Here is a 121,896-nt window from a genome sequence, read left to right on the forward strand (position 1 = left end):
CAGATCCAAACTAGCTTTAATCTACCTTTAGATTACCTTTAATCTAGCTTTAATTCACAAGCCAACAGCAAGAGGCCTGCTTCATCATAGATTTCTCATTGTTACTGATCCCAGTTCATCCCAGGGCCTCAGGTGGCTCAGAGAGGCTGCTATGGCCACATGGCTAGTCATACCCTGAATAAAAGTGAGCTTAAGTACTACAAATGCTGCAGCCAAGCCTCTGATTGCATGTAGAGGTACAGCTCATCTGTTTGTTCAGGACCTGGCACACAAGGGCTGTGCTTTTGGCCTGCTTTCCAGGGCAAAATAGAGGGGTCCACAGGCAGCATCTTGCCCCCAAAATGGCAAAGGCAGTAGGACAGGTGCCAGAACACTGAGTGGGCTTAGAAACATACATAGAAACAGAGTGAGAGTCAGAGGCCTGAGGTTTTTGAGAGGTTTTTAATTCTTCCAGAGTGTAGGAGTCTTGGCTTCTGTTGCTGTTGACACAAGGAGTGGGAAGAAAGGCTATTTACACCTTTTACTTAAGGTCATATGTGACTTCAGTCTCCAGCAGTGACGTTTCAGTGCTCATATTTCCTCTGCCCACAGAAGGTGACTCAAGGACCAAACTCAAATATCTTGCTCAGTGTAAACAAACCAAGTTGGATTGACATGGGAACCCAAATATCCCCACAGAGTAGGCAGTAACATAGACGTTTCAGGAGCAAGCATGAGAGGAGAGAGACGGGGCAGGATCCCATTCACAGGCAGATTTCAAGGATGAAAGGAACAGAGGCCCAGCCATCCTGAGCCGTGGACAGCATGACAGACCAACTGCCTAGTAGGGACAGCGGTTTTGCACTGAACACTGAGCCCTTTGGATTTACCCCAACAAAAAATGTCTGTCTGGAATGACAACTGTGCAAACAAAGCCTTAGGGCCACAGACTCCATCGAAAACCAGGGTATTGGCTGTGCAGGGGAACTGACTCTGCTCAGAGCCCCCACTTCACACAGTGGATAGCGATGATGCTCTGTGTTACACACCCACTCACCCTCACCACCTACCACCACATGGCAAACACTCTCCTGTGTGTATTCGGCTGACCTCCTCACAGAGAGGTTCTTCCAGAGAGGACAGATCCTACCACACCTTTACTCAGGGCCACCTCAGAAAACACTTTTTCAGTTGTTTCTCTTGCACTGAAGCAGGACCTGCAGGGATGAATCACAGAACAGCTGAGGGTGGAAGGAGGCTCTGGAGATGGTCCGGTCCAACCTCCCTGCTCAAAGTAGGATCGATTACAGCAGGTTGCTCAGGGCCCTGTCCTGTCAGCTTTTGAAAACCTGCAAGGATGCCAGCACATACACCCACACTACCCCACAACCAACCTGGCCAGCCTGTTCCAGTGCTTGCCTATCCTCACAGTAAATAAAGTTCTTCCTATGTTTAAACAAAATTTCCTGTATGTCAATTTGTGCACCACAGAAAAGAGTTTGGCTCCTTCTTTACTCCCTCCCATCAAATACCAGCACCACACAGTGTACTGTGCCTGCTCATTGAGATCACCACCATGTAAAAGGCAGCAGGACTACCCCTGCGTGTTCCCATCGCAGGGAGGGGAACTGAGGCACTAAGAAACTATGTGACACTACCAAGGTCAAACAGGACACTGATGGCAAAGGCAGGAGTTCAAACCCAGAAGCCAAGTCTCAGTCCTCACCCCTCCACCAGCCTCCTCTGCCTGGCGCAGGACGTCCTACACTTGCTGCACACCCTGCAAAAGCCCAAACCACCTTCCTGGCTAAGCAGACAGCAAGATCACTTTTGTCTCAGGAATGAGATACTGCTACAGGTGTGAAGGGAAAGATGAGTAGTGCTATTCTGTTGCCCTTTCTCTATGCAAGAAACCAGCAATATGCACGCAGGGGGAACGCCAGTTGTCTGCTGGTGATTTATTTATCTTTGGAAGGCATTTTCCAGTCTTTGCTTCCAAACAGCTCCACAACTGCAGCAGTTTCAAGTAAGTTACAAAAATGTTCAAAAAGGAGGTCCCAACAGAGCCATTGAGGATTTCCAGTTTCTTTCTTTTCCTTTTACACATCAAGCCTCCACTGACCTCTTTGCACGCTCCTACCTGCGGCTCCTGCCCAGCGGCACCGTTCAGGTAGGTGCCCACCCAAGGGAGGCCATGGCCTGAGTTTTCACGGCTGTTGGGAACCATCTAGTGGCCCCCAGCCGGATTGCAGCAGTGTCCCTCCTCAAGCAGGGGACTCGGCAGAAGTAACACCCAGCCAGGTCAGGCAGTAACTGCACCCTGATGGTGTATTTCCACATTAGACTGGCACCAAATAGCAGACTATGGTGCCCATTCTTGCAAAAGTGCTGTTCCTCAAAGAAAGCTGAGATTTCTGCTACTTGCACAGCAATTAATATCCTCTGTCCCCATTCTTCCCCTACCACTTCACACAGAAGCATTTTTGGTTCACTCAGTCATCCCGGGGCAACAATCAGTTGCAACTTCATTGCAAGAGCAGCTAGGCAGTTCCTCTGGGTGAAAACACGACAGCAAGGCGCATGGTCCTGAAGACACTGACAGCAAGACTCCACAAAACCTGCTAGATGCTTACAGCCATTTCCACCTTTCCAACACCCAGCTCACCATCTAGGTAGGTTTTCTTGCTGTCCCCGATAAGTTATCTTAGACCCCCTGCAAACACCATGTCATCCTCTCAAGGAGTGCAAATTCCCACGGCTATACCAAGGTCAGTGGAGACCTCATGTCCAGCTGAGGAAATGACCTTCCCACGGTGATGGATATTCATTGGAAAAATACAACAAATTCCCCTTTGCATTGTAATAGTGGCCAAGTAAACAAGGTGTCACTGGCAGAACAGTCTCAACTGGTGAAATTGTTACTTAATCTAATTTATCGCCAATTAGCACCAAATTCTGGTGAGTGATCCGCGTTGCCAAGAAGAGAACATACATAACTAAACGCTTAGGGGAGCACCCTTCCCCCCTCCCCAGGCTGAGCTTTACTCACGGAGCTCTCCTCCCGCCTTCCCAGTCTCACCCCTCCCTGCGACCCTGCCCTACACCCGGCCCTTCTCGGGGCCGCAGCCGCGCAGAGGGCGGGCCGTGCCCCTTACCGCTTTCTCTCCGCCGCTCCGGGCACCTTACTGTGTTTTCTCAGCAGCCCCGCACCTCTCAGGGGTGTCCCTGCTCCAGCGTGTCCTCCTGCAGGCCCTGGTCCCTCGGTGGGGGGGCGCGCTCCAGTGCGGGTCACTGCAGGCCGCGGTCCCTCGGGGGCATCCCTGCCCCGGCGTGGGTCCCCCACAGGCTGCGACAGGGGTGTCCCCCACGGGTGTCTGTCCGTGTCCCGGCTCCGGCCGTCCTCAGCGCCAGTGCTCCGCAGATGCCCCTCACACCTGCCGGTTCCGCCCGCGCGCGCTTCCCCTCAGGCGGCTCAGGGGCGGCCGGAACCGGTTCCGACCGGCCCGGGGCCGTCTGGTGCCTCCTCACAGCCGGAGCTGCCTGCTCAGAGGCTCTGCCGCCCAGTGCCAGTGGCCGGGTCACGAATGCTGGCTGGAGTAAGCGGGGTGCTGCTTCTGAAGGCCTCGGGGCTTTTTTTTTTTTTCCTTTTTTTTTTTTCCCGGTTGATTCTGGTAATAACGATCAACAGAAGGGGTGGCGGGACGGAGCCAGTTAAGAGGAAGAGGTCAAATGGGCTTCACCTAGACAAGATAGTTTGAGACAGGAGAAATGTGCATGATCTCATAATTCAGGTACAAAGCGCTGTGTTGGGATAACAGTGTAAACACTGCAGATTACTGGGGGGGGGACAGAAAATGTGCTGGCAGAAAAACTAAAACCTGAAGACATTAAAAACACTTAGGCAGTTTGGGTGTGTCTCGTGGGACCCAAGTTGCAGAAAATGCTGTGTCATTTGCTCACAGAAAATGGTGCTGCCTTTGCGGTCATGTCAAAACCTCGTTACCGTGGAAGGATGAGATAATCCGGGTGCGAAGGGATCTCAGGAGGCCGTCTGCTCCCTCCTGCTCGGAGGCATTCGGTAAGACTCTGTTGCACAGGGCTGTGTCTAGTTGGGTCTGGAACTTGTCTCAATTCACTTATTTTCAGATGAAGATGTTCACAACTGAAATTAACTTTTGGAAAACAAAAAGTTCAGGCTGATCTGAAATTAGTTTTCCACCTCCGTATTAAATTTCCCGGAACTTTTCAGAGGAGGGGATTATTCCGGGGGGATTAGTTTCCCTATTTTGGAGGGGAAAGAAGAATTTTTCATGGGTCAGAAAGTCTTATTTTCTGGCCTTTCCCATTCCTGGTAGAGGCTGGTTGTCATGTAGGAGTGAACAAACAGCAGCAAAATGTTTTGGGGTGGTTTATACTGTGTTACCCAGTAAACTGCTTTCTGTAGTGTAATGCAATCAGTACTATCCACAAACTGGACAGCTGAGCCTTGCCACTTGCACACAGTGCTGCAAAAAATCACAAATGCTGAATCTGCCCTGCAGCTGCAGGGCTCTGCTGCCACCCAGGGCTCTGCAGAGCTCCTAGCACACTCTGGCCTCCTCTGGGAAACTGCAAGACGCAAAGCAAAAAAAAAACCAAACCCAAACTGCTGCCCATTTCGGTTCCCTTTAATTGTTTTATTTTGGCTGAGCTGACTTATGGCAATTCATCTCCCCAGCAGCAGGTGTGCCAGACTGCAGTATAAATATTCTGGATGAGTAATGAGCCGATGGAGGTGCGCTGCTCTGTGGGCGGGCAATCCGTGGTGGCTACCCAGCTGCTCTCTGCTGTGGGCATTGCCATGCAAGCACAGGAACGTTCAGCCTTCTTGCTCCCTGAGCAGCTCTGTGAACGCACGTGGCTCAGGTCAGCTCTGTCCTGTCCTGAGGAGCTGTGGATGAATGGCAAAATCCAGATTCCAGATCAGAACAGCCAGATTCTAATCTCTTATGCTATACTATTATTATAATTGTCATTATGTGGTAGTATATGAAGGTCCAGCCATGATCAAAGCCGTTTTGTGCCAGATACTATCTGCATTTATACACTGTGACATAATAATCTCCGCCTTGAAGACTTCAAAAGACAATGAGATCCAGTGTCATATCTGGAAAAGTGTGTTACTGAATGAAAGGCACCTTTGAGAAATGTGGCTTAAAAAAAAAAAACTACTGAAGAGGAGGAAACATCCCAGTCCATGGGAGGGAAAATGACTGCTCTTCAGCGATCTTTCGAGTTCTTTGTTTTGTGGATCTCTGACTGTTTTCATTTACAGACCTCTGACCAGTGGATCTAAGCTTGCTGCCAGTAGGATGATATTCCTAGTTACCTTCCTGAAAACCCCTTTGGAGCAGTCTGCAGACCCCCAGGCCTGTGGAGCTCAACCTGGAGAGCAGTAGCTGAAAGTCCAGTGAGCATTGAAAGTTATCACTTACAGTTCCTGTTCCCTCATTGTTTGTTACCTCTGCTGGGTGGTAAGAAGTCTGCACTGAGAAGGACACTTGCGCAGATGTGTATAGAGGGGTCTACACATTGGGGACCCTAAGGGTTGCAGCAGGCAAATCAGTATGAAATGGGATAAAGAACAGGGCAAGGGTGACCTTGAAATCTTCAGGATAGTCACAGTGGCTTTGTAAAGGGAACTGTAGCCCCAGTTCAAAGAGATCAACAGGCGTGTAGGGAAGAGGCATCCATTTGCTGTGGTCTGCATGGATCACTAGAAGGCTCTTGGCAAGGTCTCCTGTAAAATGCTTTCAGGGAAACTCAGCAGCCATGGGATAAGACACAATGTCACTGCATAGATAATTGGCTTAAAGATGGGAAACAGAATAGAACAACGGGCTTGGTTCCTGCAAAAGATACAGCCCCAAGTGAGATCATTGCCTTCATGGTGTTCAGGAATCACTCTGAGCCAAGAGATCTTGGTGCTTCAGACCACTCAGGACTAGGTAACATCAGAGTCCTCAGAACATGAGAATTGTGTCCAGATAGTACCAGCCAAAGCCTGTCAAAGCAAGAACTTCCCAGAGCCTCAGTAACTTTTTCAAACTAGAGGCACTTTTTTGTGTGTCCAGAGTCATGCTGACTTTCTGTGAGACTCTGGAAAGTGCAGCGGTGCAGAGAAGGAAAAGACAGACAACAGATTTGTCCCTGACTGCATGGACATTCCCAAATTGTTAAAAGTGATTCCTTTGAGATAAAGTTATGGATGAAACTGTCAAACAATAATAGATTAAATTTGCAGAACGAGTATACTGGGAAGAAGTTGCATCTGTCCTCTTTTCAGAGACCTGAGATTCTCCATACTGAATTAATGCTTCAGAGGAATAAACATGGAAAGCTGTCAGCATTCATCTTAGAAGCTTCTCACTAATCATGTACAAAATCTTACTTAAGGTGGGTGTTGCCAGGAAAAAAGAGGTAGTGCAAAAGACAATACGTGGCTGTACCACAGGGCATGGGATAAATCACCTGACCTGGACAATGTCAAAGAAATGTTCTGTGAAAAGAATATTCTTAACAGTCCAGGTAAGAAAGGAACTTTTTTTCTTTGAATATAACTTTGGATGAATTCTTTGCAACTAGTACAAAAGCAACTCTGCCTTCAACTGCAAAGCAGCCTGGAGGTCTTGCACACTGTATTTATAGCTTCTAACCCCATGGCTAGTACTCGTCCTGCAAAGCATCTGTCTTAACAACTAATGGAGGAGTTTGTAAGGAGCTTTGAGTTGGATTCCCAATTGGTTCACAATGTTCCACATTTCTTCTCAAATCTTAAAGATCAGAAGTGGGTGACCCCATTAGACTTCAACAGGAAATGACCCAAACTCTTCCCCCTACATTCAAACTGACCTAAAGCTCAATTCTTTTGGAGGACTGAAGAGGTTCAGATTGTCTTTTCCCCTTCAGATTTCTCATGCTTCCAAAGAGCAGCACTGAAGCACAAGTCCGGAAAACAGGATGCCTGCATTTACCTTTTGACTGCTGGCCAAGATCAACTCTGCAGCCACCTGCCAGTCCCCAAGGCAAAGGGAGGAAGGGTTTTCTTCTCCTGGGACTGCCCAGTGGAGATCCCCCCTTCTCAGATGGAGGAATGTCTCTAAAAGTTGCAAGGAGGCACCACTCCTCCCACCCTTCAGCTATGAGCAGATAGAGAGATCCTGCCCTGGGGCAGGAGATGCAGAGGACTGTTAGCAAGCCCTTCTGTGCACAAGGCGATGGATTAAGGGTCATTCTGTAAAGAGGAGCCCCTTCTCCTTTGCTTCTGCATGCAACAGCAAGACATAGAAGACTAGCTAAATGATGTGGCAGTGTTTCTGCTGGGCATGGTGCAAAAGATGCTTCTCTTGGGAGGGATAGGGCTGTCAATTGCTGAAATTCCCACCCCTCCAAATCCCCTGAGCTCAGATTGTTGAGAAATTCAGGCACAAAGTCTGTTTAAATGAATTCAGATTAGCCATCCCCTATGACTGCATGGACGCATCAGTTCCTGGGCTAAATTCCTTAACTCTCTATTAGTGGCTAATTAAATCAAATTTCCCATTGCATACTTGAAGTGGTAATGAGCCTGGGGTGACACTAGCATGCAGCATTCAGAATTTGCAAGACAAGGAGGGGAAAAACAGTGTAAGTATAGGAAAGAGCCAGGAGGAAGGATTTCATTTGTTTGAACAGCAATGCTGCACCTGTCCCATCATCCAGCACGTGCTTTCCTGTATCAGGTTGTTTGTCTAGCCATAAAGTTAGTATTTTGTGAGTCAACACACAGCATTGTGCCCTGGCTGCTAGATGCTGATGCTAATTCAGAGCAGCGCTCTGCATGCTTGGAGCACCTTTCATCCCTGGCCATCTGACAATACTTCATCAGCTACATCCGCTTGTGCGAATCGCCTTGTCAATCACTGCTGCGCTAGTAACAGCACCCAGCATTTCCAGCGTGCTGTCTTCCTCCCATCCAGCTAGGATTCACTCAGCGGGGGGTTGTTCAGATGTCATGCAGTGAAGAATGGGCACAGAGGGGAGAGTTGCGGAAGAATAAGCCAGGGGAAATATATCCGTCAACATGGTCATCTTAGTAAGAAAATAGGTTTCAGATAGTTCTTCCTTGTTTCAATTAAAAAAAAAAAAAGTTTTACTGTAAAACTTGGAGAGAAGTTTTGGAATAAAAAAGGCAACTATTCATCTTGAAAATGCTTCTGCAATGTCCCAGAAGAGCTGCAGTTCATGTGCCTTCTGTCCTGTTTCTCTTACATGGCCAGGAGGCTCAACTCAGGATCTCCCAGAAGGCAGACTGGTTAGCAAGGAGGATGCATGCCTTCCTGATTGTTTTCGAAGTGAGGTGATGTGCATGGAAGGACCTGTAGCCAGAGCCAGCAGCTGGGACTCTGTGGAATACCTGGAGTGCTGAGGGGGTGATGCACCCAAAAAGCCAAAACATTTGCCCCTAGATTTTGGGGGGGCAAACTGGTGTATCCTTACACTTCTAATGCCAGTCAGCAGCAGTGGGTGGAACATTTCCAAAGAGCTTACAAACATGAGCTGTCCCTGTGTTGATGATGCCTGAGGCAAACTGGTAGTTCTGCTGTAGTGAGGATTTGGAGTCCCAGGGAGGGCCGGGCTGGAAAGCTTCCAGGATGGAAGCAATCCTGCTGAGCAGAGGTCCTAGGCAAGAAGGAAATGTTACCAAAAAGCTCCCACAAAGCTTGTTAGACTCTCCCAGCCTCCAGGGCTTTTGGCTGCCACAGCACATTTTTCTATGAGATGGATTAAAAACCTCATGTCCCAGAACACCAGCATCATACCAAAGCAAAGAGTCTTGCTCACCCATAGAAGAAATGGAAAATGTAACTGATATTTTGCCTCTTTGGGAACTTTCTTAAGTGTTTTTTTGGCTGGGTTTCATAAGCACTTTTTTATCCAGGGCTACAAAGTTACAAGTAGCTGATGTGTTTGTGGCCATTCAGGCTGAAGGCTGCACCTCTGATGTTAATTGAATCCTGTGATCCCTAGCATGCCCTTGCAACACCAATAACAGAAACATCTGGCAGAGCCAGCAGAAGTGCATCAGAGCCTTGGTTCCGACAGCAATTAAAAAAGGGGGGTGGGGGGGGGAGGAAAGCCAATTACATGTAATTGGATTCAGTAAACTGAATTATCTCACTATTAAAGCGGTGCTTGTTTTTTAGCTAGTGGGACATTCAAACTATCAAAAGCATTAATTGATTCATCCCTTTTTTTCAAGTGCTTTCTCAACAGTGCCTCTATTCAAGAGCTGCAACCTTTTGTTCGCATGGGGAATCTGAATTATACACACCATGTTTATATCTTGGTAGCTCTATTCATTCCGACTTTTTTGTCATGTTGGTGTTTTAACTCAAAAATGAGCTGAGACTCCTGGAAAACATAATGGAAGGTTTATTTCTTCTTTTGTGATGCCTTCACTGTTGCTGGAGGTGTAATTTAACAAGGGAGAAAGGGAGAGGAATGTTTTGAGTCTGGTTCTTAGTTATTCAGGTCTCAGACGTGGGAGCTAGGTGGATGGGTAGGAAGCCAAAAGGAACGAGAAGTCTCTCTGCTTTTGTGCAGCTTGGCGCATGCAAGTGTTCAAGGCCAGGTTGGATGGGGCTTTGGGCAACCTGGTCTAGTGGAGAGTGTCCCTGCCCATGGCAGGGGGTTGGGACTAGATGGTCTTTAAGGTCCCTTCTGACTCAAACCATTTTGTGATTCTATGTTCTCTACAGCTCCAGGGCTGCACTAGGGCAAACTTTTTTCCCCATGCCCTCTACAGCCACTTTTCAACAAAGGATATTCAATGCTTACAGAGATATCCCAAAGGATTTCTGGGCCAGTGCTGACCCCAAGGGCTCAGAACAGTGCCATGAGGAGGCCCTTATGCTCGTTGTCAGTCACTAAGAGAGTCTCCATAGCTGGGGATGTCAAGGAATTGTTCTCTGCCCAAGTGGTACATTTGTCACTGTGCACAACTGAGGATGAGGCCCCCTACATCTTTCTTTCTGCCTTACTAAGTAGATGCTAAATGCTGGAAAAGCCAGCCATGAGAATAAGTTATGAGTTATTTAGGCAAATTGAAAGTATTATGTCAATTTGATGGGCAGCGTTTCAGGCCAGAATGGTACTATTGGCATTTTCTTCCTTCTGAATCAATAACTCCTAAAGGATTACAATTTAATTTTTAAAGGGTAATTCAATCAAGAATTTGAAAACAGAGGGCATTCTTAAAATTAAACTTTAATCAGATTTATTTATTTTTTAAAATTGTACTTGCAGAAAAAGAAGAGCCATTTCTGAACTATCCTTCACCTTGGGCTTAAAGGGGCAATTTTTTCTTATATCCCTAGTAGGAATCTGTCCCTTTGCTTACCTCGGAGTTGCTCTTGCCTATGTTCTATTCAGATGTGTTTCCATTAATGCCCTGAAAAGACATATTGCAAAACCCCCAAAGGCTTGGCTGAGTTTTTCATTGGTGACTGCCACCAGCATCAACTGATTTCTCTGCATCTGAGGGTCTCCTCAGAGAAGTGGGACTGGCTGGCAGAGAAAAGCCCATTTGTTATGGGTCAGCATTCTTTTCTGTCTTCTGTTGCCTCTTTGTCTCAAAGCTAAGAGTCAACACTCCAAATAAATGCAGTTTTAGGAGGGAGCTGGGGTGGGGGATTAACAGTACCTTTCGTTCACTGAATTTTGTCAAATGGGATGGTTTGGATTTTTGGATACAGCTGCTGATCAGAGACAGCTGAGCACCAAACTCTTCTAGTCCTATCAAAATCCTAGGCCTGATCACTTCAGCCTAGTCTTCAAAAAAACTTTAGGCTTCTGGACAATGCGATAGTTTGAAAGCCACATAAGCAGTTCAAGATTCAGGCAAACACCTACTTGGATTGTTGAAAGTTCTAAACAGGTCTAAATATTTGTGGTTTACTTCTTCTCTCACAGCTATGCTGGGTACCTCAGTACAGAGTTTAGATTCTCAAAATCATTACCTGACAGATGCCTAAGCCGTGAAGCACCAGAAGTCTTCAGATACCAAAGTGCTGACGTGTGCCGTGCAGCACAGCGCAGTGCAGAAGCCTGGACCTCCCTGGTCCCTCTGAGCTGTTTGGGTATAGCAGCACACGCCCAGAAGGACACCTGCCTTCCTGCCCTCCTTCTCTTGCTTTAGTACCGTGAGAGCACAACTTCTAGGTGCAAGGCTCTTGGGGAGTTGTTTTGCATCTCAGCATCTTTGCTATTGGCGCTACACTTCTGCTGCTAAAATCCTCATAGTTCCTAAATATCGGCTGCAGGGCTTCTGTGGCATCACAGCTGCTAAGCAGGGAGACTCACGCAAACTCCCACAGGAACCCGGGAAGCTGTCCTCCTGTGTATTGCTCCTGTTGGGCCTGTGCCAGCAGTCACAGGCAGTTCCAGCCAGCTCTGAAACAGATTAAACAACCCGTCGTGTGCCAGAACTTCAGCCAGGCACAGCAGCACATGATGCCTCTGCAAAAAAAATTAGGAAAGAGTGGCAGCCCCCAGGGGAGGGACACAAAAGTAGATATGTGAGGAGGAGAGAGGATACACGGGACGAGACACTGAAGAACTGAAGAGACACATTAAGAGATGTGAGAGGAGAAAATGGAGAAATGGAGGGGACCTGCTCAAGGACACATTGTTGGAGATCCAGCTGGAGATGCCCTTTCGGAAGGAGGCTCTCCATGTAAGAGGAGGTACCTCTAAGGGGACTGTGGCTGGTGGAGGATCCATGCCAGAGCAGGTATACCTCCAGAGCCACCCCTGCTGTGCCTCACCTGACTGACAGAGGAAACTGGATTAGGCAGCATCAAAATGGCGTTTTTAAGCACTTTACTGGTGCTCAGTTGTGGGATTTAGGTCCTGAAAGTAGTTGAGAGCTTTTACTGAGTATTTAATCTGCATCTGTAGGCATCTAACTGAGAGTCAAATGCCAAGACTCTGAAGACATCTTATCCTATTGGTGAGCTCTTGACTTCAGCAGACCTAACTGTGTGTTAAACCACTCACTGGGGGTGAGGAGCAGTTGCACGCTGGGCCATTAGCAATCAAATAGGAACTGTTGTCTTGACAGATGATGCAGTCAGGACTCAGGGGATGCTGATCTCATAGGAATGCATGACATAGAAATGGCAAAGAGCACTCCTGTTCTGGGAAGTTTCACCTCCCAGATGAACCTGATCAGTTCTTCTCCAGGTCTTTCACTTCTATGACATTTTCATTAAGTGTTTCTTCTAATATTTTTCATAACTTGCTTCTCAGGCCCTAATCCTACTGCTCTTTGAAATTAAGAACCTCTGTCCACTCAGTGGCAGTAAATCTGAAATCAAATTACCGATGACCACAACGGCTTTCCATTTTGCAAAAGTCATGGTGACACTGCAGAAAGCAACCAGTGATAAAATGCTGCTGTAGTACACCCTCATCTCAGTACAGCAAGATGTATTGTTTCAAAAACAATGATTCCTTGAGATTTCATTAGAAGCCCCCATTAAGTGAACCCTCCACTAAATAATGTGTACCTGACACTTTATGTCATGCAGCCACACAGCGATTGAGGACATACATTAGGTGGAGTAGTGCAATAGGGTGACACATGGCACAAAGAAACAATAATGAAGATAATTATGAAGATAAGGTCCCTTTGGGAGACCATTGTATTAAATGCCTCAGAAAATCTGAACTACCAAGAGGTTTTCCCATAAGCACTCTTTTCATGGAGAAGCGCTCACATACCCCAGAACATCAAGGTTAAAAATGCTTCCTGCTTCATTATTGTAAGACAATGGTTTTCTTTTGAACTATTGTTTATGTGCCAGATGGGCCATTGATGCTTTGCCTGAAATAGAGGGAACTGTGTGATTATAAAATGCAATAAAAACCCCAAACACCTCTTTGACTGAAATGTGTTCAGCAATAGTTTTGTTTAAGGTGACATCTAAAGTCTGAAAAACTTGCTGTAATTAACAATGGAGGAAATTAAACAAAATGACACTGCATATATTTTTTTCAGGATTTGATTCTCCTGCAATCTGAATTAAAACTGTAGAATAAGAAACAGATGGAACAGAGTTCTTCTGCTAAACTAAGGAAAGAGTGGTCAAGCACTAAGAGAGGATTTTGCCATAATGATAAAAGACTAAGGAAAATGTCGTCGTACCTATAGGGGTCAATAGGTGCCTTGGAGAAGAACCTAACAAGTGAGATACAAGCTTTGGTGGAATAAACTCTGGGACAGTGATCCAGAAGTTGTTTACCCCAGCAGCTGCAAAGCCCTGCATGCAGCAGAATGATACTGGTCCCCATACTTAGTTCCTGAATATTTTCTTGTTTCTCCACTGGGTTGAACGCTCTTCAGTAGGAGTGTCTTGGTTTTCTGCACCTCCTCATGTAAAAATATCCAGAATGACTGTTCCCTAAATGTAAAAAAAAAATAAAATTAAAAAATTAAATATATTATATATATATAGAAGGCTGAAAGAAGGGGTGGAGAGTGACGGGTTTCTGTTTTTTCCAATTATCAAGAAATGAAATTTTCAGCTATAGTTCTCTTTTTGTTTTATGTACATGGCATTTATTATCTGCTAAAAAAAAAAGTAGTTATGTCTTTTTTGTACATTTCTGTTTCTTTCTGATTATCAGAGTGTGATGTCAATTGCTTGCTGCAGGCACTGTTTTGTCATAATCCTTTCAGAATAAGAAAACTAAAAAAACCCCAAGAATAACACAATATGAATTTCAATGATCTCTCCTTTTCAATTAATGGCTCAAATAAGCATTTGATTTACATTCGTAGAGACACTTGCTGCAGGCTAATTAAAAATAACATATTGTTGGCAGATCATTTATTGAGGGAAAACAAATTGACAAAGGATAAATTAAGTTGCTACGTAATTAACTATTAAAAAAATACAGAGCTGAAATAGTAAATTAATACGTACATTTATCAATATCTCAACCAGGAGTGAATAACGAAGTTTAAATTTCCCTGCAAGAAATAGGTAAGAAGATGTGGCTGGAATAATGTTTTAAGTATTCTGTGACTCACATTTGCATGCATGCTGGTGCAAGTAAGCCACAGCACTGCAAGATTTCACGTACTGAGACCTTGAACTTGTCAGTCCAAGGTCTTCTCTGCTGACCAGTACCAGATGTTTCAGCAAAGGATGGAAGAAACAGTGCAGGAGATAGCGAACAACTGTCCTCCTAGAAATTTACCTCCTGAATCCTAATAGTTCTGATTCTGTATTCCTGAGGAATGAGAGTCTACAGCCATTCCACAAGTTCTTTTAAAAAGAGGTTCAAGTCCAATCAGCAGCAATTAGTAGTTTTGTTACGTGGATAAATGCCCAGTCATTTAATTTCATGTGCATTTTCATGCTCTCATCATCATTGTAATATCTGGGGATAATATTGGTTTGTATTAAGCTGTGTGATTAAAAATTGCCAAAAAGTTTCTTTATCTGTTTGATAGCAATTCATTAAAATTATCAGAGATTTGACCAGGAAATCTGTCCAAGGGAAGACTCAGTGCTCTAAATTATGACGAATTTGGCAAAAGAGACATTGGGTGGAACAATTCCACTGTCTAACATATTAATACAAACCTAATTAATAGGGGATTGCTCAGGCTTGGGGGACGATGCGGTGCCATGTGTCTGTGGTGCTTGAGATACATGGGGCTCGACTTAACTGAAAGTTCCTGCGTATTGAAAAGAGGAACGACCTCAACCCCAGGACATGTGTTGGGGAGGATTAGCAAAATATAGCCAGACACAAACTGTCCGGAACTTCTTACAATGTGTTGGAAACAGAGTTCTACATAGGAGTTATGCAGGTGGCTTTCCCAGCTTTGACTCCAACCAAGAGGGAACAATTGGTTGAGAGTAGGAAGGGGGAAGGCGATTTGGGTGAGAGCATCCAAGGACTGTGAAAGTTCATGACTCTCTGACAGGTTAACGGAGTATACACACAGTAGACTTCAAGATGACAGATGTCAATACACCCTGATAATTGGGAGGTAGAAGCTCATAAGACACAAGTCTAAAGGGAAAAAAAATAATCCAGAAAGCTGTCAATTCTTCAAAGATATTATGTAACAGGTACAAGTGCAAATTATTCCAAAATGAAGGAAGGATGTCAAAGACATCAGCCTGGCTAGATAAGAAACTGTTCAGTGTCCTCAAAGAAGAGAAATACAGAAGGTGAAGACTACAACAGATTGATAAGGTTGATTCTAGAACAACAACCAGCACGACCCATAGGTACAAAAGGCCAGATCTCTGTCTGATACAACCACCAAGAGACAGAAAAGGTTGCCAGAAGTAGCCTGCAGTTACATGCCTGAAAAGAGGGTGAGCAAAGAAAGAGTTAATCCGCCTTTCAGAAGGAGGAGAAAACCTATTGACAGATGTTGCTGGAAGACCGGTTTCTCATGTTTTTGTTTTTTGTTTTTCTCCTACAAGTTTTCAGTGTGAAGGTCAAATACAAACCTGGATCTATAGTCAGCGGGGAGAGACATGGTCATTTCTACAGGCTAAGCCCAATCAGGAACTCATTTTTAATGCTCTAAATCCCTTTGAGAAGAAATCTCTCTTTCCTTTGGCCCTCATCAGAGGCTCAGTTGAGCCTCTCTGGGTTAATCTTAGCCTGTGGGAGCTCCCACCTCAGTATCCCTTGTCCACGGTAAGAGGGATGTAGCAGAGTCGGGGCCTGTGAATCCCAGCACCCGTTTCTGCTTTCTTCATCAAACGGCCCTGTGTACTCCTTGTGGTTAATATCTGAGGAAAGAAGCCATTGGTGCTTAATGCACAATCTGCGTTTTCATGGCTCAGAAAGAAGAAAATAATATTTAGGAGCTGGATTCCCAGATCTGCATAAGGAGGGTGTATTGGCATTGATATTTGGCTAGGGCAGTCTCCCACCTTGTCCGCTGAACAGAACATGAGCTTTAAATATCATATCAAACCTTTTCTGCTTCATTGAGCTTCTCTTTTATGGTCTGTTGCTTTCTTTTGGCTTTTCAAGGTATGACCGTTACTGAAACAGAATAATAACTAGTACCGGGGATCCCACTTCAATTGCACATTCACACAAAAGCCATTGCTTAGCTTTCAGCGATTGTGTATAATTTGGAAAAAAGAAAGAGGAAGAGAAAAATAATTTGTTATACTTCAGCAGGCAAATGAGAGGATCCAAATGAGAGCGGCTTCATAACAGCATGACAGCTAACTTGGTAACCACTCACGAAACCGATTGGGAACGGACTCTCTCAGCGAGGTAGTGTTGTATGCTGACCTCAGTCATTCAGATGGGAGAGCTTTATCGCTGAACTCAGTGGGAATATAAATGATGTTCAATGGAAATACTGCCAGCCAAGCCCCTCTGGGTTAGGAGATCAGCTCTAGAATAATTTGGGTGGGAATTTGAAGAGTTCCATGGGAGTACAAAACTGATTTCTGCTTTCAACTGCAAATGAAAAGAAAATACAACGAGTTAGTAAAAATGTTGCATACATGAATGCAAGGAGGGAGAGTGTGAAAAAAGATAGAGTTCTCTGATATTCTGTCTAGCATTAAAAAATCATGCTGGTAGGTAACTTGTCAGCAAAGCATGGTTCTGTGTTGAGCCTCCCACAGCATCCATATTGCAAAGTGCCGTTTTGATGATTTTTTGTCCCACCCGGGACAGAATGCCCCTAAAGCCTGTCAGCCCCATCACTGCCACCATATGTAATCTGCACCAGGAGAACACAGAATTTTTTCTTAGTTTCTGAGTTTTCCTATGCAATTTTCTGAAGATGAAAATTTTTTTTGGTGATGTTTCCTTCTGCTTTTTATCTTTGGAGGTCCTAGTTCAGATTCTGCAGTTTATCCAAGCTGTAAGAGCTAACCAGAGTCTGGCTTATTGTAAGGATCTGAAAGGAGAAAAGTGGTTGCATTTTGTAAAAAAATATCTGAAGTCTAACTGATTTGTTTTAACTAGAAGAGACCTGATTCTGCTACAATAATTTTCCTATCAGAGCAACTCTACCATGTTCAGTGGAATTGTCTCTGATTTACATCTGCACGTGAGAGGAAAGTTAAGCCCAGTGTGTCTTGTGTCTGAGAGGAAGAAGCTAGGGCCTGTAGATGTGATGTTGCCAAAGCATTTTTTTGTTTGTTGGTTTGTTCGTTGTCTTTCTCTGGTTTTTCATTCAGCCCCATCCCTGTCTCTGTTTTGGGAAACTGGAAACAGTATGTTTGTGGCAGAAAAGTTCTGGTTTGTTGGAGGGGGAAAATGGATTTTACTGTTTCAAACCAGGTTTTGTACTAAAAAAGAAAAGCTTGTAGTAGTGAAAGAAAAGTATATATATTTTTTTTTTTCAGGACTAAAATGTTTCATGGCAAACGTCTGTTTTGCTTGAAAATGCAATTCTTATCAAAATAGGGAGATTCAATAGAGAATAAAAAATAGAGATTAAACTCAATCCATTTGCCCCTGATCCCAGCAGTGAAATGTTGACAGACTGTGGCTACCCTATGGGTTTGCTTCCACCTCTTACCATGTTCTCCAACCTCTGCGCCTGGTATTTCCTACTGGATACACCAAAAATTGGGAAGCCTAAACCTGGTCTGGACACTGCAGCTTTGGTCTAAGTCTAATGGTGCCATATGTCACTGGGAATTGATATAATCTTTATTCCTTTTCTGTGACTCATTCATTGGACTGACTCATCCTCCTAGTTAGGCTTTTTTCCCCTGTGAAAAACATGGCTTGTTTTTAACCAGAGCCCTACCTTCCATTTTATTTAGGGTCAGTCTTAGCCCCTTTCTATATTGGACCAAGAACACACAGCATCTGTTTTTGCAGCTGTCCTTATTCTAACACAGCTGTGCAGTTGCCCTCCCTTGAGTACTGTTACAGCCATAAGCAAATGTCACTTATCCCCACTGCTGATGCCTTCAGGTCCTTTCCATTTGCTTGGTGTTTAGTCTCCTAGCACTGCCAATATTCAGTCCAGCCTATGTCACTCAAAGACTCTATCTGTCATCCAGAGGGACCCATTTCTGAGACAGGGACGAGTGAATTCATGAGATGCTGTCCCCAGAACAGCAGAGCACTGAGCTCTTCTGCCCACGCTGGTAGGAGGTGACTAGCAGGTTGCCCAAGACAAAGTAGTCTTGAGAACAATATTGTTGTGCTGGGATCAAGACCTGGATATTAATTAGAGGGGCCATTCCAGGGCCCAGGTGGACTCTAGGAACATCAGAAAAAGGAGAGGATCAACTACTGTTCTGTCTATTAAATAGGGGAATGAATCTCAGGAATGATATGCCCTCTGCCTGGACAACTGGATAACTTTATTCTGGACAATTTTGTGATAAAGGTGTGACTCCAGCGCTAGTATGGGTTACAAAGATGCATGGTTACAACCCCATCACTGAATGCAGCTGTGGTGCTAGTAGGAAGCTGCAGCCCTCATAGATCCACCCAGTAAGTACACAATTACAATATGGCAAAGCAGAGACTGTTGATGTCTGCAACAGTAGAGAACAGGAGGCTTGAGTGCAATAAATAGAAAGAGGAGACATTATTAAGGTGGCTAAACATATGTAGACACTCCATATTTTATCTATGTCCTATGCTAGTGCCACCTGCTGCCACCAGGAATACATATAGATGTATACATATAGATGTAATGAAGAACAAACAGAAATGAACACACCAAGCCCTACAATTTGCCTGTTCTGTTGCTCGTAGCTTGAGTGTGGCACAACTAACTTACACAGAGGAGCAAGGTTGGAGCTACACTCAGGTATCAAACTTGCAGGAAGCCTTTCTCGGTGATTTCTTAGCCGGGACTTCAGATGTGATTGACAGAGTAGCAGTGAGTGGAGAAATACTTCTAGTGAACCCACACTGACGGAAAGATCTACTGGCCCTGGTAATGGTGATCTTTCTTCCCTGCATCCGGAATACTATTCTCATGGACTTTTGGGGGAGAAAATAAATAGTGGCTATGAGCAAAGCATATGGTGTACAGTCAAGATAGCATTTCATTAGCTTGATGACTAGATTCAGTCTGAAATCCTGAAGAAAGCAGATCTTGATAACAACTAGAAATGAAATCCCTTGAAGCAGTTTTGTAATGCAAGTATTTGAGGAGACCAAGTAGCTCCAGGCAGCAGAGGCATGGCTATGATGAATTTAATAAGCAGTGGGAACTTTGTTTATATCAGATATAGAAGGAACAGCCCAAAGCCAGGTTGCTATAGCATATTGTGGTAGCACATGTTTTATTTATTACTGAGTGCTATATCAGAAAGAATTTTCTTCAGATCCTCCCTTTGCTCCTCATTTTTAGTTTTTCTCTCATCTTTTCAACTGTCCTTGATGTTTGATATATTTTTTCATCCTCTGTCTTCACTGGACTTTGCCTTTCTAGCTCTTTTCCAAAAATTTTCTGTGTGGACATGGTCTCAAGAACTTGAGGTTCTCACTGAGGCTTTGATGCAAGGGTGTTTTAATGTCTTACTCAGCCTCTGTGAAATCCATCCCACAGCAGACCTTTAGATTCGGTGGGACTCTGATAGTGCATGTGCCTTGAACTAAATTTCTCTGAGAGACCAAGTTCATCCATCCTGAAGCCCCATGGAGGTTTCACAGATTAGTTACCTGAGTAAGAAGAAGATGGTAAGAGTAAAGAAGATATGTGGTGTTGGAGTGTTCAGATCAGACTCAGATGAACTCAACTAAGGTTGAGCCATTTCTCCTCAAAATTCTCATGGAGGAAGAGAAAAGATTTTGGCTTTTAGGACTGGTGTCTTATTAGAGTCAATTATAAGAGTCAGTGAACTTAGTTGTGGCTCTATTAGAAAGCTCACAGAAATTGTGACTATTTCTCTTAGATTCAGGCACTTTATTTAGCGATCACGAGCAGCCTGATAAGCACATTCCCCAAACACAGTCCTTTCAGCCCTGCCTGCTGGTCTAAGCATATTTTATCCTGAGACTATTGAGCCCTTTTGAACCTTGGATCTGGAAAAGACCTCTCAAACTAATGGCCTGTCTGGTCAGTATGCGGCAACAAGTCATTGAGAACTGAGCACTCTGGAGAGCTTTATTTTACGTCTACCATGGCCAAAGACTTTGAGTTGTGATAAATATCTCCACAATTCAGCACAAAAAGAGTCTTCAAAATGTAACAACGCAAAGCTATATCCAAATCACCCAAGAATCTGTGAGAAACTCTCTACAAAGTCTTTGTATCCTGGTAAAATTTTCTCTCAATGGAAATCTGCAGTAAAGGTTAATTCTAGGACAATTCCCTCTACTCAGGTACCAAAGAGCTACTCTTCTTAGAAACTGGTGTTCATGTCAAGAAATCACTTCTCTAAATTGCAACTTGAAGTGACATTTGGCCCATTAATACACAGGGGGTTAAAGCTGACTATGATCATTCTTTTATTACATTCTCTGGCCTCTAATATCTTTTAGTACTTTCAGTACTCTACTTTGACTATAGCTGTTTTGTTCCAGGGGCCAGCAATATAACCCTGCTATTACATCTTGGCATCAACAAGAAAGGGGCAGGAGACAACAGCTGCATGAAAATGTGCTTTTTGCAATACAGGAGGAAAGCTGGCATGACACGAGTCTTCTATAAGATTAAGAGTGGGCTTGAATCCAGGTTTAATTTTGTCTAGCTACATGAGCATTACAGTTTCTGTCCCTGTTGCTAGCAGCTGGTAGGACTGTATCTTGGACTGAAATAATTCACGTGGAGGTTTGGAAGAGTCAAACTTGGAGCATCTGTTGATGCACTGTGCTACTGCCCTGCTTGTGCTGAGTCCTCTACAACCTGGCTAAACAAGCAAGACCTTTGACTTGCCTCAGCACTGACTTTGCCTGATCTCTTTCCCTGCACATTTTTCCAAAAGTCAGGCTGAGACTATTTCTCAAAGCAGGCTTGTGGACTTGTAACATGAGCAACGGGTGAGTGAATTTGGTTTTGAGTGGGTTGGACATATACTCAAATAACATTGTTAATGAGTCTGATCATCAGATGACCTTCCTCCAGCCCCACTGGCGTTTCTCTACAGAAGAGCCACATGGCTGCAAGAGCAGGCACCCTGCACGGCACATGGCTTGGTTTCCATGCAAGGGCACCATGGGGGTGGGAGCTGTATGGGGCCTGATGGCCTTTCCTACTCCATTGGCATGATCAGTCTACAGCAGTCACTGCAGCTTTGTGGGGAGAAGGAAAAGAGGTCTGGCACTAAGCTGCAGCAATAGAGGTCAGATCATTGCTGTAGGTACATCCTCTGGGATTAATTTAGATAGGCGTAACAAGGCCAGCTCCAAAACTTGAAGCACTCAGGACTCATGACCTGAAACTTTCCCCACAGGGCAGGTGCCCCTGCTGTTGCCTAAAGAGAAGAAGAAAGAGAAAACCTGAGATTTATTCTTCTTTTGAAAGAGATTATTTCAAATTCACCTCCAACGCACAGAGCCTTTTATACTAAAGGCTATAAATAGCAATAATAGCCCAAAGATGTAGGAGTCTCAGGTCTGATTCTCTCTGCTTCCTGAAAAGATTAAAACTCACTGTCCCTTAAGAAAACAGCCTGGCCGCCATAGAGATGTGGTGAATATGGAGGGGCTCTGTCTCTTTTTAATTCTGCATTGCAGCGTCGACACTTCATCTACATGGCTCCTACATTAGTTGCTTAAGTCTTATTTTTGATATGGTACTTGTCCTGCGTCCTTTTTGCTTGAAGAGCTACCATGGTCCATTAAAGAGTCCTTCTGTTTGCATCTTTTCAGCCAAGGCCTTACTCCACCCCAAGTTTACATCTCATTTCCTGCTTCGATGTGTCAACATGACCATTAGGAAATGAAGGTCATTTGTATTGCACAGCCTTGTTTGCAACAGCAGTTGTGTATAATTGCAAAACATCTGGGAGAGTATGGGAGAAATGACTGTGGTGGAAAATGAGCTTCAAAAGCTCTGAGCAGTTTATGTGAGAAAGCCTTGTTTCCATTAGTAAAATACAGATTTGTTATGACATTGTAAGTCTTAGCTGTGATATGCACAATATTTCCTTGGAATATCTGGCAGCTGTATCACTGTTTAATATATCTATTAAATACTACGTCTAGATGTAAGAGCAACCAATAAAACTTGTTTATTTACCTTTGAAACCTTTGACAGAGTAAAGCGTATCACTCTCTAGATATATTTCCCCATTCAAATCTACTAGATATTTGAAATGGCAGCAATAAAAGAAAAAACTATAGATTTTCTTTCCAGGTCTGCATTTACTGTGGACAAAACAAAAAGACAATCAAAATGCATTTATTTATTTATCTATTGTCACTATCTTTTGAATGCACCAAAAGTAAAAATCAAGGTATTGCCCTGATGCGCTTGTACAATTGCATAAAATATCCAAGTGGGACCAATAATCGCTGTCTTCACAGAGGTCTTCTCTGTAATCAATCTTCAGAAAAAAACCTCAGCATTTTGTTTTTATTGGCATTTATGGTCATATTTATTGTCCCTCTGCTGGGACAACTAAGGGTTTTCTTGGCTGGCGTGTGCGTGTACACACACATACCTTCCAGCGTCTCTCAACTATCAATTCACAAAAATTGCTTTCAATTCTGAAACTATAACATTTCAAACAAGAGTGGGTGAAATAAAATAGAACATTAAAACAGCCTGGTGGGTTCAGACAAGTGCACAGCAACCAGGAAAGCCAAGAATAAGAATCTTTTTGCTTTCCCACTTGATGAAGGTTACAATCTCTTGGTGACTTGTTTTCTTAACTTTAATATCTTTTGATATTTTTCCAGTCCTGTTATAGCCAGAGCTTTAGACACATGAAATAGCTTGTGTATCAGGAGGAGCAAAGGGCAGCTCGACCTTGTCTCTTGTCACTTTTCCGTTTGCTCGGTGGGAGACTGTGTTAAATCGCTAAAGTTTATGAGAAGATGAATCAAGGTGGAGGCTGGGAAAAGGGAGAGAGATAAAAACCAAGCATGTACTTTTTGTGATTCCCTTGAATCTCTCCAAATAACTGAAGAAATGCATGAAGAAGGGAATATTTTGTCAATTTTTTCCACCGCAAACGTAAAACAGATTGTGATCTTCCCCAGGTAATGCTGTTAATACGGTGACTAGATGAACTAGGCTTACTTCTGATCTGAAGCACTGAAGAAGCAGGTTACATTAAGACCTGAAATTGTTTCTTATTTATTTTCCCTCCTCCTCTTGTTTTTACAAGGTAACTGCTGAAAGAAAGTTCACAGTGCAGGCTCGAGCAGAGCCAAGGAAGGAGAGAGGGCAACGGGAAGGGAAGGTGCTCCACACTCAGACCTGTTATAAGTAATAACCTTCCCAATGTGTCTCTCCAAGTAATTAGACGGGCATTAATTACCAGTGTAGGGTTTGTGCATGCTAAATGTGTACACGTGCACATGTAAACGAGTACGTGATAAACCCAAACTACCACATACATGGTAATTTTGTAAAAGGGGAGTGAGAGAGAATTTAGGTGTGATTCATAATAGAGGAAAATATTGCTTCCATATTTTTTCCTGTGATGATCAGTATATAGTTCACAGAATATCTGTCTGAGTGTATATACATTATACATCCTTACAGATCATATCATTGCATAATCAATATCTGGGAATAATTTAGCAAAGTGTTTTGATAGTTTCCATTTTGGAAGTCAATTTTATAATGAGACTGGCAATGAAGACAAAATCAGTTTTATAGTAAGATGGATAGAGACCAAGACAAACATGATAAATCTACGTTATAAAGACTGGGAGGTAGTAAGTCCAGAACAGTGGCAATGATAAGCCAATTTAACCTTCTGGACAAGATAATCAGAGAAACTCCCTGAATGAACATTCATTGTTCATCTAAAAATTTTTCAGTGATGGAGAATCTCCCATCAACCTGTGTAAGTTGTTCCAGCGGTTAATTAGTATCACTGCTGATGGTCCGGATTATTTCTAATGCCATTGGATCTATCATACCTCCATCTGCTAGACTAAAAGCTCCAGCACCAGAAGACTGATTCTTTTGTGACTAACCAGCCTAGGGGCTCCCTGTGCTGTGCTAACATCTGCACCACTTTGTAGTGTCTTGTGTATCATGAGCAGTTCATGTATGACTGTTTAGGAACTCCTGCACTAAGGACCTCCTACAAAAATGTCATGTCGAAAAGGTCCAGCGTTTGTGTCCATGAAATCTCTTCAGTGGACAAGTTGTATGACTTTGGAATGGGCTCAAAATTTAGACCTGTACTTGGGAAATGGTGTCCAGCTTTCTTCTGGGCCACTTCACTGTCTAGGTCTTGAAGGTCTTCTGTGTTTTGGAGGACTTGCTTAAAATCCACAACCAAATTCTGTTTTATTTATATTTTAATATCCTTTCTAACCAGAAAGGATAAGGGAACGTTAAAAAGTCTATTTACTCAGTGAAATACGGGATTTGGATGTAAAAAGCTACAAAACACTTGCAGTTTATTTTATTTTTCACAGGTATTGTATTTCAGATACTTCTTTGATATTTGCTCTCCATGAAGCAAACCGACAGACAAAACAGCAGTCAAGACTGGAACAGGACTGAACGTGCTTCAGGTGCAACTCAGCCAGGCATGTTCAGCTATATGGATTTAATTATGTCTAACACTTTGCATGCTGGGAGAATAAAAACCTTGTGCAGACAGTAATTTTTGTGTCACTTTTGCAAATACTGAATCAAATTGACAAGTTCAACAAGTCACTTCCCTCTTTGTTATTTGTACAGAATCACAGAATCACAGACTGGCAAGGGTTGGAAGGGACCTCTGGAGATCATCTAGTCCAACCCCCCTGCCAAAGCAGGATCACCCAGAGCAGGTTGCACAGGGTCACGTCCAGGCAGGATTTGAATCTCTCCAGAGAAGGGGACTCCACAACCTCTCTGGGCAGTACTTGGTCCCAGTGCTCGGTCACCCTCAGAGTAAGGAAGTTTTTCCTCATGTTGAGATGGAACTGCCTGTGTTCCAGTTTGTGCCCCTTGTCCTCTCACTGGGCACCACTGAAAAGAGCCTGGCCCCTTTTGACATCCACTCTTTAGATATTTATGAGCATTGATAAGATTCCCTCTTGGTCTTCTCTTCTCCAGGCTAAACAGACCCAGCTCTCTCAGCCTTTCCTCATCAGAGAGATGCTCCACATTAATACCCCTTTCAGTAGGAATATTCTGAAGGGGTTGCAATTTTACCAATTGCAGGAACAATAACTTATAATACTACAGAGATGGTTATAACTCAGGACAGGATGCTGATACCCTCTCTTCCCAGATGAAGGTATCTTGTTCCTCATGGAGAGCCTTATCTGAGGCTTCTGCCATGGGCTGACCTTCAGCAGACATTAATGGGTTTAAGCAGTAGCTTAAGAATAAGTCACCCAAGGCCCTGGTGGGACACCATTCTGCTTGTTGACATGGCAAATGTCACCGCAAGGCAGTGAGGCCTATCAGAGAGTGCCATCACTGAGCTCTGAGGCTCTCCATACCTCCAGCAGTCTGTATTTGGATTGGGAAATGGGGGCACATGCTGGGGAGAGAAGATCCAATTTTTCATGCCCATTTTCAACCTCCCAGGGAAGAATGGCTGAAATACAGAGGACCTTGCTCAAATGTCCGCGGGTAAATATGGAAAGCACTACTGGAAAACATCTGCCAGCACAGACCTGGACATGTCAAAGCATGAGGGAAGGAGCCCTACACTGCCTTCATGCTCTTCATTAAATTGCCTTTGCTTTCCTGAGTGTCCCTCATGCAAATATATTTCCAAAGGGGTAGAGAGGAGGAGAGCTAGGAATGGTCTCTATAAAACCAGATGTCTAAGTCCTCATTTTGCTCTGTTTACAGTCAGTGGAGAGAGATATTTCAGAAAGTCACATTATTCTCCAGTGATGGACTCGATGGGGAATGACAACCACTGAGTTCCTCACTCAGATGGTGGGAGCTGGTTAGGTGGTGTGGATTCCCCACCACCACAGACAACACATTGGTGCTTCAGTCTTGCAATCTGTTAAAACAGAGGACAGTATTATGACAGGGCTTGCTCTCAGGAGTGTTGTTAGAGCACAGTCATTAGTGTCTGCAAATCGCTCTGAGAGGAGCCATTAGAAAACTGTAAAGTGCTATTACTAAATACCCACTTACATTTTAAAAGCGGAAAACCAAATGCACTTGCAATCTAAAATAGCACATATTTTAGACAAAATATATAAATAGTGAAAGGAAAATATCCAACAGAGACCACCATACTGGCCAGTCCTTTGTAAAAAGTTGCAGAACAGTGAGAATGAGCTGGCTGCTAAATGCCTGGAAACATGAAGATTGAGTACACGGGTGACAAGTCATCACAGTTTCATGTTCTGCATCCTTAAATTATGTAGTGTTTCAGGGCTAGTGAGCACCTTTTCATAAAAGAGGAAACTATTCTTGACAATAACTTGCTTTAGCAGCTTTCCTGGAATCTCGTGATTTTGCAGAGCACAAAACAAAAAAAAAAGCTCTAAAATATTTTTTTTTTTCATTGCATGATGAAAAAAATGAGGCTACAAAAGTGTATCTATCTCTCTCTATTTTTTTCCATGTGAGGCCGCTGATTTAATTAGTTGAGTCACCAGAGACTTTGAAAGAAGCTTTCTTTAAAACCCTTTTCCAGACTCTCAGGGATGGAAGTAAAAATAGATTTTAAATTGGTCTTGGGGAACTGCTGTTTACTTTAGAGGTAGATTAAAAAAAAAATCTGCTAATGAACACTAACAATGGCCTTGTTCCAAGTCTTTGTCAACTCAGTCCCAATTACTCCACTTTCAATCCAGAAGCACAGGGCAGCACAATCCTAGGGTTGTTCCACAACCAGTGATGGAGGGACTCCAGATTAACATTGGTGCAATTAGCACAGTGTGGCCCACTGCTGGGACATAATCGAAAGTGCCTTCCGGCTTCCTGCAGCGGTAGCAGAAAGGAGATCACAGTGTCTTCTCTGGACATCTGCAGAAGACCAGGGCCACCTGCAGGTGCTCTGCACTGATGTTTTGGGGAAGTAAAGCAAGTTTCTCCATCAGTGACAGCTCTGTTAGAATCATAGAATGGTTTGGGTTGGAAGGGATCTTTAAAGGTCATCAACCCCCCTGCAATGAGCAGGGACAATGAGGGAAATGGTCTTCTAGATGGCTGTGGGCATGTTGTTTTCTGTAGCCTATTCCATGGCATATCCTACCTTGCATGCTGTACAGGTTGTCATGGTTTAGCCCCAGCCAGCATCTGAGCACCACATGGCCGCTTGCTTGCTCCTCCTCCACCCCGGTGGGATGCGGAGGAGAATTGGAAAGGTAAAACTTGTGGGTTAGGATTAGGACAGTTTAGTAGGACAGCAAAGGAAGAGGAAAATAGCAACAACAGTACTAATGAAAGAATATACAAAGCAGGTGATGCACAATGCAATTCGCTCACTTCCTCGAACCCAATGCCTAGCCCATCCCCAAGCAGCAACCCCTTCTCCCTGGCCAGCTCCCCCCTTTATATACTGAGCATGACATCATATGGTATTGAATATCCCTTTGACTAGTTTGGGTCACTTATCCTGGCTGTGTCCCTTCCTGGTGCCGTGTTGGTGGGGACAGACCGGCACTGCCCGTCTGGGCCGTTGTGTCACCTCAAGACTCGGTCGGTGCAGAGCTGGGGGTTCCAGGCGTCTGGGTGTCGTTCTGCTCCTCCACAGCTCCTACCGCCGGCTGAGCGTCAGCTCGTCGTCTTCTGGGGGGGGTCTTCCTTCAATGTGGGGCCTGGTGGGGATGCAGCTGGGGCTCTCTTTCTTTCACCAGCACTTTGCGTGTGCATCCTGAGGAGGTTGGGGTAATCTCTCTTGAAAAAGGGGTTGTAGTAGAAGAGCAGCTCCAAAATGCAAAGCAGAGGAGTTAGTTGCCATCGGTGCAAGGAGAAAGACAGAAATCTGATAACAGAGCATTTGCTTCAGCAGAGACAAATGTGAGCTTTCAAAAGCCTAAAAAACTTATGGAGAAACCCAGTACTACTAATTTTCAGCCACCTCAGCATGGAATGGACACGTTGGGAATAATGCTGATGCTGACGTGTATCTTGTCAGCATGAAGCAGATGCCACAAGAAGATTTAAAGTTTTGGTGCAGCCAGATACAGAGCAAGCACAAAAAGGCACGATACGATGGGACTATCTTTCTCTTTCAGAGATTCAAAGTAAGCAGAAAGGACCAAAATCTATTTTATCAGCATTTCTGCTCCTCTGAAATCCTGCGTCGAGAATTCCTGATAATGTTCCATGAGACAAAATCCGGCCATTTGCTCCCATCCCCATCTCCTGCCTTGTAAAGGCTTATTTTATCTGAACGTGAACCTCTCCCCACCAAATGTCCCAAGGGTTCTCTCATTTGCAGAGGAACCGACGTACCTTGCCCAGGTCAGACCCTGCTGCTGCTGCAGCTCGCAGCTCCTCGATGGAGGCAGATCTGAGGGAATCCCCTTCCAGAATCCATGGAGGTTAAGCTGGAGAACAAAGCCTCTCATGGACTCAGTTTCAAAGATCTCCAGGAGTCCCCTCCTCCCCAGCACTTCCTTCCTGAAGGGTTTTTCTGCAATCACAACACAGTTTCCATCGCTGTCCCACCAGATTGACTGGAAGTGATGGCTGATGATGATCTTCTGGAGCTTCTTGAGGAAGGACCAGGCTGAAGACTGGTCGGTGTTGGCAGAGGTCTGCTCACAGGAATGATAGCCTGTGATGGGGGCCTGGGATTCATGAGGCAAAGCCTGAAGGGCGTTTTCTTCTACGAGATGTCTGATGGCAGCATCCTAAGATGCTCCTGTATCACCTCCTGGATGGTGGGGAGAAGTTGAAGCCACCCGCCCATCTGGCTCCTCCGAGTCAGAAGCCCAGGATGTCTCCAGTGAAAGCAGCTCCATTTTAACTTGTTTTTTTCACAGCTTGGCTGCAGCTTCCAGCCATGGCCCTTTCCCCAACCAGCCAGGGTTGGTCCTGCCGCTCAGCAGGATGAAGGGCCGTGGTGGCTGCCTGCGAAGTTCTCCAACATCACCATGACATCTGTGCTGCATCACGGTGACACCACAGCATGGCACCTGTCTCCTGGCAACATGAAGTGGAAGAGAGAAGAAATTGCTGGAAAGCCCTGGTTTCTTTTCATGGAGAGAGCTGTTTTGAGCCAAGAAGTGACTCAAAGTGTGTTTACATTTGGTATGTTCTCCTAGGGCAGTGCTGCATCCCATTGCCCCTGGGAGTTGGTCCCCAGGGAGGGATGGGGAAGGCTGCAGCGTTGGGCATCAAAGTGCCCCAGACCTGAAGTTTTTCCCTTGGGCACTTTCTTCCCCTGCAGAAATGCCTGTACCCTCTTCTATGGAATAATTTTTAATCATGATTTCAGTAGCGCTGCTTCTGTCATGGCTGTCCATGTACCCAGGTGATGCTCTCAGCTTTCAGCAGGCTCTCTGTGCTGCTGTATAGGATGAAGAATAAGTGAAACACCACCTAAATATATTTTGCAAATGAAATAAACTGGTGCTCTGCACCCCACCCCTTTCTTGGGTTGGGTTCCTCTGCTTTTCTTTGCTATAAAACCTTTAGAACCCAAACCAGGAAACTCAGTGATGTTCTCTCAACCTTTTGTCAAGCTGTCAACCCGGTCCTCTGAGTTGGAGGAGCAGGACTGTGGGAACAGTGACTTTCCATTTGTGGACAGTGAAATTTTAAGGGACCGGTTGTGTCAGCTGAATGTTCCTGATGGGCTTCATTCCAGAATACTGAAGGAGCTAGAGGATGTTATGGCAGGACCCCTCTTGATCATCTACCAAAGGTCTTGCTAGCCTGGGGAGTTTCCCTGCTGACTAGAAGCTGGCCAGCATTATTCCCATCTACAAGAAGGGTGTGAGGGAAGACCAAGAGCTGTTAGTCTGACCTCAGTACCTGGAAAAATGATGGAGAAGGTCATTCTGAGTGCTATTGAAAGGTGTTTAAAGAACGATGCAATCTTCAGGCACAGTCAAGATGGGTTCACCAAGGGAAAGTCCTGTTTAAGTAGTTTGATGTCCTTATATTATCAGGCCACTCACCTGGTGGATGAAGGGAAGGTGGTGGATGTAGTTTTTCTGGATTTCAGTAAGGCTTTTGATGCTGTCCCTCACAGCATCCTTCTGGACAAGTTGTCCAACTGTGAGCTGAGCAGGTACATGGTGTGGTGGGTGAAGAACTGGCTGGATGGTGGAGCTCCAAGGGTTGTAGTGAATGGGGCTACATCTGGCTGGGGACCAGTCACCAGCAGTGTTCCTCAGGGCTTGATCCTAGGGCCAGTTCTGTTCAGTGTTTGTATGAAAGTGACCAAGGGGATATTCCATACCATATGGTGTCATGCTCAGCATACAAAGCTGGGACAGACACTGGAACAGGTTTCCTGGGGCGGTGGTCAATGCCCCAAGCCTGTCAGTGTTTAAGATGCATTTGAACAATGCCTGTAAGAACATGCTTTAACTAGGTCAGCCCTGAAGTGGTCAGGCAGTTTGACTAGATGATCGTCATAGGTCCCTTCCAACTGAAATATCCTATCCTACCCTACCCTACCCTACCCTACCCCTTAATGGGGCCAATTTGCTGTGCTGCAAATGAAACTCCAAGCTGGGAGGAAGAACCTTTACATTCAGTCAGAACCCCAAATAAATTGAGATAGTAAAAGAAGACAGAATTTTAAATAAAGAAGTGGACCCCAAGACCATCCATAAGATCCAGGCAAGATTTCAACATTATTGATACAAATACTTGTGGGTAAGGAGAAATCATGTCAATTTTGTCAAAAGAGAGACAGTACTTTGGGCAGACATGCCCATCCTCCCTGGCTAGATCTTCATGTAATGGCAGTCCCCTCAGGTATGCAAATTAGTATATACCCCTGTCACTTCATCCTGCTGCTCCTCAGCACAGAGACAGTGCCCTGCTTACAAGTAGGCATCCTTGTACCAAGATATTCTAGTATTCAGATAATTTTAGGGACTATTTTTCTCTTCTGCTGCTAGTGATAAAATATTTACCCATCTTTTGCAAAAAAATGTTCCCATAAAGTAGCAGGAGAACTGAAAAATTCTTAATAAAACCATTAGCTGTATGCTATAGACCAGAGTTATTCTTTGGGGGCCAGATATAGATCTCAATTATAAGCTGGAATAATTTCCTGGCACTCAGAGGGTTTACACTGGCATACAACTAACACCAGCCAGAACTTCATCATAAAGCATCATGGCCACATTACCTTTCACAATTTACGCCAGTCAAGGGGTCGACTCTCAGCGTTTTAGGGTTTAGCCAAGAGAGAAAGAAATGCAATTGAGTGGGGGCTCTGTTTTTGAAACCAATTTCTAACTAATAAAATTTTTCCCTTCATTGTAAAAGACGTCCTCTCTTGTGCCTATATCTGACTGAATGAAATATTACTGTGCTGTGTGATGTCATTTGCCGAGCCCCCTGGGTCATGTAGAATGCATATTATTGCATTTACCACAATGTGGGTGCAACCTCCCTCACTGCATAGCCTGGAGCATGAATCCCAGAAGATGCAATGACGGCTGGGAGAGGACTACTCTTTAAAGCTCGTCTTTTAATAAGACATGGGAATTTTGAATTCAGCCCTGGGAAAGCAATAAGTCAAGTGAGATTCATGGTGTTGCAGGTGTTTGGCATTGCTTGTTTTCTGATGAAGTTCAATCTGAGTCAGGACTTTTGATCCTGAAAACAAAGATTTGTGAGTAAATATACTTAATTTTAAGGTCAGTGTTGAGAATAAAAATATAACTACAAAGCAAAAAGTCATTTCAAACTGCAGAATGAAGAAGTTCTATTAAAATAAAAGCAGCCTTAAAAAGGTTATGTCAATATTTTCAGAATTTTCTTCTAAGATAAAATACTGATGATATCAACACGATTCTGCATAATCGTCTATTCTGATGGGACTGGATATCTGGACAGAGTTTGCCTGTGTGAAGTTTTGTCAGCTGTCTCTGCATAGCAGCCATCGCATCTTCATTGAGCCTCTTGAAAATCCAGCCATTCATTTTGATGCAAAAATGACAACTGTGCTGTTCTGAAATGCTGATGCTTAAAGGAGAAGGATGTTCCTGGTACCTGGGCCTGACAGGTGTATTTATTATCTCTTCACGGGCTCTGGTGGGTTTGTTCGGGGGCAATACTGACAGAAAACCTGATATAGGAAAGACTTCTTTGTACACGATTGCCCAACTCAAACTGTGCTCTCGTTTACCTTCTTTATGGTGCATCTGGGTTTTGTGGTTCTTTTTAATGTGAAGCACCTTTAATGCATTAAACAGTGTTGACATGCCAGTCTTGTCACTTTATGAGGTGGAAAACAGTCACTGTCACCAACAAGTGAATAATAATAGAGATGAAAAATTAGCCATGAAGAGCAGGGCCTATACATTACTGTGCTAATTATAAACATTGGCACATTCATACATCAGAATTAATTTCTAATAGAAAATGGGCAATGCTCTGTTGCAGTTATCACTGCGGTGAGGGATGTGCAAGCAGGGGAATCACCATCTACTGCTTTTTTAGAACGGGTGAGTAAATAAACAGGTAAGTAGGAATCATCTGCCATGATGCAATCGTCACCTTTCACTTCAGGCTGTGTCTGGAGAAAGAAACTTCTGCAGAGGGGAAACTGGGAAAAAAACCCCCATTTTAAGTCATCCTTTATCTATACTAATCTTATTTCAAAGCACAGAAGTCCGTACTCTGAAGAGGTTGGCAGGCTGTAGATGGGGAAATAAGTGTGACTCTCATCTCTGCTCTTTCCATTTTCTGGCCAGGTTAAACGTCATTATTCATGAATCTGAACCAACTTTGACAAATGTTTTCCAGCAAAAGGCAGAGAGAGAGAGAAAAAGAGGAAATAATACATAAAAATTTTAGAAGTCGGTTTCCGCACTGGCAAAATGAATACTTTGCATTGGCACGCCGGAATGATGTTTTACTTTGATATTGACCTAAATTTAACTTTTCAAAAGGTTTAAAGGGATACAGAAGCCTCCAACCTGAACTCCTTCATTTCAGTTTAAACCCATTGTATTCTGTGATCTACCTGATTGTTCTTGATACTTTTCTCATTCCATCTAGAAGGTAAGCAACAAAACTGAAATTTTGGATGTGCTGAAGATAAGCGATGGCTTCCTTGGGACTGACCAAAGAACCAAAACTCTTTCTCACCTTTCTGCTGGGTGAGGCTGGGATTCATTGCACCAAACTGTACCCTTTAAAAAGTCAGGCACCTTGTTTAAATTACTTAAGCTATACCAACAGTGGCTAGAAAGAAGAGTGGCCAGCAGATCAAGGGAGATTCTCCTCCCCTTCTACTCTGCCCTGGTGAGGCCACATCTGGAGTTCTGTGTCCAGTGCTGGGCTCCCCAGTTCAAGACAGACAGGGAACTACTGGGGAGAGTCCAGCGGAGGGCTACAAGGATGATGAGGGGACTGGAGCATCTCTCGTACAAGGAAAGGCTGAGAGACCGTGATCTGTTTAGCCTGGAGAAGAGAAGACCGAGAGGGGATCTCATCAACACTTATCGATATCTAAAGGGTGGGTGTCAAGAGGAAGGGGCCAGACTCTTTTCAGTGGTGCCCAGTGACAGGACAAGGGGCAATGGGCACAAATAGGAACACAGGCAGTTCCATCCCAATGTGAGGAAAACTTCCTTGCTCTGAGGGTGACTGAGCACTGGGACCAAGCCCTGCCCAGAGAGGTTGTGGAGTCTCCTTCTCTGGAGAGATTCAAAACCCGCCTGGACGCGATTCTGTGCAACCTGCTCTGGGTGATCCTGCTATGGCAGGGAGTTTGGACTAGATGATCTCCAGAGGTCCCTTCCAACCCCTGCCAGTCTGTGATTCTGTGATTCTGTGATTTCCAGAGAGTGATTAATCTGTCTTTATACCATGTGGAAGGAGGAATCACCTGTGCAAGTTCTTGTTTCTCCCCAGGGACTACCAGGAAGGTTCCAATGACCAGCCAAGCACAGACTGCCAGCTCTTAGCTGGCCGTGCCACTGAGCGAGCAACTTACAGGTTCTGCCTCTCTTTCTGGCTGACACCTGAAGTAATAATTGATTCATTTGTTTCTTTCAGAGGTTTCTTCTTAGGACTGGAACAGGAGACGGCTAAAGGCCAGGATTTGTCTTCCACGGGAACATTGTGTCTACATGGAATTACCAGGATTATGTGTGCTAAGGGGTGAAAGGCTGAGTGCAAGTCCCAGTTATCTCAACTCAATCTCCTGGATCAGAAGAATGATACAATAATAAAAATCATAAAAATCCTCTTAACCCTGAATTTGACATCATTAGTGATTTTCTAGTGAGTGATAAAAGCAAAACAAAAAAAGAGAGAAAAAGGGCATTAATGTGAACTGGTGCAGGTTTCCCTTTAGCTACAGGTAATCAGACAACCCACTTAAAGGTAATTGCTGGAGCCAGCTGGAAATGTTTACTTGAAAAAGCATTCTGACTAAAACTCAAGGTTCTTATTCTATTTTTTTGTTTGAAAAAAAAGAGTCTTAGTTTTGATCACATGTTACCAGTATCAGCATAACCACAGATCTCCAGAGCAGACCAAAAAAAAAAAAAAAAAAAAGTTTTAGAAATCCTGCCTGATTCCCAGCATAGACAAGATTGAAGTGGTGAAGATACATTTGGAGGAGAGGGAGAACTGGTTGAAATGGGGGTCCCTGAGGAGCCCCAAATGAAAGCAGTTCCTTGGATGTGTCTGGCAGAGATTCATGCCTCAGCCCTGGCAGAAGGGTGTCCCACCAAAGGATGATGATACATTTGTTGTCAGATAAATAGTCTTTCATTTCTGCATGTGATTTAAATTAATCACTTTCTTACATACCCTGAGGCAAACCTGTTCCCAACATAGGAATGGAGCCTTCACTCAAAGAGGGATTCAGGATGTACAAGCAAGCAGCGGAGAAAGAAGAAGAGGGAATTACAGGTGAGAACTGCTGGTAGAGCTCACCAGGCTGTATTAACCACTTCTGTCTCACAGTACAACTCAAGGTATCAACATGATTTTCAGATCACAGCCTGTGGGGTGGCTTCCTACCTCTTCTGGTGTTAATAAAAACAGTTCCATTGCACATAGCTGCCAAATAATATCTGGAGGTGTAGCTTTTGTAATAACTGGAAAAATATGGCAGCTTGGATTCAGAAGGGGAAATATCTAATTGTCATTTGATGTAATTCTTGCATTCCCTGAACTTGCACCCATTGTGTAGACACTATGGGAAGACCGTTTGGAAACAACTGCCTTTATCCGTGTTCCTGGAAACAGAAACATGATGGCAGACATCAAGGGAGATTCATTAAAACCGTAAAGTTGCATCTAACCTTGCAGTTCAGCCTACTCAGAGCCAAAGGTTGGACCAGAGATCTCCAGTGGTTCCTTTCAATGTAAATAATTCAATGATTCAAAACAAAAATGTGTTGCAGTATTTTACTTAAATGCAGCTGGAATCAAATTGGGTCCATCCATGGACCCAGGGTCTTCATCATTAAAGCAGCTGATCACCTCATATTCAGCAGCTCTCTTATCGTATATTTTTTAATTCTGCTTTGATGCTGATGCTTAAGTAAGATCAAAGGGGAGTGAGAAACTCCCAGCTTCTCAAAGTATTATTTCCACTGCTTGCAGGTCCAGGTTTCCTGTGCGTAGAGCATGGACTGGAGATGTATTTCGTCTGGAAGCTGTTGAGATAAAAAACTGCACCATGATGCCTACCTGAGTTGGAGACAATCTAGAACCTCAGTCAGCAGTTCTTAGATTTAAGATTTTTTAGAACTGCACAGAGAAAGATTATGTGTCTTTGTGGGGAACTTTTGGTATTTCAAAAAAATCTAATGTGTAAGAATAAAAAAAAATGAGGGTTTAATGCTCCCTGGATGAGCAAAATTAGCCCTGACCTAGCTAGGAAACCTCAGGTGAAAGTCCCAGGCATTACTGGAATCAGCAGATGGACTGCTCACAGGCAGTAAGGTCCAAGCATCCCGAAAGTCCGAGCATCCCATCACGGGAAGCTGTGAGATGGTTGTGGAAGGCACCGGACCAGCTGAGCAGCACTTTTACATGGCAACAAATTGGCAGGCCCTTGCAGACATGTACTAAGGCGTTATTTTGGACTAGGTCCAGTACCGAAGCCCAGACTCAGTTTTAATCATGCAGCATCAGTAAGAAAGCTATTATTCAGCGCTTTGTCCAAATCTCTCCCTGGATCAGACTTCGCGGTGAAGACGAGGAGGAGTTTGGTCCTCTACGTGTGGTAGTAATTGCAGCGTATTGACACGGCTGACCACACTGCAGCAAGTGAATGTTGAAAATCTCCCTTTGTACTGCTCTTCCAGCAAGGCCCTTGATACCGTAAATACCTAGATGAGAGCTATCTCATCAATTTGATGCACTGCATGTCTGATCCATCTGCCCTATACAAAGTCTCTGATCCTTGACCCTGATTTCCTTTCATCACTGCCTGCGCTCACAAGATAGCAGCTATCTCTTTTCAACAATGGTCTGTTACACTCCCCATAAAAGCTTTGCTTGCTAACATCTTCAAATGCTGAAAGGAGACTGGGAGAAACACCGACGACTTGCAAATGCTCTCTGTATTCTGCAAGAGCAAGACGGTCCTTTTCTTTCCCAAGGCTGCAGGAGTGCAGTTCTGGAAACATCACGTCAGAGCAGGAGGCTCTCATGGTATGAGAAGTCTGAACTTCCAAAAAAAAAAAAAAAAAAAAAATCTCTTGTCATTACACGCTTGAGCAGATCCGAGAACAAGAAAAAACTGCATGAATATTCTGGCAAGTACCAGAAGGGCAAGATTGATGTTGCCTTCACCCTCCCCGGCTTCTCATCACCCGTGTAATTAACACTCACCACCCCATGACAGATGAGAAATTCAGTGCAAATTTTGAATACTAAACAGTTGGGTAGGTGTCCCCTCCTCCCCCAAATTGACCTACTTAAAGGTATTCTCTGATGACCTGGGTAAATAGGAGCTTCTTGAGTCAGAGACAGGATAATGAGGTATGTATCAACAAGCTTTATCGATCTGTACTGCCTTGGCAACCACAAAGCCCTGGTAAAAGCTTCAAATCCCCTCTCCCAGCATGCAGTGGAATCAAGATAAAACTCAAAAGGGATTGTCTGCAGACAGCACCTTCTTTGTTTAAAGCCCGGGTCAGGAATCTGCAAGAGTATTTCATATGAAAGGAAACAGAGATGTTCAAACCCTCCCATGAGCTGGGCATTAGGAATGGAGTAAGAGATGCGGGACAGGATGTCAACTTTTGTGCAAAGTCCTTGTCTTTAGTGCAGGAAGAAGAAGGTTTACCAGGTGGAACAGGCTCAGCAGTGGCCCAAATGGCAGCACAGAGCTGCTGTGCAGGCTTTGGATCCAAGCCATGAAACAGAGGGCTCCAGGGTGGCAGCACTGGCAGGTACCTTTGGCCAGCTTTTACTGCCCATTTTTTTTTCCAGCTGTTTTTTTTTTTCTTTTTCTGCAAACAGATCAGATCTAAACAGATTTTAAAGTGTAGAAACTTGGAGGTGAGTTGATCTTAGACTCTTTCAAAATGCTCTGTAGGAAAGAACAACAAAAAACAGTATTTGGAAACTATGGCAAGAGAGATGAGGAAGATGCCGTAACACATTAACAGTGTGAATGATCAGCCACTAAAACAAGCAGTGGAAGATTCTCCATCTTTGGCAGTTTCTGATGAAAATGTGGCAATTGTCTGGAAGAAGCTAGTCAAGCATCTGCCAGGTGTCCATCGTCTGGCCCAAAATAGAGCTACACAAGAGATCAGACTGGTAAAGCCTATGTTACCATCACTACTTGGTTTCAGTCTGTCTGGGAACTTACAAGGTCTGCAAGCAAGAATTTCTGAGCGATTTTGAAGACACCAGAACATATATCTCACAGTTCTCCAGGCCCAGTGCCTCCATATGGATTGTTCATGTGGGGCCCAGACCTTTTCAACAGGCTGTGTCCTAGTGCCATCACGACTGAAAATGACAAAGTGTCAAGACTAAATCAAGCTGTTATTGCTCCTCCAAGACATATTTTTACCCTTGGATTTGAATTTTTGTGTAGCCGCAGCAAACCATATGAAACATCTAACAGATGTGAACTTACCATGGTTCCAGCATCCTTTGTGGAGTATGTCCCTTTGTACAAATTGCAAAATGCTCCATCTGTGCTAACTGGATTGAAATGTCAGCCCCACGGTTGGGGTACGCCTAGCAGAATTTGTGTTTAACAATTTTTGCAAGTATATTAGATTAGCAATTATCCTGTTCTGGTTTTAAATTCTAATTTCACCTTTTTTCTTACTGCTGCAGGATGCAATATTCATGTACTGTTAAATCAAATACTCCATTAACAGCACCAGAGATAAATATTGAATTAATGGAATAATGCAGGTTAATAGTAGATTCATAGGATAATGCTGGAGAATACTGTGTATGAATTATGCTAGCAGCTGAATCACTGACCTTTGGTGTGCTCTGACTGCAGGTACAATAAAAATAGCCAAAAAATGCTAAGCTATCTGAGATTTAAATATTTACTGGGAGTAGGTAATAGGTCACGGATGTGGACAGATGATTAGATGAAGCTAGGACAGGCCGTAAGTACTGAATTTTTCAGGCTCTCCCTTCCTGCTGAGAAGTAACAGAATCCACTGGTTGCTGCTGCTGTACAAATTCTCATTTTCTACCCCAGAATCCTCTGTCTCCTTCAGCCCTGTCCAGGGCCAAGGCACTCTGTTCATAGTTCCCCACAAAGGCATCTTGTTAAGGCTGCGTGAACCTCTGCAAAGCAGCAGCAAATCAAAAAAACCGATCTTTTTAGGAAAAAAAAATAACAACCCACAAATGCCCTTCAGAAATGGCCCGAAGCAGAGATCTGCTAAAGCCCGGTGCAGCCCCGCGATTGCCACCTGGACCCGACCTCTCTCATTGACATCTGCATGGCGGGTCCCGACCCACGCTAACGAGGGCTGGAGCAGAGGCTGGTCTGCGGGCTCTGAGCGTGACTGACATGCCAGACAGATTTAATTTCCTGCTCCGACCAGCCAGACCTCCCCAGCCCATCCACTTTTTGGGACTGAGTGACTGGACAGACATAGCCCGGCTCCGATGTGCAGGCTTACAGCATCAGAACCGGTGCAAGGGACTGTCCCCTTCTGCTTGTGACGAAACCCGAGAGCTGGCAGAGTCCGCCACCAAATGAGTGGGAAGGGTGAGAAGCCTACCAGGACATGCTTTTAAACTGTCCCCATCGCTCTGTCCCTAATTTGCCTTTTTGACAAGTTACTATATTTTTATGCCTGCCTTCATGAATATTTCAAGTGGGAAACTCATCCTAAATTTGTTTCTTTTTTGTCTTTTCTTCCAGGAAATGTATGTGTGCAAACTCCCCCTAATTTATGTAAATATGGAGGCGGAAGAGTTTCACTTCATTGTTACAAATTAAAAGTTCCCTGACATTTCCAATTAGCTGGAGAGAAAAGCAACGCAACTATAAATACATCACAAAGCCAGCAAGTCTGCTCTGGCACAAACAGCACGCTCCCATCGCGACACCGACCGGCGAGGTTCCGAGGCGTGTTTGTTGCAGCGGAGATGAATGGCATGGTGGCCCCTTGCCCTGGGAAGGTAACAGAGAATTTGTGGCAGGGGATGGCTGAAAATCTGGGCACAAGGGCAAGGAAAATAACGCTAGGGCTAAACCCAACTCAGTGTTGCTCCTCTTGGCTGATCTGAGGCTTCGGCTGGGGAGAGGAGTGTGTTTAGTATATCAGCGTGGTGATGTTTGACAGGGTCCTGGCTTCTGCAAGACAAAGTTGGTGAAATGCCCTTTCCTGTGACCTGCAAAGCTGCTGCTGTCAGGGTCAAGCTCACTGTAAACATCTCTGCCCAAAACACGTACGAGCGAGACAGGCAACCGCACTGAAGCAAAGAAATGAAGGCTGGTGGGTGGTATCCTGAAATGAGGGCAGGAAAAGGACCACTGCCTTCCCACCGGAGCCCACCACCCCAGATTTATCCCTTATCCCTTGTGTTCTGGACTAAGGGGACCCTAGGAAAGGGTAGAAAGATGGAAGACCATTTACCTTGTGGTGTCTCCATATTACAGGATCCTGTCCTTAGCATGAAGGAAAGGCACGTGTACAGGGGCGAGCCCGTGGGGTAGTGTACTCTGTGCTAAGCAAGTTCTGGAGAAATTTATGACACCTTCTCCACCCCAGAATAAAAAGGGTGCAGGGGTCATATTGGCACTGCAGGGTGGTACCTGCTGCAGTTCTTCCTCTTGCCTGGATGCCATCTACATTGATCTCCACATGTCGCCCAACTGTGAGAGGCATCGCTATAGCTGGGGGCGGCTGGAGTAAAGTGAGGCAACAAGCACAGGCCTTCAGGTGAGTGGCGTAAATCTAATCCTGTATGGTGGTTTTGACTGCATTTAGACTTTTTGAAGTGGTAATGTGAAGCATCTCATGCCCGGTTGCCCGGCTTGGCGGTCTCTCTGGCCTCCCCTGGGCATTGGGATGCCTATGAACGGGCATTGCCATGCTTGGCATCCCCCACCAATGCTCCTTGAACTGCAATACCGCCATGCCGATGTTCAGAGGTAATGTTCACGCTGCCCTCCGGGTCGTTTCACAGCGAAGGGCACCCTGGCTTTTGGTGGTGGATGTCTAAAATTCCAGCGACATCATTTCCCATTTTACAAATCCATCAGGCTGCAGACAGAGTCGGGTACAATGTGTTCAGACATCCAGTGCAAGGAAAACTAATAATAATACTGATGCTTTTTATTGGCTTCACACACCATAGCTTGTACTTCTCCTCCCCAGGGCCAGATAAAAGTTTTGTGTTGTTGTTTAAGAAAAAGCCCATTTTGGCACCATAGCTGGCAGAAATATTGAGAGCTTCATTTCTTCCCCTTCTCTCTCTTCCTCCTCTTGTAATCTTTGATAAAGAAAAAAGAGTTCTCCAAAAAAGGTATGCTAATTAACAATTAATTCTTTTATCTTATAGTGCTGAGACTGTAAGACCTGAAGAAGATGTAGAATAAAATTAGTGGTAATTAGCTTTTTAGAGCATTAAATAAACAGTGACATGAACGATGGAGAATTAATGTTATGCATTTATTTTTAACAATATTTATACAAGCAGTTTTTGAACAAGGCCCTGTGGCATTAGCTTTTACTAATACAGGCAAAACAGCAATGAGAAATAATTACATTTAGTCTGCATTAAGACAGCACTATGCAAATCAAAGGAATAATGAAGAGAAGCCTGTTAATAGGGTTTTTGGAGACTCTATACTTGAATATAATATTTGGGCTTTGTATTTCTCTAAAGAATTCAGAAATTACCATCCTCCATCATCCCAAGCCACGGGCATGCGGCTCTGTAGTAAATAGCACTGGTACGAATCAGAGCCACCAGCCAAGGTGAAGGTTTCCAAAGTGACCGGTGGTTTGGGCTGTGCTGTCTGCTTCAGAGGGGACCCCCGGCAGGAAAGAGGGACCAGAGAAGGATGCCCAGCTGCATCTCCCACTGCTCCCTCCACAACACAGCCTTGCAAAAAGCCGGACATAACTCAACATTTGTCTCTCCAATCCCTGTTGAAAAACCTGAATGAGGTGCCCGGATTCCCAGCAGAGTTACTGCTGTGCCCTGTAAATAAAGCGAGCAGGAAGGCTCGAGATTGTGTATTTCAGCACCAACAAAACCGTTTTTCTGACTGAATGTATTTATTATTTGCTATTGCTGTTTTGGTCTTTTGGGGCTCCTCTGGGAGCTGGTCTTCACCACGCTAACATGCTCAGCGTGTGCTAACTGCCATCCAAAACACTTCATTAGCGAGCCCTCCGCATGCACACGCTTTACTTTCCAGGGTCATTCACACAGATGAAATCTCCTGCATCTGGACATTCGTAGCACTCGAGCAGAAAGGGACAGAGAAAACAAAAATTTGGCTCCTAATCAGCTGAAATACCCACGAATCATCCATCTTCCATTATCACTCCAGCAAATGTAAGAGAAGAAAATGAGAAGATATGTAAAACCTTGTTTGTGTTACACAGTTTTACTGCTAATAGGGTGTGCTAATTAAGAAAAGAGCCGTAGCAGCTGAATCCTTGAAACAGTTTTTAATTAACACTGTCTCCAAAGTCAGAATCAGAGGGGAGGGAGGGGAGCAGGGGGAAGGGTCCTCCTTGGTCTCCCCCAGCCCAGCCCCTGCGGCAGAAGCCCAGAGCCGTGCCTGCCCGGTCCTGCAGGCTGCTTTCCAGCCTGCCTTCAAAAGTGCCCATCTTAATTAAAAGAGAAGAGGCATCGGTGACAGTCTTCAATCAGGCATTTAATGAAGAGCTGACAGGGCGCTTAATGCAATCAGTCCATCGTCGTTTCAATGAAATGACAGCAGGGTATATATCAATATCGTAACCTCCGTTTCAGAGATCTGCCGGGGGATGCTGAAACCTCTCGTCAGGGTTTTGCAGGGCTTGGTCACCGCTCTCTGCTCTGTCTCAGGTGTAAATCACAGGGTGTGAGTCCTGCCAGGCCTGCAGCCTGTGGGTGACCCACACCAGGGCAGGGACACCCCGAGGGACTGTGGCTGTGGGTGACCAGCGTTTGAGTGGAGGAAAACCAGTGACAAGCAAAGAGCTGCATCAGCCCGCACTACGTACGGACTTAGCTGGGGTGAGGGAGAGAGGGGGAAAGTGTTTGGCTTTAGCTGAGTCCCGGGGAATGGGAGGTAATGTGTTTTCTTAAGTGTTTTTTAATTGTCTTCTCTTTTTTTTTTTTTTTTCTCAATACTCTAATCAGCATCAGAGGTTGGTGTTAATTGGCAAGAAATTAAATTAAGCAAAAATTCCCCAAGTCGAGAGTCTTTTGCCTGCAGCATGCTGCAGTGGAGCATGTGCTGGGCTGTGGCTCTGTCCTCCACCCCGCACAGCCCTTGGTCTTCCCTGGGCTGTCGGCTCATGTGCAGCAGGGTGGGAGCTGGTTGTTATCCCTATTAACCTGTTTGCTCCTTTGGTTCACATATTGGGAACATTCTTGGGCTCCTGGGTTTGCCTGTGTAGATCGAACTAGAAGGTAACAATTAAGGTTGCAATGTCCGACAGCACTTTCTGTACCCTAATCACACCTTCTAAAGCTGATCACTCCTGTTTGCGTTTAACTCTCTGGTGTAACCATTGGTCTGTGTGCTGTTGGTAATAAAAAAGATTGGGTCTAATTACACCCCCCCCATCTCCTTCAGTAACCCCATCCAAAGACCGTAGCAAGCCTGCATTATATCATTCCTTCTTGCAAATAGCGAAACCAAGAGTTTAAAATAAACAGAACTTTGTTAGGATGGGAAAACAGCAAAACAAGAACTCGGAATGACTGCATTTATATGTTAACAATTCTCATCAAGACATTTCTCTGCTCTTCGTCTCTTGGACAGGGAATTTTATTCCCTGATGGACAGCTTGGAAGATGATGATACTCCCCTTGCAGAATGATTGCAAGGTAGGCAATGACAGTTCAAACCCTTGTCTTGCTCTGCCCATCTCCTGACAACACTAATGGGGCTGCCAAGAGGGCATGAGAGTGTTATTTTCTCTCCACAGTCCATTCAGAGCCAGCCTGCCCATGGAGACAGCCCCAGAGTCCTTGTTAGGCTCTAGTGGTTGTGATGACTATGGTGTGGCCGCTTGTCCTTTATCTTCCGACCCACCTGTCTCACTCCCATCTGGATTGTTTGGTGGTAATTACAATCCTGTGACCTGTTAGGCTCTTGGGAGATAAAAAGACCCATTCCTTCCAACAAGATAGAGGTCATAAAACACTCAAATCATGTTCATTTATGGGATCATTCAGGGAAACAGAGCTGTAGGTGAAGCTCAGAAATATCACAAATAGAAATTGGGCAGCAAAACAGGCAGGCAGAGAAGCCTTTGCAATGTCCTTTTCTTGGAAGAAATGCTGACCTAAATGCCACTTAGGTCCTTGAATTGAATCAACTCTTTATTTTTTTTTAACAGCCACAGCCTGAGGAGGAGGAATTAAAACTGTGCATCCAGTTCTGATCTTGAAGAGCCATATCCAGCAATGTCAGATACAAGTTGCTGTAGAGAGGAGACCAAAATCCACTGTACTCCCACCCACAGGTGAGTCAGACCGAAATGCTGGTCTAGAGAGGAAAATGTTTCCTGAACCCACCTTCCCCAATCCTTTTCCGCAAAATTTTTTAATTTAACTTACCACGTTTTTGTGATATACTCTTTCTTTCTTCCTGCATATTTAAGTTTACTTCCTATCTCCCACCTGCAGCTGAACGGCTGCACTTCTGCCAAGATTGCACATAAAACAAAATTAGGAAAGGAGAGATCAGCTAATAAGCAGTTGCTATTCATTATGGGAAATTACAGCTTTCATGTCTTCATAGAGTAAACGCTTGTCAGCTCCAAACCAGAGACCTGTTGCGTCTAAATACCTTGCTTAAGTGGGTGGATAGGCTTAAACGCACTCCAAATCATCCTGCTTTTTAGCAGAAATTGCTGCTGCTGTCCTCGGTGCCTGGGGACAGACACAAGTGGTACGCGGAAGGTGGACAGGACGTGCTCTCCTCCCCTGTGACCCGCAGTGCCTGGTCACTCAACCTCGTACGGCAGCACCATGAAGTGGCTTTCTTTAAAGCATATTCACCAGTGAACAGCAAACACCTTGAGGTCCGACCTCATCCAGGTGAACAAAAGAGAGTCCTATTTCAGAAGAATCATCCATCTAAAGACCAGCACCCCTTTTTGAGCATCCCAGGCCCACTATCCATCCTCCTTCAGCAGTTACACTTTAGCAGGCCAAGACGATGCTTTCCATGGAGCTGTTCAAAGCAAAGAAGGCAGGAGTGCTGGCATGAGCATGTGCCCCACCAGTACTCGAGGTCTAAGGTTTATTTAGGACACCTCTGCCTTGTGTCCTGTGCCATTGCATCTGAGAGGAAGGCAATGTCCAATTTTTATGGTCAAACTTACCTTACTTGCAATAGTCCACCCTCCATCGCAGTTTACGTCAAGCTGCTCTGTAAGAGAGGGATGGAAACTGCACCTTGTCAGGGTAGGTTTTCCACCCTCTTGTAACAAAAGAGCTTTTGAACATCAGAGCTTTTGAATGTCTCGTAAGAATTTCATAAGCAGAGCAATGTTGTTGGCTCATTTTACAAAGAGGAAGACACCTGTAGAGAGCTGGGGAAAATCACTGTTTTGGGTGTTTGGATGTCACATCTAGCACAAAGCCTCACTGCTTTTCCAACCCCGCTGAGGGATTTTTGCCAAACTGCATTTTTGGGCTTCTCCGGGTGCCTGTTTTATACGGGGGATGAGAGGGACCCATTGGGGAGGAGTGGGTACCAGTGCTGTAGATACAGGGAACAACAGGACAGAGAGTACAAATCAGGTAACTCCAAAGTCCCTATAACCTCTACCAGCAACGGAGCAAAACCCCAAGAGCTCCAAAGTACACAGCTCAAATCTGGGAAGGGCTGAACACTGAGGCTGTGATTTCTCCCCAGCCATAGAGCATCACCCCACTGCAGAGATGGCTGCAGGACACGGATCCAAGCACGGCATGTGATAATTCACGACCAGCAAGGCTTCCCGGTCTGGACGGATGCACTGCATGCCTGGCTTCCCACATAAGGCAAGGACACATGATCACAGCTTTTGGCCAGTGTCTCCTGTTCACACAGTGGAGCAGAAATAAACAGAATATTGTCAAAAACAAAGCCCCAAGTGATGCTGGGAAACATCAGTTGCCTCGTACATAATGTAAACTGGTCCGGCATCCCCAGGATGCTTGCCTGTATGTTTTGGAGCTTGCACAGTATTTGAGAGAGAGCAGACAGTATGCTAGGAGGTGTAGCTGTTGCTATGGCTCCCTAATTACCTTCTGCGAGGTTACCATAGAGAAAAGCCCAGAGCTGTCTTTAGAAACAATAGCACTTCAACTTTGTTTACATGGGCTTTTCAGTTTTTAAATAAAACTTTACATGAGCCAGAAATTGAGCCTTCAGCCTACTGCAGAGCAGGGAGGATTTTATCACTGCAGAAACTAAACAAATATTTCAACATTTGTTTCTCTATCTCATCTTGCACTGAAACAACAATATTTTGGGAGGCAGGGCGAGTTGGTTGGTTGGCTAGATAGCGAGTTATTTGTTTTATGGGTTTTATTTTTTTCCCATTGAGAGACCAGAGAAGATGAGAGTTGTGTCTGGGAAGAGACAGTAACCGTTTGGGTGTTCAGCAGAGACAGTGTCTGCTGGAAGGCTCAGTTATAGAAACGCAGCAGCAAGGTCACACATCCAGAGTAGGTGACAGGCTGGCAGTAAGTGCATTTTCCTGGACTACAGAAGATACAGGTTCCAGTGCAGACATCGAAGAGGTCCTAGGGAGACCGTAGCTTTTTGGCCTCAGTCATAGCCAAAAAGAAGACAGCCTGGCCTTTGCTTATGGGACTGTCAGGCCGTGTTCACTATTTCTGGCCAAAATGAAATGAGAGAAATTTCTGCTTACAGAAAAGATGCATTCCCTCAAATAGCTTAGGTTTGAACAAACCCACATTTCCAAACAAGAACCTGCTTGGCAGAACCAACACTTTCCAATGCTTTAGAGCTTCCTATGAGGGCAGGGGATGTATGGATCTGAGGCAATTGAAAAGCTGCTTACAATCATGACACTGCAGAGTGGCTTTTTTGGTGGAAATAACTGACATTGACTACACTAAAAATCCTTTTGTACTGCATAAGGGATATAAACAGTTGTAGCACTTTTAGAAGAGAGAGCCAGCTCCCATCAACGGACCCTTGGTAATGGGTGGATTCATTGTGCAGGTCATTAGGTAGGAAGGGAATTGAAGATGCCACTTGAGACCAGATGGCTGTGGTATTTCACAAAGGTCATCTTGGGATCAGTAAGCACCTCATCACCATAGTCAGAGACTGCCTCCCCACATCACTGTACCATTCCATGGAATGACAAACCTAGGTCCTGAGCCTCACCTTTCCAAAACCTGGCAGTCTAAAAGGTTGGCACCATGATCAGCTAGTCATGCAGTCTCCGATTCCATACCTCACCCACCGCAAGAGCAGGTAGCATGGGTGACCTTCTGAAAGTATTTAGATTGCACAGCAAGGAGGCTTTCTCCAATTACAAGTAGATATTTGCAGTGCAGGCCTCTCTGATGCAGATCCAGCTGGTAGAGTCAGTGCTGCCTGGGGTGCGTTTTATCTCGTCTTGAAATAGATGTCTACACTGGTTAGAAGAATTGCTCCTCACAGTGCCTGTCTCTCTTCACTGACTTTGAAAAGAGTCTGTAGGGTCTACTTCAGCTGTAGTGGCACACTTCGCTGACTTCTGTCTAGGTGAGATTAATCCTATCCTGAAGTGCTACCTGTAATTTTTTTAATATCTAAAGTGACTGTGCATCTTAGTGCTGAGGCAACCATGGAAAATCCACCATTTGACCTCGTTAATTGACCTCAGCAATACCACTGACTCTGGAAACTTTGAGGGACGTAGATAGGTTTCAGCATTTTGAGAATAGCCAGATGAGGGTGGCCACAGAGTTAGTAATGGGCTAAGAATTAAGAACTGATTCCCTCAGATTGTCACTTCCCATAGCTTGGTACAGAAGGAAATTCAGAAAAACGCTCCTTGCTGTTGCAACGATATACATAACTTTTCACAACACTGTCAGAAAGACAGAGAATGCCATACCCACTTTTTGACATCAATAATACAATAGTTTATTAATTCTGCAGCAGCAGAAGTTAATTGGCTGGGGATAAATTATGAACGTAGCAGGAGGCAGGGGAGGTCTGTATTCCTCTTGCTCACAATAAATGAAATTGAGTATTATTAATACATAGCAAGATTAAAGCAATTTCCGTCTGATTCATGGCTCCTGCTTTCTCTAAAGACAAGTGAGGTGGACAGAATTGTCTGTTTCTCCTTTCAAGTTGCAAGTATTTCCATCAAATTTGCACTTGCTTTCTGTCCTAATGAAGACAGGACAAACAGTTTCTACCTAAAACATAGCCATAGGTGGTCAGAAAAGAAGGAAATCCACTCAGCAATTGTGCCATTGTTTTATGAAAACTTGCTGTAACATTTTATTGTAGTTGACCTGTCTTTATCAAAGGATAAATAATAAGTTAAAATTTCTTGTGTACCTGCAGACAAGTGACACTTCCAAGATGCTGTGCTAGGAGAGGTCATTAGCCCTTTTCAGAAATGAAAGGAGCAATTCAGTTTGCAAATGAGCTAGAAAAGTTGGAAAGCAGAAGACCAAGGAGATCACAGGGGAAGCCAACAAACCACCTCAGAGTCCCCTCTGCTGAAAGGAAGGGGACCTGCCTTAAAAAGAGTCAGAGATGACAACAGAAGAGAAAGGCTGGGTTTTCAACACTGGAAAAATGACAAGCTATTCAGGCTTCCCAGAATAATCCATGGCTTCTAGAGCAGTGGATGTAGTGGGGGACCACCTGCAGATGGAAGCAAATGTGAGGATTCTGGTGATTCAGCTAGGTCAATGGTCCTTTTCACCTGGGTTTGATACTAATGCATTCATTTTCCTCATTATTTGAGAGATATTATGGACATATTGCCACAAATTAGGTGGCCCTGGCTTAGAGAGTGTGGCAATGTCTCCCTCTAGTAGCTGCCCCACCAATGAAAATTACCTCCAACTTGCTGTGGTTGAATAAGTGCAAATTCCATTTCCCCATAAATAAAGAACGCTGTCTTTCATCCTGAGGATATTTGGTTTGGTTCATACTGTCCATACATCTCCTGTATGGCTCACTGCACCAATGTATCTCTGACTGCAGTGCATAATAATGCGTAGCAGTAGTCTGGTCTACTGAAGGAAAAATGTACATTGTGAGAGCAACAAGGCTACAGCTCCATCTGTCCTGAGCTTACTGTTATCATTTCCATAAGTAAACATGAGAACAAGGGAAATGTGAGTCATTCCACTCTGAATCAGAAGCATTTTAAACCCTGCCTGCATGAATGGAACTGCCCCAAAAGAGTGTCAGACAACAGATGATCTACCAACCAGCCCACCAGCTATACAAATGTACATGTCAGGTCCTCTCTCCATGTAATTCTTGTAGTACTTCACCCCAATTTCCTTTTCATAGCTCTGCAATGACTGGGTGCTCAAAAGCTAGTCATTTTTCCCCTCAATGATACCAATTGTTCTAATAGAAGCTATTACCTCTCCCTGCAAACCTTGTCTCCATGGAATCCTTAGACCATCATGGTCAAAGCACCACTACCATTTTCCCCCCTTGTACATCCGTCTCATTAACACTCTTCCATCATTCAGGTGCCTCACCACATTGTCCTCCAGGAGACTTCCAACAGCCCTTCTCTGCAGACCTGTCTCCCCCCACTTTCTGCAGGCTCATACCGTGTATCATCATTTGCTGTCCCATTTGTCTCCTCAATAGCCCGTGAAAAGAGTGAGATGTATGACCTTCTTTACAACACTGCATGCACGAGTCCGCTCCCATACCTGCAGTCTCTAACTTTCCATCTATAACCCCCCGCCTTCCCCCTGGATTTCACAGGTCCCTTGGTGGCCTATCACATGCCCGGAGGTGAGTGAGCAAGCTGCCATCTCTACACCAAGGAGACCCGGGTGCAGCAACATCTCTTTGGTTTTGCACTTTTCTTTAATCTCATGCCAGCAAAGAACGTGCTTTTCGACAGGAGATCCAACTACCGACACAGAGGAGTTGCTACAACCAAATTCAAAGACTTCTGCCCATGTTCACCACATGAGTTTGTTTTATTTTCTTCTAAGACCAGGAATCAGAGCACTCTGTTTCTCTGCAGAACTGTAAATTGCAACTAAAGGGTAGATTGAAAAGGAGCTGCTTGTACCATATAACCAGTGACCTTCCTGAAGAACTTTAATGCCTGAAACATCCTAAAATTTGTTTTGAATCAATTCAATATCACCTCAGCACAAGGCAATCTCTATATCTGCAAAAGGCTGCAAGGAGGAACAAGCTTGCCTAAGCCAGACTGGCAGTGTTGCAGGTAGGATTTTGATCACGGGAGTGTAGATACCACTTCTCCTTAATGGGATTGATTAAAAGCCTCAAATATGTCATCCTTTACATGGGGTCACTTTTATCTCGGGGTATGCTTCCCCCCCCCCAGGTACGCGGGTTCATCACTTCTGCGGAGGCTAATGGAAATCACACGTTCTTGCTGTCAACAGGGCCACAGAAAGTCACACAAATCCTTTTACCCTCAAGTCAAGTTGGAAATGGCTTCGTCCAGAATAATAACAGTGCGTGTATCAGAAAGTGCCCCAGTCTAAAGAAGGTTTTGCAGTATATTGGAGAGAATCCTGTACTGAAGAGGCCTGTGGCGATTTAGGGTGAGTCACTTACCCTTTACACTGCAAGTTCTTTTACCTGTAAAAACCCCCTTTTTCCTGACCCTGTTTTCCTCTTAGCCATTTGTCCTCTTCACAACAGCAGTCAGCTCTTGCAAGCGATTTGAATCGTACCTAATGCAGATCTGGGTCTTCCCGGCATCTCCACCCTCAAAGAGCAAGCAGGACCTGCACTCCTTGGAGTTTTACAGCACGGACCAGTGCTCGGGTACAATTCCTCAGCCCTGACAGGATATTGCACAGTGCCCTGAATGGAAGCTCTGTCAGCCGTGCTGTTGCCCGGATTAACTTTCCAGCGTACGTAGCCAGCAACAGGGGTTTCCATAGGCCTGCAAAATGCCGCAATGTATATGAACCCTAAACTCACTTCTCAGGAGTTGGTGGGCCCAGGGAGGAGCACTGGAGAAAGCAAAGACTTGTAGCAGCAGGGCAATGCACTTGTGCTGTTTCCCCCCATCCCTGGACCACAGATGCTCCTGGTGTCAGCCATGGGTATTCTGCTCCTGCTGCCGTGCTGCAGTGGAGTATTCCCATTCTGATACTTGGATCATCTCGCTGCTGCTTCGTTTCTGAGGGTATAAATTATATCCCTGTTAGACCAGGGAGAAGCCGATGCTTTGCAGCTGAGCCCACTGGCTTGTCAAAGAAATCTCAAAAAAATATAAAAGGAAAAAAAAAAAAAGGTAGGAAACATGAGGCATGCCAGCCTGGGAGCAAGCAGCAGCTGGTGCTGGCCAGCACTGACACCGGTGAAATGAGCTGACGGCCTGAGGTCACCAGGGGTGTTGCAGGTGGACACTGCCCCGTGTCCCAGACGTCACTTATCGCAGTCACTGGGGAGCCAGCACCGTCTGCAGACCCGGGCAGTTGCTGTAAGAGTGGCCCATGGCAGCGAAATGGCTGTGCTGAGAGCCTGAGCTGCAGGCTGAAGCAAACTCGCCTCCACTTTGGTGCTGACAAGGTTTTGGTTTGTACTTGTCAGCAGGGGCATCGTGCTAAAACAGCCCAGGAGCCTGGACACCTTCTCCTGCCCTTAGCTTGCGCTCAGGGCCAGCAGTGCGTGACAGCCTGGGCCAACGCTGCTGATGCTGAACCCCCAGCCCAAATCTCAGTTACATTGGCCATGAGAAGAATTTGAAAATTTGAAATTGGTTCTTACTCGTCCCAGCTGGGCAACTATACTCTGTAAGGAATTAATGGCTGTATCGTTTGTCTGAATTCCCGGGAATGACTGATCCCTGATGTCAGTCACCAAGAGCAGCATCACTGGAAACCCAGCTGAGACCCAGCTCCTATCATTTTCCCCTGCAAAGACAACTTCATTTTATCCATTTCGCTTGCAGTAAACTGAAGCTGGTTTTCCTCCTCTACCAGGGAACATTAGGAGATCTTTAATTTTTGACCTTGCCCATGCCTAGACAATTTGCTCTTCCCTTTTATTTCCCGACAGCTTCCTCTTTGCAAGTCTGCTTCTGCCCTAGGCTGCATTCTCCCCTCAGGCACCTCAGCACTTTGGTGCTGAGAGGTGATGGGTTAGGAATGGCTGATGATTAAACAGATGAGTAGACACGCTTCTCTTTCCTTGCCCTTACCCTAGATACCCTGATCGCTATCATTCTCATGAGCCAGGCATCCTCCATCGGCAGTCAGGCCTGAACTCCCTGTGATGGATCACCCCTCCAGGCAGCTAAACAAAGTCCTCCATTAGCTGCCAGAGCCCTGGCAGTGGTAGGACTGTCAAATTGAGTATGTGGTACCTGAGGCTACTCTACCAATAGACTTCACAAGCAGCTCGGCAGGCATGCCCTGGTGCTCAGATGATGCTCTCCAGAATGGATGATGGCAGGCGGTTGCGGATGGAAGGGGGGAATTTGATTAATAAAAGAAGCAATACTTACTCCCCCGCTCTCCTCTCATCACTGGCATTTGAAAACCAGGATTCACATTTCTTCTAAGCTCTGGTGTTGTGTACAGATGTGAAGCTGTGTCTCTCGGGAGTGCTTCCACCAGCAGAATTCAGATGGGAGGAAATGGGCTGGCGACACCCAGCAGACAATAATCTATTGGAAAGTGTCCTCTGCAGATGTGCTTCCTCTTCATCAGCACTTATTATTATCAATAAGATTCCTTCCCTTCTGCCCCACACTAAAAAAGGACTGATATTTTCTCTTGTGGTTGTTTGGGGGTTTTTTTGTGTGTGGTGTTTTTTTTTTTTTTTTTCCCCAGAAGGATGAAACAAATGAGAGAAAGAAAAGAGGAAAAAAAATAATATCCGCTGTGGGTGGGACAGACTCCCAGATGAATGAGTCTTCTGGGTGACACTAGTTCCACTGAAGCCTAGACACTCGCTTTGCTAGGCAACATCTGTAGATCAATGTGGTCCTTAGGTTTTAACTCTGACATGCCCTGTGCTAGCTTTCACCCCCTCAATAAAAGCATAGAGCATTTTTTCCTTCCGAAACTTCTCCTGGGTAGGCTTCGGTGCTCCCCTGAAGGCTACTGTAGCCTTGCGGACCATTCCTCTTTAGCAAGGCAAGGCTGTGGCAGGTCCATCATCTTTCTGCTGTGTGGCCTGTTTACCACACAGTTGTGTTTTATCAGTCAGCTGCAAGTTCTTTCGACACAGCATCTCTCTCTGTCCTGCCGGAGGGCAGCACCCAGGTCATCAGCACCTGAACTCAGTTGGGTCCTGACTGGCCGATCCACCAATATGGGTGCTCAGCCTGCTAGAGGTGAGCTCCCACTCCCAGCTGTGACCTGGGGGTTTATTGTCAGCTCTACCCATCAGTGATGTTGCTGAGCCTTGTGACTGCTTGTGCCAGTCTTCCAGATGTGAGAAAGGGATGCTGCAATGGTGCGGCGCGTCAAATATTTTGGGACCTACTGCAGAGTAGGGCAAGAGGAGAGCTGGTGCCAGTGGAGATGGTGCTGTCTGAAGCTGCAGTGTGATGGATTGAAACTGCGAAGGAATGTGGAGAATTGAAGATAATCAGTGTTTCAGAGGTCCTGCAGCATGAGACCTTAATTTAGTAGAAATTCATGGTGCTAGTCTTTGTCAGCAGCTGTCCCGTAGAACCTGTAGGAAACCTTCACCCCGAGTGGTGAGCAGGATGATTGCCAGGAGGGTGAAAGGCAGAGGTCCACTGGCCACAGAGAAGCCTGGGCCATCGCCAAGCTCCTCCGGAAACCAGCACCTTTCCCACAGAAAGTGAGGTAGGAAAGCTTTTGGTTAGAAGTGTTTCAAGTAAGGGAGATTTTTTTATTATGCTATATTTCATTTTTTAAGTGGGAGGAACATGAAACTTTAGGGGAGGGAAGCGAAGGAACCCAAATGAGAACAGTTGGCTGTATTTCAACACATCGAAATTATACTTTTTGTATATACTTTTCAACCTAATATGTGAAACTTGATTTATTTAATTTTTTTTTTAGCAGAAAACATTTTTCTTTGCTAATGTTTTGATGTATGGCCTTTCTCCCCACAGTCTTGAATTTACTGTATTTTTGTCTGCAAAAAAAAGTCTATTTTTCCTCTTCTAAAATCCCAAACAAAACATACTGTTACATTAATTGAATCCAGAGTTATTTTCTGATGGTTCTTTTTGGAAAGTTTTTTTCTTTTTTAGTAGAGTTCAAATATTTTCAGGAAAAAACAATGGCAAAAAAACCCCCCAGGGAGATCTTTTATCTAAATATTTCATTGAAGAAATGGGTCCAGTGTATGTTTTATTACGCTGCATCTATTTTAATGTATTAAACCTTCTGAGCACTGGCTTTCATTTAAATGACCCTTGTTCTTTATTTGATTCAGGGAGGGTTAGTGGGGGGGGGGGGGGAATCAGTTTCTTTTTTGAGGGAGCAACTGCAGAAAAAGTTTTCTTTCTTGAGCAGAATGAAAATGAGAATTTGAATGTTCTCTTCCACCCTGGGAGTTCTGGAAAAGCTTTAAAAACAACAACAACAACAACAACAACAACAAAAAACCCCAAACCAACCTCAAACTGTTGTTTCTGTTTAAAATGCTTTGTTTTGTTTTGTTTCCCCCTTGAAACAATACCACGCCTCTGGCTGCCCAGACTACTGGGGCAGTCCTGGTGTTTACAAAATACCAGGATTGCCTCTGACTTTTGGGAGCCCCAGGAATCTGGGAAAGGCCGTGGGGATGCCCCATGAAGCTGGAGGCACCGGAGAGGTCCTGGAGGGGAGCGAAGGGACGCTCTTGCTGCAGCTGGGAGAGGTTGGGAACCCCGGGGATGCTGGTCCCACGGCATTCCCTTGGGTACCACGCTGCTTGCTGGGGAGAGGTTGGGCTTTAAACAGGACCCCCAGGCTCTCAGTGCACTGCCTGAGCCTTTCGCCAGGGTTTTTGCCTCCAGTGCAGCCAGCTGAGAGCCGCTCTCCCTTTGAGCTCTGGCCACGACTCACGCAAAGCCACCAGATGTGAACCATGAGCATCTGGGACCCCACTTCAGTGGCGACAGTATGCAAGACAGGAAAGCTGGATTTATCTTTTCTAATCTATCTTCGCCCTCCTCTAAATCACTTCTGCTCTCCTCACCCACCCCAGCCTAAGGCACTTAGGTGGATATTTCTACCCAAGACCAAGCAGATGATCCCTGGCAAGCTGAGCCCTAGCCTCACCACCATGTAATCCCTGGGTCTGAGCCAGACACAGCTGGGTGACCTGGAGGTGAGTGAGTCTGCATCCATCCCACGGTTCCAAGGAGCTCTCTCCTTAGTATCAATGTTTTCCTACTTCTCGTGCTGCTCTGGACAAAACAATGAAAAAGAAATGAGTCAAGCTTCTTGATTTTGCAATCTCCATAGATGTTGGAGACAGAGACGGCCACAGAATAAAGATATCCTGTTCAGAGGAAATAAATAAGATGTTGATTGGCAAGCTAAATCCTCCACAGTGTTGCTGCCCGTATGACTGGAATCCCAAATGAGCCAAACTGCAACGTGTTTTATGCTGTTTCCGCACTCCAAATGCATTTTTCAATCTATTTCCTTAAGCCTGCAGGACCACTGTCTCAAATTCCACTTCCCATTTCTCCACTTGGGCAGAAACACTAAATACAACCTCTCCTTAGCGACAGCACCTTTCATTTCATTTCTCAGATTTCTAAGCACATCGGAAGGGTTAGCATGTGTTAACAGAGCCATTGTCATGAGATAATGGCCTGCTATTAGAGCATCTTTTTTTTTTTTTTCTTTTGATGGCTGTGGGCCATTTTCCTGTGATGTGAGAAATGATGTCTTGCAGTTCCTAGGCATATTATGGGATCAGCCTTGTCACACAGCCCAATCAGTTCTGTGATCTCTGTGTTGAGAGAGAAAGAAGAAAAACGTCCCCCTGGGACGTTGTGTGCTAGCATGACAAAATCAGGCCACTGAAGAGGGAATAGCTGATCCCACCCTGAATAAACCCTGAGCCTAAAGATCAGCATCCCCAAGCAGGGCACTCTGCAAGAGCAGGTGGGGAGGTCTGCCACGGAGTCACCCTCTGCCTTTAAATGAGAGCCTGTCTCCAAGGGAAATGGAGCTGCTTCTCTGCACAGCCTGAAGAAACAAAGAGCATCAGCCTAAGCAGATAAATGGTGAGGTCAAAGTCTAAGGATTTATCAACTCTGGTTACAGTCTCCACTTGCCTCTCCTTAAGGAAATAAAGCAGCTTAAAGGACCTGGAAATATTAAGTCTGAGATAAGCAGCCAGGTAAAACAAGACAGAGGAGCTGGAAAGAGGAGTGTGGACAGCAGGGGATAGCTTACAGCTGCCACGAGGACTGTCCACAGCTGGCCTCTGCTGGAGGAACAGCCTGGCTTCCTGCGTTCCCGTCCTTGTCAGGGAACCAGCCCACCACAGGGAAAAAAAGTTTGGACTGTTCCCAGAGTACAAGATTAGGGAGGGAGGTGGCCCCTATGGAGAAAAGGGTCTGTCCAGCAAAAGCATCCAACCTCTTTCCCAGGAGGTCTTACTCATGCACTGTATGAAGGGGCACAGACAGGGGATGAGGGGAGATCGCAGCTTTCTGAGCCCTCCCGAAATCCGAGGGGAGAAAATCTGGTTTGGGACCACAAGCCTGCTGACCATTCCTTGCTGATGACCCAAGCTTTAGGTCAGGACACAGCAGTTGCAGAGGATGCCATAACGCCATTAATCTTGCAAGGACTTCTGTGGTGCGTTGCAGAGTGATAACAGCCGGCTGGGTAACATCAGGGTCCAGACAGCAGCAGGCAAACTACAGGCTCTTAGGAACAGAGGCCAGGAAGAGGTCTGGAGGAGAGATGTTGGGACACGGAGTTCTACAGGTGGGAGGGGACCTCTGGAGGTCTCTGGTTCTGCACTTTGCTTAGAGCGGGGCAAAGAGAGCAGGTTGCTCAAGGCTGTGTCCACATGAGCTCTGAACACTTTGAGTGCCCCTACCCTGACCCCCACTGCTGAACCTCCAAGGACAGAAAAAAAATCTCACATCCATCCTTTCCCTAGGGCCGGCTGGTGCTGGTTTGGCCATCCTTGTTTCCTACTCCCTGGACTTGGGGAATTCACACCACCTTGGTGCACTGCTTTCCCTCATGTGGAGCTACCTGGCAGGTAATCAGACAACCCAGCTCAACCTCAGGATTAATTAATGCTCTCAGCATAAAAAGTGAGGTGGGAGCCATCGTTAGTGCCGGTTCCAGCTCAGTGCAGCACCATTTCAGGAAGAAACTGGCATCTTTTCCTCCTTGTTCTCTCCAAGAGCCAGGATGAGAAGGCAGCACAGGGGAAGAGTCCCGCTGGCCCGGTGGTTCACAGAAGATGCAGGAAGCAAACAGGGTGCATCAAACCAGGGCCATGGAGTAAGCACCGTCTTGGTGCAACCTTCCTGTAGCCCCACATTATCCATGGCTGCATCTGACTCGCTGTTTAGTGCTGCACACCCTGCAGAGGTGCTTATTTATTTATTTAACTTTTTTGATGCAAAGGTTAAACAAATCAAACATTACTGATTCCGTGCAAATGACAGAAAGCTAAGTGGTGTTATCTTTAATTACTGTCAGCGTCAAGGAGACCAACTGGGTAGCGGTGTGGGGGTGTAGGTCTGATTTTGGGGGAGGGTGGTGTGCGTTTGGCAAGTTGTCATTTGTATTCAGATGGGGACATCTAGTGACACGATGACATACTGCAAGGATTGAGCATCCCGGCACTGTGTAATGGAGATGCATTGCTGATACTGCTCCCCCCCCCACCTCACCGTCACCTGCCAAGGGCATCCTTCAGAGGATGTCCCCAGGGACATCCTGCTGGCCTAATCCTGCTGCCTCCAAAAGGACTGTGGGGTTTTGTCTCATGGTCTTGTGTATCTTGCCATGGTGTGAGTCTTCCCCAAAGCCAAGTCACCACCATGAGTTTCCTACCAAGCTCCATCCAGCGTTGCAGGGCAGGGGCTGTGCCCTATGAGCAGAACCTGGCACAATCGTTGGGCTCTTCTGGGTGCCTGGGGAGGTACATGGTGACAAGAGACGCCCCTATGTGCCAGGGGCTCTGTGTTGTGTGAGCCTCCACTGCACACACCAGGGTGTAGCATGGGGAAACAGAAGGGATGGGGTTCCAGTGCTCCCAGTTCAATTCACGTGGCACTGGGCAATGGCTGCTCCTAGTCCCTCTCCACCTCTGGATACATCCTGTGATCCAACAAACTGTCAGAAAAGCCAACCTGACTTCTGCTCTGTGTCTCCCTCGTCCAGAGCTCTTTCTTCATCCAGTGCATGGCCAAGGCTATGGGTGGTCACCTGGAGCCAGGTTTCCTGCAGGGCAGGTCTGCATCCGACCGCCTGGCTGCACGCAGGCAGCGTGGGGGCCTTGATCCCACCAGCTGCTCTGCCAAAGGGGTGTCTCCAGCCAATCTCTGCTGTAGCTATTGTCCCAAACGTCCTCTGCTCAGGAAAACTTGCCTGAAAAGAACAAGCACAGCTTTTTTTTTTTTTTTTTTCCTCCTTTTTCTTTTACTCATGCCCTAAGGCAGACAGCCTCATCCAGGCCAGGAAGCCGTATTTAAAGCAATGATCCTTTCCCTCTCACATCTATCACGCTCCCTTTTAAACACCCACCCAGCTCTCTCCCTATTCACCCTATCTCAGCGTGGTGAGAGAAGAAGCATCCTGGTCCCCTCAGTACACCCCGGTGACCGGGAAGACACAGGCTGGATCCTGTTTCAGCCAAGCTCCCTCCAGCCCTCGCGTCCCATCCTGTTCCCACCAGCCCTCGCACCCACAATGCTTGGGGAGTGTCTGCAACGTGTCGTCTCAGATAGTCCACGTTAAGCAGATGGAGTTCTGTTGGCTTAATGCCAGCCCGATGTCACCCCTCCCTCCCCCAATTCTGATTTTAGGGACAGGCCCCTGAGACATGAAAAAACCCGTCTTTCTGTCTCTCTGTGAGTTTTCTCACTTTGTTCAGTTATTACTAAAAGAAAACGACCTCTGGGTTTCAGAAGTTTCCATTGGTGTACTACATGCTAAAAAGATTGCACTTCAGTTCCAAATATACTTCCACTTCTACTATTGTATCTCTCTTCCCACATTTATGTCTATCTTAAATTTTCTCTTCCCCTTATACCTGCTGCTATCAAGATCTCCTACATATATATTTGAAATTAATCCTTTATTTCCCAAAGTAGCCCTTCCTATCAGCTCTAGGGGTAGCGCCAGTAATTACTTTCTTCCTATTAGTTGATGAGACACCGTGGCTAATTTGTGGGTACACTGATAAAAACCAGAAGTGTCAGGTGATTACACTGAAGTCTGACTGCACGAAAGGTCAGGAAGTGATTTCCCCAGGTAGGTGGTTTATTAATTTTATGCCTTTCTGAAAGGTCTAGCAACAGAGTCCCTGGCACTCCGGAGAGCCCTGGCACACGATTCGAGTGCGACCACTGCAATGCCTTTCGTGTTCCTGGCTGCCTGCAGCGACGCCTGCACCCGTTAATGCGCCAGGAGCTCTGGGACAGGGCATGCCCACGCCAGCTCCCTGCTACCTGTTTGCAACCCGACTCATGTAAGGTCATGCTGTGGTGCCAAAGTCCCTGTTTCCAGCTGACTGATGGATGTGGAGGAGTTGCCCCTTTCTGACTCCTACTCCTGGGGCATTGCTTCCTCCCTTGCTGTGCCCCCTTGTAAGGCAGAAAGAAAGAGCTGGTTGTAGTACGAACCTGCAGCCGTCTGTGCTGCAAAGTTCAGCTCCAAGTGTAGGAACAGGCTTTTTTATCCTTCTGTCTCTCTGAAACTTGCACTTTTTCATCAGGAGAAGGTGACGCCAGTTTGGGACAGAGCGCTGTGCAGCAGGAGAGCTGGGTGTGGGGGCCCCAGAGACACCACGTCCATCGCAGGCTGTGCCAAGAGCTGCCGCCTGTCAATTGTGGACAGGTCTCCATCATCTAGGATGGAAAATCAGAGGTGTGTGAGTGTGCTCAGTGATGTAGGAAGTAACGCACCTCATTGCTGAACTGTAAAATTACCTGTGTGCCTTGTCCTTCATCTGCCTTAGGATCGCCCTGGAGATCAAGGACTCTCCCTCCCTCCCCATTCCTACAGCACCTTGTACGATGCCTCAAACACTTTACCGTGCTGCCTACTCTGCTTCGTTAGGGTTTGCTTTCTCTGTCCAGTGGAGAGGGACAGCAATCTGATCTCCACCAAAGAACATAGCACTACTTGAGGACAGATAAGTGTTCAGCATTTATTGTTATTGCTAGTCTAATCTATGCAGTATATAACAGTGGGAATAGGCCACAGAACAATAAAATACCACAACAATTGTAAAACTTGCAAAACAGTTCCTGCCGTGATTGGTGATTAAAAAAATAAATAAATCTAAATGACTATCTGAAGTATAAAGCCACTTACAATTTATTGCCAGAGCTCTGATCCTTAGCAGGTTCATCATTAAAGGAATTACACAGGGTAGTGTACTCTGGCTTGTTGAAGCCTCTTCCCAAGTTGAACATAAAATGACAAATAATAATTTGCACAACATAAATTTACTAGCACCTTAAACTGTCTGTTCACTGAATTACCTTAGAGGACTAAGAGAGAGAAGCTCGCTGCATTTCACAAGGAACAGTAAATTCATACAGCCTGAGACAGGTTTCACTGCCTGGTGTTGCTTGGACAAAAATCATAATAATAACTAGTCTGCTACCTACCCATTCATTAGCAGCAATTACACTGTATTAGTGTTACAAATTGCTATTGAAAGATGTTACCAAGCTAGAAGCCCTCAGTTTAATTGAAAGCACTTTTTTATTTGATTACTAATGGCCCTGTGTTATAATATCAATGACCTGCATGAGAAAATTGCTTCCCCAGAGGGATCTTGTTGGCAAAAGAGTTCTGCTGAAAGACGGAGCTTTCCTCCTGCCTTTGGGAGCAGTGGAGGCTTCAGTCTTTTGAGGACATCCCACAGAGAGGTAAGGAAAAAGTGGTCAAGGGTTTTTTCCATATCTGAAGGACAGCATTTTACAAATTATTTTGCCAAAAGATCTAAAAGAATTTGGGACTTGGTGTCAGTGTGGAGAGAACTGGTCATATGTAGGACGCAGCAGCAAAGAGAGGGAAAAGAAGTTCCATATCTGCAGAAGGATTGTTTTACAGCCTCCAGCAAGGAGGTTTTCACTATAAGCCCATCACTCCACAATCTGGGACATATAAGTGGGTTTTTTCATTGTGTGCAGCATTTTTTGTATCCAAGATAAGCATGTAATTAGCTGAAAGAAAATGCAAAGAGAGGCTCATCTAGTAGGTTTCCATCTTGCTGCTGTTGGCAATCCATTAATGAAGTCTAATTACAATGTCAAAAGCCTATGTTCTAGCCCAGTGACTAACTGACTTTGGAGATGCAAGAGCTCTTTTGTTGTTTTAAGCCAGGAGAAGTGAGAAGGGAGGAAAAATAATTGTTAATTAGTTTAGTTCCACGTTATCTGTAACACAAAACAAAGTATTAGTTACAGAAGCAATTCTATGCCTGATAATATATCTTGGCCCTCCTGCCATTGCAGAGTGCTGGAAAAGCATTTTTTTCTGTTTACACTTGCAAATTATTTATGGCCCACTCCTCTGTTTTGTTCCTTGAGGAGGATTTTATGGTGTGAAGCAGGCCTGGTGATGCCAAAAGCTTAGCTTGGATTGAGGTTTTCTATGAGTAAGGACCATAGTATAGAGAAATATGAAGATTGCTACAGATTGCTACTTGACTGATTGGATGGGATGGGAGGGATGGATGGATGGATAAACTCTAGGAAAGATAGCTAGGGGAAGACAGATATAGTGGTATGTTCTCCATAAAAACTGAAAATAAGAGCTGCTGTGTCTCATGTAGGGGCATTTCTTTGCAGCATCCAGGAGGGTTGCTCTGAAAAAAGGAACTTGGTGATTTTGGAAGACACCATGTCTCCTAGGTCCTTCCTCAAGGTGGCTTGCAGAGGTGTGAAGGACCAGTGCTGGGTATCTCAGTCCTTTGCATCCCAATTTGAGTCACTAGCCCCTAGGCATGGTCCTACCTGGATGAGCATCCCTAGAAAGGGCTGGGGATGGTTTTGCTCCCCAAAGACATGAATAGCATTGAGTTTTATGGAAGCTGAAGGATTAAACTGGTAATGGGAAAAGTAGGCTGAATGGATGCCATTTTCTGTGGAGGTGAAGATCCAGCCCTAACTTTACATAAATTTATCCCATTAACAGAAAAGTCAGCCAAATAGTTTAAACTGCAGAAAGACAATAGTAATATCTTATCATGTAGACATTTCCATGGGTACCATGGCAGGAATTAAAATCAAATCTGTCTTTTAGTTCCCAAGACTATTAAATTTTACTTTCAAAACATTTAAAGAATAAATAGGCATATAAGAAAATTAACTACAGGCGCTCATTTGCATGATTGGCAAGCTGATTATAGCTGGGAAAAAAAAAGAAAAATAATGCTGTCATCGTCTTATTGGATGGAAGTGAATTGCCTCTGATCAGCTATTAGATTGAAGAGACATAGAAAAAAATGGAAAAGGAGAAAAACAGAATAAGAAGTCCAGAAATATGTCAGGGAATCTGGACATTACATTAAAACACATATTCCATGAGGACCAGCTGAGTACTAGGCTGTATGAACATGACAGAAACAGCAACTTTACTGGCCCAAAAGTTCTATTTTCTTTGAAACCTTGTGTTACAAGACAACAATTTCAACACAGCTAGAGTCTCATCTCATTTCTGAGGGTAACAAATGAGGCTCCCAGCTACACCCATGGCTTCATCCCACCTTACCTGCTGAGATCAGCCTGACAAGCAGTGAGGTTTCCAGCCCCTAAGCTGTGGTCTGCATGGCTCCCTCTGCCCAGGGGCTTCCTGGGTTTTCCACTGGCCAGGAATTGCTGTTATCTCTTTCCCTGGATTTGTCACAGTAAAAAGCCTCTCTGACTCATCCTTGGGCATATGGTGCTGGAAGGATTTTTGAGCCCAGTCCATTACCCTGTGAAGCCAGTAGCGGCCATGGTGAGAATTGTTAAATATTTCCATCATCATTGATATTTTCAGGGCTATACCTGAACCCTAGTTTCAAACAGGGAGATGAATAAGATCGACAACTCATTAAGCAGCAGTGAAAAGATGATACATAGCCCTGTTTGATCAACTACTGGACCTCCAGGTCTTCTCATCCACAGGCATTATGGATCCATTATTCCTGGACTCATGGAGATGAACTATTACAGCGCTGTATGTTCCTCCTTATCTTCACACCCACCTCCTGGATTGCTACTCACTGGATTCCTCATGAGTTCTTTCCATAGCTTGTTTGTATGATGCTTTTTGTCTACATGAATTCAGGATCCTCACTTGCAAATGCTTTTCCCCAGAATTGGCTGTAACACTGTGCCATATGCAATGTTATTCAACAGCAAGGTGAGATTCTGTACTCTGTCAGGAGCTCAGCTACTGGTAGTCCTTGGTAAAAAGAGAAGTTGAGAACCAAAGTGTGCAGAAGCTTCTTTTCTTCTGCTTACTGCAGAGATTTTTCTTCCTCCATTATAAATGTATTCTTTTTAGGATGGAAAGTGATTTCCACCAGAAAAAAGATTCCTTGGATAACAGTAGAGGAGACTCAGTTGCCCCACAAGTTAGAAGATAGTTGTATAAGTCTGAAGGAGTTGTTATAATCTATAGAGAAATAAGCTCAGGTGCTGCTTTGTCTCACTAAGACATGCACATTGGGTAATCCTGACAAGCATGCCCTGTGGTGTCTATTTCTATTGAGAAACAAATGAGAAGCTCAAGCTTAGAGGTCTAGATTTTATGTGTGTAAAATTAGACAACATACATTTTATCCCTAGAAGTTCAGGAGTTGGCAGGGGTTACTCTGGGATCTGGGGTGCACAACATTTGGCTGAGAGGATGAGGTTTTGCTATCAAGAACTGACTGTAGTTCTTGAGCTAATGCTTGAAAATGTGTTGACTCCTTCCTGCAAGTCCAAGAGTATAATAAATGATTTTTCTTGTAAAAGAAGCTTTTTGTTTCGAGAGAAGGGTCTCAGTTTCTCTATGGAACTGTTTCTTCTCTTCCATTGAAATTAAAGGTTGTGACAAGACATGGAGGCTTTCCTACCCACTAACAAGACTATAGAGAGGTGTTGTCAGCTTATGCAAAGAAATAAATTAAATTCACTTTTAAAATTTTCAGCAAAACTTTTAATATTCACCCAAAACACATCTGATACGGTGACATTTCTGAACAGGCCAAGTTATTCTGAAAAGCATTTCACGTAGTCTCAAGTATAAATATTTTGATACAAAAAAATAACAATAAACCCCCCTCCAAACCCAACCCCTTGTGCTCACATTCAATGGTGCGCTATTGTGCCAAGCGTAATCACAGCATCTTCACTCCACTCCTACCCAGACTACAGACTACAGCTGTAGGAGACAGACAGCGTTAGGTGCTTCCAGCCCAGCTCTTTCATCTTGGCAGTGCCAGGAATCCAGGAACAGAAGAAGAGTCTGAAAGGTGTTGAGATGAACTTCCTGGCTTTGAAGGTGCTTAGAGGTGTGGGTAAGGAAGGAGCTAGTGATCCTCTGGTCACTGCAGTGAAGAAGGCACTGCTTCCATCAGCAGCAGCTCCAGCAGCAGTTCCCTGCGTTTTAGGTGCTAATGACTTTCTGTAGGTTCAGCTGAGGACGTGGAGACCAAAGGGCTGAGGAGCAGGGGCACATCTCCTGGGGCTGGTGTTAACAGTACTGCCTTGTGCTTTACAGAGCCGCTGGCTCATTGCACAGCGTCAGGACTTACCCAGAACAGGTCTAGCTCAGGTGCTAGTTCACTGAGACATTGTGAGAACATTCGCTGGCTAGGAAAGCTGAGCTTTTTTTCTTTCTATAGTGTACAGCAGCTATGGATAAACCCAGCTAGCAGCAGCATCCTATCCTATCTTGACTGCAATGCGCACTCAGAGATCATTACTATATTTCACCTACTTACTGACAAATGCATCATGCTTACAATAATAAGCTGATCAGCGGCTTTGATGTTTTACACTCAGCATCTGAGTTGATTTTTGAGTCACTTTGACTTTTAAATTAAATTATCTCATGCATAGAAACAAAAGATGCAGAAGAACACAGCAAGGATTCACAAAACTTGTAATCAAGTACTTATTAACATATATATATTAAGCTTTAAATCAAAACAAATCTTTCCAGGTTTTTTTTTTAATATATATGCATTCTATAGGATGCAACAAACATTGATATGGTCTAGCTCTCAGTCACACACAGTGCTCTGCCCGTTATACAATGTCTGCTCTACTGTTATACTTCTTCCCTTTTAAACAAACGCAGGTAGACTAGACTCTTTAAAAAAATACAAGCTGGCCATAGCACTGTGGCTGAGCTGCCCTCCGTTACAAGTGAAGGAGTTCTAGTTTTGTTACGTTAGGAAGGAGGGAAATAATATTGGTTTGGGATCTTAGATGATCTTGTTCTCCAGGGCTTCAATCCTTTTTGCCACAGCTTCCAGTGAGCAAGAGTTAAGGGGAAAAAAATGACAGTGGACATTAGTGTTTCATTGCTCAAGTCCTGCCCTGGCTTGCAGAACAGATAATGAATGGAGCTACCTTTCTGGGAGCAGGTAGCAGAGGAATGCTGTCACCATCTATTCTGGCATTTCCAGAACTGTTCGGGTTGATGAACTTTTTTTGAAGGTAGAAAATGTTCATGCATGCACACATACTCACATGCTCCTATAAATTTACTATGAAAGGAAGAGTAAAGAAATGAAGAATGATTGGAGTGTGCTTTGAATGGTTGACAGAGAATTCCTGACCTTGAGCAGTATGGGTTGTGTGAAGAGTGGAGCAGAGTGCTTTTCTTAGAGTTATATAGTGTGTCGCAATTTTCTGCTCTTTTCACTAATTGCTTTTCATGATGTGCCTGGGAGCAGCAACCCACTGGGTGAGAACTACTGATTTACTCTGACCTTTTGCATAACCTAAGTTGTGGATTTCAATCAATTTGAGTTAAAAAGTAGAAAATATACTCTGCAACTGACATAGCAAAGCACAGAAATGTGTGAATAAATTAGAACATTGCTTTTAAAATCATATTCTCTCCTTATTCTCAGTAATGAAAAATCTCCCTAGCCTTGTGTGAGCCACCCCAAAGTTTCACTAATTTCTCTCCCCATGTGAAGTTCGAATCTCATTAACACTTTTTTTTCTTTTTGTTTCTCTTTCAACCACGTATTCATGGTCTTTGTGCAATAGGACCCAGCAAGGCAGAATGTGATCCCACAAACTCAGTTCAGGTGAGACCCAACTCACCTCACTGGAGATATTTGCATTGAGCAATTACATAAAAGTTAGTGTCTCACAACTGAGGTTTAGCCAGCTGGGAGAAATTTGACCTATCCCTCTGACTGTTGGACCTATCCATCTAACTTTATCCAGACCACCAACTACACTGTCAGGGGTGGTTTGCTGTAGAAGACCCTCTTTCCTTCCAGTGGTATGGATGAATTTAGGCAGCCAACTCAGATGTTTGCATTGCAGACGTTTACCGTCAGCTAAAAAGAATCCTGTCCATGGAGCTTTAATGACTGAGTGAATCAGCTGCACGTGTGCACCAGTGGTTTCGTCTGCTCACAGTCCAGCGTCAGCCACTGCTGCTCTCAGCCCTCACATTCTGGCCTGCTTCACACAGCACCTGGCAGCTTGCAGAGGCAGCAGCATCATGCCATGCATGAACCATGCACACTATTCACATTGGCTCATTTAAGCTTCCTTCTAAAAACTGACCTAGATCTTGGTGCCTACAGCCGTTGCTGCACTGCAATGGTTTGACATATTCTGCTTGGGCTCTGTTGTTTCTGATCTCCTTATTCTGTGTCACATCAGTAGCTATGCACTCTGGTGCAGGGACTCCTCGTCACACACATTCATTACCCAAGTGTTTTGTTTCCCAGCTTTCTGAACACCTACCCAACCTCATGCCCCGACAAGTAGACTTTCCCCACTAGCCCCTCCAGAAAGCACAACCCAGCCCACTGAGCTCTGAACAAAGACAGCTTCTGAAGGATATATTTCTGCTGCAATGAATTTATGAGGTCTTCTACTTTTGTCTGGAACTTCACAATAGATTTACATTCACATGGATCTTCCTCTGTGGATCAGAATATCAAGAAAATGAGTTAAGTGGCACAAAAAAAAGGATTAAATCAAAATCACTGAGAAGTGAAACAAAGCAATTCTTATTTTCTTTATCACAAGTATGAAGGAAATAAAAGTATCATTCCTCCTAATCATCTGAATGATCACTTCTGGATTTAACCTCAGCTGACTAGAAAATCTTACATTTTCTTGTTTTATAGGCCAGGATCTGTGCAAGAAAAAGTTTTTTCCTGGATTTCCAATTTTCCTGAAAACCCACCGAGCTCTACTACTGATACCTAGAGTTTACCCCTTAAATTTGGATCTGACCAAATACAGTGCTCAAAACAATCTCTGGTTGCCAGTTTTCTTCCCAATAACATCACCATGGTGGGCTATACTCTTATTTTATGAAATAAAAATTGGAGGCACTGTTTACCATCTGAGAGTCAAGACTTGTTTGAGCGTTTTTTCAGCACTACGTTTCCTGAGCAGGCAGAGCAGTTCGCTAATCTATGTCAATAACTTACATATGTTCGTCAAGAAAAATTAACTTAAACTGGAATAGGAAAGGGTGCTGACATGACTGGGAAAGAAAGGAGATGTTTACAAGACCACAGTGAGTCAGCTCAACTGCCTAGCAAATGGAAGGAGTAAATAAGAGAAGGACTTTTTAAGGGAAAAGATATCACTTGCACAAAACCACAACAGGATTAAACCAGTCATGAGTAAACTAAAGCTGGATATTAAGGGAAGATTTCTAGCCATCTGTTGATAAATACAAGCTGGCACTGGAAATCAAACAAAACCAAATATTTCTTTCCTTTCTTATCTTTTTTTTAACTCAAATGTTAAGATATTTACAAAAATCGATTTTTTTTTGCAAACGAGTACTTTTTCCAAAATTTATTTTTACTTTTTTTTAAGTGCTGAAGTCTAAATGTATTTGCTTTCTTGAAAGATGTTTAAATACAGTATGTTGGGGGGAGTTTTCATATAGCTCCTATCTTCTTGTCCTTGGATCAACTCCTCCTTTTTAAAGTAGCCATGGCAAAGATAATTTCTATCTTGCAAGCCTGGTTACCAGGCTCTGCAGACACAGGACCCTGGAGGGTGCTGTCCCTCTCAGACTTCCCCAGGAGGAAAAGAAGGTCCCATCTTTAGGAATCTGGAGAACAGGGCACTTGCCCAGCATGACCCAGGACATCTGTAAGGATGCAAGGAACCAAATCTGATTTTCCTGAGGCAAGGCCCCTAACTTCCCGAGTGCTTTTTCTCTCTAATATATAATCAAGGAGAAAAACAGATGAGTTACCTACTGCTAACCCACTAATATTTACATGGATATCTCTTGGTTTTGGCACAAATAACCATAATAGAAATTGCAAAGAAAGGGAAAAAGGAGATTAACATGTGGCAATGTGTATTATTTCATTGAGTTGATGCTGTAGAGCATCTCTGGATGCCATGAGAGTGGTGGGGTTCTCTGCATCACATGGGGCCATGGAGCACTCAAGAGCAGGTCTATACACTCATGGACAGTAGAGCTGAGCTTGGCAGAGCTCTCCTGGGAAGTTAATGAGCCGCATCACAGACGTGTGCAATGTGTCTTGCTGGGAACTGGAAGGAAACATTTGTGTAGCAGGATAAAGGAGCCTGAGCACCTGGACTCGACAACAGAGTGCCAAGTTCCTGATGAGCCTGGCAGTGTAGCTCTCAGAAGTGCTGCAAGGTATTCAATGTCTTAAATGAAGCCTGAGTGTTTGGGATTCACTATGATCTGCCTGACCAAGCAGATGACTTGCAAAGGGCCAATATTTCACAGGAGGCATATGATTCCTTCAAAACAAAAACTTAAAATAACTGTGGTAGTTGTTTTTCTAATAATTTTTTAGGCTCAGGTTATTTACACGTCAACATTCTTTAAATTTTATGTCCTCTTGTCATGCCTGTCTCCCACTCAGGCCTCTCTCAGCCTTTCCTTCACTAGGCTATCCAAACGTGAGCAACTTAGCATTCATTTTGCCCAAATTCAGACATCTACGATTCATGTGGAAGGTATTAGATGCTTATTTTAACTTGAAATGTGTCACCCCTGTGGTGCCTGTTTGACTGTAGAAGCAGCCAGTGGTTAGCAAACTTCAAGTCAGATGTCCAATTTTGTGATGATCTTCAAATTCAGCCAAATAAATCAACCCTTAGCTTCTCTTTTAAGTGCAACTCTTCTTTCCTTATGTCACTTTTGGCTGTTCTCAGGACCTGGTACAGCCTGACTTTATTCTTACTGAAAAGGAAGAGAGAGAAGGGGAGAAGGGTGGAGGAAAAGGGAAAGAATTGGCAATTTGTTAGAGGGGGGAGATGACTGAGGTGTAGGGGTGGCTGTGGTTCAGGTAACCCCCCCAAAATGTTGATGTCTCATGATCCTTCCAAGTACTCTGCAAACTCGGTACACTGAGAACAGAGACCTCTTTGTAACATCCATCTGAAAGGGCAGTTTTGTCCTTCTGCTTCCAGCCTTCAAGTGCTGTGACTAAATCCCCCCTCTCCCCAATCCCCCACTCTCACCAATGCAGATTTTCATTTGCAGCTTCTTCCCAATCTTGCTGATGGTTCTGAAGTCAGCCGTGTAGAAGTAGTGCTCGGCTACTGGTTCTGAAGCAATTTCCCTCAGCTCATCCTCAACTGCGTTGCCAACGCCCACAGCAAACATCCTAAAGCCTGCGAGCAATGGGAGCCTGTCAGTTGGACAGATGCTGAGCAGCTTGCTGCTCTGGTACCAACCCCCGTCACTTAGTACATCCTCGCTCACCTTCTGGACCGACAGTCTCCACACAACTCTGCAGATGTTAACTGGGAAATTAAACCCTTTACCCTCTACTGTTTTAGACTTATTTCAACCAGGTCAAACAGGGTTACAAAATATTTTTTGCAGGCAAAGTCTTACTAGAATTATTCAGACAACGACCACTATCCCCACAAGATCAATGTTTTGGAGATATAAGAAAGGACAGATGATGACAACATCTTGACAGGATCATGCATCCAACTAGCAGGGAAGTGATAATACAGCAAAAGGAAACAGTGGAAGTTTTCAAAATAGCCTGCAGACATCATTAATCAACCTATGTAGTAGCAAAGTCCCCTGTGCAATGGAGACCTGTGGTTCACCAAAATTGTAGCTGAATCTCTTTCTAAAATTGCAACTCATGTAGTCTGTCAAGAGCAACCCATACCATGAGTTAAGAACATGTCCAGGTACTATGCTTCACTGCCAAGAGATTGATTGGCCACCTCTGGTTTAAACCTGTTTCAATTGAACTGAACTGCAGTTTTCCCCTTGACGTAAGTGGTGATACTGGTTAACCCCTGTTTCGAAATACTTGTCTCTACTTGGCTGATGTCTAGACACTGGTAATGCTTTCTCCTCCTCCCCTTTTTGCCTTGTCTTTCTACCTCTGGATTGTCCAATATTTGTGTTTTTTTTAAAAAAATGTTCAACTCAAGAAACATGTTTGGAGTTAGAGCATCTTGTTACTTATCGCACTGAAATCACTTATGAGCAGGTGTTGGAGATTACTGTGTAAGACAGGAGGAAGAAACAAGGCATAAAGTTTTATCATTATAGAGGAATAAATTCTATAGATACAGTTTATAATGACTTTTTGTTTTATAAAGGCTGAACATCCACATAACATGTCAGCTTGCTTTGTAAACATCAGCTTTTCATGAGCTCGTACCTGACCTTTATTATTATGTGCTGGCCCTTAGTCCCATCTAGTGGTAGAGACCGAAGTTAAAAGGAAGTACAGGATTTAGCAATTCATGAGTGTATTCACACGGGCTGCATCCATTTAACACAGAGATGTCAGGAGACTGGGAACTTGTGCAGCAGGTCAACAAAAGGGCAGATCTCAAGATATTTATACTTCACAGTGTTTAGATATATAAATATATCAATATGCCACTACGCACTTTTAGTATTCCAGTAGAAGCCAAAGAAAGTTTCTTATTAGTGTGTCTGGGCGTGTCTGGGATTTGGACAGGGACTCCACAGTAATTCCCTTAATCTGTGTTTCTACTTTATTTATTGTTTTTCTTTTCATTGTCTTAAGGCCACACTTGGCCTTACAACTCCTGTTTTTCTCCAAGGGGCTCTCCGATGGTCATCTTTGCCTCGCTGTGAGTGCCACTGATGCTGACCTGAATGTCATTACCTACATCAGACAAATCCTCAGCTTCTCCCTGCGGTTTCCTTCACATTTCTGTGAAGCATCCCATACCAAATGTGTGAAACTCCATCCTGCCCAGCAGAGAGATGTCCAGCAGTCTTAGATCAAAGACATAGAGGGGCTGTGGGAACAAAGTCACTCTATAGTAACCTGTTTCTATCCTAAGTAAGAGACATCTCCAGGGAAAGTCATACCTAGGTTGATACTAGATGCAGTACCTGGTCCAAGGAGAAAAAGAAGAATTCAGGAGACCTACCTAAGTCTTTGGCTTTCTTAGCAGCATCAGTGATGTAATCTTGTGACCGTCCATCAGTGAAGACTACGCCCACCTTGGGGACCCCAGGCCTAGCTCCATTGAGGACAGAAAAGGAACTGTCAATGAGGTACTTCAGAGCCTGGCCTGTCATTGTTCCTTTCTCCATGTAGGCCATTTTCTTGACTGCTGCTTTGATGTCCTTCTTGTTCTTGAACTGCCCCAGTGGAAACTCCTGTCTGACAGAACTGGAGTACTGAACCAGGCCAACTTGGGCCTGTTTGTCTGACACCTCCAGTGAGTCCACAATTTGGTTGATGAATTTCTTCACCAGCTCAAAGTTCTCAGGCCGCACACTCTTGGAACCATCAATCAGGAAAACAAGATCCAGAGCAGATCCTGACCCACCACTGCAAGCTGAAGCAAAATATGAGAAGAGGGCAAAAGAAGACAGCAACTAAGACACCAATTAATTATGTAAGAAAATATAACCCTAGTGTGATTTTATTGCTAATGAAATAGGTTTAATCAATCAAAACTCAACAACAGTTTACACTAATGTTTTCAAAATAATTCTTGGCTATAAGTGCATGGTTTCCTTTTCTGAACAGAACACGTCTACCCTGTTTCAATCCTATCCCCTCCATACCACTGCAGATCACAGCTCTGCTCAGTGCAAATGAAAATCATTACATACCACTGCAGGTCTTCCCATCGTTGTTCAGCGTGAAACCCTCTTTACAAGCACACTTGTACGCTCCTGGGGTGCTGATACAGATCTGCTCACAGTCGTGGTCTCCAGTGGCACACAGGTCTGACACCACTGAAAGCAAAGGTGCAGATTAAAATCAGAGACCATGCCAAGGCTTCTCAACCCAGACCCTACTCAGCCCATGCACAAAGCATGATATTTATCCCATACACTCAACGATAACTAAATCCACTCTGCAGCAAGACAAAGCAGCAGAGGTCATTACTCTTGGGTAGTGACTGAGATACAAGAGGGAAGGAGAAGTTTTCACAAGCCTCCTGACTCCAAGGCACAGCCAGGACTAGAAATAGTCTCTTTACTGTGGGCAAAAACCATCTGTCTGTTGAGCATATCACAATATATTTCACTCTCCATAGCTACTGGTTGAGATTTGGTTTCCAACCTACCATCTGGGCTGGCCAATACCCATTTTTTCTAGCTATGTAGTACAATTATGATTAGTGAGTTCATCCCCATGTACAGTTTTCTTTCCTGGATGGGATTCATGTCCAAACATACTTGGAATTCACTTCAGAGTTACCCTCACATGTGCAGCTTTCTGATTCGCTCTCTACAAACATTTCTGCCTGCTGATCTTAACCTGGATCTGACTCCTGAGATGCTGAGCAAACAGAAGCTGGATTGCAGCAGTCTGAGCCAGCAGCATTCAGTGACTGACAACACTGTCACAGCTACAGCAATGATGGTGGAAAACAAACTCAAAAATAAACAGATCTGGTTGAAGCAAATTAGTTCACAAAGACTAGGGAAATCTGTGCAGAAAACTGACCATTTCTGGTTCTATCATAATGATGAGAGGTGGTGCAAAGTCTTTCAAAGTTAAGGGGCTTCTATTCATTATTTCAAGTTATTTGTGTTCTGCTCGGTATGTATTTTGTACTTATTCTGGCCTTCCCAATTCATATGCATGCATATTGTGCCAGCACTGGTAGATCTTTCCAGCATAGATGTAGCTCATATAATTAGGAATGTTACTAACCATGCAGATGGCTGTAACACTGGGCTCACAGGTTGAGTTCTCCGAAGCCTACAGAGATCTTACTAGTCTAACTAGTGGCTGGATTGCCAAGGGTCTCCCTTTCTCCCATGTGTGTTTTGAGCATTATGGGAAACAGCTTGGACAGTGCTGCACAGTTCTTCCCGCTGTCAGTACCCACAAGCCGTGCTTTGCAATAGCAGGTGGTGTTTGGGTACATCTCCAAGGACGGTTTTGTGCAGCTGCTTGCATAGCACGATAACAGCCCACTTGGCAGTTAATGCAGTGCTATTCTCTGTTAGCTACAACAATCCTTAGCACAGCGCTTCCCTCGGATGCATCTCTGAGGATTTTTACCATGGGGAGAACTTTGTCATCTGCATGTTACAAATTTGAAAAGCAAGGCACAGAAAGGATTTTTTTTTCCTGTATCTTTTTGAATGACACCAATGCCAGAACTTCAAAACCCATTGTCAGGCCTCTCCGTCTCTGGCTGACTCCTGACTCCAGGGCAGCCAATACAAACTCCCACACATATTCATGGCCTGGATTCTACCTTCTCAAATTTTGTCTCTATGCCCCCTTTAGTATGGAGTATTTGTTCCCCTCTTTCATGAGCTTCTGGTGCAGTGACACCTGATTATAATACATGACTCACTTTATATTCAAAACTTTCCTCCTTCCTACAAAGGAAGAAATTTTCCTTGACGAAAAGCTGCTCACCCCCCATCATTTTCATCCTGAAAGTTGAATCATGAAATTTTACACCTCTTGAAGAAATTGGTCTCAGAGAGTTTTACAGGTCCATCTGTGTGTATGTGTTTGCAATGCCTTGCCATAGGCACCGTGGTGTATCGCACCTTTTAAAAAGTGTTGCCACACGTCTGTGCTTTGACAGGATGGGCATGCGAAACCCCCAGGTCTCTCTCGCTGACACGTAAAATGGATATTTATAGACCACCTCCTACAGTCTTGTGGGTACGTTTGAAAGTAATAAAGCATTCTCACTCCATTCACCGGTTCGTGTGGGAGTGACTATGTGTCTGTAGAATAGTCAGGCTCTTTTCATATGCTATGCAGAAAGGCATTATATACTGCACTGGCCAGGAGAGCTTCGTGCCTCACAGGGCTTGCAAAAACAACAGCATGGTCAGGCAAAGGCAGTTCAGCCTCTAGCAGGGAAGTGAAACCATCCCTTGCTTAACTGGTAATTCAGAAGTCAATACTGGTGGGGGAAATTACAAGCCAGATTCTCAGAACTGCCCAGATAGGCTTAAACATAAGGACGATGATTTTAGCTATACAAAGATCATGTTTTCCAGGTTCTTTTTCAGTGCCTCAGGGAGTACGTGGGTCATGTTTACAAGCTTTTCTGTGCCAATGAAGTCTGGAGACTTCTTTAACTAAAACCTGAAACTTCCTAAACAAAACCTGACATTCTTGAAAGGCAACTTCAAAGAGCATCTGTCTTCCAGACTGCTTTGTGCTCCTGCAGACCCAAATCCTTGGAACAAGGAAGCAGATGGATGAAGGATGATCACACACACAACTTCCACATGAAAAGCTTGCTGGCAGCCACTTGTACTTCTTGGCTAGGAACCCAGGGCTGTGGCAAGGACTTACCACAGAAAGCTTCTTGAAACTTGTGGGTCAGCTTCTCTATAACACTGTAGCTCTCCACATAGTCCACATGATCATCCTGGGGCTCGCTAGCAATTTGCCGCAGTGTGTGCATGTCCACCCGGCCAACCCCGATGGCAAAGATCTCGATGCCAGCTGCTCTGGCCCTTGCTGACACATCCTGCACTCCATCCTGGGGACGTCCATCGGTCACAACGATCGCCACCTATGCAAAGGAGGGCAGAGGCAAGGTGTATGCTTCAATGGGTGTTAATATCACTATTGCTTGTGGAACAGGCTGGGTTAGTAAAGAAGGTTTCACATTTCTAAAATTAAAGAAAAAGGAAATGCCAACCCCTCCTCTCCCTCTTTGTGCTCTTTCTGAGGTCACACAAGCCATTCTTTTATGTGGGGTTTGTTTCTTTCTGAGCTGGAAAGGTTAAACTGCCAGGGACCTGACTGATTTAATTAAGGGACAACTGGTGCATCTTGCCCCTATGGAAACCAAAGTAAAGGTTACATTCGTCATACACAAACTAATGCTCAAGCCAAACTCTAACTATCTTCATGAACCCCCAGCTGACACTAAGGACAACTCTAACTCAGTATGGGACTTTAAAGAATCTCAGGAAATGTCATGGAAACCTCATGAGATACAGACTTTTCCCCATTTTACAGATGGAGAAGCTGAAGCAGAGAGAGGGGAAGAGATATCCCTAAGGTCACGCTGTGTGTCGGTGCCTGCCATGATTTCTGATTCCCTGTTCCACAATAAATACAGAGATGAAATCCTACCCCTACTAACATCAGCATTAAAATGGCAGCTGGTTTAAGTGGGAACTAGATTTCACCTTGGATTACATGGAGCCCTGAACCAGTGAGGTCCTGCTCCTGTTGCTAGTTTGTCCATTTTCCTCTTTATTTTTCTTCTGATAACTGACATCATTGTCACAAAACCTTACTTTTTGTTTTTGTCAATTCATCTGCTCCTGCCACTTTTCCTTACAACTGTTTTATTGTGATACCACTGTCAACTCCAAAGCATCTGATTGGGATGTAGTGCTGTACGGAGAAATATAATCAGCAGGAGCAGATGAGCTGCTAAGCAGAAAAAAAGTCCATATTGCAGGCAAATACCCTCAGTAATATAAAAAGTAAAGAAACATCAAATGAAAAAGGCAGAAAAAAAAATCTATCTGGCAGCGACAGTGAGTTTGAATGAGCTATCATCTGGTCATTAAGGAGGTATTTGCTATTCTCCTCTATGCCATATATGTTCTCCATCTTTCTGAAGATAAAATCAGACACGCCAGCTGCTCAGTTAGGACAGTGTGATGGCTGTTTTACATCCTTGGGTTGAAAAAAGTCATCTCGGGTCAGGTCAGGAGTGTTGTTCTCTGCCCCACATGTCCAAGGGGTGCTGGCCATGCAGATGAAGTGGCTCCTTCCCTCTCTGCCCACCCTCCAGCTGAGGGATGGCTGAATGCTGCAGTTATCTGCCCCATAGTAATACTCCAACACTAAAGTTATCTGCTGTCCTGTTCAGAGCTTTCCTTCTGTGCAAAATATGGGTGAACCAGGGAAAAAAAGCAGAGCTTTTCAATCTAGTGCAGTTCTGTAAGGTCAGGTGTTTATCTGCACTTCCTAAGGGCTACAAAATTAAAAATTCCTAGTAGTATCACAATTCCATAACTGGCTGCTTCCAAGTGGAAAAAAAAAAATGAAATAAATCAAGTATTTATCGTCTGCTTGTGGCCAAAATAAGGAAAAGTGTCACCTGTGGCAGATGTCAATGTGCGTTGGAAAGTGGAATGAACATGACAAAGATCCAACCAAAAGGAGACTCGGGTTGTTTCTGGCCCAGCAGCCAAGCCAAGGAGCAGAGCCAGCCATGCAATCGTGCTTTCTGCCAGGAGAGAGAGCCCTCGGCTCAGCCGCTCAGCAGCCGGCTGAGCAGCTCTGCTTTCTGCGTACACCCAGCAGCTTTGAGATGGGGGCTGCCAATTAGAGCTTATCAAAAGCCAACCTGTCAGGAAACAAGATATATTATCAAGTAGCTTCTTCGAGCAACACCACCCTACGAACAGGTTTCTGTCAGTAGCTGCGTATCTTTCTTGCAGTGTTTGTCACAGGATGGAGGTGTTGCATGTCCTCCTGGCATTTCTCTGTCTAAATAAAGTGATTCTCCAAGTTTAATCAGTTCCTTTCATTCTTCACATCAGGTTGGAATCTTCACATAAGCCTGAGCCCCAGATATGAACCAGGAGGTGTCTGGTAGCAGCATCCACATCTGGCTTTGATGGGAAAGATCTTCATGATGCATCTGCGTAAAAATCTACTACAGAACACTCAAAATTCATGTTGCTTTCTGACCTGCTGTCTGAGAAAACAAAACTTCTGAGTACAAAGAGTCTGGATCAGGCATCAGGAATTAATCAGTGAACCCATGGCTAAAATTAACATAACAGTGAATCAGATCAAGCACCAACCAGCCAGGGAGCCTGTCTGTGACCAGGACCAGCTGCTTACAGAAAGAGTGTAAGAAATAAAATGATCTTGCTATCATAGATAGTTATCTTGATAATAGGAAATCCTAATTTTTTTCCTAGGATTCCCCCTCCCACATTTGTCCTCCCTGCCAGCCTGAGGCAGTGAGTTCCAGTGTGAAAAAACCCCAACGTCCTTTTTTTTAAAACCTACCTCTGAGTTATTTGCAACCACAGGATCTCTGTAATTCTCTGTATTATGACCTTGTCTCATTTAAAAAGCTGAGAGTCCTGGTATGTGCCTTGTTTGGTAAAGAGCAAGAGACAGGTTGGAGGAAAGGAGCAACCGCTGCATCCTGGAGAGGCTGACACTGCTCTGCCGCAGAGGGCTTGTGCTGGACTCAGCAGGTAGCCATGTGAGAAGAATTAAGAAAGGGTGAATGCTTTTGGTGTCTCAAATAGCTGAACAGGATCTTCAGTTTTGCCCTAAGAAAACTCAGAAACTTTTGCTTTTCAAGGTCAAAACTTCTACTCATTTTAATCACCACATTTCATTTTCCTGTTAATTCCTAACTTTCCTTCTTGTGTTACTTCTGTCATATAGAAATCCCCCATGTACTCATGACACAATTTATTCTTGGTTAACTAAGACACCAGAGTATTCATGGGCATCCTTAGGTATTCATATTTCAGTGTTGCCATGTGTAGGCAATCCAGCAGCTAATGAGGTAGCTATGTCTCATTATGCAGTGTATAACGTGAATGTTGTAGCAGCACTGAAAGGAGAACTGGGCAGAAAGTTGAATAAGCCCTTAATTTTCTCAGCAATTTGACAATCTATTTGTTATTCTTCCTAAAGAAAGATAAAAGTAATTGGGCACCCCTGTAGTTTTTGATAAAGGTATAAACAGACTTTACTCTGAACTCCTACAGAATCAAATAGTGGTTCTTGCTGTCCTGGGGTGACATTTGCTGCTCAGAGCACAGCAAGACCAAATGATCTTGTGATGCTTTGACCAGTGTCCCACATGGTTGACAATCATAGCACAGATTTTCACAAGGTCCTTCTGGATTTCTGCTGTGTGAAAAAGCAAGGACCATGTCCAATGTTTCTGGAAACTTCACCTTCCTAAATGACTGCATGACCTATTCATCATCCTAGGCAGGTGACAGAGCCACCTTGAGCAGCATGAGGGTCTCAGATGGGAAAAGTTTGCTGGACTTCAAGGCATTGTGGAAAAAAGCAAAAAATAACCAGGGACCCAAGGAATGCAAATGGTTGTGGAGTCTCCCACCTTGGAGGTATTCAAAAACTGTCTGGATGTGGTCCTGGGCAGCCAGGTCTAGGTGGCCCCACTTGAGCAGGAGGGATTGGTCAATATGACCTGCAGAGGTCTCTTCCGATCTCAGTCTTTCTGTGATTCTGTCTCTTTGATCAGCTCCAAAGTGGAAGGAAAGAGGGAAAAGCATGTAGTGATTTTCTTTTCTTCCCTTTTAATGACTAAGATAAATCATTAAAATGTCCACTACTATTCTGCTTTTTCAGATAGTCAGGAAATAAGGCTTCAGGGAGACAAAGCAACTTCAGAGTTCTTTGTATGACTGTCCACATAAACATTGATACTTTAGCCATGCTACTGCAGTAAGCCACTAAATAAATTTGATTTTTTTTTAAGTGTTTGGATATTTAAACTAAAGGCTTGTTTAGTATATTAGCAGGACATAGCAGCTCTTATGCATATTGAGATGACAGGAAACCACAAGGATTGCAAGAGGATGTTGGGTGAGTTGTCTGGCAACCCAGCTGCAGAGTAGACAAGAGCGGGAAAATAGTGCATGAGGAAAGGAGTTACTTAAATGGTGTAGAAGATATTAGTTAAAGATCCAGGCGTTTTCAAAGGCAGCTCAGTGAAAATGTCTCTTCAATCTACAGTAATGGTCAATGCTGCGTATAAGGTGTCAGGCTGTATTAAGAAAAAATTACAGAGACTAATACTGAAAGTATTATAAGAGTATTGTATAAATCAGAACTGTGTCCCAGTCCTGACCTAAACATGGTCACCTTGTCTTAAAATAGACATTGTGGAATTAGGTAAAGACAGGAGAAGATAAAGAAATGTGCTGAGATTTCTGAGGGGCATGAATGAATTGTGTAATGGTCCTACAGGAAAGTGGATCTAAAAAGATCCCATTATTTGTTCCATTTGAAAGATAAACAATAAAAGAAACAGTGAAGTCAATGGGAGCTGCCTTCATGCAACAAGACTGGAAGTCAGACCCCTCCTTTCAGATCCTTCATTCATAACCCAGGTACCATTCTAGGTGCAATGACTGGCCATAGGTTTCCTGCTCCTTGATTTCCCCCACCTATTGGGTGAAGATGTCTGTCCAGCTCAGAGATTTGAGGACTCTGTGGGTGTTGCTGGAGCTGTGTCAGGGTTGTGCTCAGTGTGGGATCACTGGTGCCATGGAGGGCACTGGAATTCCTCTTCCAGCAATGAGTTCCTCATATGGAAGATGGCAGATACATGGAACGGTTTTAACTCCCTTTGCTGTTCCTCTGCCTCCCTCCTTTGGTCACAGGTCAAATGTCGACAAAAGAACAGCTTTAGCCACCTTGGTGCCCCTGACTGTTTGTCCCTACAAGTAAACATTCTGGATGGATGAGGGTAGAAGGGGTGGAGCTTGGGGAAGAGCTACCTTGAGTTGTCAGGTCCCACTTAATGGCAAATTAGCAACTGTCTGAAATTTCTGCTAATATGCAGCCATGCAACAACTCCCAGCTTTTGGAAAGAAACCCTTGTGCACTGATTGGCCCCCTTCAAGCACCCTTATCGATCTATAAAGGTGCTCAACAGCTTTGAATGGAAGGCTGACAACGTGAGACGTGGAAATGAATGCTATGATCATTCCCCTGGTGAGAGCTGACCATCTCCAAGAAAAGGAGCAGCATCCACCCCCTTCTGCAGGTTCTGGTACTTCTGGACATTGGAGTAACAATTAATGGAGTGAGATAAGATAGAAGCTTTTTTCAAGGGTGTATTGGAAGTAGTGAGAAGTAAATATCTCTTGCCTATCAATACTTGAGAACTGAAATGTTTCTGTGGTCTGACATTCAAACTGTTGGAATTTTTCTATGTTTTCTTTCTTATTAAACATTTTTTGCATGTCAATCAGAGTAAAAAATTCTGAAAAGCAGAAATAGATATTATCATCCAGATAATTTTTGTTCGTTTCAGTTCAGCTGTCTGGTTTTGTGCTAAACAATACCCAACAAACCCAAACATTCCTGGACAGAAAGGCACTGTTTATGTGTGGCTATGGAGGATCCTGCTTAGAGGAGACCTGCAGCTCCCAGTTTGCTCATGTTTTTCCACCATAGCGTGCTCTGGGCAGGCTCAGATGGCAGGAGGGCTCTGCTGGAGACCTCTCACCTTCTCACCAGCTCCCCTGGAGTGGTTTCACTGGAGGAAACATCTCTTTCCCATGCAATATCTGAAACAGCTCTGCAGTGAAGTCAGCTATGGAGAAACTGGGCAGCCCTGAGCTCTCTGAGAAATTAGTCTTTTCCAAAATTTTTTCAGAGTGGTGGGAGCAGGCAAGATTGCTGCTGCCTCTTCTGCAACCCTGTGGCAGACTTACTGCTGCTGGGAAAGCGAGGAAAAGCAAAACACACCTTGGCAGCAACAGGCAGTTGCTTCAACCTCCAGAAAATAGCACGTTTGAGCTAAAGGCTGAATCCACACTTCGTCTCTTTGAAGTAGTTCAGTCAAATGAGTAAGAATAAATTAATCTTGCACTTAATGGATTTTAAAGCTCTTTACTAAAAATAATGATAATAACAATATAATATTAATAATGCCTTGCAATTTTGCAATGATTTCTTTCAGCAAACCTCAAAGAATTTGACAAACAAACCAATGTTACTCCTTTTGAATAAAAACTATTGCAATTAGGTCTTGGAGTTCCCCTGTGAGAGCTGGGCTATTATACTTTGCATCAGGTGACTCCTGAGCTTGAGTAATGATGTGATCGTGACAGCTCATCAGATGAGCTTCTCTTTCTCTGGGGCTGACTGCGAATGAAACTGAAAGTTTCTTGGAGTGTAATTTTCTTCCTGTTATCACTCTCAGTTTTCTTCCTATTGTGTCAAACCAGATTTAGGCTAAGGATACATAGAATTTTCTCTGCTGTGAATCCTGCAATAAAAGACTATATGACGATGAATTCATTCATATTTTCAAGTTGCTTGTAGTTCAACATGGTGAGGGGGCACACGAGGCCTTTAATTAGACTGTCCTTATATGTGACAGCTTCATTTTTAGGGCTATCTTGTGAATTCCAGACCAGCAGAGCCTTCAGGTTGCTGATTTTTGGAGTTGGCAAATATTTACCAGTTCCTATTTTTCACTTTTCAGTATTATTTTTGACTTGCCATCCCTGGGCGTCTTTTCCATGTTCTGTTCTGCCTTCCCTACAGCATTACTAGCAGTGAGAGAAATGGAAAGTGACTGATGTTCCAAAAATGTTGTAATCAGAAGAAAAAATCCCAGGCTGCCTCGCTCCAACAGCTGGGCTTTTGTCCAGCTGGTGGAAAGCTCTAGCTGTTTGCTGATGCCTTTGCTTATTTTTCTGGTCTGGTCTCATAGCAGAGAGCCAGTGGAGCTGGCATGGGACACAAGGGCCTAGGAAGTGCATTCACGATGTTTAGCTAAAACTCATATTGTCACGAATATACATTCTCTGCGTGCTCAGAAGAGAGTTTTCCTGGTGACAGTCACTGGGCTGAAGTTTGGTTACATTCATGGTCAACAGGGTGAATGAGGTATCTGGGGAATAGTTTTTTAAAGACTGAGCTTCCTGGACAGGGAGTATGGGTCAAGAGTGATGATGCCTGTTGCAATCACATGCAGCGTTAAGCTGATCTTATACCACAGCCTTAAATGCTAACCGGTCAATAAAGTCTGTGTACCTGAAAAGAATACCCAGAATGGAGAACATAGCCATCAGCCAGCCTCTGAAAAACTGGAAGAGCAGTTGAGGACACTGAAACAGCACTTTGCTTTACATCTGCAACTGAAAAGGGCCATTTCAAAGGCAACTTTCAGAACGTTGCCTTGCTTTTTACTATGGTGGATTCTGAAGCATTTTTATTACGATATTTTGGGAAGATGAGCATTGTTCATGCCCAGCAAATCTGGCTGAAATCATCATCTCATGGTGGTATGTTGTTGCAGTCATTTTGGAAGCAGGGAGCTGTGTCCCAAAGGACCGACGCTCCAGGTGAGAGGAGAGCTAGTGAAACTGGTTTAAATTTACCCTGACAACTTTTAGCTGTCTCTGCCCAGAAGAAAGTTGAGCTTTGTTTTCAGTAAGATTTGGGAGGTTTCCACCTCCCAGAGGTTTGCCACCTTCGACAATTAACCCTGACTTGTCCCCACACACTCAAAGCACAGAGAAAATCACCTTTCCTCCTTCTCTGTTTTTTCCAACCACTCCATGATGAACCACATGAAAGAAGGAGTGTCCAAGAAATGCATAATTTGCTTACCTTATTAAAATTGGGAGACCTCACCCTGGCCCCTTCTGAGTCACTAAAAGCATGGCTAATGGCAAACTGGATAGCCAGACCAGTCATAGTCCCAGTGGAGAGCGGCTCTATCCTCCGGACTGCTTGCAGGAGCCCAGCTTTGGTTTGGTAGGTCTTGAGGGAAAACTCGTTCTTGACGGCACTGGCATAATTGATCACACCCACCCGGGTGGAGTTGGGGCCCACGTCCAGCCCCTCGATCACTTGGGACATGAAGACTTTGACTTTCTCAAACTCGTGTGGGCGCACACTTCGAGAGCTGTCGATGATGAACACCAAGTCGGTGGGTTTGGTTCTACATAGGGTGCCTGGAAAGGATAAGGAGGGAGGAGAAAAATAAAAGAAAAAGAAGAGAAAAGTATATATACCAGGAGGGAAAGAATGGTCTTGCTGGAGCAGCAGCTGAGGCTAGAGGACCTGCAAGCTTCAATCCTTCCTCTGCCTGTCTCAGAGAGGCCCAGTGAGACCACTTTAACCTAAATTTCTAAATGTTCTTTTTCCTTTCATAAGAAAGTGTCTGTAAGAAAAGTAGTTACCGGTTGACAACATGTACTTCCGAAGGAGCGAGCTGATGCGATACCAACGCTGCACTTGTGGGAGCAGGTTGCCCACTTGTAACCCCAGGCTATTGCTAATGTCTACACGAAACTTAATTCACTTACAGCAGCACGGAGGGAAGAATAAAGCTGGGAGCTGAAGCCTGTGCGTGCGCTTTGGCACCAAAGAACGTCTCAAAAGGAGTTATTGCATTTCGGACATGGATAAGCAATCCATATGTATATTAATTAATGAGACTGTACCTTTGTCATGCATGACCAGAAGCAGGCGCGAAACTCAGCAGTTCAGATTCAGTCGAGAATTGAGATACCCAGATTAACTAACCAACGTAACGTGAACCTGTCTCATGTTCTTCAGCTAGTGGCACTAATAATGAAATACTTCAACACAGCAAAGACCAGTGCTGTTTTACTTCTGTGAGCTGGTGAGGGAGGCTACAATAGAGAGATGTGGAACCACGTAATTGATAGTTAATCTCTACAATCCCATAGTAAGACATGAATATCCACTGTAAAAAGTAAATGGTATAAACAGGAAGCACTGGCAATGCAAAGAGCTGAGTGATTTTTTATTTTTAATTTCTCATTTTCATGCCTTTTTCCATCCTAATTTTCAACTGTGGCAAAACATAAAAAGGACTGATATTTTTTATTATTTTCTAAATGAATTATCCCATTTTCCCGACCAGATCTATAGCATTCTGTTCTTTTAACTTTTTTCTATCATTTAGCCTATCTCCACAGGGGCATCAAGTGCTCTGTTAATATTTGATTTCTGCAGAGAGGGATGATATAGGTTATATCATAAAGGAGATTTCTGCAGACAGATTTTTAAATGTGAGCTTTTGGGCCAACAAATCTGTTCCAAATTATGACATAAATATTATAGCTAGTCCTCAGTGTGAAATCTAATGGAGCTTTCAGTCTTTCAGACAGATGAAAATAAATACCCTGTGATATATCCATAAAGAATATAATCAGGTTAGTTTCCTGAGAGACACTAATGCTGAATTTGCTTCTGGCTCCCAGAAAGGTCTCTCTAAAAGATGCTGTGTGTAGAAGGAAGCAGGCAATGCTTGCTTTGTCAGATGCTCTAGTTTCCACTAAAATGCAATATAACCTTTTCCCATGGGGGTGACTTTCACTTTGCCACCATAATTCATTGCAGAGGAAGGAAAAACTCAGTTGGCAGTCCATCTACAGTATTGCAAATCCCTTTACCAGGGGTTGGTTATGCCCATTTTACAGGTTAGAAATGAAGGTACAGAGAAAGACTTGAAGTCTTGCAATCAGTTCCTCCAGAAATAAAATGCAGATTCCCCTTTGCCACTATAGCTAATGAATCACGTTTGTTTTTAGTGACAAATCGAGGAAGAAAAGGGTTCTTTCTCCCTAGGAACAATTGGATCTAATAGAAGTTTTGAGGTATAATTTCTTTTTTTGCATGGAAGCTCTGTGATTTTGCCCTAAATAAGATTTTTTTTTTAACCTCTTTTAATGTGAGTGAAGTATATTTCAGGGAAATGAAGAGAAAAGAAGAGATCAGATGGGAGCTTTGGGATTTCAGCCTGTCTGGTCACAGCCACTGTGCACACATCAGGGTCTGCAGGACAGGCCTTGGTTATCTGCAGGAGGTGACAGTCAGGCACGCTTGCTCTGAGCGACAGCTTGACTCAGCATAGTTTATTTTAAAGCTGAATTAAACCAGAAGTAAAAACCTCCTCTATTTTTAAAAATGTCCATACTTATTCAGGAATAACTGAACTTCATGCACTGATTTAACAGAAAATATCTTTCAGGCCATCTTTGCCATATTCGTTAAAAGAACAGGAAATGTGCCTAGTAACTCAGAATTAAAAGATGTTTATTTTAGGAGTAGCAATTGCTCACAGTGGGGCTGAGTTGAATGACTGGTCTGTTTAGTTTCCTGAGCGGTAGTGCTTAGTGGTTTTGCAGCAAAGATAACTCCCCCTTTCCAAATTACTAAGGAGAAACTGGTCAGTATATCAGAACACTCCCCTTCAAAACCAACACCTAACACTGCAGTCACCCTCACGCATATCTCACAACTGTCAGTCTACCCAGGTATACGCACTATGCAACATCGTAAGATAATTCAAACATTTTTAAAACCCAGCAGTAACTTTTGCCTTGGCAACTTCTCTGGTGATGAGTTCCCCAGGTTGGCTGGAGCCCCCGGCAGCATCCTGCCCCTGGCAGAGGAGAGATGCTTCCTCGACAGCAGACCCTCCAGCCCTTCCCTTTCTGTTCAAGGCTTGCTGACACTCATTGCAGACTGTGCAACCTAAAGAGCAGGCAGCTCATCTCCCATCTGGCTGCTCTACAACCCACTTGGAAAGACAAACAGAGCAGGATTTTTCTCAAGAACGGATGAAGTAAAACCTAGGAAAGGCCCATCCTCAGCAACCTGACCCAGACCTTCCTGCTCGGTGAGGTTAACCAGAGCTTGGGGTGTCTGGCCAGCTCCTCCTTGAGCTCCCGGCAAAACCAGCCCTCTGCAGAGTTGCAGAGAGGAGAAGCAGTTTTGGAAGGCAGAGGAGAGCCCTTCTCCTGCCTGGGCCTCCTCCAGCCAAGATCAGCGAGTTCCGAGGCTGCTGCTACGCTGGTGGCTAGGGCTGCCCTGATGCCACCTTTGCCGTGCCTCTGTACAGACCTCCCACTATTTCTCTAAAGCAAAGTAACACGCAGAAGCAAGCACATCTCCAGGTTTTGCTACCTTGGGAAAATATTTGAGAGAGCTCCTCTGCTTCTCTGACTGATGTCTGGTATCTCTTCTTCTTTCATCTCCTTCCCAGTCCCAAAGCAGGCCGGTGGCAAGGAGGTAGAGGACCGGCACCGTGCATCCCACTGCTGAGCTCCTACTTACCTCTTGGCTGCGGAGGTGCCCCACTAACTCCATAGCTCTGGAGGAGAAGCAGCAAAGAGAGCAGCAAGGCAGAGAAAATCCTGTCCATGGCTGTGGTGGAGCCGGCGGGTGGATGCAGAGTGGCAAGCAAGAGCCTTGGCCCAGAGGTATTAACCTGCCCTTCCTCGGGGAGGCATGGGGCCAGCCCCTGACACGTGTGAAGTGCTGGGGGGGGCACCGAGGGGAGAGGGGCAGGCGAGAAGGACTTGGAGAAAATATTGCACGAAGGTGGGGAGGAGGAGGATGTCCAGCCCTGCCGGCCCCCAGCACCTCCACAATGGCTTCATTGCTCAGCAGAGGGGATGGAAGCTATAAAGAGACCCGACGCGGCGCGGTATGTGGGGAATCTGGGACCGTAACAGTGGGACCAGTGAAACCAGCCCTGGGGAACTGGGGTTAACCTGTCAATCACCAGCTCCCATCTGCAAATCCTGGGCTTTGCCACAGTAAGCAAACGGTCTGCGGTGTGTCAGGCTTGTGTCCTTCCTCTGGCAAAGCTCAGGGAGGGGGCGTTGGTGCAAGGGGGGGCAGGAATAGGGTCACACAAATCATCTCTCAGTCCCCGCGTTTGCCGAGTGCAGGGTTGGAAACCAGCCCATGGAATCGGGGGGCTTCACTTCCTTGGCTTAATTTGCGGGCAAATGCTCGGTCGCAGGAGGAGGGGAGAGGAAGAGGAGAGCGAGTCTTGGGGAGGCAGAGGCGAAAGCGTGGGATGCAGAACAAATTTCTTCCTGCGGGAAACAGTTACTTGTCTATAAGGCTGTGCCCCCTGTGCAGGAGAGCAGGGAGGGAAAGAAAGAACTCGGTAGCTTAAACTAGATAAATAGACAAGAAACTCTGGATAGACAGACAGATTAGAAGTTTGATTTATTTTTTACAGCGTAGCGTTCAGGTCTGTACACACGAGGGAGATACAGCTCCTGCCACGAAAAACCAATAATCTAAATGAACAAATAAGACTGATGATGCTGCAAGTGAGCAGAAATCCAATGTTTTCTTTATGGAAGAGCAGCAGGGAGATTTGGTACCAGAGTAAGATGAATTTAATGATGGGTTCATCACAAAGCATTGCATCTATTTTCTTTTTTTTAACTACTGTATTACACTATTGTCAGTTGATTAAAGCCCTTCTCCTCTGATGGATTAGTCTTTGCTCACCTTTCCAGCTGCACACCCTTGGACCACTCATCCATTTCATCTGCATTGTGTTAGTGCAGTGCCATGGCAAACTACCTTTAATTCAAAGCCCAGTTTCTCTTCCCTTATCCAGAGTCACTCTTTACTCCAAAAGTGCTTCAGCAGCGACTGAGAGCTCCTGTGGAGAAAAACCCTTTGATTAGGAAAAAAAGGACCTGTCCTGAGTGAAGTTGCCAGGCTATTCTTAACTCTTTCAACATTAAAAGTGTTAATTAAAATATTAAAAGATGGCTATGTTCTCATGCAAAATCAGCAGGGATTTGTCCCACTGCTATCTTCCCAGGTACGCACCATCCATCACAGGCTTTCCACCATCTCTGGAGCTAGCTGGAAGATTTTAGCTAGAAGGAGCAAATGCTCCAGATGAGCCTTTTTTTTGCTCTCATTTGACCTCTTTCTCTCATTGAGGCCCTTTTCCAAGCTTGGTGGCATCTTATTTTATTTGCTTGTTATTTCAGAGCCCCTGGGATTAAAAGAGCTACCATGCAGGATGTGAAAATTGCAGATAATGATCATGGAGTAGTGTAGAAAACACATACAGATGTTCACGTACACATGTGCATGCACAAAGAGCCCGGTATAAAAACTTCATATATAAATGCTTATGCTTGTGAATATGTATATATATTCATAAAAATATATACACATATGATCATACATGCATATAAACATGATTGCATGTATGTGTTTATAAATATGTATGTGTGCACATACATGCAAGACACACAACTCCTCTGCGTGCGTGCCTTTCATGGATGTGTTTATATATGCATGGATTTAGATGAGTGCTAATATGTATAAATACTATTCACTGATATCCTTGTGTGCTTGTATCCACACAGGTATGTTTGCTCCCCAAATGTATAGAACACCTACACCCATACATTTATGACTATTAGGGAACAAAGTGAAATAAAAACATAAAATTGGGGAGATTTTACCTCCAGCCCTGTCTACGATGGGGTTTCTCCTGTTGCATACAAGGATCTATTGGTGCAGACAGTACTTGCTTGCCATGAATAGGGATCATTCAGAGCCCTCCGTAAATGAAGTCTCTATAGCTGTTCTTGCTGAGGAAAATATAAAGTTTCTCTGTGTCATTTTGCTGTTAATTAGCAAAGAAAGATAAATACATTTCAGGTGAATATTTTCACTAGCAGAGGTTGTGGCACACAAGCAACATTAAAGCTTTGAAAATAAGGCAAGAGGCAAAGGTGTGCTGGATACTATAGCTCTGCATTTATACCTCTGTAAAAGCAGTGTTTATTTTTAAAATATGAAACATAATTTTTCCCCAGGCCTCCGAAAATGAAAACACTGGATTCAATATTTCAAGAGGAAAATATGCATTTAAAGCTCTTCCCGAGCCTGCTTGCAAGGTAAACAGACAAACCATTAACGGCTCATGCTGGCCCCAGAGCGGCCCTGCCATTCTGCAGAGGTCCTATTGTAAGCTTCACGTGTCCTGGCACAAGGAAGGTCTGCCTCTCCCTCCAACACATTTGCATTCATGTATCCTTATTAAAAAAGAGCTTGTTTTAAATAATAGATCCCCTCTTTCCTTCCACTGCTGGAGAGTCAGCAGAAGAGCCTGGTCCCACCTTGCTCCTGCTGAAATCAAATGATTCAGAGTGATGGGAAATTGTTGGGTATAGCCAGGGACTATTTTTCCCCAAACAGCGGTCCCATTGTATTATTATCTGAGTGCAGATGGAGGTGAAAAGGCATGGAGATGCTTTGTATCAAGGCAAAGAAGGTGATAGTGAAAGAAAACGCCTGCACCCATATACCAGGTTTTTCTGACCTGGGTTTGTACCCTGGTCCCTTGCTCTCCACAACTCTGTTCAGATTGTGACCATCAGGACTATTCTCAGGATGGAGGTGACAAATGCCATTTTTTTGAGAAATCTCCAATACAAGATGGGATGATCTGCTTGGCTCCACCAGCACTTTGGGTAAAAGCACTTTGCTGAGGGCTGCAGCCTCCATGCTCCCACCAGTGCTGGGGCAGAGGGGCTGGGGCTGCTGGGGCCGTCTTATCCTCGCTGCTTTGAGACCATGGCTGCTGATGCCTGTTGTCAGTCGTCTCAGATCGATGAGCTTGGCTGGACTAAGCTTGTCTGCAACATCTGGATGTCACAGCATGGATGAGACGCATTTAATGACATGGCAGCGTGAAGCTCCCTGTCAGCGAGCTTAAACTGCTGGGAGACTTCAGCTGGAAAAATAATAATATTGTAAGTGCTTAGCAGGGCTAGAGAGCATTTGCACTGCCCTAACAGCCATCACAGCCTAACTACAGCCAAGGCTTCTGTCTGCAGGTGAATGAGACTGAATTACAATAAATGGCTTTCTAGAGGCAGTCAGGTTCAGCAGAAGACTCCAGCGTGAAGTTGGGAGATGCAGCTTGTCCACCCCAGCATGACCAAGCATCATCCTTTGCACCCAAGCAAGAGAGAGGTTTTCCTTTGGTGACAGGTGCCTCGAAGCTCGCCATGCCCCAAACTTATCCATGGTTTGCTCATTGTTCTGTGTTCTTCTTCGGATCCTCCCTTGTTTTTCTAATGACTTTTTCCTGGTTCATAAAATCCCAATGCTAAAAACCCACTCTGCTAGATGCCTTCATTCTTTGGATTGTCCAGTCTGCCAGCCTTGGGATGGGCCAGGAAAGAGCAAAGCCCAGTTTCAGAATGAGTACTAAAAGTACTAAAAAGCAAGCATGTACTTATACGGGCAGTACTACAGCTGGGAGAGGTGGTAACTTCTCATTTGTCATAAGACAAGCAAGTCTGATGGCATAAACTATATAAATGCAGATTCTTTCTCTATCACTATATGCATAACATTTCACAGGAATGTAGATCAGATGGGAAAAGCCAAGAAAAATGACATTTTAGTTTCAATAGTGCCGACATGCTTTGTTTTGATTTGGCATTTTACTTTTTCAATTTGTTTTGCTCAAGTTTTATTTTAAAACAGTATTTTAGTTTTATATTTACATATTTCCAATAAACATACCATTATTACATTTAATATCTTAGTATAAATTTCACACTGCAACAAACCAAAATGATAAAATCAAAGTGAGTCAGTCCCTAAGGCGCTTCCATGTAAATGACCCAGAACTATGTGAAGGCTTTCTGTGGACAAAAGGAAATCAGACTTCAGGGATCTCAAGACATTTCCAAACTTCCAATAGAGTTCAAGCAGAATGCATTAAAAGTATTGGATTTTTCTTAAAAAAAAAATAAAATAAAAAGGCACAGTGTTTGTTGCCCTGGACCATAAATACTTCTTAGAAGGGATCTGGAGATGTGGCTAAGTCATGTTAGTTGAGGCAGCAGAGCAAGAAGAGAGCTGGGAAGGGACAGGCAGCCAAATCCTGAGTAGTTTACTGTTGATTTTTATTTCATCCTAAACTAACCTGTTAGTTGTAGTAAACACAGCTTTCTTGCCCTCCAGCCACCAGAAAACTCCAAGGTTTAGCAAAATGCTCAGTAATTTTTTGTCTTTTTAAGGCTTCATTTGATGTTCCCAAGTGAGTGTTTCTGAGCTGTGCTCAACAGCCTCCATTTTTCAAATACTCAGAGAAACAGTGACAAAAGCTGCCATTTAGTCAAAGCTCCAATTCTTGTATTTTCTCCCCACGGTGTTTCTATTTCAGTTTGTTAGAGGGAGTGGAGTCATCCCTCCCAGCCCGCTTCGTTACCAGAAAGGATATTTACTGCATCACCACTGTATTGCAAAAGTGATATTTACAGCAGTGGGATCAGTGCAAAGCATAAAACAAGTGATGTAAAGGGTGAAAGACTGGGGAGAAATGAATGGCTTTAAATACAACCCTTCTGACAACTTGGGATCAAAAGAACTGCTGTTTATCCTTTAAGCTGCAAATGGCTGGCAAATATCCTTGTGCTCTGATGCTGTAAATAGTAAATGCTGTTTATGGCTAGTCAATGTTTATGTATTTCATGGGTCGCATTTATTTCAGAGGGATCATATTTTATTTGCCGTGTTAACCTTGCCCACATACCCCCCTGGGACTAAGTTCCCTCCTGGGCGCTATTCCTGGCTCTCCTGCGGACCACCTGCAAAATTTGGGCAGCTCAAGTCCTCCCTCTGTACCTTGACTCCTCCGCCTTTATAGTGCCACCAACAAAGGTGGCCTGGCCCAGAAGTCCCTAAAGTTATATCTGTCCTGCTAAATTGCTTGAATGAAACAGCAATATAAGACTTATCATTTGTAAAGATGAAGGTCACTGTGTGGGCAGCTCTTTTTCTCTAAGGTGAATGAGCTAACATACCGGCTGGATCAAGGCAAACCTTACAAAAGGACTAGGGTAAGAAAAAGTAGTAACAAAGACACTGGGATTATCCAAGAAGAGGAACAGCTTTGTACAATAACTTTCACTAGCAGAAATGTTACAAAAATCCCGTGGGCAGACACATGGATGAGAGACATCCTCAGCTGGAGACCATGGGGGCATCTGGCCTGATGGATGAGCGTGCAGACAGAAAGCAAACGGCAGCAAAAGGATTTGGGCTGATGCATGACCACACTGCCAATTTCTGTCATTCTTGGCCCACCACCGGGGACAGCAGTTGCAGCGACTTCGTTCAACTGATACAAGTGACTAATTACCTTAATGAACTGTCTGCAGGAAAGCTAAAGTAAAGCCTGTCTTTTTATGGTATTTGATTTACGCAATTATAATGGTGTCTGTCCCAGGCTGTAGGGTCTGTATCCTGGAAGGTTTATAGGTGTCATTCAAATCAAGGCAGCAAGAAAATCATGAAAGGCAGCACAGTCCCCGTGGTGCAGGATGGTCTGCAGTGACAGGCTCCTGGAGAAACGCCACACATCCATCACCCGGGATTCCCTCCGCCGCTCCAGGGCCAGTCAGCACATTGGCTTACGTCACCTCGAGGAGAAGCCAGGGAATGCTGCCAAGTTGCTGTCTTTGCCCTCTTCAAGGTCTATTTATACTCACTCATGGACATCAGATTACCCTTGGGATAGGAGAGACCTTTCCATCATAGTGGACGCTATGACTTGATCTGCCTGGTTTTGAGCACCGTTGTTCCTATTGCATTATGCATTGTATTTTCCAAGTTGATAGCAGTTCCATCATGTTTCTGGATGGCATTTCAAAGTCTGATAGAAGCCAGCACCAGAAAAATACTTCCGATCCTCCCCAGGCTTTACTGACACTGTATTTTCTGCCAGCTTTGGTGGTGTTTAACCTCGAGAAGGATTTGTAGAATCGGAACTTACTGAGCTTCCATGTCAAAGAGTCTCTTACAAAAAGGTATGTCCTGGATTACTGGAGCAACCCGTGCTGGTTATCTTCACCAGAAAACACTTCCCATCAGTGGACAGGTTTATCAAATGTTTAACTAAAAGCCTTTGAGTGCTGCATGGGAGCACATCCAGCACATAACTGGGGTTTGCAGCATTGTCTCTTTGGGACCAGCCCAATGCTGAGGGAAGGAGCCTCAGGGAGGATTACCCTGTGTCAATAAAACAAAATACTTCTGCTACAGCATAGAGCACAACTCCATCTCACCCAGCCATGAGGACTACTTGCAGGTAGTCTCTCAGGATTTGCTTGGACCTTCAGAGGCTTTTCTTGCAGTCTCAGGTACTGAGCCTAGTTTTGAGAACAGACCAGGATCACTCTCACCCATTCTGCAAGTTCCCTGCCTTCTCTGAATGGCTCCATGATATTCCATGAGTTGTTTCCTTTTCCTTCATACCTCAGCTTCCGTTTCTGGGGAAAGTGACCAGTAAAGTGTGTTTGGTCATTTCTTTTTTCAGAGCAGAGGGAGAGGCATGTCTCCTCCAGCTGAAGGCAGTGGCACCAGAATGCCTAGAGAAGAACAAGAAAGCAGAAGCACTCAAAGCAACACAGAGACTTAAAGCAAAACCCCCTTTTTCCACTGGAACTTTTGATCCGGGTCAGGTGGGGGAAAAAACTCACAGTCAGTCAGGTAATCTAACGGACATCTCTGGAGTCCTGGAGCATCTCCACCTGCATGAGATGCTCGTTGCTTGTAAAGGTGGTCAGGTCCATCTCATATATCTAGTCTGCCAGTGCTGAGATCATCAGCTCAATCTACTCTCTACATCAAAGAATTGCTGCTCATTTCTCCTCTGCACTGGAAAAAAAAAAGCAATGTGTGGAGCAGCATTAAGCATATTTGCATGAATTGGTTCTCAGCCTGTGTTGGAGAGACTCACATCAGTAAATCAGTTTAGAGGAGAATAAACATTACAACAGTAGCATAATAAAAAGAGTCTTTTATCAGTCTCAAAACCAGCATTGATAGCAGCATCGTCTGACTTGGGACAGCTTGTGTTCAGTTTGTGTTGGCCAAATCATCTAACATTTCATAAAACCAAAACCAACTTCCTGTCTAGAATTCAGCCCCTGACCTGGCTGGAAACTCACAATAAATCTATACATTTTATCAGATTTCAGGGGGTTTTGAGCCAGGCTTTCATAGGGAACTATTCTGAGCCCTGGAGAGAACATACTGCATGAAGCAGAAGGATCGTCTGGCATGCTAAGAGTCACGAAACATCAGGTTCATTTAGAAGATCAGGTGTGTACCCAAAGGCTCAACTACTCACACATATTGAAACAAACCCCGTCTCTGCAAGAGATGTGTTGAACGTACTTTAGCTGCTTTAGCTGTATTATCAAAATCAATTAAACCAAGAGGCTTAGGGAACGTTTAACCCTGCTGCAGTAACTAAATAGCCAAGAGCATTATTAATGGAAATTTAATTAGAGGTAGAATTTGAACCATTTATATAGATGGAAAAGGATTTTCAACACAACTTAGTTGGATCACATTGAGGAACCCTCTTCTGGTTTAGAAGCCAAGTGAATTGCCAGCATTTCTCCTAACAGTATTTTGGGAAGACCCAGTTAACAAGCTTTCAGTCAATCCTGGCCAGTAGACGGCAGCCTGGTGAAGACATCCCAGTGCTGCGATGGTTGTCACACACCATCTTGGCACCTACAAACTCTAATAAAGAATCTTAAGGAAAGACTGTGCTTTCAAATACCTTCCTAAACTAACAAGGAGAGAAGCTCCACCCAGGTATCCCACTGCATGGCCTCCTCCAGCCCTGGCCTTGAGCACTGCAACCAAGGTGGGCAGGTAACTGGTGAGAGATGAGAAGTAGCCCAGTTTCAGCATCTGGCTTGGTCTTCAGGACTATGACCAAGATGGCTGACAGGTGATGTCTGGAAGGTACTGTAATCTATTGATTATTCATATTTTCAAAGATAGTGTTTTATCTCTCCACCGAATTAAACAAGAGACTAGGCTGGACCTTGATGCAAGAAGCTGGGTTCTTCACATGCTTCTGCAAGTTTTTCTGGTTGAATTTTGGGTTGATCTCTTGCTCTTTGGTCATAGTTAAACAATTGCCAGATTCAGGGTCACAAAAATTCTTTTCTGCTTGAAGAATTCAAGGGATTTGTACTTTTATGAGTGATTTTAAGCATGTTTAAAAGCATTGGAGACATTAAGATGTTATTGTGATACACCCTTCCAGAATTCATGGCTGTTGAGTATCCTGGTCCCCAGAACAAGGAAGTCATCACCCTTCTTCAGTGATGAGAAAACCAGACCAAAAGTATATGACCAACATCATTATCTTCACCCTCATATACATAAATACACATCCAGTGAAAAGAGCATGGGGCAGCACTAACATTTCTTATTTATACTTTGGCAAATCTGCCATTGAAGTTTGTTGTTTTGTTTCAGAGCAGAACAAAGACCCCAGGCTGTGGTCCACATCATGAGTAATGCTGGAATAGTTATTACTGAGCAAATTACACTTTCATAGAGTTGTTTTAAAAAGCTGACAATGATCAAAAAAGGTGAGCTACCTCTCATCTGTCATCAGCAACATTATTCACTAACATCACCAGAGACTGACCTGTGCAATCGGAGTCAGTTGTGAACATGCCACAGAAAGCATGCCTGCGGCAGGATCTTTATCACTGGTGATAATGTACAAGAGGAAGTAACAAGCTAGATTTTTAGATGAAATTGCTAGGTTGGCTGTTAGAAATGTCATCTTTTCCTTTAAAAAATAACATTGGCCTAAGCCCAAAGAACCATTTTTGCTAACTATTTTTTTTAGAAAGCAAACTATTGCTTCCTCATGACATACTTGACACAGCAAGGACAGCATTGTTCAGAAATCAGACAGCAAAATATTGAAGCCATTAACATTTTATTTTTTTTAATTGAAACTCATCTTTCAAGTCACACTAAAAGCAAAAAAAATGCAAACACTCAGGTGTAAAATGGCAGAGCAATACTGTGACAATTCTAGCATGTTGTACATTCTGGAGTACACACTATTGATCATCACCACAAGCAGACAGGATGAGAGCTGCATCATAGTTCACTTGATATCTTCATTCTTTTGCTGATCCCTTTCCTGTAGGGTCCTCATTAAAAGATGCTGGTTAGCATAGCTTCAGGGTTGGACTATCTCAGCGAAAAGGTTCTTGCCTGTTTTCCCTCCATTCCACTTCCTAAATGTCTCAGCTGCTGAGTTAGGTGTGAGACAGATGAGAAACAGCATCTTGCTGGCATAAAGCAAGCCTGACAAGGGATTCAGGCCAGTGCCTACACTTCACATTAGCCAGATGTCAGAGGCCAGTGATGGGAACCTCTGTGATGTCTGGTGCCATGTTTATTAAAATTAGCACTGCAGCTTGGTAGTACCAAGTCAAAACTGCCAGTGCAGAACAAGGTACCAACTCCAGTGGTTCACCATTACTCTTTGTAGGCTCATAAAGTGAGATGGATTGTAATAAGCATGATACTGCTATAGAGTAAGGACTTCTCAATGAGGCTGACTATCTGACAGAAGGGGTAAGAGCCACAGATGTCATCTTCTCTCCATGAGTGGAGCTTAGACTGCTACATAGGGTGGTGGGGATTCCTTGGAAGGCAACTCTAAGGCTTCCTCATACGATGGCAGCACAGCCTGAAAGAGAAGACCATTAATTATGCTCTGGGGATCACATGAAGGGTTTCAAGTGGATTTGATCTTGGATGTGTTTCTCTACCTAGTTCAAAGCAGGGTAAAAGAACCACATGGGCTGAAAGAGATAAAGGGCAGAAATCCAGAAGAGTTAGAGGTCAGCACTTTATAACCACTCTGCTGCCAGTCCCACCTCCTTCTCCCAAAGCATGGCTGCAATAAATGGACCAAGGCTCTTTAATGTCCAGAATATAAGCCTCATTGCCTAAGCAAAGAAGCTAAGCTCAGATCATTGCAGAAGGCCATGATGCATGCACAGCAGGGGCACACACTGCTGGCAAGACAAGGCTTATCATATTTGGCAAATTTCAACAAGACAAATGCCTACACTTAGCATTCCATATTCTTCCTCTTTACTTCTCATCCATCTTTTCAGTATCTCTTATTTTTGGAAAGTCTTCAATACCTTTCCATTGTGTCACAGCAGCTGGACGCTACTGCTAAAGAGATCATCGGTAATTGAAGGACATTGATATTCATTATTTAGCAAACTGTTAGGATGAAGGGCAATGCACCAAATCTCTCAGACGTTGATCCAGTGAAAGGTGAAGACAAACTTAATTTTAAACATGGGTAGCACTATTAGGCACAGAAACCAAAGTTCAACTGAAATTAAAAACACTTCTCTGGATCAGAGAATAAAAGTGATACATTCCCATTTATCTGCTTTCCCTGAAGCCTGATTTTCAGGTTTCTTGCAGATACCATTGACTTTGAAAGGTTTTATACAAAAGTAAAGTTAAAAGAATATAATATAAATGGAAACTGATTAGTACCTGATAGTGCACATTTGAAGGGACAAACTGTCTCTCAGTCCACCAAGAGCAAAAGTAAGGATCATCATGCATCTCATCAGTCTAAACCATGCCTTTTCATGGTGTAAACCTGAAGCAGTCTTTACTCACCTTTTCAACTGCTTGCGAGTCAACTTTGGCCTCCTCTCTCTTGCTGGCTTTTATATACTTAAAGCAGCTCAGGACACATTTGAACATATAGGCCTGAAAAGGAAAGGGAAATCTGCCATTGCATTGCCAAGTCAACAAGAGCATTTCCACTTTTGCCATCATCCTGCTGTTGTCCTACTCTCTTCTCTGGAGGAAGAAGTCTGGGAACATGTGTACCAAGGTCATAAATCCGTCTCTCTTGATCCTTCACTAGAAAGGTGACAACTTCATCTATTTGGAATAGTACACTGGCGTGGGAAGTCAATACGATTAGTAATACCATTAAGTATAAAGCACACTCTTAAGACACCTGAGAGCACAATGTCATCAGGTATAGGAAAGCACAGCATGTCTTTCATGTTATTTTTCTGAGCAGGCTACAAAGTTTGAATGTCTCAGAAAAGCCCCTTGGGCACAACATCCACCTCCCAGAGATTCAAGGCTCCCTAGTCAACTAGGACTGACCTAAAAGGTCAGCTCATTCAACAAAATTCTATACTTGCAATAGTTACACTTTTCTGACAAGATCGTCTTGCACCTCACATAGTTACAAGATGCAATAAATAGGGCTTTTCTGAGAAAAATGGATCGATTGATGGATTGTGGCACAAGAAAATAAGCAAGGCCTGTGAAACATACCATATTAAATAAATATTTTCCCTACTCTGTGCAGCGAGGCGAAGTCGTGTGCCTCTTATTTTTATTGGCGTAAAACTCTATTTTAAAAACAGTTGGCATTTTCAAAGGAACATAGGGAGTTATATGCCTCAAGAACAAGCCATGTAGCTTAGGATTTCCTAGAACAATGAGGACTGTTTGTCTTGACACAAAGCCAAGACAAAGAACAAGAACAAGGACTGAAGTATCTGAGTTGAAGGAATCCATCTCTCAAACAAACTTCCAGAGATGAGGAGGTAAATCCAAGCTTTGACCACCTTTAGGGAATACTGCAAAAACCTTCCCCCTTCCAAAAGTCTCTTCATACAGACAGCAAACATGCAAGACACTGAAGCCATCGTATAAATGGTACAAAAAACCCCGCTCATCCATGAAAGAAACCCCAATAAATTAAAAAAATAATCATATAACAAAAAAATCCTATCTTTGATTTTGATTCTGGAAGAGTGTGCTGCAGTGCCAATCCAGTATCTGCACTGAACTCAATGAAGTTGACTTCAGCTAAGACTGCTGCAAGCAATAGCAGGTTTGAGCAGAATACATTAGTACATGCAGCTTATGTAAAGGCAGCCAGTGACCTTGGGATCATCCCATTACGGGCTAACTCAAAATATTCAAGAGTCACTGTAGGATACCCTTCTCCACACTGAATTGAAGAGGAAAAACTTCTCTGGCAGCTGTTGACATTGTAAGTGGATGGGGTGTTTGTACTGGAGGTCAGGAAGCGAGCTACTTCAGAAGTAATTATGTTAAACCCTTTCTTTCATTTCCCATCAGAAATGTTTTATTGTCCTTGGTTTCTGCATTCTTATCATCATGGTCATGGAGGGGGATGACTTATGATACTGAGGTGAGATAAAGATTACTTGTGGATACACAGATCAGCAAGGGAGACCGCCCTAATGGCGCTATGTAAGCATCACCCCTTTGCTCACTCTGCCCTTTGAATACTTTGCATCTCTGAGGAATTTAGACTTGAACATCTGGTAATATCATCATTGGGGCTCTACAAGCAAGCATACAACCAGCCACCACACTGGTAAGGAGCTGTGAAATTGCATGGAGAGACTTCTGCTGTAGCAACAGGACATGATCCCTGCAAAGGGTGGTGTTATATGAGAGAAGGGAGGGAGAGGAGCGTTATCATCCCCATAGCATTGTCAGACAAATATTTGCTGCCAAAAGGGTGAGCAAGGTCTTGCAGGTCTTATATGAGGTCACTGGCACAGGCACGCAGTGGGCAGGTGCCCTGTCTCTTCTTCATCTGACAAACTTCTAGCTGAGTTATGCTATGATGTGGGATGCAAATAACTAATTGAGGACAGTAATTGCAAGTTGGCAGGAAAACAGCACCAGATACACAGAAACAACATTTTAGTGTGTGAGCAATAAATGCTTGCAATGGGTCATTAAACAAGTCAATTTATGCAAAAAAATCCTGGGCAAGTCCAACATATTTAGATGCTACCTTGGTGTAAGCATTCAGTGACTTGAAACCGATGAGCCCTAAATTGGCCAAATGGCCTTTTTAGCTCTAAAATGTTTCATGTTGTTGCAACGTTCCTCACCAGATCTTTATCACTTGGAAGGAACTCTCTCATGACAATGGTTTTGCTAGACATGGGAGAGAGGAGGGATTGTCACTAAGTTTAAAGGATGGGGTTCCTAATGACTTGTTTTGGGGAGTTTAGTAGACCAAGGAGTACTTGTGCCTGTCCATTTTTTAATTATCCTTTCCCCAGCCCTCCTCCTACAAACTCCAGCGCAAAAGTCATTGCAAGTTAAGCAGTCTTGTAGCTAACTGTGTGGAAAATTCAAATAAACCGATTTGCCAGGTCAATGAGATTTCTGCTGAAGACCCATGATGCCAGCTGGGTTTCAGGGTTATCTCCACTCCCATTGCTCGGTTTATGCAATTATTAAAAGATATGCTAAAGTCATGTCTGCAGTGCAATCATACAAGACACTCCACTCTATATTGGCTTGTTTGGCCACCTGGGAAGACTCTGAATAAAAAAATGCTTTCCAACTAAGAAGTAGCATTTTTCACTGTGACAGAATCTGCTCAAGTACCTGGAAAGATCTGGTTTTCTTAGCTGGTCTGAAACCCCACAGTGAAAAACCTGTTCTCTGATCCATTGAAGCAAGAATAGAAACCGTCTCACAGTGGAGTTTCCTGAGATGTAAGCAGGATTCAGCAGCTTGCAGGTTTTAATTAAATTTCAGGGTATCAGTGTGCATGACTCTACTTACATCAGTGTGGATATAGCAACTTACCCAAGTGGAAGATCTAACCTGCTGCTTAATGATCTTAATTTATTTTGGCACACAATAGCAGAAGAGTTTCCTATATTTGTTTTTAAACATCTTCTAGAGATGAATGGGCAGTTTCCGGATATGAGAGAAATTTTGCTTTATAGCTCACATCTGCAGAAGCATGAAACCAGTGATTTGAATATTAGACCTGCCTCAGACACTACACTGAGGCATAGCTCCTGTTACGCCCAAGGAGAGACCAACGAGGCTTTCCAATGCCCTGGCAGACTTGAGAGAGAGGTAAAGCGTATTCATCCTATCCCCCAGGCAAGAGAGCTTCATTTCTGCCTCACCAGACCCTCCAGCCATTTACCTTCAGGAAGAGGACAGCAATGAATGCAATGGTGAAGGTGACCATCACTTTGGCATATTCCTCTGTTGGTAACTTCTCCAGGGTTGGCAAAAAGTTCTGTGAAAAGAGGGAGAGGGTCTCAGTCATAAACGCTTCTTCCCTCTACCAGGGTCACACAAAGTGGTGGATAACCCAGCAAGTTTCTCAGCCTGCCTCTCAGAAAGGTGGGACAGGCCACCTTCCTTTCCTCATCAGAAAGATTTTTCCTCCTACTGTTTGCACTCCTTTGGCAAAGATTTTCAGAAGACTATTTAAATGAGAACTAAAAGTATCACTGTTTAATAAAGATGAAAAGTTGATGCGCTTTCAATGTATGCAGGCAGGCTCTATCCAAATCATTTTGCTCTGCAATTTGCATCCATAAGATTCTTACAAGAAAAACAGGGTGTACTTTTAAGAAACACACGCATAAGCAATCTGTCAATCAAGAACACGGTGTTGGTGATAACATATGGAAAATCCTCTTTTGTCATCAAACAGAGCAGTTCTGGGTATACCACAGAGATCAGAGAAAGTTTATTATTTCTTAACAGCCACTGAAAGAAACTTCACAGGAGTTCACAGCATGACAAATCAGCTGGGCTTGCTCACTACCTACCCCGTTGTCTGAAGACTTGGGGCTGAGATAGGTAGGGACCTCCATGTAAGAGCTGCAGAGAGTGAGAATACTCAGGCAGAAGTCCAGCAGCTGCAGAGCCAGGAAAGGGATCTTCAAGTGTCCCTGCTGCAAGAAGGACAGGGAACGGGGAATTTTGTTATGATTACAAGATGCGTCACTTCTATAGATTTTTCTCCCCATTTTACGCAGGGCCTGTGCTTTGTTCACACTGACAGACTAAGCTGTTTAATTCACTTGTACTAGCCAAATGATGAGCAAACCATCTTTTTGGGCCGATTTATACAAGCTCCTCAGAAGAGGTCTCTAGCTGGAGCAGTGATATTCCTAGCTTATCTCCAGCATTGGCACACCCAGAACAACCTCCCCAAAGCCCCGAGACAGAAAATCAACAGGAAGATTCCCAGACATGGGAAACTAAACAATGTCCCAGCTGTCACTAGTTTTCCTTGCACACCCTTCAGCCCCCAAGGATTGCATCCTGTCTCCAGCCTGTAGGACCTGCCTTGCCATGAAGAACCATGGCCCAAGACAATGATCCTTTATTCCGACATTACGCATCAGTGTCCATCTCAGAGAACGGAGAAGACCACCCCAGAAGTGAGCTGTTACCTACCGTGTGGCTAAGGGAGGACACAGAAACAATCGCTGGGACTTGTAGGTAGGAACTGAACATTGTTAGGAGGCTGAGGAGAAAGTCTATGACTTGTAGAGCAAGGAACGGGATCAGGAGACGTTCCCTCTTCTGAGAAAGAAAAGCAATGCCAGTTATTTCTGTTCTGAAGGGGAGAATGAGACCAGCTATCAATACCTGAAAGGGCATATATTAAGGTACTCCGTGAATAAACACTTTCCTGGAATTTCTGCATCTAATTCCACATACTGTGATAACAATTGATTCAGAAACAATAAAGGGCATCAATTTGATTTTTTTTTTAACCCCCTTGGAAAGTTTCTGTGAGTTTTCATTATATGACATTGGCACTTGATTTTATCACAGCTGTCATACAGCTGTCCCCAAAGTTTACCACTATAGAGAAAGCTGGTTTCACACACCAATGCATGATCATGTCTTCTCCTGAGTGTAATAGGGGAGTTACAGTTCCCCTCCAGATCTGACTTACAAAAGAGCAAGGAAATGAGGCAATAAAACAACATTTCCAAATCATAACATTTCCATTCCTTAACACAAAAAGGTCTTGATGGAAATGTCACCCAGATTTGGTAAATCTGGCAGTTAGCGGCCTTGCAGATGAGCCTGAGACTGCAAACCAGCTGCCTTCCTCCTCTGTAAGAAAGCAGAGATATTTATCTGCTTTTTTGATCATATTTCAGCATTTTCAGTGAGCATCCTGAGTCATTTCAGTGACTCACTCATTTCACTGAGTCCCCTCTAATACCTCCTAACTAAGAGAGGCTTCAGCCAGCAGCTAAACATCATTTGTGGAGGACATACCTTCACCACACCAAGGAGGAGGTTGAAGCTGATGACAAACAACATGATGATCAACAGGAAACTGGTGATGACATCAGCTGAAAGTAATAAGAGTAATTACCATTACTAAAAGCTGGAGCCTAATGTCCCAATTCAATGATACCTGTAAGGAAGAACTAGAGTGTGATAACCTGACAGAAAGAACTGTGTATGTGGGGGAATGAATGCCATGCAGCTGGAATCTTTTCCCTCTTTTCCCTTTCTACACCCACTTTTTCATCTGTCTTCAAAGCTTCTCTTTCTTTAGCCACTGGGTTGAGCAGGCTGTCAGCACAGGCACGTGGGAGCCAAAAGCCTTTATTGCCTGGACTGAAATTTTAAATATCCTAGGCTAAGGTAAAATGAAGTGGGGAAAAGAAAAAAAGAAAAGGCAGGCTGCTTTTAGTTAATGTTTAATAAGTCTGAGTTGGAAATTATTTTGGGAGTCAAAGACAGATAAAGTAACCAACAGTGAAATTTGGCGAAAAATCTGCAAAATTCACAAGACAAGAAGCATGAGTTTTAACCACCCACCTCTGGTATGGACCACAGAGTTTCAGGGTGAAATGTCTCACCTTTACTCTCTATAGCTGTAGGATGCAACATACACATTAAAAATAAATGTGTGAGGAGAACAACATGAGACAGCTCTACCTACAGGGCTGAAGGTAATCTTTGTCAGCTGTTTCGGGTGCAGGAAGGTGATCTCTGATATACGAGTAGTTTACCACTGAACAGTTCCCAGGAAGCAACGTTGCTCTTGGTATTGCAGCCTGCCCTGATGAGGACTACCAACGCCTTGCTTGCACTGTACGGTACAGTATACACATTTGGTCTTTGTAGCAGCCTAGACAGTGTGAATATTTTTGGTAAGGTTCATTTGCTTCTTAAAAAAAGCTCACTCCCAAGTCAAAACACTGCTGATTTCTTTATCTGCCTCTGCATAACGTACAGTCTTTCACAGTGTCTCCTCCAACTCCTTCTCTGATTTCTTTCTTATTGCTTTACTCGAGTTTAAAACAGCAACAGTCTGTTTGGGGTCTTCAACTCCCAAGTTCTTGAATAAAGGGTTTAATTTTATTAGGAGAGCCAAACCTTTAGCTTTTTTAAAGCAACTGAACCTTTCCATAGGTATGTTTCTCAAACATCAGAAATATTTGATTACTGGTTTGCTTTCCCCCCAACTGCCTAATTTATTCCATAGCTATCAAATAAATCTAGTGCTTAACTATTTTTGTTCCATTACCCCTTTCACTTGCTTTCATAAAGAAATCTAGAAATTGTGCTTTAGCCTGTTGGATCCCTAATCTATTCCAGCTGCTCTGAAATCCTTCACTGCTCCATATTACCCATTTGTTTTCCCATGAAAATGCCCTTCCACCTCCCTCAGCTGAGAATGTTTGCCTGTAGCTTTCGTACCACATTACATTTTTAGTGGGTGGGAGAGTATTTCAGTACTTGGGCATACACCAAAGTGTCCTTAACTCACTAACTTGGCTGACAATACACTAAAACAATTTACAAAGATGTTGAGGCAGAAAAACCCATCCCTCTTTTCAGGCAGATAACACCAACACTGCTGTTTATAGCAAAAAAACATTTGCATTAGGGCAGTCACAGCTATATCATAATTTGGCAAGTTACTCTGAGGGAGCAAATGCAAACAGTCAGCCCAAGTCAAAGGGAGCGCCATGCTGGAGAAGGACAGACCTACCACCCGTGCTGCCCATAACATCTGGCAGGAGATGGGTGCCCATTAGATGCAGCAGCTGCAACATATGCAAACTGTCAAGTACTGCATCCAGGCCCTGCTAAGCAATGTGGGTATGGATGAATGCCAGTTGAAGAAAGGATCAAAGATGAGACTGAGAAGCTCTGGAGCCTTTCCAGGGTTGTAGAGGACCTGCCTGACAGCTGGGCTGAGCCACATCTGGCAGCAAGGGCAGGTGGCACCAACGGCAACACTCCTCACATCCTTACTCTGCTAGCAGAGTGCACTCTATTTCATTTAAATGCATTGATACAAAAGATATTTTAACTTCCCTCACTATCTTCTCAAGAATTAGTGACACACTTGAGTCTCCTCTAGAAATGAGATTTGCTGATAAGGAACCTTTAGTCCAAAAAAGAAGATCTGACCAGTACTTCCTTCCCTGAGCATGAGAAACCTCTTCCTTCTGGGACTCAAAGGGGGGAAAAAACCCTTTGAGGAGGCTGCATCCCTCAAAGAAGCAAAAAGAGCTTTTCTCAAGAGAGGGAGCAACACTACATGAGCTGCTGCACATGGAGGTGTCAGGCATTCAAGACCTAAAGGAGTGATCAAAAGTATCCAAAACACACATAACCCACATCAGGAAAAAAGTTTTACTTATAACCTGGTAAAAACCAAATGCAGGATCTGTTTACCACAAAGTAATGAGAATCAAAACACAGAAGACTTTGTCCTAGGAAACAGCAAAGAAAGAAAACCCGAATCCAGCAAGACCCAAACAAGAACAGAGAGGGAAATGGAGAAAGGGCTTCACTGCAGAAGAGGCTGCTCATAGCTTTGCAGCTCATGAGGGTCATGGGAAGAGCCTAAGCTTCAAGGCAGAAAACCAAACCCACCCTTCAGAAGCAGGAGAGTAGAGACAAGGCTGTGATCTGGTGCACACACAACCGAAGATTAACACACAGACAGCATAAACTCAAAACAACAACAACAAAAAAGAGCTTAACAAAGACAACAGACTCAGCCCTTGTGGGAACAGCCAGTCCCATTAAACCCCAAACTGCCTGAAGCCATTTTCCCTGGTTTTCCTCCCAGAACCAACAATCAGAACCTTTCCCCAGAGAGGATTTATCTCTTTAGCACAGTGTTTCCTCGGATTCATGACAGCTGTGTTTTCCTGCTTCTTTCTGCCTGGTCTCATGCTCCAGCTCTCTCAGCAGGCTCGCTAAGTAATTGGGCAACTGGCCGTTGCTTCTGCAGGCTAATTGCCGGCAGAACCCAGCTGAATTTTCCAAGCAGAACCTAGATCAAAAAAACCATAAACAAAATAACAAAGAAACAAAAAGCTCACAACCCTACTGACACAAAGGGATGGAAAGAAAATGAAAACCAAGAGAAAACAACTTTCCACTCACTGTCTGCCTCTTATTTGTTCACAGTGAACGTAGTCATCCTTTCTGCTGGCAGCAGATCTCTCTGTTCCAGGGATGTTTCAGTACCAATGGATTTGATCTCAGTAATCAAAGATTTCACTTAAACAAAATGACTTCTTCCTTTGTGAGAGCACATTTAGCAGATGGGCTAAAGGAGTGACTCCCTTAGTGGTAGCTGCTGGCTCTTAGCCCTGTCTGTGCAAACCTTCCATGAGATGGTAATGCAGTAGATGTTACAGAGAGGCCAAATGCCACCTGAAATACTTTGCAAGGGCTGGCAGAGCAGTGATACCTTCCAGGATCAGCAGTAGATCCCTGGGGTTTGAAGCACTTGCAGCCACAGCAGACCCTAGAGACCAGATTACTGTGACTACCATGCTCTTTCCAAGCCCAGCATCCGTTGTTTAAAAATATCAGACGGTATTTTTTAAGTCTCTTCAGTATTGCTCTTCATGCTTAGTTGGCCATTGTAGGATGAATGTTGGTCTCTCTTGTACTTAAAAACCCTCAGAAAAGGGCAAAATTTAGGAATCTTGAACCAAGCTTGAGCACCTGTATAATGTCAAATGCATTTTCCTCTCTGTTTCTCCTGCATGTTTGCCTGTGTTCCTATCTCAGGAATAACTTGTTTTCCTCTACAGCATCTTAAAAAGTACCAGAGTATTCAGAGAGTAACAGGGTTTATCCCTGTAGAAGGTGCACTGGCTCTTTGAGGGCTATTGATGAAGACAAGAGGCAATTCTTACAATAAAGGAAATTCCAGATAAAAGGAAGAAAAATCTTACAAGCAGTGATGCAGTCTTGAACAGGGATGAAGAGAGGTTGTGGAATTCTAATTTTGGGAACTTCAACTGGACAGAGCCCTGAGCAAGCTTCCCAACTTTGAAGTCATAGAATCACAGAATGGTTTGGGTTGGAAGGGACCTTAAAGATCCTCTAGTTCCATCCCCCTGCCTGTTTCAAGCAGGAGATTGGACTGGAGACCTCCAGGGATCCACCTTACTTTTGCTCTGATTTGATGATTACAAGATCAGGCAGGGAAGAAATGTTGCTCTTCACAAAGCCTGCTTCACTCCTGTAGCCCTAGAATATCCTACCTATAACAATATTTCAGTTCCACAGCCATCTCCGTGCTGGCAGTGCTACTTTATTGCTGGCAGAGAGTGTGGTGAGAGCTTGTCCCTGTTGAGGTCCCCTTTTTTTGCAAAAGCATACAGGAATAATCAGCAGCAACACATAAACAAACATGCTCTTTCTTATGCTTTTTCTTACTCAAATTCTCTGAGACTACCTAAGTCTCCCAGCGAATTTAATGAGAAGGAATATACGTGTGCTATGAAGTAAATGCCATTTTGCTTGGGGAGGTGGTGTAACCAGAATGGGGGCAGGACAGAGTCTCCCCAGAACTGCACTAGACATTTGCAATGCTAGCAAGTAGTACCAAAAAATCCCACCCATCCAACAGGAGGAGAGAGCATTTATTTGCCAAATGTCTATTTTTTATTAACTTCACATCAGGGTTTGTGCCCTGAATGCAGCCAGGAGGGACATTGAATGAGTCCTAATATTTCCCATGAATGCAGAGAAACTCCTTTATATTTTATGGCCCAATAAACTGGCATGGGAAATACAAACAGGGCTCATAAAGCTGTGGTTTAACAGTCGCATTCACAGATTGTCAAGGACGGCAGTGTCTGATTTGGTGCTGCTGATAAGCTGCAGGGAGTTGTTTCTGGACAGCTGCGTTCAAAGGATGGGCAGGATGGGTGAGGGAAAGAAACCTCCCAGTCCCTTTAGCTTTTCATCAGAGAAGGAGGGAATATTTTCTGCAGAGGATATGGTATGCATAGGATATGGTATATGCTGTGCACACAGGCCTGCAGGCATAACTGAGGTATTTTTCTTGGCTGACTGGACAGAAATTGAAACAACTTTTCCAGTTGTACTTTTGTCCACGGTGACAATTTTTATAGTCATTAATGAAAACTGAAGTGATTAATGAAAACTAAAAGTGATTAACATTTAGACTGTACACAGGTACGAATTGAAGACATCCTAAAGATCTGACCTATGGCAAGCAGTGGGGTGTAACCTTTTCAAGGCAGAAAACCATTCATGTTAGCAGCTTAGAACTGGAGAAGAGGTTTTAATTGAAATATTTTTTGGGGGACTGCTTTTTCGTTTTAATTTTCCAGCAGGAAAAGCTAGTCTGCCAAAGCTCACATGCTTTCAGGAATGAAGCACTGCCAATAAGACTTTTGCTAGGAAGGCTTCTCAGCTCCAGGAGGAGATTTCTAATAGACTGGAAATGGGTGAGGCTCCATGGGAAATGCACATCCACATTTCTGCTGTACACGAGATGATAGAGCGTAGAGATGTGAACCTAATTCTTCCAAATTGCAACTGAATGCCCCAAATCACCATGCAGCCAACCTCATCTCCTGTTCCCTCTCCGTGGCAAAATTAATCTTGTGTTATTTCTTAAATATTGGTTAGGTAGTAAATTTATATCTACTTTAGATTAGCCAACATCCTGGCTTTGACCCCACTAGAGGTGGGAAAATCAAGGCTCCCAAGGACAAAGAAGAACCTGGGTCTTCTTCCCATTTTAAGCCAACATTTTCAGCAGGTCTTATATTATTTTCATGATCAACTTTCATTGAAAAGCAAATTTCAGAGGAGCGCTCTCAGTCCTGTGCTGCCTGTGGCATCTTGTAAGCCAAGACAGCAAGGAGTAGCAGGCTGCGAGGGACAGAGCATCGCTCTTCTAAGGACAGCTGACCCAGTCACCCTTCCCATTACGCTGGCAATTGCAAAAACCTACAACAACCCCAATTCTCCTTCCTCTCCCTGATCATATCTGTGGAAGTCGAGGCCCATCCCATATCCTCTTTTTAAGGCAGCGAAACATACTGGTGAGAAGTCTTGAGTGTGCTCTGATTCCTGATAAAGAACTCCTATATATATTTTTTCCTACTGTATCATGTGAAAAGCCTTTTCCCATAAACCTTGCCTCGTTTATATTCTTGGGCCATGACTACAGCATTAGCATTATACATTCTGAGATGTGCTTTAATCTGGCAGGACCTACAAATAGAGCAGCAGATGCTGAGGGCATCGACAGAACCTCTCCCCAAATTGTTCTCCAACTCTTCCATCTGGGTTTTGAAGTCAAATTGAACTTTTTGCACTGCTTTGCTGTATTGCTTCCCTGCTAGCTTCTGGAAATAGAAGGGTTGCACTGTGTTTATTCCAACTATAATCAGAAAACACTTGCAATCTCCCCAGCAGAGCCCTTTGAAATGCTTGGGAAGAGAAGCCAAGTGGAAGTGCTGGGGATTTCATTATAAAATGTTCCTTTTTGTGTAGGAGGCAGTGGAAGAGGGGGAGGGGAAGACCTGTCATTTTGATTGTGTGGGAAGAGGGGAGGGTGTTAAAAACGGGGCCAATTTCACTCAGAACTGTTCTATTCTTAAAGAAAACCCTCCAGATTTTGCAGAAATGCACGTCTTGCTTAGAAAGCATATAATGGTTTCATATGGAAATTAACCGAAAAATCTGTCTCAATGATTTGTTTCTTTTTCTTTAAAGAATATGTTACTTAGATACTGGAAGAAAAGTAAAAATCATTGGCCTTGGATGATCTGTCTGCAAAAAATAATGAAAAACAATTGCCATTTTTACATAATGACAAATCGGGGGGGTTGGAACCAGATGATCTTTAAGGTCCCTTCCAATCCAAACCATTCTATGATTCTGTAAGTGTATCTGTGGGAAAGCATTCTGATCTGCAAATATCATGTTTGGTTTTCAGCAGTTCAGATCACTATTCAGATCATTATTCAGAATATATGTGCATACTCTACCATCAGGAAAAAATATTTCCACCTGTGCCCATGTCCAAGCCAGATACATCAAAACAAACCAAACAAACCCAAAGAAGGGAGGAAGACCTTAAGGTCACCCTTGCATTATTTTCTTCAGTTTTTATCTGTAAAATTAGAACTAGAAACATATGTTACAGAAATGGAAAACTGGATTCTCCTATGTATGTTGTCCTGACCCAGAAAACAGCCGGGTTTTAGAGCCTGTTGGGTGTATTGCATGTTGCCCTAATGGGAAAACTCTGCAAAAAGGATTTCCCAAGGCAAACATGATGCAAGTCTATACTGGGTGTTGAGTTAACCCACAGCTGCAGAGGGGCCTTGGTGGACCACAGCGAAGCAAAGTAGTCTCCAACCCACCCAGACTGGACTACTTCGGAAGTAATGCCCTGTGTGGAAGATGTGAGCCATGGCAGCAGACCTGCGCTCGGTGTCCTGTTAGCAGGACTCACCCAAATTTCCATTTTCCACTCACTGTTGATGCTTTTCAAAACAGCCTTGGTGGATCACAGCGGTGCCTCCTAAATGCCAGCTGGGGTCTTTTGAAAAATGTGAACCCATCTTGTAGCAATAACTTCACCCAGACAGTGACTATGCCTGTTTTGGTGCTTTCCACTATGACTCATACCCCAGGGACAAGTGAGTTTGGGATGTGCACGAATCTGCTGTACTTGATTTCTTTTTCCTCCACAGGGGGCCTCTCAGTGCATGCTTGCAGCTTGGGGAAGGACACACTGGAAAATCAGGGAACAGGCAAGTCCTTGATGCTGTGGGTTGCATTTTTCTCTGACTATCAGCCTTCTCTGCAGGGAGACACAATGCAGCGTGTGGGAGTCTGGTTTCTGTCTTTCTGAGCACAGCAGAGAAGGGTTATCTCAAGTTGTGGTTTTACACCAAAAAGTTACTAAGAAAAAGAAAAAACACCCTGCGTTTGTTGCTTCCTGTAAAATTAGCCTGGTTAAGTAATATTTGAGGTTTGGGGAGTTATTTTCTTTTAAATGGCACCCCACATGAGAAATCTGCCAGGTCACTGAAAGCCAAGCTAGGTTTTTCCTAGTTCAAGCCACAGGACTTCAATCAATGGTGATGAACATGATGCTTGGGACTGCTTGTGGGATACAAAACACCCTGGCTGCTTCTTCCAGATAACCAATGTTCTGCAAAAAACACCAGCAGTTGGCAACATCTGGGGATGGGGGCCAAAGGGACAGGGGGGAAAGGGAGGTGGGCTGGTGTGGCACTCTGAAGTGCCTTCAACTGTGAGGCAGGAGACCCCTGCATGGCATGACGGATAATGAGAAGAGGATGGCTCCATGGCATAGAGGGCAGGGTATTGGTGGCAATGTCAGGTAGCCCATGCACCCATGGGATGTAGGGTGGGGCTGTGATTTCTCCCCACTCTGGGACCCCAAGGTCACTGGCCAGACTAGGACCATGGAGGAGCTGGTCAGACACTTCAGCATTTTCCTGGAAAATGCCCAACGTGTAAAGGGAGTCAACAGTGTGTGTAAAGCTTACATGGTCTACAGTTGGTGAAAAGAAAGAGAAGAGGAAACCAGGGCTGCCAGATTAATGCAAAGTGTATTGCAGAGGGAGTGGGAAGGCTGGAGGAGTATGAGGGTACTGGAGAGTTTGAGCTGAGGGCCTGATCCACTGAACTAAAGACTTCACTGGGCTCCACATTGGTCTCCAAAAAGCCAACACAGCCACAGCCTAAACAAAAATCCAAATCTTTAGAGCCTAAACTTTTTTTCTGGCTCTGAGCTTTCGGCCTATCTGGTCTGAATACCAGTTTCCAATTTTCTTTGATGAAAAGAAAGAGGGACCAATGGAGGACTTTGGACTTCCTCTCAACCCCACAGACCCCTGCTGCTTTCCAGTACCCCAGTGACCTACCAATTCTGTAGTAATCCTTGTCCAGGTCTTTGCAAAACCCTTTTCCGCTCGCCACCTCCAAGGAGTACTCAATCAGCAGCAAAACACTCATAACCTAGGAGAACAAAAGCAAAAGACACAATTCAGTGGGCCATGGGCCAGCTTCCTATCAACAAATTTATTTCCAGGGAGCATGCAATGGCCACAGTCCTAAATGCAGGATAAGTCTCCAAGGGAGACAGTCATGAATAGTTTAAAATCCCTTACGAGGAAACACTGAGACAAAAGTTATCAGTTTATTAATGGTTTGGGTTCAACTGTCTTTTTCTGCCAGCTTCTGAAGGAGGGTGGAGGAATTTCAAAGTTAATGAGTTTTGTTTCAACATTTTTTATCCAGAAAGTCCTGGCTTTACATTTTGAGATTGCATTTTGCTTCAGAATTGAGCTAAATGTATCAATAGTATTAAAAAGTGTAAAAAGAAACACAAAAAGAATAAACAAATATCTGTAAGTCTACCTATAGCACTTCATTGACAAAAATAGTTTTCCTTCTTTTATTGATTTGAGAAAAATTGAACCAGAATGATTTTCTCTCCCTTCCCCACCAAGTTTCCAAGTTGGACTATCAAACCCTAGACTCCATGGTTCATCCCACTCTGAGTTTAGCAAGCTGTGAGATGGAGTGAGGTCTAGAGCTGTGGCCTCAGTCCTAGCACTGAACTTCTATATCCAAACAGTGATGATCTGCAGTGAAAAATCAATTTCTAACCCCCAGGTTAGGGAGAGCTCCTGCTGCATGTGGGGCACTGGGCAGTCAGGGGCTGCAGAAGACCTCCGTAAGGCTGGAGACCTCATCATGGAGCACCTCAGACAGCAGGTCCAGGGTGTTTCCATGCAAGTAAAACCAGGAAATGAGTAGGCACAATGCCAGACACTGCACCACATCCCTCCTGGGGATAATCTCACCCTGCCAGTGTGTACGCTACAGACAGCTCATGCCAAGGGGACCAAACTTCTTGTGAATTCGAGAACAAGAAGTCCAAGGCCACAACAGAGCAGCAGTCACTGCCTGCAGTGCCAGAGCAAGTAACACTTCTCGGGGTAAAGGACTACTCCGATGCCATTTATTGCTTCTTCATCACCTAACTGACAGTTTCAGCACTGTATAGTCAGACGGCCCGTTTCTGACTCCACTATGCATCCAACCTTGTTCATTGCTTTCTTCCTTGTTCTCCGATCTCTCCTGTCCTCCCTCATGCTTGGTATATCTTTCATTTCTTGTGCATTTTTAGGCTGTAGCAAGCTGGAGCATAGCATGGCCTGCCAGTCCCATACCTACAGCTGCGCAGCGTGCGCTGTGTTATTTTAAAATTGGCTTAACAGCGTGGGTGGTTGGGGAGGAAGCCTACGTTCCCCGAGGATGCAGGAAACACGGGCTTGTCACCCTGCAGCTGCATCTCACTGTCTGGACAAGCTCTCTGACCTCTCTGCTGCTGTGCACATTGCTGCCACTTCTCCGCCTGAGCTTTACCGCCGTCCAGGAGGACATCTTGCCACAACAACAGGGCACACCTGAGAGCAGAGAGCAGGAGTCAGACCAGGAGAAATGCACAGACCGTCATGCCCTGTGCATTTTCCCTTGGAGAGGTGGGAACTGAGTCTGCAGGAGAGGAACTCCTGAGGTGTGCAAACAATGGAGAAACCTGTGCAAACATGACTCTCCATCTTCACCCCACTAACGCCAGGTCCAGCACTGGGAGCACCCATTCTGTAGACTGTTCTCCAGGGAGAGGACCCATCAACAAAGGTACCACCACCAAAAAAGCGGTGGTCACGAAGAGGTGAACGACAGAAGCCATTTTATCTGGACTGCACAACCTCTGTCTGTGAGTCATCTGAACCCCTCTCTGATGCAGGAAGCAAGCATGGGTAGCGTATAGCTGAAACAACTTTTTCACAATATTTATAGCAGCCTTTCATTTCAACAACCGCTTAAAGAACTGATGCAGGCATGGAGAAACCGGAACTGTTGCGGTCTGCGCTTGCGTTTGCAAACTTTATGTATGGGAAACAGCACAAAACCAGCAACTGCAGGGAGATGAGGCAAACCCACCTGCAAGTGAGCGGAAGGGGGAATATCTTTTGTCTTTTGCAGAGCAGTGGCTGGAGGTGCCATACAAGATCCAGGCAGAGTTCAGGCTGGAGTAATGTACAGTCAGATGTGCTGGGGCTGACATTGCAAGCCAACAAAATGAAGAGGCATGGAAAGAAAGACTTTGCATTGCCCTGAAATGGGGAAGAACGGCTGGGTGGGATGGCCTGCAGCAGAGACAGGAACTGAATGCAGACTGTCCCGCTGTCTCTGCGTAGCTGCAGGAGACCTAGAAACTATCTTCAAAACCAAATTCATCAACTTCCTGTGCCACAAGTTCCAAGTGCAGTTTCCAGAAGAGCTGTAGCACATCTCACAGCACCCTTTGCTGCCAGAGCGAGCGTCCACCAAGCTGCACTCTTGCTGCAGTGGGGACCAAGGACCCTGTGTCCCACCATGAGCCTTCCCTCTGAATCTAAAATACTGTCTAGAGTCTGAGTTGGAGCAAAGGATGTGTCATGTTTTGTCCTGGCCTGTCTGATATCAGATTGTTCAATAGTTACATGAGACACAGTACTTTTTTTTTTTTCTTTTTTTTTGCCATGCAGTAAATGAACTTTGCAATTTGTTTGTGAGGCTGATAGGAAAAGGAGAAATATCTAGACCTCGTTGCATGGGGACACGAGAAAGTTAACATGAATTCAGTTTAATGTAACAGTGTTTGAAGTCCCATGGAAGCAGTGAAACTGGTCAGGGATGAAATTGCATCAGTCTGAAGTTTCTTTAAACTTGACAGTGTCCCCTGGGATGTAAAGGATCTCTTAACTAACTACACATGGAGATCACACGCTGATGTCAAGTTCTGTAACTTGCCTGAGATGTTTCATGTACACACTCCTGAGGAGATTTCACTTCCCTTATTGCTACTGTTGGTCAAACCCCTCAAATGTCAGTATGGGAAATATAGGAAGAAAATGCTTTTTCGGGTTTCTGTTAAATGGAGACCTGAGCAAAATGGATGACCTGAGCCCTAAACATCAGTTTTATTCCTGAAAGACGAGTGAACAAAGGACATCAAATCCCAAATGCTCCCATCCCAGAGGGATTTACAGCCAGAGCAGAGTCAGAGCCTAAACTTCAGCACGAAGAACCATCTCTAATGCCTATCAAAGAGGGGAACAGTAAAGCAAAAAGCTCCTGGTTTCCTTGCAAGTGTTGAAATGAGCCACACAACCAGACACACTGCAGTCCTGTAAAATAAGTACACGTCAGATAGAAAACCCAAGCCCAACCTGAAGGTTAAGGAGAAGACTTGTAAAGTGAAAGTTGGTTTAAACTTTCCATTTAAAAGGGCTTTTGCATAGAAATAACAAGCCACTGAACTGCAACAAGATAAAAGGACAATGATCTGTGTGCCCTTCCCTTGGCTCTCCATCACAAGTGCCGTGTGAGGACCAAGATACCTCTCCATCATCTGACTTTGACACGCTGCTGCCGGGCATGTGACAATCTCATTTATTCCTGCAGAGAATATACATACAAGGTGGTGAAACCTCTACAGTGAGCTGCTCGCCTCAATTTGAGAAGAAGGTAGAGAAAGATTGATGTGGTCTCTGCCTGGCACTCCTTGCTCCACAAGGCTCTGTATATTCTCACTCGAGATTCACCCTTCAGCTCCAGAAGAAACCAAAAGATTCCCATTTCAGACAGACAGGACTGCTCAGACAAGCATCAAGCTCCCTTTCTTATTGCTATGTCACGGCAGGAGAGAGGCAGGCTTAAGATAGGAAACTTCATCTCCCATCGCTCAATTTGCAGCTCACTTGGTGGGCTGCAGTCTGCCAGCCCCTCCACCAGCCAGCCCTTCTGATTTTATCTCCTACAGCTGGAACTTTGGGAGGACACCTTTTATCTTATTGCTGCCTCTGCTTAAAAGGAGTGCTTCAAGTTTCTTGGTAAAAGATCACTAACACCAGGAAATTAAGTGACTTAGCCAAACAGTGTAGGACTGAGGTAGAGCCAGTCGTTAAACCAAGGCAGCTAAATTGGGGGTGTCTTGCAAGGCAGAATCTTAACAGCATGACACACACAGCCCCTGTTCCCTGGTGAATAATTTTGCTGCAGCTGCAGTAGGGTTTAAACTGCTGTTAGAGGTTGTGTCATGTGCCTTTCTTTTCTGAAATATGTGCAGCTTGACTGATCTCCAAATAATTTATCTTTATGCACATGGCCTTGGTGTGACGACTGCTCCTTTTTTTTCCATACCCAGAGTTTCTGCAAGAAGAGCTTGAAGCCATAATGAACAGGGGTCAATAGGGACAGTGACATGCTGCTCCAACAGTGCATTGGGGTGCTGCAAAGGTTTCTGACAGCACTGCATGCAAGCAGGTGATACCCAGCACTTTGAAGGCAAATAGCACCACATATAAATGCAGTCCTTTCAGTGCTTCGCCTTTTCTTCCTTTAATTTAAAAGTGGTTGTTGTGGCAGGGTAGGATGAAGTGAAGAGTGTTTTTAGCTCCCATTTGGTTTCCTTTCAAAACATTTTATCTTTTTCCTTCCTGCTGCCTCCTTCTCCCCCTCTTGTTTGTGCACCAGAAATGCTCCAGGAGGACGAGGGAGCAGCACAAGGTCTGCTGAACCTCTCAGGTCAGCCACAGCCTGGTGAAGGTGCAATGAATTGCAGCTCTGTACCAACAAGAGTCACATCCACAGGTGAGGGCTGGACCTGGGGAAGGTCCCAGAGACGAGACTTTGCTCCTTGAGTTCAAGAACTGACAAAGGGAAGAGCTCAGCTGTGACAGAGGCCAGACCAAGCTATAGACATGCTGCTTTCTAAGAGCTCCTGTGGCTCTAATCAAGGACTAGTAGCAAATGAATTGCAGGGTTTCTTCCCATGCTGTGTGCACAGAAGCAACTTTCTGGCCTTGTTCTTGAAGCTAATGTCAAATAACTTGAGGTGCTTCATGCCTGGAAGGAGTCAATGAGCAGAAGGACAAATTCCTCCATGCTTTCTTTGAAAGACATGTGCAAGTCACCTCACAAGACCCAGTGAAGCTTTGCTAATCACACAACTCTAGCCTTTCCGTGTTCTTCTCCTTCTTTCCTGTTTGAGAATACCCACGATTTATTTCAACTGTCTATGGAGAGATCAGCAGTGAGACAAATCTAATTTATAGGAGGACAAGACATCACCACAAAGCCTGAGAGCTTGTGTTTGATGGCATTACTATCACCCAGCATCACTATGATTCATCACTAGGACCCATAGCAATAATTTATACTGATACAAACCAACAGTATTGATGTAGCAAATCATCCAAGTCACTGCTGAGTTATAAATCCCTTTTTCTTTTTCCCTCCCTTTGCCCAGCTGCAGCTACATGATCAAAAAAGGTGAGGAAGAGGTATGGAAAAATATTTGCTATTCTATGTTATCTCTTAAAGCTGTAAGACAAGACAATCTTCTCAAAAAATCAAACTGTTTCCCAAGCGGTTCTGTGTAAAGGAAACCCACTGCGATGGTACAGTAGGTACAGACACACTGGGACCCGCAGAGACTTGGGGAGTTAGGGACTCTGGTATTGCAGTGCCAGTCACTCTGTCAGGAGCCAGCAGCAGCAGGGTTGAAGAGGTGAGGGCTCAGGCTGCCCCTGTCCATTCCCCATATCCTTTACCTGGTCAGCTGTGGTCTTCAAGAGCATGTCTGGCTCGTTAGTCTAAACCCAAGTTGCATGTTAGTTGCTAATGCTCCCCAGCACCACATGTCCTGCACTGACTTTGTACATCATGCTTGTGCATATCTTACGGTAATCGCTCTTCTGGTTTTGCAATGACCCACCACAAAGTTTCAGAACTTTGGTGACCCCAAACCCTCCTGACCACCAGCCACATCTGGATGGTCACTGCGATGGTTGTTGAACTGCAAAAGAGCTGTCATTTAGAGACACGGGGATCTTCCTACCCAGGAAACCCTAGCACTGGGGACTACCAATGTGGGCAGAGGGAGAGCAGAGCAAGGACCCAGCTGTGGCTTTGCAGGATTCTCTCCAAAACCATGGTGAGATCCCATGGTGAGTTCATGTTCCTTGTGATCTGTCAGGTGCAGGGTGAATCCAAATCATGCCCTGGCAGAGCAGAAAGGGGACACATGCAGGTGGCTTTGACCGCAATGTAAGAGTTTGGTCCTCATTAAAATATCAGGCAGAGTTATTATTGCTACGTTCTTTCCTGTGAACGTGCTTAAGACATGCTGTGGGTGATGGGCAAGTCTGTTTTAAAAATGGTCTGAGAGTCACATTCATGCTTGACGCAGACTTGTCGCACATAGAAGAGGGTCAATGGGTAGCTCCAGCACTAGACCCCTGATGGCCCATACTGCCATACTTAGTTTGCTCCCTGGCTTTGGTTTGAATCACCCCAACCACTTTTCTTCAAGACCTATCTGCTCCAGAAGGGGCTGACCCCAAGCCAGGCAGCATCCCTTGGCTTCAGGGCCCAGGATCAGTCTTTTACCCTCTTTTAGTTAGAAATGCAGAGAATCTAAGCGTTTTGTCGCAGATACCTGTCCTTTTCTTTATATAGGATAAGGTATAAACTACAACTAAGTATACCACAGATAATCTCTGATTTTTTGAACCATGTCTCCATTGCTAACAGTCAGGAGAGGGATAACATTCATGGACCTTTGAACCTCTTCTGCAAATGCTTTCCCGTGAGCACTGCAAAGGCTCACTCCAAGGCTCTCTGCCTTTTGCTGTTCAAAACTCACCTGATGTCTTCAACAGACCCACAAAATATTTTTGAAATAACACACCTTTCATATGATGTCACTGGTTAAGTTTTGCCTGTTAGCCAGCAGGACCAAGAGGTGGTGCCTCATTCTTTTCCATCACGCACTGGTGCAAATCTTTCTTTTTGTTAGTGGCATCTTGGTGAAACACTTAGAAAAATGTGCCTCAGTTCAAAGCGTTTGCTGACTTCTGAGAAAGACAAAGGAGGCTTTTTTATGATTCACGCTCCCAGCTAGGAAAAAATAGTTCACTTTCTATACCTCTATTTCACTACTGATAACAGATAGTTCACGTCGCAAGGCGTGGTTGTAGCCCTCTGCAGAAAATGCAGAAAAGTTCCCTGGCTTGTATTTCCTACCTTTGCGCAGACCTTTAATTTTGCCAGCTCCTCTTCAGATCTTGGCTATACTTCCTACAAGGGTTCCATTTCTAAACAGTTCATGACCATCGCTCTGTGATGGCTATATGTTTAATTGGTTGTCAGAAATTGCTTGTGCTCTGCTGCAAACTCTCAGGTTTCATATGTTTCAATTTTTGTGTCTTGGGGTCATGAGAATGCACAAGAAATGTGGCAATTTCTTTTTCTTTAAAGCAGTGAGATTATAAGCTTTGAGCTTGTGGCAAAAAGACAAGTAGCCTGCCCAGGGTGTAATCTGGATGCTCAAAAAACAGAAAGCAAAAGAGGTTATAAAATTGCATGATTCTTTTAACCAACCTTGTAATGTTTTTGAGGTCCCCAAATGATTAAAATATGCTATGGAAAGGCCACTACAGCACCTGGCTTTGAAGTCATGCCAGGGGAAAGATGTTGGCAGTCACATGAAGATGCGCTGGAGACCCAAGTTTCTCTGCTCTCCTGCTCTGGGCTGGCACAAGACCATCTCCTGCCCCAAACCAGGGAGGTGCAGAGATGCTGCGCTGCGACCAAGCACAGCCACCCTGTCCAGCAACCCACAGTGCTGCTGCTCCTGGCCTGTTTATAAAATCCTATCATTCACCGAATGCTTTCCATTTTTCTTAGTATCCAAAAAAGCAACTAAACCAATCTCCAGATTTCTTTGCCTTTCATTTCATGAGTTGAATCCTCCACCAGTGTATGCAGGCATAGCATCGTGGAAGTCAAAACCATTAAACCAGCACGTCAGACCGCTGTCTTGGCTTTGTGTGAGAGAGGAGGGGGCTATGCTGCAGTGAGGATTTGCTCAGGCAGCTTGGATTGCTTCTGCTGCCCCAGGAAACCTGGCTGGTGTCGTGGAGGGACCATAATGTGTCCTTCCCACGCGTGGCACGGCTGCCACAGTTGCCATGTCCAGCACGTATGTGCAGCTACAGCTCCCCTCACTACACTTTTCCTGTGCAAGGAGCGAGTTAAGAGCCCCCGTTAACCGTTATCACCCTCCAGGCCTCCAGCCTGTGACTACGCACACCGAGTGCAACAGATGAGATTTTTCTAACCAAGTGCCTCTGCTGTGCAAGAAACCACATCCTCAGTATGACTTAAAGCCACCTGAAAGTATCTCTGTGCAACCAGGTGGATGGGAAGAAATGTCCCTCCAGGCTCTGCTGCCTCTGCTCGCTGCCATCTGTGCCCACCCCCGAGCAGTTATGCCAGCTGCCTGGCAGCTGAACACGGTCACAGATCAAAACAGAAACCAAAACGGTGCATGTAGTGTCCAACTGGCCATAGAGAGAGAAATGAGGCAGCTTTACCCCACCCGCCCTTTGCTTGCCTGGGGCCCAAATCCCTGCTCCCTCCAGTGACCCGTAATTTCAGCACTCCCACAATTTCCATTGCCAATGTTCTGCCCAGCTTCTAACCAACAGGTCCAGGTAGCCGTGCTGAGCCCTGGCCAGGCTACACACCCCTCTTACCAGAGCTCTTGCATTAAGCTGCAAGGGAAAAACAGGAAGCAGAGTGAGTTTCCATGAGCTCCAACGGGGAGAGCCAGGGAAAAAATAGTTAAAAAACCCTCACAGTACAAAAAATTTCTTCCTGCCTTCCCCTTTCCCCCGTGCCACCTTCTCCTCTTTTGCCCATCCCTCTTAAATCATTGGTTTGTCTTTTTTGGGAAACCAGAAAAGTCAACAGTCGGGAAACCTTGTGATCTGCAATGATTACACCTTCTGCAAAGATTACACCTCCGCCTCTCTTTTCTCATCTCCCTCTCCCTGTCCCCCCTTTTAGTCTTGTAACTTACCATGTGGAAGATCCCTAGAGCGACTGTTGCTGTCTTGATGTTGAAGCAGCAACATTTGGGGGGCTTGGTGGTCATTTGGGCAGTCATTTTCTGATCCCTGCGCACAGCTGTGAGTTAAGGAGGTTGAATTTGCAGCAACCGCCCCACTGAAAAGCGAAGCGAGCAGTGCAGCTCAACTTCCTTCCTGGTCTATAAATGTGTTAAGTCATCTACAAAGTCACATGAGGTCTTTGATTTCTCAATAATAAAGAAAGCAAAATTGTGTTGCTTTTCTAACAGATCTTTAACTGCTTGCGCATCCCAGATGGAAATGTAAGCACAAGTGCTACTTCGGGCAGGTGGTGTCCAGCAAGTGAGATGTACGAGGAGAGGAGAGCTCCGAAGCAGGGTGCAGCGTTGTCCTACAAAAATCATCAGATACAAAAGCAGGGAGCCAAGAATTTCACCTTAAACTTGACCCGCTGTTTTTGCAGTGAGACATCCAAATTC

The 121,896-nt window shown here is 44.4% G+C and overlaps 2 protein-coding genes across 2 annotated transcripts; both read right to left on the reverse strand.

Annotated features, from left to right (window-relative positions):
* Positions 1-65,675: 65,675 nt before the first annotated feature.
* Positions 65,676-86,826, reverse strand: MATN1 (matrilin 1). Its single transcript, XM_054802504.1, has 8 exons — positions 86,724-86,826; positions 83,241-83,587; positions 75,207-75,429; positions 72,533-72,658; positions 71,839-72,252; positions 69,919-70,071; positions 67,286-67,366; positions 65,676-65,725 (listed from the first exon to the last, which is right to left on the reverse strand). The coding sequence occupies exons 1-8, from the start codon at positions 86,809-86,811 to the stop codon at positions 65,676-65,678; spliced, it is 1,482 nt and encodes a 493-aa protein (XP_054658479.1). The 5' UTR covers positions 86,812-86,826.
* A 9,376-nt stretch (positions 86,827-96,202) lies between these two features.
* LAPTM5 (lysosomal protein transmembrane 5) lies at positions 96,203-121,577 on the reverse strand. Its single transcript, XM_054802700.1, has 8 exons — positions 121,408-121,577; positions 112,346-112,439; positions 103,404-103,480; positions 102,564-102,692; positions 101,930-102,055; positions 101,293-101,388; positions 97,947-98,039; positions 96,203-96,984 (listed from the first exon to the last, which is right to left on the reverse strand). Exons 1-8 carry the CDS (start codon positions 121,492-121,494, stop codon positions 96,910-96,912), a joined length of 777 nt encoding a protein of 258 aa, XP_054658675.1. The 5' UTR covers positions 121,495-121,577; the 3' UTR covers positions 96,203-96,909.
* Positions 121,578-121,896: the final 319 nt, after the last annotated feature.

Source organism: Grus americana, chromosome 23 (assembly GCF_028858705.1).
Source record: "Grus americana isolate bGruAme1 chromosome 23, bGruAme1.mat, whole genome shotgun sequence".
Lineage (NCBI taxonomy): Eukaryota > Metazoa > Chordata > Aves > Gruiformes > Gruidae > Grus > Grus americana.

Excerpts from the sequence above, each read along its gene's own strand:
- MATN1 (XM_054802504.1), bottom strand. The coding sequence starts at position 86,811 with ATGGACAGGATTTTCTCTGCCTTGCTGCTCTCTTTGCTGCTTCTCCTC. Across the intron at positions 72,659-75,206 it reads GTTTCAAGAAGCTTTCTGTG|TGGTGTCAGACCTGTGTGCC; the intron begins GTAAGTCCTTGC and ends CTTTGCTTTCAG. Across the intron at positions 65,726-67,285 it reads AAATTCATTGCAGCAGAAAT|TGGAAGCTGTGGCAAAAAGG; the intron begins ATATCCTTCAGA and ends ACTCTTGCTCAC.
- LAPTM5 (XM_054802700.1), bottom strand. The coding sequence starts at position 121,494 with ATGACTGCCCAAATGACCACCAAGCCCCCCAAATGTTGCTGCTTCAAC. Across the intron at positions 102,693-103,403 it reads TCCTCCTTGGTGTGGTGAAG|AAGAGGGAACGTCTCCTGAT; the intron begins GTATGTCCTCCA and ends TTTCTTTCTCAG. Across the intron at positions 96,985-97,946 it reads ACTCGCAAGCAGTTGAAAAG|GCTGTGCTGCCATCGTATGA; the intron begins GTGAGTAAAGAC and ends CTTCTCTTTCAG.